Genomic DNA, 144,179 nt, shown 5'->3' with positions numbered 1-144,179 from the left:
GGTTGCAAAATATAATGCACACAGTAAAAAGAGTAGAATAAAATAATACTGTAAGAGAATTGTATGGTCCCTAGACCATAGATAAATACATACATAAATAACATAGGCTAAAAGTACTCAACTGGTGCTTCTAAAATATGCCTGCCGAAGTACCTACCTAAGCTTTGTGCGGGGGAAGAAGTAAGTGAGGTGTAGCATAAATGTAGTATTCTTTGCCAAGAAACTGTCCAAGATTTCTCTTAGGGGGTTATCAGCTCCGTACTTTGATTTGGAATGAAGAAGGTCAGGCTCAGGACTCGATTTCCTAACAACCCACAATTGTAGCTTGGAAACACTGGAGCTGGATTTTTCGGCAGGAGAAAAGACAGCGTCTCTCTCAGTGCGTCTGCTGGAGGGTCGGCTTCCTTCGGCACTTGCAGTAGCAGGGCGCGTCGGGCAAGTAGATAGTCGAACTGCTCCAAACCACCGTCTGTTTGCTATGGCAAGTGTCGGCATATTTATACCTTGAAGGTGCTGAGTTTCTCGTAAAGGTGGACATAATAACGTCATCAAAGAGTCTCAGTTCTTTGAAAACTCCATGAGTTCTTGGACAAGTCAGTATTCGAGCAAGGGGAAGTACCTAGCTGCTGAAGCCGAGTTTTCCAAGAAATCGTTGTAGATTTTCGGAACTAGTGGAAGTAGCCCTGCCGTATTTGGACTGCATGAGCTATGTCTAAATAAGGTTATGATTCTTATGCCTAAATAAGGATATGGTGATTTATACCTATATAAGGCATGAATCGGGAAAATTACAATAGGGTCCTAAAATGTTATACAACAGCACGTGTCCGCTTCGGGCCCAGTATGTTATGCTGAATATATAGTCCCCAAAGACTGGAGCGCTAAGCCCCTGGCTCCGCCCTGAGGAACTCTAGGAAGTAAACAGAAAGTACGCCGGCGCCCGACACAAAAAACAGGAAAACCCGCGGTGGACCGGGGCGCTGGGGGCAGCACAGAGAGCATGCTGAGAAGAGTTAAGAACAAGCAAGTAGCAGCAGAGAATGAGACTGATACAGGGAGTCCTAAAAAGTTCAAAAATTAAAAACTTCACAATATGTTAAAAGTTGCAGTGATTACAAACAGAGTATGGCACAGGAGCACACAAAATTCAGCATGGGCCTGCTGCCGGTGTGCGTCCGCTTCTCAAATAATGGTGTTACTAACCATGACCTTCAACATTACAGCAGAGCACCCCATATTTAAAATAAATCTGAGCTTGTTTCAGAATTAAAGAAAATTGAAAGATAAAACAATTATGTTGCATAATAATGACTCAGTGAAATAAATAAATCACTGCAACAATTGTCATCAATCCTTTTAGAAGTTCAAGACTTTGGGAGTCGCCCATTGGTTCCTAAAAGGAGTGGAGAGTGGGCTAGAAATTGTCCCCATTTCAAAGGTGGCCCCAGATATAAATATTTGGCATCCTGAGCTACTCATCAGTACACTCCTGAACCTGTGGACATTACAGAATAAAGACTGCACTATACCCCCCAAAAGACTGCCCTGTTTCTTGAGGCCTGCTTTGTTCCCCAGAGGACTGCCTGGCTGCTTGAAGCCTGCCTTGTTCTTCAGAGGACTACCCAGCAGCTTGAGACCTCCCTTTAACTGCCTAGATGACCTGTTCAACCAACCCTTCCTTCAACTGGACCTGCCTTAGCCCTGCTGGCCTCTGCTGGAATGAGTTCCTGCTCCCCAAAGAGGTACCTTTCCACAAAATCCTGAAGGTTTCAACCCTGCACACCAGGACTAACCTGGTCCCTATTTACTGCTCCCACTATATTGCTTTTGGCCTGAACTTGTAACTTTGCCCTGGTCTGTTGTGACCAGATGAACACTGTTAGAACCTGCTACTCGCTGCTATTTTGACTTAAAAAATGATAGCATTTTATTTGATACATTTTATTCAATTTCTCAAACTTCGTATGGGATATCTCTTGTGTTGTGTTTTTACATAATTTCTGTTTGTGTGCTGCATAGATACTTAACACATTACCTCTCATTTAAGCCAGACTGTTTTTCTGGCAATATACCAGAAGGTAAAGCACAGTAAATTCGGTCACTTTCATTGTTCACCCTACAAGACTGTCTTGAAACACCAAGACAACTGAAAACTAAACCACCTACAAGGAAGCCATGACGGACTACCACAACCAGATCAGAGCCATTAAGAGGAACTTCATCCACAACAAAATCCTGGCCAACTCCACCAACTCCAAGGAACTTTTCAGTGTCATTCAAGAATTCACCAACCCACGCAGAGAAGCCACACATATTACCCCATCCCAAGATCTCTGCAACAAGCTTGGAACCTATTTCCACCTCAAGGTCTAAAACCTCTACAAAAACTTCATCCACCAGGTGCTCCAGATGGCCCCCCAGAAACACCAGTTAGCCCACCATCTCCAACTGGACACCGATCACGGCCGAAGACACTGCCTTGAACATGAAAAGCATCCACTCGAGGGCCTCCACCCACCCCTGTCCGCCTGACATCTACCACAGAGCCACAGCCGCCATCTCACCCGGGCTACAAGGCACCATCAAAACCACCTTCAAAGATGGCACCTTCCCAGATGATTGGAAGCGTGCAGAATTCAAACCTCAGCCATTACAAACCCACATCTGACCCCACCGACCTCAAGAACTATCGGCCCATCCCGCTCCTCCTCTTCATAGCCAAAGTTGCAGAGAAAACAGTCAACAGGAAACTGACATGATACATTGAAGAGGACGCTGTTTAGACCCATCCCAATCCAGATTCTGAAGCAACCACAGCACAGAGACCTCCCTGCTCGCCGCCACAGAAGACATTAGCATCCTCCTGGACCAAGGCTACTCCACAGCCTCATCCTACTCGACCTATCAGCGGCCTTTGACACTGTCTCCCACCGAACTCAAGTCGCCAGACTACACGACGCAGGCATACAAGGAACAGCCCTGGACTGGATCTGATCATTCCTCACCGGAAGGATCAAACTCCCACCCTTTCTCTCCGACCACATGAAAATCACCTGTGGATTCCCACAGGATTCATTCCTGATCCCCACCCTCTTCAACATCTACATGGCCCCCCTCACATCCATCGTCCGACAACACAGCCTCAACATCATATCCTACACTGATGACACCCAGCTCATCCTCTCCCTCACCAAAGACCCCACCACTGCCAAACTCCAGAAAGGAATGCAAGACGTCTCAGTCTGGATGACAAACAGCTGCCTGAAGCTCAACGCCGAGAAGACAGAAGTCCTCGTCCTCGGTACCACCCCTTCTTCATGGGACAGCATTTGGTGGCCGACCACCCCCAGAAGCCCACCTACCCCCTCAGACCACACCAGGAACCTCAGCATCGTACTCGACTCATTACTCACCATGAACCTACAGGTCAATGCCCTCCTCTCCAGCTGCTTAAACATCCTCTGCATCCTCCAGAAGACCTTCAAGTGGATCCCCCCTGAGTCAAGGAAGACAGTCACCCACACACTCATCACCAGCAGACTGGACTATGGAAATGCACTTCATGCCGGCATCAACACGTCTGTACTCCACTCCAACTCCAACTCCAGACAATACGTAACACTGCCACCAGACTCATCCTCTGCATCCCTAGACACAAACACATCAGTCAACACCTACGAAGTCTCCACTGGCTCCCTGTGGAGAAAAGAGTCACTTTCAAAATCCTTACTCATGCCTACAAATGCGTTGACAACATTGGACGTAAATACCTCAATGACAAATTTAAGTATGGGCGAATTTTGTGGATCTGCGATCCGCAAATTCATGCAAAATCGGCAAAAAAGTCCGCGAGTTCGAGCGAAAATCCGCGAACATGCGGATTTGTGACCACGTGTGTCTGTAACTTTGCCACCGCACCCATAGGTGCCGAGGTCCCTCGAGTGAGCTGTCCATCATAGTGAGGAAAGGGCAGGAAGAACGTTGCATACCCTAGTGTGTTTGGGGCGGGCCAAACGGACAGGGCTTCTATGCGAGTTCACATGCCTCTTGTTTTTAAAGGGTCAGACCGATCAGAGCAGCAGATGAGAAGAAAGCAGCCTCCTGGTCACAGGAAGTACCCACGAGGATTGCGCTCAAGAAACTCGTGGATGCAAAGACCTCCATCAAGGATTACATCTAATTGTAGGCGGTAGATATGGGGAGGAAGCGCAACTGCCGGTCTCGACCATGCTCACTAGTTGTTTGGGTTTATTATAATGCGTTACTGAATTTGAGCTTCAACTCGGGCACAGGAGCATCATGCCAGAATGAGTCCTGCCTGCATATTTGTCCACAAAGATGCCACCAAAAAAAAAAAATAATAAATATCCTCAAATCCGCTCGTGGGTGGATTTTTCAGCAATTTTGTGCAATTCGCGGACCGCGAAATTGCCGAAAATCTGCAAAATCCCTGAGCGGAATGAAGTTTGCGCCCACATTCAGACAAAATCAACTTCCTCATATCCAGAAGAATCCTCTGACCTCGCTCTGGCCATAACCCTGTGCATCCAAAGAGCCAGAGCAAGTAAAATATCCTTCTCTCACATTGCAGCCAAGACCTGGAACGAGCTACCGGCAGACATCAGACGTGCCCCCTCCCTGAACACCTTCAGGAAGACCCTCAAAACCTTCGGCTAAACAGATCTGCACCCCCTCAGCGCCTTGAGACCATCATGGGTGTGTAGCATGCTTACAATTCCCTGATTGATTAACTGATTGATTGTATGTTGCTTGAGGAGGGTTTTCACCCACCTCAATAAAAAAAACCAATGTCTTACACCATCTATCTTAATCTTGATTTCACCTGATTTCTCTTTTATTCATTGCCATGCACTACCTACCACTTTATCTCACTCTTGAAGGCTGTTTTACAATTTTGGCTTTGGCCTTTGTCACTGTTGTTAAGTCCCTATCTTACTCTTTCTTTCCCTTTTTGTGTTTGATCCACGCTTGCTCTGAGTAAAAATCTGATGAGGAAATATCTGTGCTGGTCTACAAAAATGAGTGGTGGTGGGCCCCACTTGCAACCATTGGCTCAAATTAGGCAGAGCTAAATAATTATATTTCAGGCAAGGATTTATTGCCCAGAACAAACTGCCTTTGAAATCTTCTGTCATGAGTATCATCCAGGTACAAGGTACACTGGCCGCTATAACTTACAAGTTGTTATGTCAGCTTGAGCTTTGACGTCGTACCAGTTGTGTGTGTCACATTTCTTCAGAGATCAATGTTTTGCTATTGTGAACAGATAAACTTAAACAAAAATGTAATTTGTACCGCACACTACTAGGTGTTTTCCAGACACCCGAACTCTGATTTGGAGGGAGGAGAAAGAGGAGAAAAAGGAGGTTGAATGTCTTATTATTGAGCGGCCAAGTTTTATCAATTTATGGAAGGCAATAAGATCAAATCTTTTCTTAGGAGCAAGTAGCAGTGAATTCCAGAGCCTGGCTGTACCAGCTCGAAAACATATCCTCCCCAAGAAGCTGTTTTGGCTTTAGGAATTACAGGATTAAAGGCCAATGAGGATGGTGGATGTTTGGTGGGGACATACCAAAGAAATGTATGTTTAAAATATTCAGGACCAAGACCATGCAATGTCTTAAAGGCAATACAGAGGGACTTGGATTTGATCCGTCTTTTTACTGGAAGCCAATGCAGCAATGTCAAGCCATGAGATACCGACTGATGTTTTGGCATGGCGAGCTCCAAATGAATGGCTACATTTTGAAGAACCTGTAATTAATATGAAAATCTTGCCCGGATATTAAAAGAATGTGCAAAGCAGTAAGCAATTTTTGGCAGTATTAGTGCAGAAATTACTGCTTTCCGCAGGTCATGATGAGTAAAAGTCAGGACTTTCCTGGGAGTTTTTAGCGTAAAAAAAACAGGATGATGTTGTGAAGTTTACTTGGCCCTCAAAGGAAATATTATCATTGAAATAAACTCCTGAGTTTTTTACCATGGTGACTGGGGGGTGGAGCTCTCCCATCTCCTGTGGCCACTACTTAGGCAACCAAAAATAGGTATCCCTCCCAAACAACAGGACCTCTGTCTTTCCTGAGCTTAAGACCATTGTTAGACATCTATTTCCTGCATACAGTCATGGAATCTGGAGCCTGTGTCCTCTTGATTGCTAACCAGTGAGGCCACGATTTGTGTATTGGCAGCATATGGCACCACTGTAAAGCCAAACGCCTTTATAATGTTGGCCAAAAGGGTTCACTTAAAGATTTTAAAAGTGTCAGGCTCTAAAATGATCCATGTGGAATCCTGCAATTAAGAGAAAAGGACTTAGACCTAAAGCCATTGAGCTCCACAAACTGCTTTCTATTTGATGGAAAGGATATAAAAAGTTTAAGGGCCTTGCCCCTAATGCCCATGCCAACAAGGCAGTCAATAGGAAGTCTGTGGTTGACCGTGTCGAACGCTGTGGAGAAGTCTAGTAGGATCAACGCAGCCTGACCACCCTTGTCCACAGTAGGGGTGGGTGGAATTTGCGTAGTTGCCCTATGCAAATTATTGGAAAATTGCTCTAAATCTCCGCCAGCACACAGAACTTTCACGAAGACGCAGAGATTGCTTTTCCCGCCCGTTCGTGATGTGGTTTTGTGTGCTCGCTGGGAAATATATCTCTAACTTGCCCACGCAGTAGCTAATGTGTGCAGCCATCTTGCTTGTGATGTTTATTTCCTGTTCCAGGTCGAATTACGTGTTTGCGATCGCAAACTTTCGTGGGATAGCGCGACCGCCTACCAGCAATCCAACATCTCATGGCGCACGCGAACGGATATGAAAATTTGTCGACGAACACAGGGATCTGGTAAGTCTCTACCGTGCGCGCGAGAACGCATTTTTGAAGAGTGAACAAGAAAAAACTTTCGCTACGCAGCAGATTGCGGAGGTTTTGACATCTCCGCTTTCTCCGTGAAACGTGAAAATGCCCAAACTTCGCAACAACCGTGAGCAGAACTGAATTTTCCACCCTGGCCTAGTCCACAGTTTGCCTGATTTCCTTAGAGTCACTTTCAAAATCCTTACTCATGCCTACAAATGCCTAGACAACATTGGACCTAAATACCTCAATGACAAAATTAAGTATGGGCGAATTTTGTGGATCTGCAATCCGCAAATTCGTACAAAATCGGCAAAAGAATCAGCAAGTTCGAGCGAAAATCCGCGTATAGTATTTTAAAATCTACTAGACCATCAGATTAGATTTAAAATTTCTGTCAATTTGAGCCTTTGAACCATGGTTCTAGCAATTCCAAAACTGCAGTTCTGCATTATGTGGTGTTAGAATGTAACCCAGTGCTTTGTTATGGGAATGCCAGACTAGATGCAATGAAAAATGACTTTGGATATTTTGCACTGCTTGGACATGTATAAAGTATGCACTCATATCTTCTTTTAAATACCTTGCCTTAGGAACATTTAGGTCCTACCTTAGCAGTGACTTATAAGAAGTGTTCCTGGTTTCATGGTATTTCTTTTGTGACATTTCCATCTGTAATTATCCAAATTATTCAGCTGTATTTATACATATTCATTTTGTGCTTTGTGTAAAAAATGAAGCTGCAATGGGTATATTTCCATGTTTATTTAACCAACAACTGTTTACTATAGACAAGCAGAATAACAGAATGCCACCATGTACTGGCCTCACACCATCTAAGGGCATCCTCATACATCTTGCATAGAATGGGTCTGTAAAACCAATAAGCACCTGCTAACACAGAAACAAAGTTGCATACTATTACAAATTGCAGCAGAAGACCACCAAACACCGCACTGTCAGTACAAAATAAGAATGTTCAACCATTTTCAGATTGCAAGAAAGACAAGTGGGGTATTAGCTGCGAAGGAAGTGATTCTTTCACAAGTAGTAAATCTGCAACCTTCTGTCTACTGGAAACCAAGCACCCTGTTGTAGCACTTTGCTCTCTGAAGGTAGCAAAGCAGAGCAGCCCATGCCCACTCAGGGGAAGTCGTGTGGGCTATTACCCTGGTTCTGTGCTATGTAACAAACACCCAATAAATCATTGTCCAGTCAGGGCATTTTCTTATAAAAAGTACTTTATTTAGCACAAACATCTGAATATTATGAGCCTGATTTAGATCTTGGTGGACGGGTTTCTCTGTCACAATGGTGACAGATATTCCGTCTGCAGAATATAAATCTCAACATATCCTATGGGATTTATATTTAGGCAGACAGGATATCCGTCACTGTTGTAATGGAGTAAGCCATTCTCCAAGATCTAAATCAGGTCCTGTGTATAAATAAATAATTATTTACAAGTAGTCAGACAGAAATACTCATGGTGACACCTTTCTAATTGTTCACACCCCTAGCTAATTCATGCAATCCAATAAAAATCACTTTGGATTCTACCATTTCACCATGACATTCATTAAAGACTTTCACAACTCACTATTAACCGTGTGCTTATCACTAGAAATCTTTTCATGAACCTAATTACACCATACAGCATTTCATTGTCAGTTTTGTCATTTTCAATACAGCATTACTAATCCAATTTTGAGTAAACATGAGTCTTTCTTTTACTTTTAACATGCTGCCACTGCAGCTATCGATCCGAATAACAGTAGACCCTGCACTACAGAGCCTCGTAACAAATGCTCCAGTTCCAAGAGTGCTTGGAAATGACCCAAGCATTTCTCTACCTACTTAAAGCCCTGGGAAACCTATCTTTGAAACACTTTGGGTCACTCTTTTGGGTTTTGTTGCTCCTGTGACTGCCCCCAACCCCTAGGCACTTAGTCACACATTTGTGATGACCCTGCCTTTCTGGGACACCAGAAATACAATTATGCAATTTGTTGGGTTCCCCCAATTGCCCTATGGGCTAAGCACTTTTGCTAGCTGATTGGCCCATGGTACACTCTTTGATGCTGCCTTGGACTTTCCTTTTCTAGTTTTTTTTATGGTCTATAATTTGTAGATTGTCTTCACTTTGCTCATGTTGGAAGCCCATTCATGTGTCGCCCTGTCAACTCAGAAGAGTGCTGGTACGGGATCCAACTTCTTTGTTCAACCACCCACTTCAGTATATAAGGGGTACGGGCTGTGTTCTGTGCATTCTACTCCCCTAAGAGACAGGCATTGGTAGTAGATTTGTAAACCCAGACATATTTGAGAATATACATCCCTTTTGGTTTCTGTGAGCAAAGGACTTCAGAGACTCATAGAAATAAAAAATGAGAACACCAGTGCTCAATCACTTTACAACCCCCTCCCCCACCCCCCCAGGCAGACAGGGGCATTTAAGTGGTTGAAGAACAGGCAATATATTGAATTCCCTGATGTGTTGGTCCCGTGGCCTTAGCCTTCTCTGGAGTTAAACTAATCATTGCATTGGAGTGGTATGAGCTCTATTTCTGCGACATTTGGCCAATTTTATTGATCCTGGTGTCAGTTTATTTCTGGTGGTAAGCCACTATGAGTATTTTCTGTTGGCCTCCTGCCCTCTAAAACCTTATTTTTCTTTATGGAAATTGATTTCACTGCTAACTATGGCATGTCCTTCTACTCTTAATTTCCGTATGGGCTCCTGGCACCTGCCTAAACCTGGGAGGTGGGGGATACCTCAGCAGCCCCTCCACATCTCTCCAGCTGAATACCTTCCCTGTCACAGTTCTTAGGACCCATGGCTTTGAGTGTCTTGCAGGGTACTTGTGCGGAATCAGCAAAGTCAGTGACCCCAAAGGAGGTCACACATCTGCAGGACCATTAAAAAGAAGATCCACGGGAATCCTTCGGTAAACAATGTGGATGTACACTATGAATATCTACTCATGTTATGAGGCTTAAACCCATTGAGCCCGAAGCCCTGAAGTTTTCCTTCAACCACAGGCTACCTATGTGCAGGTACCGGGCCGAGCTAGATGTTTATCCAACAGGCTTATCCTGTATATGTGTGTTAAATAGGCCTGTTTACGGGCCGTGGACGTGACCGCAATAGGTTTAACGACTCTGGGTGTGAAGATTTCCCCCGCCATGAGCCACGAGCCTACGCTGTATTCATTACAAATTTAATCAATTTAATCAATTGGATCCCCCTACATATGTGAGGGCTCCTACACAGAAATCCTGTGAGTCAACTTATCTAGTTTTTTCTTCCCCACTCGTTGGATTTTTTGCGCCTTAGCGTGCGCAAAGCACCTGGTGGGGTATGTATGGTCCTGATGAATGCTGAGCTGTCATGGCTCATGAGAGCAGAAACATGTTGACCATTTCCACATAATCTTTAGGACACGTTTGGTTCAAACTGACTCAACCAACTTCTGTCCGCACTCACATTATTTTTAACGGAGATGGACTGTCCCTCTATTAAAAGGAATTCTTTGTGTTAGGGAACAGCCACACCTCCTTTTAGATCACTCACTTCACTATAAGGTACTAATGCACATACCGGTAATAAGGACCCAATGACGACAATTGGCTACTACTTTGTTGGTGCCTGAGGGTCCCTTTTTTCAGTGTGCACTGACCTTTTTTTCACTTAGGCTCTATTATTTTGGTTGTGGTATTTAACTTACTTTATTTACCCTCCTTCTTTTTTTGGGTTTCTTTAGTTGCTCTTTCGTTGTTTGATATTCATAATTTCAACTATGCATGAGTAATTGATATAATTTTGTGTAACAAAATTATACAGAATTACTGAGATTATGCAATCACTCCCCATTGTGTAGTTTTGGGGAGAAATTTTTAAGCTAGATGTAACATTCAGGTAACTTTTTTATTTAAGTGGCATGTCAGGTAGATTTTTTAAACCCAACTGTACATTTAGGTAATTCTTTTAGTGCGAAAATAAGAATCTGCACTCGAGCAGCAGTGCTTTGAATGCAAGCAACCAGAAATCAACTTGAAATTACATTTCAAGCTGCATTTTTGCCTGAACGTACCGTTCAAGAAATTATTTTAGTGCGAGATGCATCTTGCATAATTATATGTAATTTTGCATAATTTTTCGGTAATTTTGCATAGTTAAACTACCTGAAAAAATCTGAGCTACTCCCACCCCCAGTGCTGATGTCACCTGGACAGCAGTGGACCTTACCTTAAAAAGTGAACACTGATGGGGATGTTGCCAAGATGGCGATCGCATCAAATGCATATTGTGTTAGCTCCGAGCGATGCCCACCATTTATCCTGTTATCTTGTGAGAGGGTCATAATACAAATGTTATCCGGGTTGCCCTTCAACTGAGGTACTTATGGTCTCTCCTGGGTGGCGTCGGCGACCAGATCCTGTAGGTGGGGGAGAGCCTAGAGGTCACTCCGCAGTGGCTCCTGTGCCATGGAAGAGCATTTCGTTGCTCGGGCATGGTGAACGTCCAGGCGGAGGTTGTAGGCGGCAAGATCATTGGGCCCAGACAGCCATGATGGCGCATTTTTCATAATGCCTAGGGAGGCACTCCTGTGGAGGCGGTGGAAGAGAAGGCATCGGCCCAGAAGTGTGGTATGTTTGGCCAACGGGAAAGGCGAGGCAGCTGTTCCAGTGGTGCCTCCTTTTATTAGTGCTGCTGAAGAGACAGGGGCCTGGATGGCAGAAGGCAAGACGGGAGTCCATCACAGAGCTCGGAGAATGCCCTGTGCTGCTTGCCTGCCACAGCAAGGCCTGTTTCATAAGGGAGAGGATGCTATTGGAGAATGGAACTGAAAACCAGAAGAGGCAATTGAAAAAGGCCGATACAACTAGCGCAAAAGCAAACAAGGGACGTTTCCTGCACCTGAGACTCAGACTGTGTAGAAGGGTAGCGACTATCTTTTTAGCCGGCCTAAGGCAAATTACATGAAAGAGAGAACCCCTGGAGCAGATGTGAGTTTGTGAGGCAGAACAGTGAATGAGCTGACCCTCACTGAGGTCCAGGGATAGAAAGAAGGGACGCAAGACCCACTCCCGGGGGTTATTGTGGCTGTCCTCTCCCCGGCATTCACTGATGACGTCCCACCTACGAAGTTGAGATCTAAAGTGTGGGTCACAAAAAATGGAAAACACCAAGATTTGAAAGGGTTTAATAACTGCCACCATATGCAAGATAGACTTTTGTGTTCAGTAATCAGTGGGCAGGGAACCCATATGTGACTCTTACCAAGAGTTGTTGTATATCAGAGACTTTACTGGCTGTGCAGACCTGTATAGTGCTAGAGGCTCCTTATGATTTGACACCACATAATGACCTTTGACTACCATCGTTTTAATTGACTTTTGGTATTTTATTTTATCCTAGCATAAATGAACGCCTGCATATGCCTTGTTTTCCTTGAGGATTTCTCTCATGTATTTTCATAGTTTTAGCAAAGTGGGAGCTTTCATAAAGTAGAACAGCTTGCCAAGGACAGAACATGTGGGATGTGCATTTGAAAGAATGAGAGAGAGAAAGACGTGGAATGTACTTTTTGGTCTTGAAGTGCAGTGTTATGAGTAGTGGTGCTCAAATGTGCATTATGTTGTACATTGGTAGATGAAGTGTGTGATGCTATAGGCAGTGGTGCACAAAGTGCATTGTATTGTACATTGGGAAGTATTATGAAGGTCTTATTATTGACTTTTACATGCCCTCATCCTCAATTCTGACTCTGTTTTGCTTAAGCTTTTTACTTGCACAGGCAGGCCCCACAGTGCTCAAGTTGTTTGAGTTATTCACTTTCAAGGTTTCTTTGTTTTTGGAAGGAGATTGTTGAATGTTCTCACAGAGGCTATTGTGAGCTTTGCTGGGATAATGTGTGGGAAGTGCGCTTGGTGCCTTTCAGAGCAGAGACTGTTGTTGCCAGAGAAATGCCTGGAATGTTCAGCTCTGTCTCAGAGTCAAAACACAGGAGCCTGGACAGCTAATGTTTTTAACTTGACACCGAACAGTACGGTCAGCTCAGTTTTTCATAACAGAAGAAAGGGAGCAAGGTTTCTAGAACCTTTGCCTTAGGTTGAGGATAAGGTATTAAAGGTGGTGGATCTTAGCAGCCAGTGGGAGCTCATTTGTGGGGCAGAAGTGTCATCACAAAAAAATAATCTGGGATTTGAGTCCTGATTGCGGGTCCCTGCCTGGCTGTCAACGGGATCCTCCGGCTTGAGTTGACAAGGATGTTGAGTGAACAATTGGGTGATGGGATTTGTTTCTTGTGATGTGTGGCCGGTGGCTTGATCATCCAAGTTGTTTTCTTTCTGATGTGTGGCTGAGTCAGAGTGCACATCGGAAGTAATCTTTAGATGTATTTAGTTTATTCTTGTGTTTTATTTCATAGTATTATTCAATTCAAACATTTAACAGTTGTATTTGTCAAATATGTTAATATTGCTTGTATATATATATATATATAAATTGTATGTGTGTAAAATAAGACTTACACATATTGCAAATTTATCATGGTCATTGCTGCATGAAAACAGATGGAGAGTCTGTTTTCAGTTGTTGTGTTGCACTGTCACTTTAAGGGTTAGAGGAAACACGAGCACGTCATGTGATCAAGACCTCTAGGGGCTGAAATGCCTCATGGCGGTATACCACTTAATGTATATATATATATACTAACAAAAATATAGGTTTCAGGGATGTTATAGTTAGTTGGACATTTGACTCATATAAAACCAGAGAAATTCACCTGTTTAGTTAGTTGAGCTAACTCTAACTTTTGCGCCCACAATGCACTGCTGATGATGTCACATATTACATCACTCATGACATGGTCAGTGATATCACCGATGACATCACTGATGACATCTCAAATGACATCACTGATGACATCATCCATGTTATAATCTAATGCACATACTGATGCCCTTACATAAAATTAATAAACTTATATTATGATAAATTAATTTTCTCAAAATCACGCCAGGTGCGTCCTCCTTGCGCGCTCGACACGCGATTGCCACGTGACCTTAAAAAAAGCATTTGATTAGTTCATAACATTTCCCATTGTAACAGTTGAAGGACCCCATCCATTTTAGTCATTCTCTCTACAGACTTTGATGAGACACACCCCTTCTGCTTAGTGAGATTTTGAAAACTACACACAACATGCATCGATCATCTTGATCAGTATTCATGATCTGTACATTAGCCTTCCAAGTGTGATGGCAATGCATCTGAAACATTACATCAAAAAACAAATGTGTGTTACACAATGCCACTGGTGTGTGTATGAGGATTATTGTGCTACCTTGCAGCCTGGGTATTGGTTGCTTGAAGGGGCATCATTACCCACGGGCTGAGTGCACATCCTAGATCACATGTGACAAACATTAAAGAGTAATGTGTAGATTTGTGTTACAGTATGCTCTGTTGTCAGGCTTCACCAGTATAGTAGTGTGTCATATGTGAGACTTTCAGATTCACGTTTGACATGCATTGCTTGACTGTAATGAGCGTTATCACTGTGTATGAACTATGTATGACGTAGCTCCACTGCTCATCCTCCCCCCATCTGAGTACATTCACATATGTTCGCTTCGCAATAGCAACACTTTCAATAATACTGCACGCCCATTGACATGCGTGTCAATGGGCATCACATTAGCGATCGTTGCCGCCCTCACGGTACTTGCTATATTAATGTAAATTGCACATTCTGCGACGTTAAATCTGCAACAGAAACACACATAAGTACAGGCAGGAACTAAACAACACCCAGGTCCCTAATTACTCTTCATAACCCTACCCTGGCCTGGCGTTCGCAAGCCCAGCCCACTTTGCGTACCTATAAATAGTATAACAACAACGCCACATGTCCCCGTTCTTTGACACTGCCTCAGGTGATATTGCCTCATCCACCTCGCATATCACAATGTGCAATAAAAAAGGAATCCATGAGGTGTACATCATCCTGGCAAACAACACTGGATATGAATTGTGAACTCTAATGGCTGTCATGTTTGGAAAGGGATCCATTAGGTGTACACCATCCTGGCAATCAAGACTGCATATGAATTCTGAACACTGCTGCCCGATGTGTTTGGACACACAACAATGACAGCAGGTGAGCAGTGGGGCCTGGGTGCACAGAGGCTGCAATTGAGCGCGGTGCTGCTGGAGGGGTGGGGGGCATCAGCCTGGGTGCGCAGGTGCGAACAAGCGATGTTGCCGTGCGGACTGATGTGATCTCAAACCTCATTCACTCACATCTCTGTCTCATTTTAAGGACCTGTTGGACCATACAGTACGCCTGAGCCAGCAGGCATTGCTGCCCTACAGACACTTGCCATTTGATTTTGGAACACTGTAGTGAGCTAATTACTAAGTGTACATGCACACAGGCTTGCATCACTGCATTACACACGCACATTATGCTTCTAGCATTCCGTCTGTTCCCTTATATGTAAACGTTGGCATAACATTTTATTATTTAACCTTGTGTATTTTCATGCACTCCAACTCCTCTTAGAACCACGATTACCACTAGCAGTTGGTATATCGTACTTCAAGAAAGAAGGATGCACTCAACTGGTGTTCTCTATTAAGCTTCAAATAAACCTTCATTTACCTCAAGACATTTCCTGCATTGTATTATTTCTCCCCTTTCAGACACTGAATCGAGTTTTTGAAAAAAGGGCGTGGCATCTGAAGAGGAATTAATACCCCAACTTAAAATGCGCCACAGGGCGTGTTTGCACACATGTCACCTCAGGCACCGCCCCCTTCCTTTACCATTGTGCAAACGTGCCCTGTGGGGCGTTTTAAGTTGAGGAATCAATTCCTTTTCAATCTTGAGGGTCCCTGTCGGTAAACTGGCCCACCAGGTACCTCCAGTATGCACCAGGGAGCTGCTTTGCAGAGAGGTGTCCAGAGGCCACACCCCTTTTTACACCTCTCTGCAATGCAGCTTTGTGGTGCTTACTGGAGGTACCTGGTTGGCTAGTTGGACCCTAGGGACCCTTAGGATTCAAGGGGACTTAATCTCCCAAATGAAAACAGACACAGGGCACGTTTACACAGGGGCGAGGGGAGGGGACCGGCCTGAGGTGACGTGTGCAAACAGGCCCTGTGGAGTGTTTTAAGTTGGGGAAATAATTCCCCTTCAATCCTGAGGGCCCCTGGGGACTAACTAGCCGACCAGGTGCTTTCAGTAAGCATTGCAGAGAGGTGGCCCAGGCCCTGCGCCTTTTTACACCTCTCTGCAATGCAGCTCTGTGGTGCTTAATGGACGTACCTAGTGGGCTACTTGGACCCCAGGGACACTCAGGATTCAAGGGGACGTAATCTCTCAAATAAAATGGACACAGGGCGCGTTTAGACAATGGTGAAGGGAGGGGATGGTGTAGGAAAGTGGCTCTATATATAGTGGACCAAAGTAAAATCAGCCAAACTACGAATTCTGATTTACTCACCTGTTATCAGGAGAGACATCAGTGCTGCATCTTTGAGCCCAGTACTGATCCTGAAAAGTTATTCTAAACACACTTACAAGTAACTTGTATTTCCTTCCATAGGCTAACATTGACTGGTTTCACTTGGAAATTCTTCTAAGTGTGGAGTTTTGGAACTTCAAAATATTCACCTAAAATCATCCGAAAAACAAATTCTGATTACCTCACCTGTTATCAGGAGAGAACCCAGTGCTGCATCTTTTAGGCTAGCACTGACCCTGAAAAGTAATTCTAACCATACTTACCAGTCACTTGTATTTCCTCCATAGAAATCCATTGTCCAGTTTACACTAGAAGTGTCTATTTTCACAAACTACAAATATTCCTTAAACATCGACTGTATGACTTAAACGCATTATTTCAACTGTTTACAGGAGATGCACCAGTGCTGGATCCAGGATCCACCACTGAGTAAAAAAAAGTAAAGATAACACTACTTACCTGCTAAGTGAATTTCCAGGGATAGGATAACATTGGTGATTCTATGTGGAAAAGTTTCTGTCAACTTTTAAAATACAATAATATTCCGTAAAAATCACTACTGTAACCAAAACGCTTTTACTATACTGTTTACAGGAGATGTCCCATGACTGAATCTAGGATCCAGTCTTTTAGTTAGAAAAGTAATCCATAATGTAAATAATTGCAATTAACTAGAAATTCCCATGCAGCTAATGTTGCACTGTGTTTGAAATTGCAACAACTATAACTACTGTACTTAAAAGTCTATTGCCTATTTGCAAAGTATTTAAACTAAAGTAATTCATTCTGAGAAAGTATATTTTGTAATGTAATGTATAATGTAATTATGATGAAATTTAAAAATAAAATGTCTAAAAATAAATAGTGTAAAAAATGTAGTAAATAGTATCAGAAAAATAAATATAACAATTAATACATTTAAAAATTGTCATTTACAAAACCTTTGAAATGCACTGAAAAAAACATAGGTTTCAGACATGTTATAGTTAGGAATTAGCATTAAAAAAACTTTAAAAATTCACTGAAAAAAACATAGGTTTCAGGCGTGGTATAGTTAAGAATTAGCATTTAAAAAAACCTTAGAAATCCACGGAAAGAACCATAGGTTTTAGGGGTGTTATAGGTAGCTGGACATTTCACTCGTACAAAACCATTGAAATTCCTCTGTTATAGTTAGTTGCACTAAGTATAACTTGCGCACCCGCAATCCACTGCTGATGATGTCACATATTACATCATTCATGACATGGTCAGTGACATCAGTGATGACATCACTGATGACATCTCAAATGACATCACTGATGACATCATCCATGTGTCAATCTGATACATCTTATCATACACTAGTATAACCATTCAACACTCATTATAAAATATGGAGTACCATTGACACACCAATACCAGTTTCTAAAAAACCCACTCAGTGATTCCTACATCTACACACACATCTAAACACTTACCTATAGATTCACTCATATATGCTAACAAAGATCAATTGGACTGTTGGACTTGGCCCTTTTTGCAGGGTCACCCCTGAACTTTTTGCCTTCCTCCTATATTTTTTCTGACCTGTTGTTGGCTATTTTATGACTCTAGGCACTTTACCACTGCTGATCAGTGCTAAAGTGCATATGCTCTCCCTATTACAACTTGATGTATTAACTGGTGATTTCATGATTGAGTATTTGGTTTACTTGTCAGGCCCTAGTACAGTGCACTGAGTGTGCCCAGGGCTTGTAAATCCAAATGCTGCTAGTGGGCTTGCAGCACTGGTTGTGCCACCCTCAGAAGCAGCCTTGTAAAAATGTGTCTAAAGTCTGCCATTGCAGAGCCTGCGTGCAGTCTAGTACTGTCATGCTGACTGGGCAAGTGCACCCACTTGTCAGTCCCTAAACCTTCCCTTGACTTCATATTAGTTACCCATATGGTAGGCCCACGGGCAGAGTGCATTGTAAGTATAAGGTATTACAAGCCCTGATGTGTGTGACATGTCCTAATAGTGATTTACAGCCATTTTCGTTTTTCACTATTGCAAGGCTACCTGTTCTCTATAGGTCAGAATGGGCTGTAGATTATTACATGTTTATAAACCTAACAGACTCAGAGAACATGGTAGAATTTCGAGTTTAGTATGCCTGGAATCAGAATGGTAAAATACATCTTTTAGTGAAGTTTATTTTAATATTCTATGTTTGCAAATACCACTTTTAGAAAGTAGGTATTTGCTTGTCTAACCTTTCAAGCCTGCCTCTGCGAGGTTGTGTATTCCTTTGTCTGAAGTTTCAGTGACAGGGCTGGGGGATTCCAGGAGACAGAATGAGTCAGTCCAGTGGTGAATAGAGAGATCTGCATCTAGATGCGAAGGAGGAGTTGCACCTGGGACCTGAATAGGACTGTGCGCACACCCCACAGTGCTGGCTCCACCCCCTGTGGTGTGTCTGATGTCTCTGCCCTGCACACTGAAAGAAGAGAAGGAAGAATGTCAACAAAGTGCTCCAGGGATGTACTTGCCTTCCACAATGCTGGCTCCACCCCCTGTAGGGCATCTGATGTTCCTGCCATGCACTGTGAAAGGAAAGGAGAAGTCTGATAAACAGAATGCTTCAGAACTGGTTTGTGATGTGATGAGACATTCCACTCCAAGGAGCATCTTGGCGCTGCGACTCCTTATTGCCAGCAGATAACCACAGCTGGACTGCCCATGTTGGAAGGGGGGATCATAGCAGGGCTTTGCAGCCTGTGTCTGACAGTGTGTAAATCCATGTTTTCAGCATTTTCCTGAACCTTTTCTCCGTGGTGGCTTTCCAGAGGATGTGGGGTATTTTATTCCATGCTTTAGCGCCGATAACTGCTAGGGATTTGCCTCCCTTGGTCGTCAGCCTAATCTGGGAATGAGGAGCAAATTCATTGTAGTGGTGGAGAGTGTGGCTCACTGGTTAGAGGAGGCTTACCCTGATGCTGAGGTCAGACCCGGGACCAGGGTTCGATTCCCAACGCGGCAGGGTCCTGAACCCAATTGTCCATGGACTCGATAATTCTCGCTTCGGTGCCCACCCTAGGCACGAGTTCACACTATGCAGCTCTGGGCAACAAGCTTGCTTAATCTCCACAACGCCCCCCCCCGCGGCGGGATGCCTGGCTTTCACCTTGGGGATGCCCAGCACGGGTGATCTCACAGGGAAAAACCAGGACGGGTTCCCAAGGCAAGCGCCGAGATGCCCAAGTCAAAGTCAAAGTCAAAGAATTTATATAGCGCACTACATACCCAGAGGGTCTCAAGGCGCTAAGGAAGGGGAGGAGGATTACTTGTCAAATATCCACGTTTTAAGTTGCTTTCTGAATGCTAGGTGGTTCTGGGTAAGGCGAAGGTAAGTGGGGAGTGAGTTCCATGTTTTAGCAGCCAGGTATGAGAAGGATCTGCCTCCCATGGTGGTCTTGTTGATGCGAGGTACAGTGGCGAGGGCTTGGCTGGAAGAACGTAGTTGGCGGGAGGGGGTGTAGAAGGACAGTCGTGAGTTGAGGCATTCTGGTCCGATGTCGTAGAGTGATTTGTGTGCGTGGGTTAGCAGTCGGAAAGTGATTCTCTTGTTGACGGGTAGCCAGTGGAGGTCTTTCAGGTGGCCAGAGATGTGTTCGTTGCGTGGGATGTCTAATATGATTCTGGCTGAGGCGTTTTGGATTCGTTGGAGTTTCTTCTGGAGTTTAGCGGTAGTACCTGCGTAGAGGGTGTTTCCGTAGTCCAGTCGGCTCGTGACCAGAGCATGGGTGACTGTTTTCCTGGTTTCGGTAGGGATCCAGCGAAATGTTTTTTTGAGCATGCGAAGAATGTTGAAGCAGGATGAGGATACGGCGCTGACTTGTCTGTTCATTGAAAGTGAAGAATCCAGGATAACGCCTAGGTTCCGTGCGTGGTCTGTCGGGATGGGTGCTTTTCCAAGGGCTTCCGGCCACCAGGAGTCGTCCCATGCAGAGGCGGATGTACCTAGGATGAGGACTTCTGTTTTATCTGAGTTCAGTTTCAGACGGCTGTGTTTCATCCATTCAGCAACTTCTTTCATTCCTTCGTGTAGGTTAGTTTTGGCGGTGCTGGGGTCCTTGGTGAGAGAAAGGATTAGTTGAGTGTCATCCGCGTAAGAGATGATGTTGAGGTTGTGTTGGCGGGCGATGGCCGCGAGGGGGCTCATGTATACGTTGAAGAGGGTGGGGCTGAGTGAAGATCCTTGTGGTACGCCACAGATGACTTCGGTGGCCTCGGACTTGAATGGTGGAAGGCGGACTCTCTGGGTTCTTCCGGTGAGGAACGAGGTGATCCATTCAAGTGCTTTTCCTTGTATTCCGATGTTGCTGAGGCGGTGTAAAAGGGTGCTGTGGCATACTGTGTCGAATGCTGCAGAGAGGTCGAGGAGGATGAGGGCGACTGTGTCTCCATTGTCCAGTAGAGTTCGAATGTCGTCTGTTGCTGCGATGAGGGCGATCTCAGTGCTGTGTTTTGCTCGGAAGCCAGATTGTGAGGAGTCGAGGGATTTGTTGGCTTCGAGGAAAGCGGCGAGCTGGTTGTTGACAGCTTTCTCGATTACTTTGGCCGGGAATGGAAGGAGCGAAATGGGGCGGTAATTTTTGAGTTCGGTGGGGTCCGCTGTGGGTTTTTTCAGAAGGGCGGTGAGTTCAGCGTGTTTCCAGCTTTCCGGGAAGGTGGCGGAGTTGAAGGAGCAGTTGATGACGTCTCGGAGGTGCGGTGCTATGATGGAGTCTGCTTTGTTGAAGATGTGGTGAGGGCATGGGTCTGTGGGGGATCCTGAGTGGATGGAGTTCATCAGGCGGATGGTGTCCTCGGTGGAGATTGGGTTCCAGTCGTTAAGGGTGTTCGCGGGGGGAGAGTGTTCAGCATGTGGTTGGGTGGGTTGGACTCTGGGTTGGTTGTCGAAGCTGTTATGGATGTCTGCAATCTTGTTGTGGAAGAATGAGGCTAGGGAGTCGCAGAGGGCTTGAGAGGGGGTGATGTCGTTGGAGTTGGCCGAGGGATTGGAAAACTCCTTGACGATGTTGAAAAGTTCCTTACTGTTGTGGGCGTTGTTGTCAAGTCGATCCTTGAATGCTGTTTTCTTGGCCTTTCGGATTAGTTGGTGGTGAGTGCGGGTGGCGTTTTTGAAGGCGTCCTTGGTGCTGGTGGTTGGATCTTTTTTCCAAGCTTTTTCAAGGGTGCGGCAGAGTTTCTTGGACTTCTTAAGATCATCGTTGAACCATGAGGCCTTCTTGTTGCCAGGTTTGCTTTGACGTTTTTTCAGTGGTGCTAAGGTGTCGGCGGTGTCGGATAACCATATGGTGAAGTTGGCGGCGGCTAGGTTTGGGTCCGAGGAGTGGGCTGGGGTGTTTAGAAGGAGCGATGAGGAGATCTGGTCGGTGGTGATTTTGTTCCAGTTTCTTTGCAGAGTTGGTTGGGGGTGGTTGGTGGGTTTTGGCTTGTTGTAGGTGAAGTGAACGCAGCTGTGGTCAGTCCAGAGGAGATCCGTAGTGTGGTTGAAGGAGACATGATTGCTGGAGGTGAAGATGGGGTCGAGTGTGTGACCTGCGATGTGGGTGGGGGAAGTGACCAGTTGTTTAAGTCCGAGGTTGGCGAGGTTGTCCAGAAGGGTGGTGGTGTTGCGGACGTTGATCTTTTCAAGGTGAAAGTTGAGGTCTCCCAGAAGGATGTATTCTTTGGAGGGGAGCGCGTGTGGAGTGATGAAGTCCGTGATGTCTTCACTGAATTTTGCGCGGGGTCCTGGTGGTCTGTAGAGGAGGGTGCCTCTGAGTGTGGTTTTGGGGTCGATGTGGATCTGGAAGTGAAGGTGTTCGGAGTTGGCGAGGTTGGCATCAGAGCTGGTTGAGATGCGGATTGTTTTCTTATGGACGATAGCGATTCGTCCTCCTGTGTGGCTGGTACGGTCTTTGCGAGTGATCTTATAGTCTTCAGGGATGGCAATGGTGATGTCAGGTGCGGAGGAAGCGTTCCTCCATGTTTCCGTTAGGAAGGCGATGTCTGGAGAAATGGTGTCGAGTAGATTCCATAGGTCAATGGCGTGTCTGTGGACCGAGCGGGTGTTGAGAAGGATGCATTGTAGGTGGTTGGGGTCGGGAGTCTGTGGTGTGGTCGTAGCGGAGATGTTGTCGGTGCCGCTGAATTTGCAGGAGTAGCAGGAGAAAGGTCCATGGGTTTGTCCAGGAGCGGCTTGGACGCAGTTGGGGGCGCGACCGGGGTTGAGGGCTAGGAGGGTGGCGGCATCGTAGGTAATGCGGGAGGGCTGGGCAGCGCGAGGACCAGGGGGTCTGGCGCTGGGCGCGGTCCAGGCGCGGACGGGCATAGACGGGCTTACCTTTGGCGCACCTTCGGCGCGGGTTGGGCGCGATTGCTGCGCGTGAACGCTGCGCGCTGAAGTATCAGTCATATATGGCTAGTGGCGGGGGAGGGGCGAGGGAGGGTCAGCAGGGAGGCGGGCCGGGCTGTGGGGGACGGTCTCTGAGGCACCACAACAACAAGTAAGATGGCGGCAGTGAAATGAAACGAAACTGGAGGTAGGCTGGGGCACCGGCAATCAGCAATGACTATAGTTTACTTTACAGAGCAGTCTATGTAATGCACACTCAGCCTAGCTGTAAATTCGCACTGCAGTTGTGGAAAGCGTGACTCAAGCGCTCTATTCAATGACCCCAAAAGCGCTAGCAGATTAGAATGCAAATATTAGGCTTTTTAAATCTACTCGCACTATAGCGCTATACAGCGCTATGCTCGCACTACAGCGCTATGCTGTGAAGGAGGCAGCAGAGGCGATACAGGCTTGAGCAAATAACGATACCCCAAAAGCGCTAGCTCTATTAAACGATACCCCAAAAGCGCTAGCAGATTGAAATGCAAATATTAGGCTTTTTAAGCAGCGCTATGCTCGCACTACAGCGCTATGCTGTGAAGGAGGCAGCAGAGGCGATACAGGCTTGAGCAAATAACGATACCAATCCGGAGCAGGGGGCGAGGGGAGCGGCCGCCTTCACCAAGGGTAAAATCGAGCGCTATATAAGAACACACATACATACATACATATATACATTGTAGAAGATCTAAGTTCCCGCAACGGGTGATATTGTGTAAAGTGTCTGCGCAGGTACATTGGGCCCAGTGGGCCCTGATGATGGAAAGCTCTGTAGGTGATTGTAAGGACCTTGAACAAGATGCGCTTTTGTACCGGGAGCCAGTGTAGGGCATCCAATGCAGCAGAGGCCGAAGATTTTCTAGGCCGTCTCAGGACCAGTCTGGCGGCTGCATGTTGGACCATCTGGAGTCTGTGCAGGGTAGATTTATTTAACCCTGCATATAGACTATTGCAGTAATCTAGTCTAGATGTTATCAGCGCCACTGCGACCGTCCGTCTGGCACTCAGGGGAAGCAGGTCAAAGAATTTTCTAAGACCTCTAATGATGTTAAAACAGACACCTGCGACTTCTTTGGCTTGTTGTTTAAAGGACAAGGTGTTGTCAAATGTAACACCCAGATTTGTACTGCATTGATAGTCTTTGGTGGAGCCTCTGTCTCCTTGGGCCACCAGTCGTAAGGTGAGCAACAGTTATTGGGCCCAAAAGGCACAATTTCTGTTTTCGCAGAGTTACACTTTAAGTGGTTGTTCGTCATCCACGTAAAGGTTGCCGATAGGCATTCCCCCAGGGTCATTTCCGCATTAGTTTGTTTTTTGTCAAGAACTAATACCAGCTGGGTATCATCGGCATATGCAATCGTACTGATACCGAAGGAAGAGATCAGTTTGATCAAGGGAACCATATACAGGTTAAACAGTGTGGGGCTCAAACTTGAGCCCTGCGGGACCCCTGTTTTCAGCACTTTCTCCTCAGAGCAAAAATTTCCCAACATAATGATCTGGCGCCTGTGTGCCAGATAATTTTTGAACCATGGTTCCTGCTATGCCCGCATTTGCTAGGCGGTGTAAAAAGATAGCATGGGACACCGTGTCAAACGCTGCAGAAAGATCTAACAGGATCAGGACTGCCATCTTGCCCTGATCCAATGCAGCTCGAATGGTCTCGGTTGAGGACAACAATGCAGATTCAGTTGAATGGTGTGCACTAAAGCCTGTTTGACATGGATGAAGAATTTCATTCTCTTCCAGAAAAGCCATAAGTTGCTTATTGACATACGATTCCGTTAATTTGCAGAGTGCTGGGAGGAGTGAAATGAGGCGCAGATTGGTAAGCGTCGCAGGGTCCTGCAAAACCTTCTTTTGCAGTGGTCTAACTGCTGCCACTTTCCATTGCGGGGGGATTTCGCCTGATTGGAGGGATGAGTTTATGATAGAATTAATTCCGGGGTTGACCTCTTCTATTATTGCTTTAAGCAGCGTAGGGGGACAGGGATCGAAGGGAGATCCTGACTTAATAGCAGATATCCCCTCGTATGTATCTTCCAGACTAATTTGATTGAAGGTTTCCTAACGGGGTTTATATATGTCTAAGTTGTTTTTTCCTCTGACTCCTCTTTCTTAAACTGAGGGAAGTATTTCGTGAGGATATCTATTTTCTGTATGAAATAGTTAGCTATCTCGTCACAGAGGGTCAGGGAGGGTGGGATCTCTTGAGTTAATACTTTGGGCTTTCTAAAGCTGTTGACAATTTTAAATATTTCTTTCTGTTTATTGCTAGAGGCTTCAATTTGGGACGTGAAGTACTTGGCTTTCGCACCTTTTATTGAGGCATGATAGAGCCTCCTAGCCCTCTTGTATACCTCCTTATCTTCATTCCCATAATTTCGTCGCCACCTTCGCTCTAGAACTCTAACTTTAACCAACATTTCTTTTAGTTTACATGAGAACCATGGTGCAGATAGCCTCCCTTTCCTTGGTGTGAAACTTCTTCCTGGGTTTTTAATCTGGCTTCCAATCGCAGTCATCCATCCCTCAAATCTCTGATTATCTGTCGTGGTGTTCCCTGAGAGAGCGGGTCAATCAAGGTCAGGGTGCTCTATAATTTTTCCCCAACAAGGTGAGGATTTGCCCTTTTTTGATGTCTCCTTTATCTTTATCTCGTTTTCCTATATCTTAAGGCTAAATTCAATGAAATAATGATCTGTCCAAGATTGCAGTACAGGGGATTCTACCGTATTGGAGCTAATGCAGTCGAGGGTGTGTCCTGCCTCGTGTGTCCCTTCTGATATCCTCATCGTCAACCCCAAGACATGCAGAGTTTCTTTAAGACTGGAGGCATGGTGATCGTTTAGGTCATCCAAATGTAGAATAAAATCTCCTAGTAGTGTGAAATTAGCGAACCTAAGGGTCAAATCACCAAGGTCTTCCCCTACGCTATCCAGGAACTGCGTGGATTGGCCTGGAGGGCGGTACAGCAGTGCACCTGCAAAGGTGAATATGGCCGGGATACCCATCACCCCCTCCCAACACAATCCCCAAGAATGGGAAGACGGAAACGGTTCTTGAACTTTTGGAAGGCGGGAGGGAGTTACCCACCCGGCCGTATTTATTAAAATATGAAACAAAATTAAAACATTAAAATAACAGTTTCATATCATGTACAATTTCATTTACACATTACGATGTTTATTGGCTAACCTTAACATATCTCTAATACAAAGGTTCTCCTAGCCGATTCTAAAACATCCTGTAAATGCATTTCTCAAAATTCAAATTGTACATCCTAACATTACGGGCCAACGGCAAGGTCGTAACCGGTGTCAGATCCCTAATACCAGAACTCCCCCCCTTACTTGTGAGGGGCGGGCGCACAGAGGACTGTACCTCTGTGCCAACTTCCAATTTCCCTTGTCTTAGCGGGGGCCCCATATTTACTCGACGCCATCTTGGTGGTCGTCCGAGGACTCGTGTGAGGTGTCTAGAAGGTAGCGTAGACCCCCCTCCCACCCCACACTGCTTACCACATCCGCCGTCGTGGATGTCCTGGCCCCAGGAAATTCCCAGGAGGGGCCCGTAGCCCCTCCTTTCCAGGGAGGGGCCTATGACCGCCTTCCCTTTCGGCGGCCCCATCCTTAGAGGGTACCGCCTCCCCGTGTGAGGGGCCAATGACCGCCTCCCCCCGGGCGCTCCCATCCATAATGGGTGGCGCCCCACCTCTAGGGATCTTCCAATTACTGCTCACCGATCATGACCTTACCGCCCGACCAAAAATAAATACGACATTTTAACCTAATGAGGACGGAATAAACAGTTATACTGGGCATTTCAAAATATAAACTTCTAACTATGCAATAACACCTCTTTCAACTCAGCTGCGATACTTCGCCTAAAAAGAGCAACCATTTTATTGTCACATCAAACAATCCCAACTTTATTAGAAACAACCTGAAAAAGAGATAATATCCTCGTTAATTGACTTTATTGCAATACAAATCGCTGCCATCAGGGGCTGGTGGGTGGGTCAAAATTGGCTCCTTGTTCCGTCTCGGGCTCACGTGCAACGAGGAGGTGCAGCTTCCAAGCACAGGAACAAGAGGATGCTTCCTTGGATTGTTGCTCCTTTTATTCTTCCTCGGGAGGGCGTGGACCCTCCTCCGACCGCCTACGGGGCGTGTCCAACGGTGTAGGTGTCTAGGACAACCCCTCTTGGGCGGGAAAAGGCGCGCCCCGGCTACGCCACTTCGGGCATACCAGCCGAGACACGCCTCCCGCCCAAAATGGTTTCCCGGGGGGATCGGGGCACCCAACCATACGTTCGGGGGGACCGAGTAGTCGCCCCTTTCCATATGGCCGGGATACCCATCACCCCCTCCCAACACAATCCCCAAGAATGGGAAGACGGAAACGGTTCTTGAACTTTTGGAAGGCGGGAGGGAGTTACCCTCCCGGCCGTATTTATTAAAATATGAAACAAAATTAAAACATTAAAATAACAGTTTCATATCATGTACAATTTCATTTACACATTACGATGTTTATTGGCTAACCTTAACATATCTCTAATACAAAGGTTCTCCTAGCCGATTCTAAAACATCCTGTAAATGCATTTCTCAAAATTCAAATTGTACATCCTAACATTACGGGCCAACGGCAAGGTCGTAACCGGTGTCAGATCCCTAATACCAGAACTCCCCCCCTTACTTGTGAGGGGCGGGCGCACAGAGGACTGTACCTCTGTGCCAACTTCCAATTTCCCTTGTCTTAGCGGGGGCCCCATATTTACTCGACGCCATCTTGGTGGTCGTCCGAGGACTCGTGTGAGGTGTCTAGAAGGTAGCGTAGACCCCCCTCCCACCCCACACTGCTTACCACATCCGCCGTTGCGGATGTCCTGGCCCCGGGAAAATCCCAGGAGGGGCCCGTAGCCCCTCCTCCCCAGGGAGGGGCCTATGACCGCCTTCCCTTTCGGCGGCCCCATCCTTAGAGGGTACCGCCTCCCCGTGTGAGGGGCCAATGGCCGCCTCCCCCCGGGCGCTCCCATCCATAATGGGTGGCGCCCCACCTCTAGGGATCTTCCAATTACTGCTCACCGATCATGACCTTCCCGCCACAGGCCGGATAGTTGACCGGCTATCCGGACCCCCCACAAACTCCTACTAAAGGTCATGGCTACACAAACTCTTTAACCAAGCTATGAAGTCTCCTATGAGTAAGACATTTCCCTCCCGGGACAAATGGACCCCATCTTCCAGATACATATGGTCCCCCCGGATACATCCATGTGGAATACAATGCAATTTTCCTGTACGAAACAACCTACCCAGTTTGTTATCAACCTTCTTTACCGATTGATTCAAGGCTGACACAGAGAGGGCCCCCCGCCACACCTTCCGAGAAATCATGTGTGACCATGCAATCGTGCACCCCGGAACCCTTCTCGCCAACCAACTTACTGAAGATAAGATTAACTCGAGAAGTACTCGTCGACCAATGGTCACCAAATCATTGCCCCCAAGATGCACTATGATTACAGATGGCGGTGACCTCGTCCGCCCTAACAGTCCCTCCATAAAACCTTGAAACTGGTCAATACAGAGCCCGCCCCTTCCGTGGAAGGTCACCCTGTACCCGTATTCCCCAGCCACGTGAATCATGTCACCTGCTTTGAATACGTCTGCGGCGCGCCTCACGTATGAGTGGCCAGCGACCCACACCACTCTTCCCTCAGCCGGTGATCTTTGACCGCTGGTCCCCAGGTGTCGGGTCAACTGCACAGTCCGCCCCGCAAAGCCTGCTCGCGAAACTGTAAACCAAACAGAAAACAAGAAGCGTGAGTGCATGACATTAGCTTCACAACATGTGCAACCACACGTACCTTTTATAACAATTCGAGGACCAACGCCCCAACTGTTTCACCTTTTCAACACTCAGACCCCTGGCTGTAGCCTCTGTAGCAGCCCCTATCCGGAAGGAATGGGTCCCAAAATCGCTCGGGTTCAAGCCCGCTGCCGCGATTGCCATTGTTAACACCCGCTGAAACTGAGTGGGGTGGCGTCGGTGTGCCTCAGCAAGCTTCCCCCCCATGATGCCGCCCTCTGCGCTAAATACTCCTCCACGCATTTTACCGGGCACATGGGAGATCCCGGAATCCGCTGGACTACCACGCTGTCCCCGATCGCTCCCTGATCGGTCTTGGACCTGGCTATTGAGATTACCATCATCTCACCCTTCATCTGAATGTGTTCTCGACACAGACCTCCCCCCGTATCCTGCTTATTCCTCGCTACCAGCTCGCTTACCCGCATAGCCCCATGGAATGCTAATGCAAAAGCGGCCCGGAACAGCACCGTCTCTGATTGAGATGAACAAGTCGCAGGGAGTACGGACATTAACAGGGACAACCTTGCTAGACCTATCGGGTGCCTCTCATCCACTCTACGACCCTCAAGGCGTTGCCACCCACGCAGTGCCTTCCTTACGAGAAAGGACGATGTGGGGTCCTGGATGCCATGAGCCTGCGCCATGAAGGCAATGGCGGCCCTGTGCCTATTGGCTGTTGCCAGTGATCGGCCTGCCTGATGTAGTGATACCAGAAATTTCAGGACATACTCCTCCTGCCCCCAATGCTCCCCCCTAGCTGAACCCAAAAATGACCAATAGGAACGGAACGCTCCTTCATATGCCTTCCTTGTCCTGGGTGCTAGGCTCTCTCCCACGAGGTTTTGTAATCCGGGGCACCGAGAGACCAGAGAGCTTCGGGAAATGGTGCCGCCACCAAGTCCGCTGAGGGCAGAAAACCCCGGAAGGCCTGTATATGAGAATGAGAGAGTGCATCAGCTGCCTGGTTCAGTACCCCCGGCACGTGTCTTGCCCTAAAGTGGATGTTTAGTCTCATACATAGCAGGACAATTTCTTTCAGCAATCTCAAAATCCACTTGCAGCGTGCTGCCTGATTATTGATACATTCAACAACGGTCATATTATCAGACCAGAACACCACAGAGCGATCACGAAACCCCTCTGGCCATGTTCTCAAGGCCACCAGAATGGGGAACAGCTCAAGAAACCCAATGTTATCTGTGAGCCCACTATCGTGCCACCACGCCGGCAATGTTCGTGCCGACCATCGGTTACCAAAGATGGCGCCAAAACCCACACTTCCTGCCGAGTCCGTCCACAACCCTAGCTCCTCGGAGGAAGCTGACGGTTTGTTCCACACGACGCGACCGTTGAAGTCCGCCAGAAATGCCAGCCAAATGCGCATATCCTGGCGAACCTCTGCTGACAGTCTTGTGCGGTGGTGCCCTTCCTTGAGGCCAACCATGGCTTGTGCGATAGAGCGGGAAAAGGGGCGAGCCATCGGTATCACTCTAAGGGCAAAGTTAAGCTGACCCACAGCTTTTTGCAACTGATGGAGAGTTACTTTCCTCTCGCCAAGGCATATTTCAAGCGAGGCCTTAAATTTCATTACCTTCTCCTTGGGCAAACGGAAGCACCCCTCTACTGAATCGAGCTCAATTCCCAGAAACTAGAGTGAAGTAGATGGCCCCACTGTCTTGCCTGGTGCCAGTGGCACGCCAAATCTTTTCATGAGATTACAGAATTCCATCAAAGCCTGTTCACATTCCGTGCCCCCGGCTGCCCCCAGAAACAGAAAATCATCAAGGTAATGCATAACCTGCGTGAAGCCCGTGGCTCTGGTGAACGCCCATTGCAAAAAAGTACTGAACTTCTCAAAATACGCACAAGAGATGGAGCAGCCCATCGGCATACATTTATCCATGTAGTAGCGTCCTTGAAACACAAAACCTAAGAGACGCTGATCCTGTGGGTGTACCGGGAGCAACCGGAACGCTGACTCGATATCTGATTTAGCCATCAGTGCTCCGGGCCCCAGGCGATTCAACATGGCGACGGACTCATCAAAGGATGCGTACCGCACCGAACAAACTCCCGGGTCAATCGCATCGTTCACCGAAAGACCCCTAGGAGCGGACAAATTATGGATTAACCGAAACTCACCTGGATCCTTCTTGGGGACTACTCCCAACGGTGAACAAACAAAGTTAACAACTGGCGGGTTCACATATGGTCCCGCAACCCGACCTCGGGTCACCTCCTTTGCAATCTTTGCCTGTACCACCGCCGTATTTTGTTGATCAGATAGTTGGTTTTTACACTGTGCTTCCCCCCGAAAATCCCCCGCCGGGATGTGGAAACCATATGAGAAACCGTCTCGCAACACCCCAGCGGAGACATGATCAGGGTATTCGTTCAGCCAAGGGATCAATGCCATGATGTCAACGGGAGTAGGTAACGGTGCCCCTCGGTCGATATTATACCTGTTTGGCCCCTCCTCTACCTCCTGTATCACCATACTTGGTTCTGCACGAACTCTCGGGGTGGGAAGACTGCCCGCACCCTGCACACTCATGCCTGAACTTGCATGTCCCTTGTGGCCTAGTGCACTTGCCTCTGTTAAAGCTCCAACAGACCCCTTTTCTACCCGAGTTCCCATTATTCTTTGTGTGTTGATCACCGTTGGCGCCTGCCCGAAAGGGCGCCGCCAAATAATGGCGGGAAGGCTCTGCCCCATTCCCGCCAAGAGAAGACGACTTCGTCGTGTTCGGCATAACCTGCTTCTGCCAGGAAATGGAGTCGAAACAATCCCACGTCAGGGATGAGTCGTGCTCCTCGGCCTTACGAAATTTGTTATCATAACCCATCCATTGATTGCCTTCATATGATTCATAAAATTCCATAATACGTGTCTGGTAACAGGCTAATTCCGACAACATTTCAGGCCTACGTTCCCCCATGATTGCTGTGAACATTCCAAACGCCCTGGCCCAATTAGCGATCGTTTCATCTACTCTGAAACCCGCCATTTTGGCACGCCATACACTCGGATGCAACAACTCCTTTTGATTTTTAACGTGCTCTATCTCATAGTGATCGGTCAATAGTGAAAACATGTTCACATATTTATCCGCCCAAATCCTTTCTTTCACATCTATCGGGATATGTTGGACCACCTTTTCCCTCCTTGAGGGTAACGATCCCTCCCCCGCCATTGGCAACGGCTGCTTACCCGAACCAGTAGCTGGATCTGTTGTTGCTGCTGTTCCAACGCTCGACGCCGGTTTTTCCGAGGGAACCTGCGGGGATACAAGAGGACAAGGTGCCTTCGCAGCATCTCTCGATTGCCGCAACTGCTTCATTATTAACCTGGCCTCCTCGGCCGTGTCTCCCGGTGCCACAGCACTCTCGTTGTTCTTGCCTAACCACGCCGCCAACTGGGCGGCCAGTTCGGGAGGCATATCCCCCTCATTAACAGGTGTAACTACCACAGGGATCGTCTGTCCCGCGTTCGGCATCGGAACTGGGGCCTCCACCGGACTGACCGGGCTCGCCGGAGGTGACTCGGGAACCGGGGCCTCCCCTCCTGCCGCCCTATTCCTGGCCCTTTTACCTCTTCCGGCAGGGACTTCTCCCGGCAATGCTGGTCCAATGACTTTCTTCGGTCTACCCGTGCCATTCATTGCCGCCATCTGCTTCTTCATGTTCGCCATGTCCTTCACCAGCATGCGAAGCATTTGTTCGGTCCCAACCTTCTTTCCGACCTTCTTGCCAGGCATCGTTCACGGATATTCGATTCGAGGTCCTGGATCCAAAGCTTCGGAATCACTGAAAGGAGAAACACAAAAATTACAAGTTCTCAAAATTGGCTCCTTGTTCCGTCTCGGGCTCACGTGCAACGAGGAGGTGCAGCTTCCAAGCACAGGAACAAGAGGATGCTTCCTTGGATTGTTGCTTTTATTCTTCCTCGGGAGGGCGTGGACCCTCCTCCGACCGCCTACGGGGCGTGTCCAACGGTGTAGGTGTCCAGGACAACCCCTCTTGGGCGGGAAAAGGCGCGCCCCGGCTACGCCACTTCGGGCATACCAGCCGAGACACGCCTCCCGCCCAAAATGGTTTCCCGGGGGGATCGGGGCACCCAACCATACGTTCGGGGGGACCGAGTGGTCGCCCCTTTCCATGTGTCACACACTTGGATGCAGAAACTAAGGCTTTCAGGTCCTCGATGTCTGTAAGCTCCATTGTTGAGCATTTTAGAGTGTCTCTATAGATAATAGCCAGCCCGCCACCTCGCTGTTCTAACCGATCCTGTCTTCGGATAGAGAAACCAGGATGTAAGGTATGTACTATATCTGGGTTAGACTACTCTGTTAGCCAAGTTTCAGTGATGAATGAGCAGTCTAGCTCTTTTTCAGTAATAAGGTCGTATATTTGGAGAGAATTTTGCACATTGACAGTGCATTTATCAATCCCCCATTTATATGCTTGGGTTTCACTTCCCCTTTAGGAGTGTGGTAGGGTTCTAATATTTGCCTACAACCATAGCAATAGATAGGGCCCACCCAGGTATCCACGTTTGGACTGGGCACAGGCCCCTCTCCCCTCAGAGAACAAAGGGCCATATTATCAAGCTCCAGCGATAATTATCGCTAAGCACACTTAGCGCTAGGATAATTATCGCCGGGTAGCATGGGTTTTCATCACTGAGATAGCATGCTATTAGCAACGCTTATCTCAGAAGTTATAAAAATCATCGTGCTAACTGCCAAATGAGAGATTATCGCTGGAAAACCAACAATAATCTCTCGAAGTTTGGCGTTAGCTTGATGATAGGGGCTCACAAACTTAGCCAGGTACTGGAAAGGGGTAGGTAAATTCGTGAAGTAAGCTCTAGGATGCCCCCTCTCCTGTACATTGCAGCTGTGTATTTTGGGGTTGCTCCCCTAAACCGACTTCTCGCAAAGTTTGTACAAGTTTTGTAGATCTTGCACTGACTTTACTGAAGAGGCGGATAGCTATGGCTTGGAATTCAGTCAAGGGCGAATACAGATTTGGAGAGGAGATGTTATAAGATAGGTGAAAGCTGAAGAAAGCTCATTGGCCAGAGAGGATGCTAGAGCTGTCCATATCAGGCCCATTGCAGACCCATGGACGGGGTTGCTAATAACATGGATCCACCTGGAAATAGGTGGGGGGGAGGATTCCGCAGACAGTGACTGTAGGGCAGTCAATGAACAAGCCACTATAGTTAGAGGACAGATGGGAAAAGTATGGGCCCCTGAACATGGTCCTGCCTCACAGACAACAGACCAGAAATAGGGATGTCAAGAGGTACCTAGATAACACAAACCACCTAATAGCTGACATCTGAAAGATGCTGTACACACCCAGACAGAACCAAAGGAGAGGTCACACAACTATCAAAATGTATTTATTTATTTATTTTACAAACATTTATGAGGTTCAAATATGGCATATTGATGAATGTAAATGTACGGACTGTATGAGGAATACTCCTTTCTGTAGTATGTTTTGTGAACCAGCAAATGGATATGTAACATTATAAAATGCTAACAAAAATATCAACAACAAAAAAGTTGAACACTGGCGGATAGCACTCTAAGTTAATTTTCACAGAATTAGCGGGGAGTGGGGCATAGTTGGTGAGACTCACTCACAGTAAAAGTCCCAAATTAGGTAGTCCAAAAGCAAAACATCCAGGCGACAACATGGTAGTAACACACTTATATCCTACTGTGTCAGGGTGCCCATAAAACATCAAACAACTGTGCCACCGTCACACATATTTGCACATACTCACAAGCCAGAAAATAAAGAGAGCATCATTGCATAATGAACCCAGTACCCTAGACAAGTTGACATTTTACAAATACCCTGGCAATTCTTTAAATGAACGAAACTGGGAAAGAAGGCTACCAAACTCGATCTCCAGGAAGCCCTCAGAGCCTTTAAGGAGGTGTAAAGTTGGCAGGCGACCTCAGAAGAGTTTGTGGTGGATGACAACGAGAAGGAGGGAGAACACACAGAGGACGAAGAGAGAGAGAGGACCCAGCTCAGGGTCAGGAAATGCCAGGAGAGCCACACCCAACCCCTAGCAGATAACGTGAATGACCCAGTTGACCAGGATGGTGTCTGCCAGGGGCCTAATCACCCAGAAGCTAGAGGACAAGACGAGGAAATTCAAACTGGAGCTAGACAAACTAAGGATTTAGTTGAATAGGCTGGTTCATGACCTCAGTCTCAGGGAGCTGGTCTTAAAAGCCAAGCAGTTGGAGTCCAGCAGTATTGGTGACAGCATACCAGCAGTGTCCAGTGGAGAGGTGGGGAGGTGGGGAGTCCTCATACACAAGAATCTGGGCCCAGATATGTGGTTGGAGATGATATAGATTAGTGATTCTCAGCGTGTGAGGTATCTCTGAGTACACACAAGGTCCCAGAGGAGTACTGGGGAGTAGCTTGTGGAGGTACATGCCCACTGTGGGGAAATACATACTTTTGACACTTGAGGCAGATGACTAGGCCAATATTTGCCCATGAAGGCCATTCTTCTTACCAAATGGGGGCTGACTCCTCAGAAGTACCATCAGAAGTTTCGGGTCAGCCACACATTCCCGAACCACTTCCGGGTAAATCTTTAGACTATTACAGCAAACCACTGAAAGCTGGGAGAAGGGCAGCAAAGTGAATGATTTAACTTTTCTGTACAACCTAATTTTGAGGGAGTACATGCTCTATTTTTTTAGAGCTGCACCAACACCTGGTAGATAGTAGGCTTCCTGACCCCAGGAAGCTTGCTGAGGAGGTGGACATATTGGTCAGCACCAGAGTGTCCAAAAAGGTACCTGGGAGTGACCCCAAGAAGCGAGGTTTAGATTCCCCCAAATAGAATAAGGGGGAGGTCGAAGGAGATCCAGACAAGTCGCAGTTTATGGAGAAGAAAAGGGTTCCCATATCCCTTCTGAGGAGAAGTAGGTAGGTTCTTCTGGGAGGTGGCCCAGAGCTCCCCATTTCCAACCCCACTGCTTTGATTGTTTCCAGCTAGGACACAAGCAGGGGGACTCTACCTGTCGAAAGAAACCGCCCACTGTTGGGACACATATAGGAGTGTCCCCTGGGAAAGGAGATAGATCATGCCCTAGTCTCCCTTAGTTGAACACAGAGGGAACAATGGTTATCCCTGATGATGGGACTCGTAACTTCCACCAGGTCAAGGTAAACGGGGTCCTTGTCACTGCTCTGAGAGACAGCGGGCCATGGTAGTAAAAAAGTCTGGTTTCCCCAGAGCAGTACACCTGTAAGGTGTGTAGGGTAACCTATGCCCAGGGGAGTTCTTTGTCCATGCTATGTCCCTGGTATTCCTGAAGTGGGGTGGGGAGGTGACCCAGAGAATGGTCATAGTTTGTCCCTAGATGCCCATTGACTGTATTCTGGGGAATGAATTGTCACCAGTGATACAGGAGCTCGGAGGGGCAGCATCTCAGGGTACCCTGAAAGCTCAGACATCTGGGCATACCACTCCAAACAGAGGGTATAGAGGCCCAGATGAAGGGCCTGGGTAAGGAAGAACTTACCCTTGACTCCTGTTCAGCCTCAGGGTGCAGATCCTGGGCTCAGTGAACAGTCCTAGGCTACCACATGTGGGCCAGTGAAAAGGTGAATAGAAAAGGGTTGCCTAACACCTGGGACAGTTGCCTCCCACTCTGAGAAACCATAGACGGTGGAGGCCCTTAGATGCCCTGGATATTGACACTGACAGCTGTCAGTGGGCTCTGTTGGTTGCTGTCTTCAAGGGCAGAATTATCTTTGGGTTAGGGGCAGAAGTATGATCTAAGGGGTGGAATAGCCCATAATACTTTGTTGGCCATGGTGGTACTGTCTGCTTATTGGGATGCATACGTGAACGAATTAAGGTTAGGTGCTGCACCTTTTTAACATATATGTCACCCCTAGGGTAGGACCTGATCAACTCGGAGGGCAGTGGTAAATGTATTTAAAATGTTGGACATATCCTGGTAGTGAGCCTTTCTCTAGATAAAATAACATTGGAGTTGCCTTATTACTATAAGACAGTGTAATTTACCAATGGGAAGAGATGGCCAGTTTATGTATGATATATTTGGAACTGGGATGAAAAGCCCTATTTGGTGGTGAAAACAGGTTTTGTATCACAATTTCTAATTCTCTTTGTGCCAATAGGCTGGCCTTGATCACATAACTGGGTATAACTGACAGTTGGACTTTGTGAATTCTTCTGACACAGTCACACCATAGAGGGATTGGGTGTACCTGAGTTGGTCATTTACTGGCAGGATGTGGGTGAAAATAGGTATAGCCCCATTTATACCTGAAAAGCATGAGCTCTGCCTTCACACAAAGGGCCTAATGACCGTGCATTGTCACTTCAATCAGCTTGGAGTCAGGGCAGGGGAGACAGGACATTTCATGCACTGCCAAGCCACTGTATAAAAGCTTCTCCCATCTTCCAGAGCCAAGCAACAGTGTATAAAAGAAGGACCTCAGGCAACAACTCTCCAGTACTCTTCTGGACATGTCAATACTCTGCCAGGAAGATTTATAAAATCACAAATCTAGTCAAAGAACCCCTTTTCCTCATGTCTAAATTTACGGTTAACTATGAATAGACAGATTTTATGTTGGTCCCTTTCAAGTTAAAGAAGTTGCTAAATCCTTTGCAGCAGTTGTTCCTAGTAAAGGATGAGAAACATACAACCTGCAAATGTCGTCAATCAATTAATTAATCAATCAATCAATCAATAAATCAATCCTTTGCTTTATTTTGATAACTAGTATCAATCATAAAAGCATCTAGCAGCATTTAAAAAAGAAAAAAGTTAAGAAAATATAAGTTATCGTGTGATACATAGATAATCAGAGGAATGTGCTTGGCCGAAAGATATGAACACATTATTGCACCGGAGAAGATAAATCTTATCAATAAGACTGTACAGTAAACATTTCTAAAAGTTCATTGATAAGATTGTGAATAATTTGCATAAAAACTGTTAAAAAATACCACCATAACGGGCCAACCCAATGGGGCTTGTGTAAAGTGACAGTGCAAAAAATATGTTTTTTACAATGGATGAGCATTCATCATGGGTTGGGGTGTTTTCTCCATGAGACCTAAAACATGAAGTTAGACCACCCGACACAAGGCTTCTTGCCTAAGTATCCAAGCTTAGCATGGAACTTAGCCACCCCACAAGCAAAGGGCTCTTTTGTCAGACTTCAGAATGCACAGGGCAACCCAGTGGTCGAGGGTGCCCATTTGTCTGCAGATTAGTTTTATCCATTTGGATCTTGCTGTTCTGTACGCTGGGCAAACAAAAATGACATGGGCAATGCACACCAGCGGGGCTGTGCAGCAACAACAGTCTTCTGTTGCCTGTTTGGGAGGACGCCATTCTGTTGTTAATGAGCGAACGGGTTGCATATCAAACGTAAAATGGATATACAGCGTCCTATCACCAGATATGGCTCAAGGCTTCTGCTCTGCTTGTGGTGGTAAAATTCTTCAGTTAGTCTTCCCACATTTGTCTTGCTGAGTTCCTGGCTCTCTATCCAATCCCAATATACGTGTTTGAGCTCTGACTTGGTACAGAGGTTTTGGCTGTCCCAGGATTACTTGCAGCCCAGAACTGTCAGTGTTTTCCTGACACTTGATATCCAGCTGACTCTAGGGTCAACATCCAGGCTCAGTACCTCATTTAGTGCAGTGGCATATTTAGTGAGCTCAGGAGTCCACATTAAACGGGCCTAGAAGAGCAATGGGCGCAGCTTAGCAATATCTCTGAACGACCACCTGCCCATGTCATACATTAAGGGTGTTAATGGAACGTTCTGAGGAATCATCACCAGATCCCTCAAAAACATATGCTCAGATCTTCAGATGTCATCTACATTATCAAACCCTCATTCTAAGAGGCCTAATCCTTTGTGTCTGTTCTGTTAGCAGCTTTCCTACAGTATCACGTGGAAGCACTGACAGGGAGTCGGTTGCAGGCAGGCTAATGCAAATTAGCCTACTAGAGCTTCAGGCAGGCAAAGTCTAACTCTTTTTCCAAAAGGTACTGTTCTGGCATATATAGTGTTGTGTTTTATCTAGGACCAATCAATATTGTGACCTTGTGCCCCTATATGGCTATAATCAATAGTTATCCCTATATTGGCTTAAACGATCAGAGCCATATTTCAGTAACTCGTCTCTGCAGCTCATTAAAGTATATGACACAGCAGAAGCCACTTCCTTAAGATTCCTAGATAACACTCCGAGTTGTTTCAACAGATAAAACCCCCAGCAATCTGGGAAAGCCCCGCTTGCTTTGTTTTGATTAGTAATAGAACTCTAACGAGCACTGTAAGAACGACCAGTTCTTAGTGACATCTTTATTGACGTCTTATGTCCAAAAACTTACGTCAAACAAGGCACCTTTCAGGTATAAATAATACCAACGTTGCCTTAAGCAAACGCAATGGTGGTGGTGAATACAGGAGCAGAACAGCTGTCCCTTGCAGAGCCCAGCAGATGCGAGAAGCCCACGGACGCTGCCCCTCCTCCTCCTTGACGCGCTGAGAGAGACGCTGTCTTTTATCCTGCCAAGAAAATCCAGCTCCGGCGTTTCCAGCCTACCCTTTCGAGTGACTGGAATATCGAGTCCTGAGAGGAGATATCAGACCTCCAACATTCTATTCCAGAGGTACGGTGCTGACTAAACCCTTAGAGAGAATTCTTGAAGCAAACCCTTGGCAAAACCAACTTAACTTAAATTGCTACTTACTTACTCCCTCCCAAGTATTAGGCTTAGGTCAGGTACACTGGGGTAGGTGTAGTTAGAAGCACCAGTTTAGGACGTTAGTCAAATGTATATATATTAATGTATATATTTTATTCCTTTTAAACATCGTATGGTTAAGAAACCATATCAATGCTTTTACAGTATTATTTCGCAATCCTCCTTTTACTGTAGGCACTTTTTATAATAAAAAGTCTTGCAATTGTGGCAATTCATTTCTCTTGCATGAGAAGAAAGACTGTTTAATAAATAATACCTTTTATTGAAAACGCCCGTCTCTCTATTCTCTGCATCCTGGTGAAAGTAATTTTTGCACAACTGACTGAGTGAAATAGCTGTCTATTGTTTCACACGACTCCAGAGATTGACTCTTATTCTGAGGAGCAAAGTTGTCATGTTTATGCGGTTGTTGGAAAACTGAATCCCTTCTTGTCTGAGCCAGGGAAGCTGATCACTTCCTATTCAGTCAAGAAAGTTTCCAGTGACCTCTGAGCTAGTTGGTACAAACCCAATTAAGTCTAACATAGTAAGTAGAGACCGAGAAGACCGCACTTCTACGTCTACACTGCTGTTTATGTTATTCCAATGTGCAGGGCCTATAGGGAAAATAGGAACTACACTACATGGCGCCCAACGTTTGGTAAGGCGATAAAACTAACGCAAGACGTTAGAGTAACTCAGTCGTGCTTTTTCACACAGACCCTTTCTCTCGTAAATACTCCAATAGACGTCTGGAGTGGGTGAAAGGTTAAAATCCACCCCAACTTAGTAGGAAGAGATTCCTATGTAAAGCTTCTGGTTTATTCAACGTTGAAGGATACAGTGTTCCAAAATATTGTGCACCTAATCTTTGTCTCCTTGGAGACCTGCTCTGCAAAACTTTCATTTATACAATGTCAGTAGAAGACAAAGGAACCGCTGATGCCGCAGTAAATGCGACTAAGCAGGGTCCCGATGTTACAGGGATTAATGAACCGGGTGCAATAATCATCCCGGTCAACAGAAGAAAAACTATAACGTTAAAACTTATAGAAAATTGACTGACCACACAAGGTGGCACAGTCGTCTTCGTAATAGAGGCACACAAATATCGGCAGACAGAGGTATTCTATTCTTGGATAAAATGTCCAGCGGCAAACGCTACAACACACGAGTTTCACTATTACAAAATAGAGGATCCACCGGATGAGTACGCTCCTTTCGAGGAGATTGAAATCCCATTAAAATACCAAGAGCACCTGCTCTGGTTTAAAGGCGCCCTAAAACACAATGATCATATCACCAGGCTCGGTCCACTAGGTAGACCAGGAGCAATGTGGCCGGTTCTAGCCAGCTACACACCACACCCGGACATTGCAAAAATGTCAAAAGAAGAACTTTTAGCACAGCTAAAAACATTAATTAAAATACATAGACAATTAGTCCAATATGTAATGCGGACTGCAACAGTCCAAATAACTGTTAATGTTCACCAGCTGACCCCTCATCAGGGGTACACAAATAAAATTACACCACAGAACATATAATCATCTCTTGGTAAAACACCCATAAAACGGGAAAAAATTCCTTTCTGGTTAGCGCAGAAAATTACTCAAATAGAGGAAGTATTTCCGAATACTACCCCTATTGAGAAACACAGACTTCTGACCATCTGCCTTCCAATGGGGGTCGCACCACACGTGGAGGACTGCGACACTTGGGGTACAGTCTTTGCTTCCATTTACACAAAAACACATGGTGTTCCGTCCATGGCAGTAATACCAGATGTGCTAAAACAGATTCAGAATGAATACGGTCCAGAACCTGCTTTAACTCTTGGTATGAAATTACTGAAAGACTTCAAGCAGGTCTCGGCTATATTACTAGCCAATATAAAAGGAGAAACAGCATCTGTGGCGATCCGCCAGAAGTTGAAGGAAACAGATATAACAGATCAACCAATTGAGCTTGCCAGAGTTATAGAAAAATGTTATGAAGAATTAGGTAGAGACAGCTTGGGTGGGAAACCAGTAAAACCCCAACTACTCGAAAATCCTGAAAAATTATTTATTAAAAATAATTTAAACACTCCTAAAAAGAGCTGGGATGGAAATAAACAATCCACTCCCAAGGAAAAAGTTTTCCAGTCCAGAGGAAGGTCTCCTCGACGGAGGGAAAGAACTCCGACTCCAGTCTCCCCAGAGGGAGCCCTCTGAGAAAAGATATAACCTTAGAAATAGGGATAATTTGAAAAAGCCTGATAGATATCAAAGTATTGATACACGTCCCTCTCGAACTTTTTCGCAGAAATCGGAAAGAAGAGGACGGTCAGCCCCAGGAGAGCACACCAAGTCCAAAGACAAGAAACCTGCTCAAAGTAAAAAATTACAATTTCCAAGAAAGAAGGTAGCCATTATTAGAGTAATCGAACATGCCGAGAATACTGAGGACACAGTTGAAAAACGGGGAGTGGGCACAGACAATGCTAGACAGTGCAGCAGAAATCACAATAGCTCGCAAGATGCTGATGAGTCATCTGGAGAAGGGGACACGAATGAATACATTCAAGTAGAAACTACCGACACCAGAGTTAGCGAACCTCATAAGATATACAAAATAACACTGCGTATAGAGGGTGATAAGACTAGAAAAATGAGGGGTCTATTTTTGGATAACCTCTCAAAAGGCTATGACATCCTGTTAGCTGAGAAAGATTGGCCCCCAGAGTTTGTCAGGGAGTGCCCTCATGGCGAAGAAATGATTCACACTAAATATATATTTGCAAGGAAATGGGCAGTAGCCCAAACACCAGCATTATATAAAAATCATGTAGGATGGGATGAGGACTCTTCTCCTCACAAAATCGAGTTAAAATGTCAACCGACTGCACAAAGGCAGTATCCAGTTAAGCAAGAAGCTAAAAAACAGGTCAGGGAGATTTTAGATCAACTTGAATACCAGGGGGTGATTGAAACATGCACATCCCAAATGAACAATCCTTTGTTTCCTGTCTCCAAACCTGATGATTCATATCGTCTAGTCTTGGACTACAGACACCTTAACTCATGTCGCAAAACATTTGCAGTACAAAATTCGCATAGTGCTGCACTAATGAATAACATAGTTCGCAAAAAATACAAAACAACATTAGACATATCTAATGGTTTCTTTTGTCAAAATATTGCACCAGAAAGCAGATACTTGACCGCTTTCTCAATAATGGGGTCACAGAAAAATGTCTGTAGGCTCCCACAGGGATTCAAGAACAGCCCAGGACTATTTTCAGCCAGAGTAACAGAGTTACTACAAATGTATGATGATGAGGCATTATCTTACGTCGATGACATCTATCTAACAGACGACGACTTGGATACTCAATTGAAAAGGGAGAACACCATAATACTTGGGTTCGCAGCAGAGGGTTACAAATTCAACTTTAAAAAGTCAAGAATTGCCCATCTGACAGTATTATTTTTAGGATACAAATTATCAAGTGAAGGAAAAAGCCTAGCGGACAACTTCTTAGAGAAGTGAGCTGTACTCCAAGCACCAAAAACAGTGAAAAACTTACAATCGATTCTAGGCTTCCTGAATTTCGGAAGAACTTACATTCTAAATTATGCGGAGAGGGTTAAACCTCTATACAAACTAATTAAACCTGATTTTAAACCAATCAACTGGACTCAAAAACACACAGAAATTTTGAGATCATTGCAAACTGACATGTTAGCAAAAGCAAAATTAGAAACACGTGACAATACACGCAACCTTGTAATCCGAGTCATCCAGGAAGATGCAGATTCACGTACCTGACCTCTAATGAGGGAGAAACGGTACCATTAGCTTACAAATCACATTTGTACACACAAGCAGAAAAAACATTCAGTCTCACAGAAAATACAGTGAAAGCAGTGCAAACTGCTATAGCTAAAGAATGAGAACTAGCACAAGGTAAAATGATCACTGTTCTCACAGCAGAATCCGCCTTCGAGGCACTATTCAGCCCAGTAAACCTGCCTACAGTGTCACTGGATCCGAAATGGATACAGTGGGAAAATTCTCTTTCTGCGGAAGATGTGAAATACTATTTCGCTGCACATGAAAAAACTGAATGATTTAACTTATGAAAAAGAATATCCTCTGCCAATCGAAATTCTTCCTCTACAACAGTACTCCTGTAAAATCTACACAGACAGATTTGTACAGCATTACAACGTAGAAAATAAATCCTATGATGCAGCCTGAGCGATTGTTAAAGGTCGCTGGCTCCGCGGTAAATTCAGACCGAAAATAACAAAAACTGAATCACTGAGAAAATGTTCGGCTCAGCGAGCTGAAATCAGATCTTTAAAGATGGCCCTTGAAAATGCAGAACATGAATTCCCGACACTAATCGTGTGTGATTCGCATTTTTGCGTCCATTCTTACAATAATGAGTTGCAGAGCTGGGTTCAAAATGATTACAAAGATGACACAGGTGCCACAATCAAGCATAAACTGCTTTGGAAGCAAGTAGTTCTTTTACAGAAAGAACTACGAAAGACTCACGTGATACACACTCTGAGTCATCAACGTGATGGCGTTCACGTTGCAGGGAATTCATTGGCTAATACAGCCATAGCGGAAGCAACTAAACCGGCTTCCGTAGCCATAAAAAAGCGTTCAGAAAAATATATAGACGGGGAAACCATGCTGGCAGTAAAAACTTCCTTAAAAGGCGACTGTGCAGCACTACCAGTGAACTATCCACTCAATTATGCATACATAATTGATGCAAACTCCGTTCCTTTTGCTCGAATCCCTGGAGTGGGGGATAGGGTAATTCTAAACACGAACCGGAGAAAGTTATTAATAGCAGACGCACACATGGGTGAAGGTCCAAGGCACAAACAGATGAAGGAATCTCTGACTGAATTACAATCAGTATACTGGTGGCCGGAGATGAGCCTGCACCACTATAAATATGTAAAGAACTGTCCCTACTGCGATAGAGATCGCAGCAGCGAGTCAAGCGGAGTAATGCCATGGCCTGGTATGTAGACAGGGTAATGCTGTCTATATGCAATCCAGCGTCCTATTAATTGTTTAAGACTACATTCACTTTAAAAATGTGGCCCCAGCGCTCGTCTGACGCCAAAACTGTTATAAAAGATCTGCGAGTCTTTATCGGCACATACAAAATTGCCATGTTTCATTCTGACCAGGGTCCTGCTTTTAGCTCTCGAGCTTATAAGGAGGCCATGGCCAGTATGGGAATTGGGTTGCGATCCTCTTGTCCATTTCACCCTGAGGGAAACAGTGTAGTGGAAAGAAAAAACCGAGACAGAAAGCAATCTATAACAGCAAGGGTATTAGGTTCGGGTGATGGATGGGTCAAACATTTAATAGGTGTCCAACGTAGTCTTAACAACCTGCCAAGAAATTCTCTAAAAGGTTTCAGCCCGTACGAACTATTGTTCGGAACTAGAATGCATGTTCAGGATCTTGATAGTCAGGCTTCAGTGGTAAAAGATAAGAATAAAGACTTTGACATCAAAGATAATTTGGCTATTTTACAGGACCTGAATGAAACAAGAAAATCCTTAAGCAACATAGAAATAAAGCAACAACCAACTACCACTGAAGACACACCACCAGTCCCAGCAAGACCTGTCTGGATTCCAAAGATTGGGGATCTGGTCAGCGAGAAAATAGCGGTGTAGAAGGAATTTGGGCCTTCTTACAGAAAAGCAGTACCTGTCTTAGCAATCAATGGAACAAGATCACTAGTACTACCGCCCCTTGCTGGTAAAAAGGAGAACCGAGTTGTATCAATCGACCTGGTAAAACCACAAGCATGTGGCCTATAATCAACAGTAGGCCAAGTGGACTCCCAAGAAATAACAGAATACCCACATTTGCAACAATCCAAGAGGTTCAAACTGAAAGACTAATCACATTTGATAAACCTGCAGTTCACGGAGAAGGACTATGCAATAATGCCATGGAACTCGTGCCTCTTGAAACACTGATTGAAACAGTTCGTCATAAAACACCAGTCTACAATGATGTGGCATCAGAATGTGCTAATGAAAGACAAATGGAGAAAACAATTCCAACAATTGACAGAACTGCCTCTGGTTACTTCATCAATTTCGATAACTTTTCTGAAGATCAAAGCGACACCAGAAACAAAGACTTTCAAAGAAAAATCAATAGAACTCTTTCATCAAATCAAAGAAGTATACCTAACTGCACTCTTGATTGAGCATTGGATTATATCAGGGGTACTTATACTCCTACTATGCCTAATTCTAGTTTTAATTTAGGAAAATTTATCACAGTTCAATGGACACAGCAAGTCAGAACATCAACTTAGTTCTAAAACCGCACAAATCATCCCACGTCAAGAAAAGAGGACTATCATCAGTAAATGTCACAGCCATTCCAATACCCGGCGGGGTAGTGTGGGACAAGACTGACTATGAAGTATATGGCCCGGTGGAAATCCTGAAATATCCTCACCAGTTCAAGGTTTCATTAAGTGACTTTGTAAAACCAAATACATTCTCTGATGATTGAGATTTTGAAAGTATAAATAATATGATGTCAGATTTAGTGCTGTCAGCAAAATTTACAGAACATGATTATTTACAAGGTTCATCTAGTTATGAACAAATGTACTGTTTCTCACATTACGGAGACCATTACTTACATAAATCTGCTCAACCTAGAAACGTTTTTAAATATAACCAATGGGAACATTGTGCTACTCCACCTAAAAGCAGTTCAAAAACATTCTATGAAAAATTCCAATACTTCTCAGGGTTTAACACAAGTAATGCAGAAACATTTTATTATAAACAGTTGGATAAAACAGGGACAAAAACCATGCTGACAAATACTAAATTGATATTTTCAGAAGCATTTTATGAAAAAATGATGACATTTGGTTTTGATTTCTGGAAAAACAACATTGAAACAAAAACCATCTCGGGTACAAAAGAATGGCAAGTACAAGGCCTAGAAGCATTATTTCGAGCCTGCATGATCCCAGAACAATTAATGTTCTTAAATTACACAATTCACCAAACAACCTGTCTTGGCCTAGCTAAGATTAAAGACCTTAACAATCCGTCTATTATTATTATTATTATTATAGAGGCTTTTGTAGCGCGCTCTGTTACTAAAAAGTATAGTATCCTGGCGCGAGCCAATACCTGATAATGCAACCACAGATATTGAAATAGACGTATAAAAAATTATACATCTAAACAGAACACATCCTGATTGGAAAAAGTGGTTAATCTGGCCTACTGACACAAATAACTGTCAAGATAGATTCCTGAACAAAACACAGGGGTTAACAATGACCAGACCAGACCCTAGATACTCCCAGAAACAACATCCAGGGATAGTAACAACATACAGTGTAGGGAAGCTGTGCCTTGAATGGCTAGAATCATCCACACTGGCAGGAATTAAGCGACACTTATCTTTACTCAAAGATGGTGCTGATTTGCGCGATTTCATTATGGTTCCACGCAAACAGCGTCAGAAACGTTTCATAGCGGCAAGTATATATGCGGCATACAACGAGGCATGGAAAGTAACACAAATTGAAACAGCAGAAAAAATACGAGAAATTGATCGTATTCATTTGGAAAAATCACTTTCTGTTGTGGACAATGGGTTAATGACTCTGTCCTCCAGAATATATTCACTGGACAGTATTGTATCATCTGCCATAGATATAATAGATAAAGACTTGCTAATGTTACAACATGGCCAGTCGGAATTACGTTCTATTGTACAGCTAGGCTGGACGCTGCAAAATCTTCGTTTAGGCTATGTGCCATGGCGTTTAATCAACACAACGTCATTGTTTTCCATCTTTAACCTTACTGATAAACAAATCAGCTTGGCACAGAAAGGATTAGACTATACAATCCTGAGCATCGAAAAACTTGGGAGATTACCATTGACAATGTCAGAAAGACCTGTCATTGAATGGATAACACACAGGATTATCACAATTCTGATAACAACTTTCCGCTTTAAAAATTGCCTTGAGTATATACCGACTGGCCAGTATGAACGATTGGGAAAAAAAGGTACATTAAGTCATCATGGAAATTACCATATACACAAACATGCTACAGTGACAACAACAAAAATTTATTTCTTAGTGGTGAAAATTGCAAACATTCACAAAGCGGTATACTTTTGTGCCAGGGCATTAATTTACATGGGGCCTGTGAAGGGACTTCAAACAACCTTTCATGCCACCAGCACGTCACACCTGCAACGCAGATAGAGCCTTTCTTTAAGCAACTTTCTAACGGGAGTTACATTCTAATTACGGATCACAGCTGTTGTGGCTTGATGCCAGGGAAAGCATATCTCGTAAGCGTAACTTCCATGGTCACTTGCTGTATGCAAGCATTGTTTCCAAACGGCCCTGAAGATTCCGAGATGCCGATTTGGCCTCCTTTGAATGTCTCTTCTATACGAATTGATACTTTAAGCAGAATGAAGTCTGTGCTTCTAAAGACAACAGTGCCCATCACGTCATCAAAAGAGACGTATGTTCTCCATGTTGCAAGGACAACATCAGAGATACATGACCTTTTATCAACAAATTGCCCCGTGCATTTCACAGTAATGCTTAGCCAAATTCTAAATATGTCGGATACCTCAAACGTATTTAAGACAGTTTTTTTCGGGACTGTTAACACCATTCAAAGCAATTCTGGGAATTATTCCCAATTTTGTCCCTTCAGTCTTTGGCGGCATACCCCTAATTTTGGGACTTGTAGCAGGCATTTTATTTTTGACCCTCCTGCTCCGATATGGCAAGCCAAAACACAGACATGACTCCGGCAAGGATGGAAGAAACAATCCTAGCAGAACGCTACCGGGACCGCTGTAAAAGCACAAAATTTGTGAATAGGGACAAGAAGGGCACATACAAAGTTTCAGAAGGAAATGGCTTTATTGCCAATAAGCTGCAGCTGAGACAATTTGCAGGACTGCAAAGTGATCTGGTTTTACAGTGAGGAAATCAGTCTTTATATATGTTTTCACAGACCCCTGACACATTATTCATTAACTACTACATTGTGGTGTGACCATCTCAGCCACGTGTACATTACAACATCATGGTGCACTTCATAAATATGTCTACGTTCACACTTTACATTATTCCTGACGGATCTGACCATGCAGATACTGGTTAATCTTTACACCACTACCTCCTGACCCACAGCCTTGGTCGGTTATCTTTGAAATGTCAATGTGCACTGTTTGATCTTATCAACAGAGGCCCATGTTTTCTGCTTTCCCCATACAAATGACGCACTTGCTATCTGTGCTGAGCAAACACTTTACCCTTTCCCTTAACCAGGCAAGTGCAGAGCAAACTTGGCACGTCCTAGGTCAGCGAACGCTTTCTAGGAATTGGCTCGCTGAACTGGCTCTATACACAGGTGAAAGCTAGTGAATCATTAAACAAGTTGGAGTTACAGCTGAATGGACACGTACACGTTCACTTGCCATTCTTTCTGGTTTCAGCTGAATTTCAGACAACTTAATTTTAACCATTTGTGCAGCATGGAGCTACCTTCCATTATGAGTGGCTCATATCATTTACAGGCAGATGTCAGACATAAATTAATATAAACTACGGTTCACTTTAATGTATTCATTAAAGAGGGCCAACTAATTTTTCATCTTTTACAAAACGACCCTTTGAACCTTAGTTTAAAATAATTTCATCACAAAGCATATCACAATTTAATAATTATATTGTCCATTCTTATCATTGTCAGAAATGTCTATGTTCATCAACTCAGTAGTGACTGTTTGCATCAGCATTCTTTCTTTTTCCTTTAATCTCCTCCCTTGGCATTTTGTCACCTGTCCCAATAGTTGACAGCACATTGGCAGGCAATTAATTAATAGACAACAGCCTATTATTAGTAGGAAAATTGTTATGAACACCATTCCTATCTTCCAACCTCATGCGCTCAACCAACTCCAAAGTGAACCTCCTATATCCCATGTACCAGAATCCTGATTTGCTTCTACACCTATATGATGCAATCTTTTTATTGCCTCCCTGACAGTAACAGAGGAGTCAGGGACATAGGTGCAACAGGACGCCCCTATAATTGCACAGACTCCACCCCTCTCTGCTAGCATCATGTCACGAATCCTTCTGTTTTGTAACGAAACTAATCTCACAGCTTGAAGCTCTACTGTCATGTTTTCCAGTATACTTGTTGTTTTATTTATTGTTGCTTCTAGTAGTCTGGATAATCTACGTATATCCCTGGAGTTGATAGCTGGACCAATCCATGGTATCACTCCTTTAAATATGTCACCCGCTATCTGTGATGCTGTATCTCTTTGATCCACACTTCTCCTGCCTCGCCGTGGTGCATGTCTTTGCATGTCCCTTCGTACTTCCTTTGTGTCTTTTATTGCTATAGCAGGTAATACAAAACCTAGGTGACAACAACCACTCCAACTTGTTGGAAGCCATGTATAAGCCTTCTCTCCACAAATGAAATAAATTGAGTCACCTACGTAAAGTGGAATGCTAATATTTACGGCCGTCATTTCAAATGTCATGTTACAATTTGTACTATTGCCCACCTGATAGGTCCCATTACTCTTAATACAAATACTCCCTATTGCGTTGTGTTTTCTTAATTTTAACTTCAAAAATGGTATACTCTTATTTGCCTCTTTTGATGGGCCTGCTATCCCAGTGCTTGTATTCTGAGTTGGAAAGAGCGGAGTAAAGATGTCAGACAGGGGGAATGTTGCATTCTGTTCTATTACTTCCGTGCAGTTCCCCAGAGTCAGAATATCTGCCATATATTTGTTATATAATATTCCTGCAGGTGGAGCCCTAGTTGTCCCTGCACCAGCAGTACTTTTCTTTAAATTCTGCAAAGCAGCTATTAGCTCTATTTTTACTATTGTTATGTAAATGGCATAACAGGATGCTGCAAAAGGCAGTGGGACTTGAACCAGGGGCAAACTTTGGTCTACAGAAGCTGGGAATTGCAAACATATCCAGCAATCTCCCCTTGTTAATATTTTATTGGTATGATGCAACAAAGTCACAAAGGAATTGTGGTGCATATCTTCTCTGTGGGCTATTTCTTCAGGTGACAAAGTGTATGCAGGTATGATAGCAGGTGTTGTTGGTGTTGGGATCAACTGTTCCATGGGATAGAACACATCCAATAGATATACCGTAATTAATGCTAGCAGTAACAGACAGAATATCACCCCAGGTATGCACATTTTAGACTTATACCATTTTTTCTTCATTTTTAGAGCTGTATTTTCCCTATCCATACCTATCTAACCTTATACTTTCTTTAATTGGATGTAGTGCTATTGATGACACTATGTTGTGAATTATCACTGTGAATCTTTACTATAATATAAGCTAAACACACAAAAAGCATGAACACATATAAGGTGAGGCTGTAGTATAGAATATATTGCGAACAGCTATTCGTTAATATTTCAGATGGTCTCTGAGTATTCCTTGGTACTTCTCGCCTCCCAAAGATATGCATGTAATTCTTGTAATCCACGACCCTTTGGTCACATATATCAACCGTTAGTGCAGCCTTACTTAATTTTTTACAATATTGTCCACTGTACCTCACCCTAAAGGAGCTTTTTAAAGCATGCTGTCTTGCCAACCTGTGAAAAAGTTATTTGCTGGTTGCTGCAGCAGCACGGGTGCTCGCAGTGACAGGAGGACTCGCAAATACCTCCCGGATCATTTCATCTACTAATTGCTGCAGTGGCACGGGCACTATGCAGTTACAGGAGGACTCGCAAATACCTCCTGGATCAGTTCATCTACTAATTGCTGCAGTGGCACGGGCACTATGCAGTTACAGGAGAACTCGCAAATACCTCCTGGATCAGTTCATCTACTCAACGTTGTACTGGCCCACTTTTTACTAAGAACTCCCTGATGAAGTGTGCTAAACTTTTCTTGTTATGCAACTGAGCTATTACTCCTGGTGGTAGTGTGCAATATACCCTAGTTGAATTTTCTTAGTCAGAAAGTACTCTACTCAAGGCTTCTTGTAATGCTATACTATTTAAATCTCGCATTAGTTGGTATTCTAGCTGATCAAATACTTCCTCAAGGTAAATGAGTGCGTCTGCGTTGTCTTCTTCACTGCTATTCTCAAAGTCAAAAATTGTTGTCAAAATATCTGTTAGGATAATATCTAATAGTAGTACTTCATCTATTTCCTGCAGAAGATCAGTTACCAGAATTACTGACATTTCATCTCCTTCTTCTTTGTAGACCTCAAATTGTACCTTTTTTCCTCTTTGATCAATTCTGGTGTTGGCATGTGCTGCTGACCTGGGTCTTGGCTGGATGCAGTCTCAGGAGGTGCCCTCTTTATATGGCTCACTGATAGGGGGGTGCGGGTGCACACCTGTGTGTAAACGGTTAATTGGTTTCTAATTTATGATGAGATATTTAGTGGGTTTGTAAGGGATGTGCGTGCAATTCCCAGTGGGGAAATGACCCTTATTCCCCGTGTTAGGACATCAAAGCGGACTGTGGGGGAGCCCACAGTTGAGGGAATGCACTGCTCAAAGACAAAAGTGTCTAAGTCAAGGTTATCAATCACAATTTGAAATTCATAGAAAGTGCTCTAAGGCAAACAATTATTTGTTTCATCACATGTTTTTTACTGTTATAGCATTATGCAAATCACATTTCAAAAAAACATTATTAACATATAAATGTGTGTAAACTGTTAGTGTCAGTTGTCAAAGTAATATCAAATCAACTATGAGTTTAAGCCATCACAAAGCGGCTAAGAAATACATAGCATCCTTTTGTCATCAGTCCCAATGCATTTCGGGTTACGTGGAACCCTTCGTCAGGGGAAAGCATTATCAAGTGGAATCTTCACATTCAATGTCGCCACTGAAAATTAAAACACAACAACATGCAGTAAAAATACTGCTCGGCTAATAGGATTTGCACCCCGAGTTGTGCACAGAAATAAAGAGTGTTGGGGATAGGCCAATGTAGATGCTAAAAGAAATGTGCTTTAGAGTAAGCAGAGTGAAATAAACGCAAAGAACAAATCACCGTGAAAAAGAAGAAATGGTAGCGCTTAGTTAGTACCTTGCACTGGGTGCTGGTCGGGACAGGTGGTTCTCTGCTGCTACAGGACAGTCTCCTATGCAGTACATCATTATATCACTTTATCTTATTTACAGATCTAAGCGCGCAGCACTGTAATTCACAGTATCAGGCCACCTGTCCCGACCAGCACCCAGTGCAAGGTACATAAGAACATAGAACCCCAAGAGCATAGAACCCCAAGAGCACTCCCGTCAGACTCATGAACATAGAGTTGGAAAGACTTGGAATAGTCTGGTAGGCCTAAAGCAGGAGCAGAGCAGAGAGCTCGCCGAATGGCAAGGAAGCTTTGTTCATGTTCTGGCAACCACTGAAGGGGTTCGGGCGTGTCCTTGTGGGTCAGGGCCAATAAGGGTTTTGAAATCAAGGAGAAGTTAGCAATCCAATGTCGACAATAACTGGCCATACCTAAAAAGGCTCGCACCTGTTTTTGGGTGCGTGGCACTGGTGTCTGTAGAATCAATTTAATGCGCTTATCATCCAATCTTCTCTGCCCTTTCGACAGGATGTGTCCTAGGTAGGATACTTCCTGTTGAACAAATTGTATCTTTTCTGGTGAAACTTTGTGACCACGTTCAGCTAAGAAATTTAGCAAATTAATGGTGTCAGTTGTACATTGTGTCTCAGAGATGCTACCAAGCAGCAGGTCATCTATATATTGTATTAGCACAGAATTAGGTGATAAATTGAATGTGTCTAGTTCTCTTTTCAGGCCTGGTTGTAAATGCTCGGGCTTTCTGTGAACCCTTGAGGGATTGTACAGAAACAGAATGTTCTCCCGCTTACAGAGAATGAAAAGAGGTACATGCTATCCTCATCTACTGGAATTGAGAAGAAGGCATTTTTTAAATCCACTACAGAAAAATATGTCATTTCTGGTGACAATGTTGACAATATTGATACTACATTTGGGACAACCGGGAACTGTGGCACCACAATTTTATTAATTTCTCGGAGATCGACTATGAATTTGTAACTTTTTTCATCAGTATTTCCATCGCCTTTTTTTAAGACCGGAAGAATAGGGCTGTTACAAGGGCTGCCTGATATTTCTGTAACAATCCCTATCAGCTACTATATCCTGCAATCCCTTTAGACCCTCTGGAGCTATTTTGTACTGTGGAATTCTTGGTAATTTCACATTCTGTTTGACTGTAATTTTTACAGGTGTGATGTTCATTTTCCCAGTGTCATTTTTGTGTTTTGCCCATATCTTTGAATCTATCTGATCCATTATTTGTGCTGTAATATTTTGCATTCCTATTGATAGGAAACAGTTGCCCATTTCCTGTGTCATTGGTCCATCTACTTCCAAGAAAACTCCGTCTGCAGTGCACTTAATTGTGGCATTCATTTTTTTTAGCAAGTCCAATCCCAACAAATTAAATGCACATTTGTCTGATATAAGGAATGAATGTGTGTCCTGAATTGGGCCTATACTGTATTTCAAGGGTGCTGAAATTGGACAAGTATGTTGGTGAATCCCACTGACTTATTTATTTTTCCCGAGAGAGGAACATCTGGAAACTTTTTCTTTGTTAAGGAGGAATTGGTGGCCCCTGTATCTATTAGTAATTCCACAGGTGTGCCTTCAATCTTACCCCTCACATATGGTCCAGTGGGATCTATAGGGATCAGGCGCGCTGAGCGGGAATGGCGCAAAACTTACAACACCGACAAAAAAGTTTTGTATTTGGCCACTGTAAAACTTTACCATTGTGCAGTTTGCAGAGCCCGTGCGGCCTTTTACGCCCTGCAATTTCGTACCAGCACTAATCCCTCCAAAACTATTTTTAAGGCCCTCAAAGACCTCATTGCTAAAAAGGTGAATGTCACTCATCAGAGTTCCACCGCGCACTGTGAAACCTTGGCGGCTTTCTTTTTGGAAAAGGTTCAGGCAATTTACAGAGCCTTTCCTTCGACTGCATCTCCTGTAGGTAGACCTCTTAAGCCCCTCACCCTGGAGGTATTACAATCCTTCCCGAGCCTTACTTCGCAAACTTTTAGTAAAACGGCCTTGCAGGTCAAGTCAGGGTCTCCGGCCGATCCTTTACGGCCAGCCCTGTTCAAAGATCTAGCATCCCATGGCCTCTCGCCGGTTTGCTCTTTAATCAACACCTCATTAGCATCCGGCGAGGTCCCGTTGAAGTGGAAACAGGCAGTGGTCATGCCTATTCTTAAGAAACCATCTCTGGACGCCGGCAAGCCCGAGAATTATTGTCCAATTTCACTTCTCCCGTGGCCTGCTAAAGTTGCTGAGATGCATGTCAACTCTGTCCTCTTGGACCATCTTCTCCAGGCGAATATTCTGGACAGCACGCAGAATGGCTTTCGGGCTGGGCACAGCACGGAGACTGCTCTACTTTATATGGTGGAGCATTTACGCTCCGTGCTGGATGCGGGTCAAACGGCGGCGCTTGTGCTATTAGATCTGAGCACCGCCTTTGACACCGTGTCCCACCCTATCCTTCTGCTTCGCCTGGAGGAAGCTGGTGTCACGGGGACTGCTCTCCAGTGGTTCCGTTCCTTTCTTGCCAACCGCTCCTTCTGCGTGGCCGTCCTGCCCCATCAGTCCAAACTCCATCCTCTGGATCTGGGGGTCCCCCAGGGCTCCTCGCTGAGTCCCACGCTTTTCAATCTGTACGTGAGACCGCTAGCTGAGGTGATCAGGCACTGGGGCTTGACCATGGTGTCTTATGCCGATGACACCCAGCTAGCGGTCACGATCAGCGGGGATGCGGAGGTGGATGCCCCCAGATTTCAGAATGAACTGCGGGCGGTTGCCAGCTGGATGACTTCCAACCGCCTCCAGCTGAACGCCAGCAAGATGGAGGTTATGATCTTTGGCAAACAAACGGAACTCTGGGGAGACAGGTGGTGGCCGTCGGATTTAGAACCTACACCAACCCCGGTCGCTGAGCTAAAAAACCTTGGGGTTTGGCTTGATCCTACGCTCTCTTTTGTCTGCCATACCAAACGTACGGCGGCCTGCTGTTTTGGTATCTTACGTGGATTTCTGCCTGTTCTTAAATTCTTCGATGCCACCACCAGGCAACTTGTGGTCCAAGCGACCGTGATCTCCCGGCTCGACTTCGCCAGTTCCCTGCTAGTGGGATTAAATCAATCGGAAATCATCCCCCTGCAGCGTGTCCAGAATGCCGCAGCGAGAGCGGTTGTGGGACTACCCAGATTCTGTCCAATCGCTAACACCTTGCGCACGCTGCATTGGCTGCCGATTGCACAAAGGATCCAGTTTAAGGTCCTGTGTGTTGCTTATAAAATCCTCAAGGGATCCTATGATCATCTCCAATCTTCTGTCCCGCTATGTTCCGACCCGTGCTTTAAGATCTTCGGACTTAGAACTTGCGGTTGTTCCCTGTTTTCAGCGTTGCAGGGCAGGCGGCCGCTCTTTTCAAGTTCGTGCCGCGACGCTGTGGAACTCTCTTCCCCTTGCTATTCGCGCCCTTCGGGATTTGCTTTCCTTCCGTCGTGCCCTAAAAACCTATCTGTTTCCTTGAACTTTCCTGCTTTGCTCTGACCAGTTATGTTGTGTTACTACCTGTCTGGCGCCAGGATGCTCCTTCGCTGGAGCAGCTGTGCGCCTAATAAATGAACCTAACATAACATAACATAACATAACATTACCATCCTCTGTATTAACTCTCTCGGGCCTCCCTATGGTGCATAATAGTCCCATTCCCCTTGGAGCCCTTCCTGATATATTCCATCATAAGGGTGATGCACCTGCATTTTTGGTATTTGTTCATTATCAAAGAAATTTGTTTTGGGGGATACCCTGTTGGGCCATGTTGTGAGTCACGTCCTTGCTGTTGATATCCAGCTCTTCCCATGCTCCTTCCCCGGCCTCTTGATCTCCCCATCCCACCCCTCTTTGTGACTGTTTGACAGGGTGTGGGCATTGAGCTCTCCAGTGATCATGTTCCCCACAATTAAAGCATCCCTGTGTGTGTGTTTGTTCATGTGTGGTGGTATGCTGTGTAGGGGGAGCCGAAAATGACCTTTGTGGGCCTCCACGGCCTCTTCCTCTCCCCCTGCTTCTTTGTCCTCTGCCGCTATACTGGTTTGCTTGCTGAATCAAAACTTTTGTTTTTAACTCCATTATTTTGATATTTTTACTTTCCAAATCCTTTTTCCCTAGCATTTCGTAATACTGTGCTAATTGTAAACTTCTGTCAGAGGTTAGCATGACCAAGTAGGGTTGTACTCTAGAATCCCTCTTTTAATTGAATTTTTTAAATTATTTACAAAACAGGAGACAAGTGAGCTTTGTGTTGCTTCCTTTTCAGTATCTAAACCACTTGAAGCTGTATTCTAGCGAAAAACCCAGATACTGTTTCTTCAGTATCTTGAATGCATGCATTTAATTTTGACCAGTCTATTTGTTTTCTGGGTACCAGTGTATTTACTTTAGCCATTATTTTTGCTGGTAAGTCTCTAATATCATCCGATATATCCTCGCCTTGTTCCCTTTTTGCTTTAGTAATATTTTCCCATTGTATTTTTAAGCCTTCATCATCCTCTTTCCTTATTTTTCCCCACATGTCTGGTGGCAATATAATAGAAAACATTTGTTCTATGTCATCCAGTGTGAGAGTGCCAACTCTTAGTATTATTTCTGTCTGTCTATACCATTCTTCTCTGTCTTGTCTAATATCTGGAAACTGAAGTGCAAAGGCATGATGTGATCAGGTGAAAGAACACAAGACTTAGATGGTTGTTGTAGTTCCCCCTCCTCTTTAGTTTTCTTAAACCCTTCACATTTTCTTTCTATCATTATCTGTGCGTCCACCCATTCAGTTAATATCTGTAGTGCTTCTAATCTCTCTTTTTCTATTGCTGCTGTGTCTTCTAGTACAGTTAGTAATTTGTTATATTAGGCAAATTTTCAACACGTGGGTATCCAGCAGAAGAGGGCCAAAACCTCTCCCAACTCTTAAATCTGTGAAACGCCTTGGTGTCCAAATCTATCAAAGCAAAATGTTGAAATGCTGGTGTGTAATGCGCTGGGAATGCGCACCTTTCATTCAACCACAATGAGGACCCTTTCTTCATAACTTTATCTACCCATGCCTGTACCTCACTTTGTTATTTCTGTGAAAGTGCTAATTGTGATCGCAGACCCCTTTTTCCTATAGGGGTACCAGATACTTCTTTCTGTTGTATAGTAGTTGTGTATTTTTGTTCCTGTGATGCGTTTTGTGATGTTTGTGGGCTATATGGAGGAGGAGTCGTTAATAATGCTTCTATTACAGGATCCTCTGTATCTTCCTGTTCTAAGGGAGCATTAGGTAGAGTGGGGTACACATCTGGTATTGGTTTATGAACTGTGAAGCATTTGTCTATTTCCATTGCTTTGTCCCTACAATTAGTTACACGTCGTTCTTGTGCCTTCTCTCTATCATGTTCTATGGCTTTTGCCCACCTTGTTGTAGGTTCCCCTGACCATCTATTGGTGGCATATGTTCGCCATGCATGAAATGCATCCCATTGTAATAAACATACTTTTTTTCCTTTCTTTTCACGTTCCCTTAAACAATCTTCTAAATAAAGCATTTTAGCTCTATCAAACGTGCCATATTCTGGCCATTGTAAATCAGGATTTTTCCTGGTATAATGAGTCCATTGATCTAGATGAACAGCTGTATGGTACCCTTTTTTCCGTGACACGTACCATGCTGGTGTGCCACGAGGAGGTGTTGGTTGAGTGACATCTAAGGCTGCCCTGCGGCCTTTAGCTGTGCTCAGAAATAATTTGCTAAGCATTTTTAATTTTATTTAGTTACTAATTTAATTATTTTTCTTCCTTTATCACTTTTTATTTCTTTTCTAGAAATACACTGTTGTACACTCTACTTCAACAATATGCATATGTTTTAGACGTCTTTCAGAAGCATGCTCTGTCTTGAGGCAACCTCCCACGGTCCCTCTGAGGCAACCTCCCACGGTCCCTCTCCTGTCCTTGGGATCCTTATGATCTTTCACAGGTTGGACAGTCCTCCTCTGGCACCTATCTTAAAGGCGCCCTCAGACCTCCCCTAGAGACCCCTAATGAATCTCAGTGTGTACCCTCTGATGTATTTAGAAAAACAACATTCAATTGATAAAATTGAGTTCAGTGCAGTTAAGCACTGCCTACCTGATCATCAGACCAGTAATGCCGTTGTATGCATCCTTCTTTGCTGTGGCAAAATTACCTGATGGCTCAAAGGAAGCTGGTGGTGTCTATTGTCAAAGGCTTATCAACGGGAGCCTTCTTGTCTGGGCCTTGCAGGAAACTATGTCCAATCAGCAGCTGCGCAGCATACACCGAGACTGGAAGGCCCCTGAAGAGTCCTGAGACCGCAGTTCTTTACCCCCTGCAGAGACCATCAGTTCCCAGCGAGTCGCGGCTCCATCTGTAAAAGCACAACATTTGTGAATAGGGACAAGAAGGGCACATACAAGGTTTCAGAAGGAAATGGCTTTATTGCCAATAAGCTGCAGCTGAGACAATTTGCAGGACTGCAAAGTGATCTGGTTTTACAGTGAGGAAATCAGTCTTTATATATGTTTTCACAGACCCCTGACACATTATTCATTAACTACTACATTGTGGTGTGACCATCTCAGCCACCTGTACATTACAACATCATGGTGCATTTCAGAAATATGTCTACGTTCACACTTTACATTATTCCTGACCGATCTGACCATGCAGATACTGGTTAATCTTTACACCACTACCTCCTGACCCACAGCCTTGGTCGGTTATCTTTGAAATGTCAATGTGCACTGTTTGATCTTATCAACAGAGGCCCGTGTTTTCTGCTTTCCCCATACAAATGACGCACTTGCTATCTGTGCTGAGCAAACACTTTACCCTTTCCCTTAACCAGGCAAGGGCAGAGTAAACTTGGCACGTCCTAGGTCAGCGAACCCTTTCTAGGAATTGGCTCGCTGAACTGGCTCTATACACAGGTGAAAGCTAGTGAATCATTAAGCAAGTTGGAGTTACAGCAGAATGGACACGTACACGTTCACTTGCCATTCTTTCTGGTTTTAGCTGAATTTCAGACAACTTAATTTTAACCCTTTGTGCAGCATGGAGCTACCTTCCATTATGAGTGGCTCATATCATTTACAGGCAGATGTCAGACATAAATTAATATAAACTACGGTTCACTTTAATGTATTCATTCAAGAGGGCCAAGTAATTTTTCATCTTTTACACCGCATAACTAGAGTCCTTGGATTGGCCCGGCTGAGAGATCTGAACATGACCTGGTTTCTTTCATTCAGACCTACATGGCAGACCTGCATCTTACTTGTGCTTCGATGTATGCTATGCGGAGAAGAATGAGTTTTAGACACCTGTCTTGCACTACCATCAGCAGTACCAATGGATATCGATACTTTGCTAAGTCCTGTAACGGTTCATGCATCGTGTTGTCCCCAGCGGCTACCAATCCTGATGACGGCATTTGTTGAGACTCCTGCGCTACGACTAGGTGGCGGCAGTGAAGCGGTACATGAAAGCAACATCACCCAGGTATGCCCTTCTGTGAGCATTTCTGAACCAAACATCGATGATAGCAATCATTCTCACACCTGCCAGGTTACTGCACTATCGAACCTGGTCGAACTGTCACCTGAATATGTAGACCTATTCTATTCTACTTACTTACTCCCTCCCAAGTATTAGGCTTAGGTCAGGTACACTGGGGTAGGCGTAGTTAGAAGCACCAGTTGAGGACGTTAGTCAAATTATATATGAATGTATATATTTTATTCCTTTTAACCATCGTATGGCTAAGAAACCATATCAATGCTTTAACAGTATTATTTCGCAATCCTCCTTTTACTGTACGCACTTTTTATAATAACAAGTCTTACAATTGTGGCAATTCATTTTTCTTGCATGAGAAGAAAGACTGTTCAATAAATAGTACCTTTTATTGAAAACGCCCGTCTCTCTATTCTCTGCATCCTGGTGAAAGTCTTTTTTGCACAACTGACTGAGTGAAATAGCTGTCTATTATTTCACATGACTCTAGAGATTGACTCTTATTCTGAGGAGCAAAGTGTCATGTTTATGCGGTTGTTGGAAAACTGAATCCCTTCTTGTCTGAGCCAGGGAAGCTGATCACTTCCTATTCAGTCAAGAAAGTTTCTAGCGACCTCTGAGCTAGTTGGTACAAACCCAATTAAGTCTAACATAGTCAGTAGAGACTGAGAAGACCGCACTTCTACGTCTACACTGCTGTTTATGTTATTCCAATGCGCAGGGCCTATAGGGAAAATAGAAACTACACTACAATAGCAAGAGTCAACCTTCACCATTGATTTGTACTTAATAGTTGCTAAATACAGAGTATCAAGGGACTGTGCAACTTATTTCCAAACAAAAGTTTCTAGAAATATTATATTCAATGTATATTACTTTTTGGCATAAAACCAACTATAAACCTACAGCAATGGGTGCGAGTCACTGAAGCAAAATACTAAAGCTAATTTCTTACATGTTCCACTTTCAAATACTAGGTATTGGCTACAGACCTACTTAGGAGTAACTTACCTAATACTTAAAAGTAGGATTCTTATCTATCAAAAAAAGTTATTTCGACAGGGCTGCCTGCAGGGTTAACAGCTACACATATATGCCTGGAAATAGCGTTCTTTGTCAGCCTAGTGGATGCAAAAGATGTACTTCAGTTCACAAATTAGACTTGACCTAAATACCATTGATGTGCACCATTTACTATGGCCATATTGGAGAGTTATTTAGATTATCCAATCTTACCATGTTTTGGTGGTCAGCTCACATACACTTGGGAGTGATCTGCAGTACTCCAGTGTGCAGAGTCCAAAAACCAGCAATACCATTAACCCCTTCCATGCTGGTGACGAACCCCAGCCGTCATGCACTACGGTGCTCGTGTGCTGATGACGGCTGGGGTTCGTCATGGCCCGCCCCTGTTTGTTTGTTTACCGCACGGGGGCGGAATCGGGCCAGCAGGGAAGGGGTCAAGAACAAAATGTTGGTCATCACACGAAAAAGGAAGGAATTTCTCACATGATAGAAAAGTTTCAGTAGTTCAAACGTTTGTAAAGAAATATAGCAGAATAAAAAAATATGTATTTTTGAAGAATGGAGGGAGAATGAGAGAAGAAAAGTAATACAAGGAGGAGAAAAGGAAATTGAAGAACATCAGAATAAAAATCGAAATAAAGCATGAAAGCAGAGGTGAAGAGAGATGTGAACAAGGATGGAAAACATAGCTGAATTTAAATGGTACAAAACGTGTGAGTAAAGTAGGAATAAAGTTCGAATCGCCATCTGACAAGATCAAATGAGGATTGGGTATAAGAACTGAGGAGCAAAAGTGAATCGAAATGGGCAACGGGTCACTGTTGCCCTTTTTGATGTATTATGTAAGAATTTCATTCTCAATCTCGCCAAATCTGGGATTCTGATGTGGCAGTTTCACACCCGAAGTTGCCAATATTAGGGGAACTGGAAAGTCTGGATTGCAAAATGTGCTTAGAAAAAATAACTGTGGTAGCTCCGCAAGTCGCATTGCCACATTATTTTTAATACCAGCATTACAACTAAACTTGTAATGAGGACCAAACTTAGAAAGACCTATAGCTTACATTTTTTTCTGTTGTTTTCTGTTCAAAAACATATTACGGAAAGTGTTAGAGAATGAATATATACTCCTTACAAACAATGAATGGTAATTCATAGTAAGAATTCACAGTAATAATAATTTATGGCTGAAAGGACTAAAATAAGAGTACTCTGAATTAGCATTTTGTACCTATTGATTACTAATAAACACTTTTGTAAATCACTTGGCAAGCATTTTTGTGCAATATAATTTTTACAGCTCCACATAGCAATCTCAAACAAATTCATTATGGCTCTCAAGAATAAACGTTTGCTATTTTCTGGCAAGACTTATGAGTTTTGGCCGAATGATGATGTAATAGTCATTTTATCGTTGCCCCACCATCATCAGGCCATCAGTAGTGATCCCACTGCCATTGGCCTCTGCAGAAATGCCTGCACATTAGGATGCGGCGGGCAGATGCATCTGGCGGAAGGACTGTATGCCTCGCATCCAACGGGCTCAAGGAGCCTGTCAGAACATTGGGTTTAAGGAGGCAATCAGACAGTTGGGCTCCAGGAGCCCATTGGACCATCGGAGAGACAGTAATTCCTATAATAGGTGCGGTGCCTGCTCAGACACCACTGTAGGGAATTACAATGTCCCTTTCTGCCTTCCATTTCATCGCAGTCCACCTGCGATTAAAAGGCAGGCAGGAAATTACTTTGGGGCCCCAAGCAAGCCCTCCATGTCACCTGGCCCTCAGCTATGAGTTCTAGGGTGTACCAAGAAAAATTCCTGCACCATGTGGCAGACAGCGCATGGGGCCTGTCACAAGATGCTGGATGTTTACAAACATGCCTCTTAGCGGTGAAGCCTCAATGCTAAGAGGCATGATTTTGACCACCTCCACTGCGGTCGGATTGTAATTTGTCTGGCAGGACTGCCGACTCTCTGTCTAAAGTAAGATCCATAAAGCTTGTTTCATGTTCAGGTAATCCTCTGTCCTTCTATCAGGACTATGCCAAAAGCCCAGCAAACAGGGACAAAGAGTTTCTTGCTATGCGATTGGATCTTTGTTCTCTTGGAGCACGATTCAGCTTTTTCACCCCTGTCTGTTTAAAGTAGCCCACAATAATAAAACAACTACTTACGAGGATCATGTCAAGCTCAAAAATGTTCTTAATGCTTGCAAGATGGACATTATGGATATTCTACCAAGTCTACTTCTTAATTGACTCTAACTTCATAATACTTTAAATGCTTTATTCTGATATTTATGTATCCATTTACATTTATTAATAATATACTGTTGCATTATTAGAGTTTTTATATATTAATAACTCTTTATTTCCTTAGAGGTACTGCCCTCTTGTTTTTTGTCTCTCCTCTTTTTCATGTCTTGTGTGCTGCAGTATCCCCTGCCTTTCCATCATAGTCAGGACGTGTCATCTGTTCCATGGGGTTTCACACCCCCAACCCCTTTGGAATTTTTGTATTTGTATCCTATTTACTACTTTTCATGTAAAAAATTGTTGTCTTTTTTTTCTATAGTCTACAAACTTTATATTTTGTCTGGTTTATTTTGTTGCATCTCCTATATGATTGATATATGTCCCTGAAAATTGTCTCTTGGAATGTTAGAGGCTTAAACTCACATATTAAGAGACAGTTTGTTCTATCATATTTAGCTAAATTGGATGTCAGCATAGCTTTAATTCAAGAATCACATCTCATGGAAACTGAATCAATAAAAATGAAGAAAGGTTGGGTAGGTGATATTTTATTTCAACTGGATATGGCAAAAGAAATGGGGTTATAACTTTATGTCATATATCGCTTCGCACTTAACATATCAAAAGAATCAGATGATGAAGGCAGATTGTTATTTACTAAATTGGAGAGATTCTGATTTCTCTGTTTAATGTATATGCCCCTACTAATGGTGGTGTTCATTTTTGGTCCAATTTACCTCAATTTAACTCAATGCCGTGTAAACCCTCCTGCTGATAATTGTATTCTTGCTGGTGATTGTAATCAGATTACAGATCCCTTTATTGACCGCAACTCAACAGTATTCTCTATCCCCAATAAAGTACACAAGTATTTTGTGCAAACTAATAAAAACATTAGTTTAATTAATGTGTGGAGGCTTTGCAACCCTTCCTTGAGAGAGTACACCCTTTTTTTCCGGGCACTCCAAACCCAATTTAGAATAGACCATTTTTTCATATCACATAATATCTCCCAGTCTTTACAATCTGCTAATATAGACCCCATTCTTCTTTCTGATCATGCCCCTGTTTTTATTCAATTGGATATTATCTCACAACCCACACTACCTAAACTATTGCGCTTTAACAACTTGCTACTTTTAGACCCTGATTTAAGGGCCTCCTTTGTTACTTTCTTTCATGAATATTTCTCCATTAACCAAACTGATATTTAAAGCAGCCGATCGCAATTTAATTATTAGGTACATCTCCAATAAACAAAAACAATCCCATATGTCCATTGAAGAGATTTTAGCTAAGATTAAGAAACTGGGGCACTCTTTTTACAATTCTAAATCGAAAGAATGCCCGTCACAACTTATTAAGACTAAAATCCAGTTTAATAAGGAATCTACGGATAAAGGTCCTTTATACTTATTAAAGTCCAGTGCAAAATTCTACTGTGGTCAGAATAAATCAAGAACATTTCTAGCTAATTACCTTAAAGGTAGACAGATTATTGATACATACCAGCTACCAAAATCCAAAGGTTCCGAAATTTAAGAGGAATTTGTAAATTTTACACTGGCACTCCAAACACAATTTAGAATAGATCATTTTTTCATATCACATAATATCTTCCAGTCTTTACGGTCTGCTGATATAGACCCCATTCTTCTTTCTGATCATGCCCCTGTTTCTATTCAATTGGATATTATCTCTCAACTCACACTACCTAAACTATGGTGCTTTAACAACTTGCTACTTTTAGACCCTACGTTTATGGCCTCCTTTATTTCTTTCTTTCATGAATATTTCTTTATTAACTAAACTGATATTTAAAGCTGCAGCTCACAATTTCATTATTAGGTACATCTGCAATAAACAAAAACAATCCTGTATGTCCATTGGAGAGCTTTTAGCAAAGATTAAGAAACTGGGGCAATCTTTATACACTTCTAAATTGAAAGAATGCCTGTCACAACTTATTAAGACTAAAATCCAGTTTAATAAGGAATCTACGGATAACACCTCTTTATACTTATGAAAGTCCAGTGCAAGTTTCTAGGGTAGTCAAAATAAATCAGGAACATTTCTAGGTAATTACCTTAAAGGTAGACAAATTATTGATACATACCAGCTACCTTATGAAATTTTAGAGGAATTTGTACATTTTATAGGTCATTATACACACCGGAGAACATACCATCAGACTCTGACATTTACCATTACCTCTGATTCACCAGTTGACTTTGACTTGTTGGAATCTGATATATCATAAACGGAACTGCACAATGCTTTGAATGCGCTTAAGAAAGATAAGGACATGGTCACAGATGGAGTCACAGTTGAGTTTTAAAAGCATTTTGCTCAGATGCTCCTCCCACAATTGCATGCTCTTATAACTTCTTTCTCACACTCACACAGATCGTCTGGCTCTGTTTTAGATGCCCTAATATGTGCCATTCTGAAGGAGGAGCAGGATCTCAATTTTTGCAAAAATTACAAACCTATATCATGAGTCAACTTTCATAAAAAAAGAAATGTAAAACTCTAGCCATCAACAAGATTCTTGCCTTCCTAAATTATTTGGTAAAGAACAGTCCGGTTTTGTCAAAGGGCGCTGTATCTCTGATAACACTTGTTCATTTTTTTGATATCTTGTCCAAAGTGTCACATTACTCTGATGCTCTTGCAGCAATTGCTTAAGATGTCAAAAAGGCATTTGATCTAGTATATTGGCCTTTCAAGTTCCATACTCTTAAATGGTTTGGGTATGGCCCTAAAATCATATCCCTTAACTATCTTCTCTGTATTGACCCAAAGCCTGCTATCTTCACAAATTGCCTTACTTCCTCATATCTGCATAGAGGTGTTTGACAAAGTTGTCTTCTATCCCTTGTCCTTTTTAATCTAGCGCTAGAACCTTCTTCATCTAAAATGCGACAGTACGATAAACATATCATTGGTTTCTTGTTTAATAAACATCAGATTAAATTAGCAGCATATGCTGATGATTTTTCAATGTTCCTTTCCAAACTCCTAGCTTTTTTGCAAAAAGTTGATTCCTACAGACTAATGTCTGGATATAAATTGAACAATGGCCAATGTGAAATACTGCCCTTAACTAAATTTACCTTCAGAGAAGATTATTATATATCACATTTTCTGTGGAGTCCTAAGCAACTTAAATAATTTGGTATATGGTTCACTCCATCAATTAAAACTTACATTTCTTTAAATGTAGACAAATGTCTTTACACATTGACTACTCTAGTTATGTAATGGCATCCATTATATTTGTCATGGTGGGGCTGGCTGGACACAATTAAAATTATGATAAGTCTTATTATACTCCATAATATTTGTAACATTTCATTACCTGTACCCTTTAAATCTTTTCAAAATATCAACTCTTCACTCACCTCATTCCTGTGGAAGAAAAATAAATCTTTCATAACATTGTCAAAACTATCGTGCCCAAAAATGGACGGAGGTGAATATTTCCCTGCCTTTTTTTAACTATCAAAAGGTGACTTTACTATGTCAAGTATCTTCATGTTTTTCAGACTCCATATTGAACTCTACATTTTGGATTGATCTTGATAAATTGTTTCTTTCCTCTTTCTCATTTCAAGAATACTTACTTCTCACTCGCAAACCACAAACAATATATAAACCAGTTCTCAAACATTCCTGTAAATTGCTTGATTTACTGCTGTATTTTATTCCTAAAGACCTTGATACTTTTCTTGCTTTCACTATTTGGCACAAAACATTTATATTAATAAATAACAATTGGAAGTCGTAGAGAAATAAAGGGTTAATTTGGAGACATCAACTCTTTAATAAGGATACACCTCTCTCATTCTCACAAGCTCCTTCCCTCTTTCACCGTCCCTCTTCGTTTCACAGCAAGTTTCAGGATTTACAAAAAGAATTAGATGATACTCATACTCTCTTTCAATTCTTCCCGCCCCCCCTCTTTTTTCCTTCAGATTTCCGATGGCGCAATCTTCTACACACAAATCTCAAGACGTCCACTATTTACTCCCAATTATTCTCTTCCTCTATTAACAGGGTGAAAACAAAAGTAGTTTTGTTTTGGGAATGTGTGGAATGGTACATCCTCCTCTGAAATAATATTTCGTCCAAACATAGGAAATCCTTTAACGTGGCTAACGCCAGACAAACTTTTCTTTCTATATAATAGACTCCTATTATCTCATATGACCATACATGAAATGCATCCTGAACTTCCTGATTCTTGTTGGTCATGTTCTATAATACATGCTGATTTAAAGCATTTATATTTCACCTGTCCCTTTATGTTTAATTTTTGGACACAGGTTTCGAATCAAAGTAATTACATTTTTCAATCCACAATCCCTTTTTCATTTGTTAACATTTTTTTAGGTAGTCTATCTGCTGATTGGGGAATGACTTCATCTAAGATCCGAATTCTGGACTTGATATTAGTAGTTGCATTCCAGCAGATCACAAGAAATTGGAAAGATTTTTTCAAATTAACTTTTCAATTATGGTGGTATGGGGTTTGTCATAACCATAGAATAGATACCACAAATGTATACCCTATTACTCTTGCTGCAAAACGTCTACATTTCTGGTTTCCTATTACACAGTTCCTAGATGATAATGCAAGCCATTCCTTCACTCCTACATCTATCCAACAAGAAGTTTCCCAGCCACCTTCACTTCAGATTTATTGATGTTAATATTGTTGTACATAGTTTATTTTTAGTATTGTTATCATTTATATCCATATTGTATTATTTTTCTTGATTTTCAGACCAGCCTCTCCTAAATCAACACTATGTATGACTCTCCTTTTTATAATGTTGTGTATATAGCTCTTAATATTTTATTGCATTATGTACTCATGTTTTAATATTTCTTCAATGACTGTACTTATAAACTTTAGAATAGTGTTCTTGAGTGTGAATCTACCTTACATACTATGTACGTGTCTATGAAGATCCAGAATTATTTTTAACGTTCCCCGTCATCCTGGGAGGTTGGATGCTGCCTGAGTGACAGCTGCAAACTAGGTCACAGATAGTAAGCAAAGCCCTTATATTTTTTCCATTAGAATTTGGAGGTGTGAGCCTCTTCCCATTCTAATAAATCACTCATTGTGTAGGGTATTGTTCCTACTTAAATCTATTTTTTTTAGTTTGACCGTCTTTAGTTTTCATTTTCATTATAAGCTCTGCCAACATTTTGCTGCATTGTTCCAGTGCACAGACTCTTGCGCAGTCATGCTTACTGCAATATATTCTATGTTAATGCTTGATTGTGGGTGAGTTTATGATAGACCATTACTGCATTTATTGGACTACTGATGTAAGTTAATAGCTCATGCTGTTTTACTACCTCGCTCCACTCATTTGTTGGCAAGTGTGCCAGAATGGAGGACATCATTGTTGTTTGAGATGCCTCAGATGTCACTTTCTGAGGCCAGACATGCATTTATAAGTTACTGAGGTTCATTTGGCTGTAAACGAAAAACTGTTCTCACTCCACAACATAATTTAGCAATATGTACAATATTGGTGTGCATCCTTGGAGATCGCTATAGGGGTATCATAAGAACACTTTGGAGTACTCAAGAGTCAGTTTCCAGTTCATGCAGATGACAGTCAATGAAAAACGATTTGTTATGTTTTACAAGCCCGCCCCACCCTACAAAATGAATAACGTTCTATATTTGCCCATAATTAACAAACAATAGGAAACTCCTGACGTCATTAATATATCACACTTTCAGAGAGATCACCCACGTAGGCCCCAATGCAACTTAATGAAAAATAAGCTAATCTTCACAGCGCTATATAATAAAAAAAATGTAGAAGTCCCAGTCTATCCCACATTAAAGCTGCGATTTATTGCACTTGTCTTCAGTATTCTATCTCATAATGCTCTGTGTGCAATTTTAAATAATTAAGATTTTGTTTTGAATCTGCAGAAAACACTTCACCATCATCCATAGCGTTGGAACACAGTTATATTTTGTTATAGAAATGTAAATCAATAGCCAACATTTCATAATGTGTCTTCCTTAAAATGTTTGAAGATTCTCCTTCTTTCAACTTAAACTCATGGTATACACTTGTAAACTGCTTATTGTCATTCTGACAAATAAACTATTTTGAGTGGCCCTGCAAGTCAACCCAAAGCTTTGCTTTTTATTCAAATAGCAAAATATTCCAATTCCAATTCCAAAAATTCTTTATTTCGGCCATATAGACCATAAAAGATGCAATGCAAACATTACAGACATTAAAATACATTATTTTAAAATACATTTAAATAAGGTCCGCTCTCCCAGCGAGGAGTAATTTAAAATTACATAAAAGAGTTCAGGGGGCTTCATTGGATCTTTTCTTTCTGATCAACCATATGGCCATGAGAAATTTTGAAACAGCGAACACAATATGACCCAGGGTGCTGGTTTTCAAAATCCTGTATGCCTGTGCATACTCTCTGAACCCCAAGTTCTTACATAGCGGCGCTATCCAGTATTTTCTGGGCCTTTGGTATGCAGGGCACACAAACAAGATGTGGGGGTCATCTTCCACATGGTTGTTACAACAGGGACAAATTTTATCGCCCCCATTTGTCCACCTACAGGTGTATGAGTTAATGGGGAGTGTGCCAAGCCTCCATTGAACGTACAGTTTCCTCGCCAGGATGGGAAAGATAAAATCCATAAAAGGTTCAAAGACATATGAATTTTTGGATTCTAAAAATCGCAAGGTTAAGGTGCCGCTATTTTGAGCGTCCATCAGGTGAGCAAGGGACCTGGCTTTGTAGATTTGTGCCAGGGCTTTGCGCGAGATTGATTGGCAGCCTCGCGCGGGGTCCTCCCACAGGTCACGGAGATTGATGGCTGACAGTTCATTTTCCACAAAGGTGAGCCAGGGGATTTTGCCACTGCGGTTTAAACTCATGACATGGATAAGATCCTCCCTATAATGATGAAGTTCGTCCGTAGACCAGAGCCTGTGCCAGAACTTCACTGGTTTTGACACAAGCTCCTCTGCAATAGGGGGGAGACCCATGTCCATTCTCAGAGGCTGAAGTGGCGTGGAACTTGGAAGGGCTAGAAGGTGCCTTAAAAAACTGTTTTCAACTGTTGATAAGTCCTTCACCGCTTTGTACCCCCATAGTTCACTGCCATACATGGCCGCAGCCTTGGCCTGGGTCCTGTAAGTTTTAAGGGCCGGACTTATGGGCTTGAAGGAAGAAGTATTAGCCACTTTCAGGATTGCACCCGACAGTTGGGACAGTTTGGCCCTAGATCGTGCTATCTGGCGGTCCCATGATAGGTTTTCCTGCAATGTTACCCCCAGATATATGAAGGTGGACACCCTCTCAAGGCTGGCAGTCCCCAGGGTGGGATTGGGCCTGGTTTTGGTTGGAGGGTTGAAGATCATGAACTTGGTCTTTTCTGTGTTCACCTCCAACCCATGCTGATGACAGAAAAGACCAAATCCATCCAGGATCCTCTGGATCCCCATGGGGGATTTTGAAAAGAGGAGGGTATCATCGGCAAACATGATTGCCGGTACCCTCCTACCTGCCAGACAGGGGGCGTCGTTGTCCTTAACGTTTTCCAGGTGTGAGATGACGTTATTGATGAATAAACAAAACAGGGTCGGTGCCAGGACACAACCCTGCCTCACGCCTCGACGGACAGGAAACCTGGATGAAAGTTTGCCATCTCTCCCACACCTGACTTGTGCAAAGTTGTTTTCATGCAGCCTGGCTAAGATGTTAAGTAACTGGGGGGGAATTCCTAGCTTTTCCAGCACCTCCCACAGTTTCCTGCGCGGGACTAGGTCAAAGGCTGACCTCAGATCCACGAAGACCATGTACAATCTCCCCCCCTCGATCCTCACCGTCTTCCAGTAGAGGAGAACGAGGCGGAAGATCTGGTCCATGGTCGACGTGTTTTTCCTGAAGCCAGCCTGCAGGGGACTCATGATGTCATTATCCTCCACCCAGTCTAATAGATGGTTCAAAATGAGGCGCGCAAAAAGCTTTTGGGGAACATCTATCAGGCTAATAGGCCTATAGTTTGCCGGGCTCAAGGGGGACCCTTTCTTGTAAATCGGAACTATTTCAGTCCCTAGCCAAGAGGAAGGGACCGCCATACCTCCCAGTATAGCATTAAAAAGAACAAGAAAGTACGGGCCCCAGATGTCAGGATGGTATCTGAACAAATCACCGGGCAGCTTATCCAACCCTGGTGCCTTCCCCAGCGCCAAGCGCTCCAGAGCTAACTTCACCTCCCCCAAGGAAAATTCCAGGGACACATCCGGGGGACAGGGGGACTCCAGCACCATCCCTTCAGGCCAGAGAGTGGTTTCTTGATATAATGTCCCAAAGTGGGCCTCCCAGATAGAAGGGGCAATGTTGGGTTCTACTGCGGGTGACAAATCCCCTGTCCCATTATTTACCAGAGCCCAACATTTTCTAGAGTCTTTGGATTCGAGGGCTTCAGTCAGTTCATGCCAGTGGTTCCAATCCCACTCTGCCCTTGCGTTGGCCAATGCTAACTTGTATCCCCTCCTGAATATATCACACTTTCAGAGAGATCACCCACGTAGGCCCCAATGCAACTTAATGAAAAATAAGCAAATCTTCACAGCGCTATATAATAAAAAAAATGTAGAAGTCCCAGTCTATCCCACATTAAAGCTGCGATTTATTGCACTCGTCTTCAGTATTCTATCTCATAATGCTCTGTGTGCAATTTTAAATAATTAAGATTTTGTTTTGAATCTGCAGAAAACACTTCACCATCATCCATAGCGTTGGAACACAGTTATATTTTGTTATAGAAATGTAAATCAATAGCCAACATTTCATAATGTGTCTTCCTTAAAATGTTTGAAGATTCTCCTTCTTTCAACTTAAACTCATGGTAAACACTTGTAAACTGCTTATTGTCATTCTGACAAATAAACTATTTTGAGTGGCCCTGCAAGTCAACCCAAAGCTTTGCTTTTTATTCAAATAGCAAAATATTCCTTGGTGCTCGAAAAGTCTTGGCAGTATGTGCAAGCGAGGGCCCGATACTAAACATAGTGCAAGGCTTGTGAGTATTCTTTCAGCGATGCACTTGCCCAATGGGCCCTCAATCCGAGTTTCATGGTATAACATGTTGCAAACTATTGAGTCGAAATTAATATTATAGTGCAGTAACTCCTTGCCAGTACTGTGCAATTATAAATTAATCCCAGCTCCACTGGAATGGGTAACAATTGCACAGACCCATTTTTTTCTGGACAGAATTTGTAAGGTTTCCCTGTTCCAGGCAAATACACCTTCACATTTACCACCTTCTCTAAGCAGGCAGTACATTTGAGCTGTGGAGTATATGCTGAGCAGGAGTGGAGGGAAAGATGGGAGGAGGACAAGGGGGTAGAGGAAGTAAGGTGGAAAAAATTACCTGGTAGGAGGGAGCCTTATATGCAACCCTTGCAGAATCAAATTGTTCAGTCAGGGATATGGACAGAGGCTTGGTTGCTTTCTCAGCCAAAGCTTCATGCAATTGTACCTTACATATTTATGAGCTGCTATCATGGTGTACAGTGTTCCTTCACCTGGGAAAACCATGTGGAGTAACACCAGGCCAGTCATAAACCAGTGGAAAAATCCCACCAGGAACTCCTACTCTGTCTAAGTCGGAATGAAGACCAATGTGCTGTGGCAGACGTCTTCCTTGTGGGGGTTTCTGATTTTCTGTGTGTAGAACTACCCCTAGCTGGCTTGCATGTGTTGTTGCTTCTCTTGTCAATGCACTGAGCTCATTTTAATGGGCTTAATTTAGGTGTCAGATGTGTTGACTGCAGTGGCAGCTGGTGTTGTCAGAAAGTGTTTTGGCGTAAAACCAAGCTATCCGTATTTCATTTGTGGGCAAGAATGGGTAGGAAATGTCTAAATATGCATGGGTGCAATGTAGACTTTTTGAAAAGAGAGGCCGGGCCTTGAAGAGAGACATGATATTTGTTGCCCTATCAGGCCATTGGTAAAAATGGTGCAGACTTAAATTATTAGTTTTATTGAACAAAAGAGACAAAACAGAAGTAGCTTGGTGCTAAATATGCATTGTCTGTCAGCATATCCCTCTTAGAATAGGATAAACAAACATTTGAAAAACCAATAGATGTCACCTACGCAAGAGCTATTGGCCTTAGCAATTTGGTTTAGCCACTTTGTGCACCATTGGAGTTGCTGTTCAGCAAGGCTAAAAGTTAACGGCATGGAGTGGGATGGGGTGGAGAAGAATGAAGTTTAGTACATTGGGATAGAGTGGATTCGATTACAGTCATGTTGGATAGATTGGCGTAGAGAGAAGTGATGGTAGATGGTGGCTGATTGGAGTGGGGGAGTTGGGTAAATTAGAGTGGTAGTTTGGAGTTGGGTGAATAGAATTTGGGTAGATTGGGTTATTGTGGGTAGGTTGGGTGAAGTGGAGTGGAGTAGATTGGAGTGGTGTAGGTTGATGTAGGTTGATGTGGGGTAGAGTTGTGAAAATAGAGTGGGTTATATAGAAGTAGGGTAGATTGGGGTAGGCTGGAGTTGAGTAGGGTAGACTTGAATAGAGTCAGATGGATTGCAGTGAAATGGGGTAGATTGGAGTGAGGTAGATTGGGTGAAATACAGTAGGTTAGAACTGAATAAAGGGGGGTAGTTTGGAGTGGGGTGGGTTGGGGCAGAGTAGAGTGGAGTGGAATGTGGTAGATTTGGGGAGTAGGGTGGATTGGAGTGGTGGGACACAGACTGCGATAGGGTGGGTTAGATTGGATTGGGGTGGAGTGGGGTAGATTGTTGTGAAATTGAATAGATTGGTGTGGAGTAGATTGGCGTGGGGCTTTTGAAATAGGGTACAGTGGTTGGGATATATTGGGGTAAAGTGCAATGGAATAGATCGGGATAGAGGGGGGTGCAGTGGATTGAGGTAGATTCAGTGTAGTGGGCTAGTCTGAAGTGGGGTAGATTAGAGTGAAGCCGGATAGATAAGAGTGGGGAGGGTTAGATTGGAGTGGAGTGGGGTAGATTAGCGTGGAGTGGGGTAGAGTGCAGAGGGGTTGATTGGAATGGGATAGAGTGGGTAGATTATGGTACAACATATTGGAGTGAAGTGGGCTAGATTGGAATGGAGTTAGGTAGATTGGAGTGAAGTAGAAAAGAGTGGGGTAGATTGGGATAGAATTGAGTGGAGTGTGGTAGATTTGAGTGAAGTAGATAGGAGTGGAGTTTGTTAGAGTAATATGGGTGGGGTAGATTAGACTAGGATAGATTGGATGGGATAGATTTGAGTAGGGTACTTGGAATAGAGTGGGGTAGATTGGAGTGGTATGAACTGGGGTGGAGTGGATTAGATTCAACTAAAGTGGGGTACATTCGGTGGCATGTGGTAGATTAGAGTTTAGTGGAGTGTGCCATACTGGGTAGAGTGGAATGGATTGTGGTAGATCGGGGTAGAGTTGAGTTGGGTATATTGGGTGGATTGGAGTGTGGCATATTGGTATAGAGTGCATTGGAGTAGAGTGGGTGGAGTGAGTTGAATAGATTGGAGTGGAGTCAAAATTGGTGTGGAGTGAGATATATTGGAGAAGAGTGGAGTGGGGCAGTTTGGATTGGAGCAGGCTAGATTGGAATTGAGTGTAGTAGATTGCATTGGGGTAGATTGAAAAGTGATGATTGGTGTGTATTGGCTTTAAGTGGGGTAGAGTGAGGTGGTGTAGATTGCAGTGGGGTGGAGTAGCTTGGAGTGAAGTAGACAGGATTAAAAAGGAGAGGTGTCAATTAAAAAATATTAGATTGGGGTGGGGTAGATTAGAGTAGGGTAGGTTTGAGTGGGGCAAGTAGGTTAAACTGGAGTTGAATGAGGCAGATTTGAGTAGAGTGTGGTAGTCAGGAGTGGAGTAGATTGTAGTGGGGTTGATCGGATGAAGTGGAGTGGGCTAGATTTGATTAGAGTGGAGTGTGGTAGATTGTGGTAGTTTGGAGAGGGGTAGATTGTGATAGATTGGAGTGGGATTGTTTGCGGTAGATTGGAGTTCGATAGATTGGGGTGGAGTGGGGTAGATTAGAGTGGAGAGGGGTTAGATAGGAAGCAGGAGAATTTGGAGTGGAGTAGGGTAAATTGTAATGGAGTGGAGTACATTTAAGTGGGGTAGAATAAAGTGAAGTGGAGTGAGGTAAAGTGGAGTTGGGTACATTGGAGTGGATTGTGTTGTAGTATATTGGAGTGGGGTGTATTGGGGAAGATTGGAGTGGGATATACTGGAGTCAATTGAAGTGGAGTGGGGTAGACTAGGGTAGATGAAAGCAGACTTGAGTAGATTTCACTGGAGTGCTGTAGATTGGAATGCAGTGGATGAGACTGGAGTGGTGTGGGGTAGATTGGGTGGGTTAGAGTAAGGTAGAATGGCCTCTGTTAGTGTTGTGAGTATCTCACTCAAGGAGGTAGAACTTGCGATTACCAGGCAACTCCCTAACAAAGCACCAGGCCTTGACAGGATACCAGGTGATCTTTTTTGCTCTCAGACAAAAATTTGGGCACCGTACCTGGCCGTATTGTTTAATGCGGTCCTTTTGGGAGCCAAGTTACTGGATACCTGAGCGGGGGCTGAGATCGTCCCCATTTTTAAGAAGGGCTGCCCTCTAGTCCCTCAAATTATAGGCCGATTAGCCTCCTGGATACTACTCAGGGGCCGGATCCTTCTGGATAGAATACTGGGATGGGCGGAGGAGCATAAAGTAATGACCACCCTCCAGGCCGGCTTTAGATCCGGGATCTCAACCCTGGACCAACGTTTTAGGCTGCAGGTCCTTTTTTGGAAGACAGTAAGTGTTGAGGGTGGCAGCCTCTACCTTGTCTTCGTAGACCTGCGGGCCGCTTTCGACCTTATGCCCAGGGAGAGTTTATGGAGGGTTTTGAAAGAACTAGACCTTCCGCCCTATCTGTTAGATGTCCTGAAGCGTTTTCATGCAGGGAACTATGCCCAGGTCAGGTGCGGGATGAACGGGGAATTATCAGCCCGCTTCCCAGTAACTAGAGGCGTACGCCAGGGCTGTGCCCTGGCACCCACACTTTTTAGCCTCTATATAAATGGCTTGGTGGATGAACTAGACAATGTCAGGGATAGTGATGCCCCTTGGCTGGCGTCAGGTCGGATGCCTGCTCTGATGTTCACAGACGACACCTTATTGTTGTCTCGAACATCAACAGGCATCCAGCGGGTCCTGGATGGTTTTGTATCATTCTGCGTCTCGCGGGGACTCGAGATTAATCTAGAGAAGACAAAATTTATGATCTTTGGTCCTCCGAAATGCACCCACCCTAGCCCTGTACTAAATGGCACCCTGCTTGAAAGGGTGAGAGCCTTTGTATACCTGGGTGTCACCCTGACTGAAGATTTCTGCTGGGGCCCACAGGTAGCCAAGTCCGCCCTGAGGCTTTCGCAGATTGTAGGGGGTATTCGCAAGTTCCAGAGTACAACCCATTTCAAGCCAGTCTCCCCAGCGCTTGAAATCTATGGTGCTCAAGCCAGACCAGCTGTAATGTATGGTGCAGAGCTCTGGGCTCATACGCGTATATCAAGCCTCCTGAGGGTTGAGCAGGCCTTTATTGGGAACTTGATTGGCCTCCCCCAGAGCCCTCTGCTCATACCCTTGAGACTAGACCTGGGTTAAGAGCCCATTTCAGAACTGTTATCGGTTCGACCTCTCCTGTATTGGAGAAGGCTCTGGACTGTACCCGAGCTTGATGATTATAGAGCTGAGTTCTCCGCAGTTTGGGGGCGGCTGAAGAGCAAAAATATACCTTGTTTATCCCATATAAAAGCTGTTGCATACCAAATAGGTTTGCCCCAATTATGGGAGACCCCAGATGAGAGTTGCCCAGCGGTGCGTAGAACTGAGCTGCTGGCCTCCCTGAGACAGTATAATCTAGGTTTGCTGCATTGTTCGTCAACTATGGGCAGGTTGTCTACAAAATTTCTGCAGATTGAACTTTTGCCCAGGAGGGAGTAGTTCATTGACTTAATACAGCCTCCCACTGAAAGAAAACTATATATACAATTAAGACACAGCTGTTTGCCGATTGGGGCATTGATTTGCAAATGGGCGGGACGAGAAGTGGGAATCTGCCCAGCTTGCAACAACAACCAGCTGGTATGGTCCATGTCTTGTTCTTCTGCCCTGCCTATAGTGCAATACGGAGATCTTGTCTGGCACCGCTGTGCAGAAATTTGGGCTTAAAACAATGTGCTCAAGCTTGTAGAATTTTAAGATTCGATACTTCACCCCCTATTGTGTTCTCGGTCTCCTGCTTTTTATTTGGTATGTTGCGTCGAAGGTCTACTCTGATTAATTGTGTTAAAATGTGATTAATTGAACCGACTGTCATCCTTCATTTGATAACTTATTGTTTAATAATTTGTTAACCCAGGTTTTTAACTATTTATGTATTCTATGTATTTTATTTTGTATGTACATATTTTATCTGTGCTTTTATGGCCTTGGCCGAAATAAAGTTATCAAATTGAATTGATTGGAATAGAGTGGGGTAGATTAAAGTGGGGTAGACTGAAGGGGCTGATTGGACTGTGATGGGTTGGAGTGGGATATATTGGAGTAGATTGGGGTGGAGTTGGATGCACTGAGGTGGAGTGGGTAGGATTGGACTGAAGTGGAGGGTAGTTGGGTAGAGAGGGATGGGGTTAATTGCAGTGGGGTGGAGAGGGGACATTGGGGTGGAGTGATAGGTTTAGATTGGGAAGGAGTAGATTGGAGAAGGACAAGTTTGAGCAGGGTAGATTGGGTCTAGTGGGGTTCAGTAGATTGGAGTGAAGTGGAGTGGGTTAGGTTTGAGTGGAGTAGAGTAGATTTTAGTGCAGTTTAGTAGATTGAAGTTGGGTAGACTGGATGAAGTTGAGTGGGGTACATTTGGGTAGAGTGGAGTGGGGTAGATTAGAGTAGACTGGAGTGGGGTGAGGTGGATTGGGTGGACTAGAGTATCATAGATTGAAAGGGGAATGGGATAGATAGTGATAGATTGGAGTGGGGTCAATAGTGGTGGAGTGGGATAGATTGGAGTGGAGTGGGGTAGATTAAGTTGAGAGGAGTTGGATGGACTGCAGTGGAGTTAGGAGTAAAGTGGTGTAAATTGGAATGGAGTGGAATATATTGGAATGGGGTAGATTACAGTTGAGTAGAGTGGAATGGCGTAGAGTATTTTAGATTGGAGTCGGGTATAAAAGATTGTATTAATTTGGAATAGAATGGAGTGGGGTGGATTGGGATAGATTGGAGTGGATTGGAGTGGGGTAGACTGCACTGAAGTGGAGTAAATTGGAGTGGGGTGCAGTAGATTGGGTAGGAGTGGGTATATTCTAGTGGATGGCAGTTGATTGTGTTAGATTGATTGGAATGTGGTAGATTGGAGCAGAATGGAGTAGATTGTCGTGGAGTGTAGGGCAGTAGAGTGTATTGTACTGGGGTACATTGTAGTGGAGTGTGGTAGATTGGATCATAGTGGAGTGGATTGAGGTAGATTGAAGTGGTTTGACATAGATTGGGTTAGAGCGGGCTAGACAGACATGGGATAGGTTTGATTGGAGCGGGGAGTGGTAGATTGGGGTGGATTTCGGTGGGTAAAATCGGATGGGATCGATTGGAATGGGTTAGATTGGAGTGGAGTGGGGTAGACTGGGTGGAACTGGGTGGGGGATATTGGAGTGGAGTAGATTGTAGCTAAGAGAAGTGGGGTAGATTTGGATACATCGGAGTGGAGTGGGATTGATTGGAGTAGAATAGATTGGAATGGGGTATAGTGGAGTGGGGTACGTAGTGTGGAGTGGAGGGTCATAAAGTGGACTGGCATGTTTTGTCATGGACTAAGTGACATAGGTTGGAGAGGCATGGAGTTGTATTGTGACATGGGGGAGAGTGTCTTAGAGTGGAGGGGCATAGAGCGAAAAGGAGTATCGTAGAATTGAGCAGTGTGGCATAGAGAGGAAGGCATAGAGTGGAGTGGCTTAGTGCGGAGTATGCGTGGCGTGGTAGTGCACTGCTATTACACATTCTCATTTGTGTAATTACCATTTCATTTGCATCAAAATGCAGCTTTACTGCACACACATGATAATGTGTGCAAAGGTCATCACATAGTGTATTGATGTGTTTCGATTGTATTAAATTATTTTACTCCACACTTCAGAATTACAAAAACGTGCTTCATTTGTGCTAAGTCTGATATATTCTGAAACATCAGCACAGCTCATGTTTTTGTTATGTGGTAGTAATAAAAAAACATCCTACTACCTCTCCTCTTACATGGATTCTCAGCATGATTTTCACATTAACTCTCTCACTTTGAAGTCAGAAATAGAAAATATAAATACCAAGCACGCTTGGAAGAGAGAGCTTGACATTTGACCTCTACTTTGAATGCACAGAAATTGTGACACGATAAGAACAAGATTTAAAGTCCTATTAACAGAAAGCAAGTTTGTGGAAGAATACAGTAAAAATGATTTGGGCAAAGGGAGGGACAAACTCTAGCTGGACAGCCTAAAGCAAAAAAGCCATCAAATAGAAAGGCAGAAAAAGTGAGTTAAAAACCACAAAGCCAATGGTAAGCAAAGGACGTAATACATTCCTAGGTAAGCTTTCTAAATGTTGCCAATATGTTTTAGCACACCAGGCAGCGGCACTGTTTTGTAGGCTTTCACCTAAAAACATTTATAACAGGCACCTCAATTTAAAAAACAAACTAATTGGTCACATTGTTGTGCACTTCATATAACATGTTTTATCAAACCTCTTCAGGTAGATTTGATGAAAGACCAATAAAGCATGTCAATAGCATAAACACACCCATTAAACATTTCAGTAAAGTTAAATTACAAAAGAAAAGCTCACTCATTTTGTCTGATTTGCCAGCCTTCTTCCCCTAGTAAAATAAATATCTGGAGAGCTCCCTCATTTTTCACTTGCTCTGGGCTTCCTCAGTTTTGAAGTATTTTATTTTTTTGAGAGAGGAGGCATACACTCAGGTGGAAGAGCCTTATAGGTAAACAATCAATAAATATGGAATACAATGACATATTAATGCATATAATCTGTCACTTGATATACGTGAATAACAAAAACAATACAGACATAAGATGACAACAATATGGTCATACCTGCAATATAGCTAATAAGGTATACAATCAAACAATTCATGGAGGAACTATAGCCTAAATGAAGTGAGTTTATCAGCTAGAAACAGTATCCATGAAGACAAAAGTAGCCTTGTATTGCCTGTACAACACAAGTTGCCAAACAAAACGAAATAGGGGGGGCAGTGAAGAAAGGAGGGAAGAGGCAGGGTAACAAGGGAAATATATGCTTCATAAGTATAGTAGAAGGTTTAAGAGATAGGACTGATAATGGAGAGACCTTGAAATCCTTGAAGAGATTAATGCAGTTTTCCAGGGATCACCAGACTATGCTTGAAATTAGTGGTGTGGAAAGCCTATCTGTATGCATCATATGAGCACTAAGGCCGACCATGTGTGAAGCGATAGGTGTTGGAAAGATTTCTGTTCTGTAAGTATAAATTTAATGGCAATGGTTAAGAGTAAGTCTAGAAGCACCAAGGACCCACCATTATCATAGAGAAGGAGAGGGACATGGAACAATACAAATAGCTGACCAGTGTCTTTAAATTGAAGTCCAATATGAGGCTAACAACTTACACCCAAAGAACATGTGTTGATATTTTCCTAGCTCTAGATCAAAGCTCCAGCATCTCTCATTATCTCGTAACTTTAATTTACACAATCAAGCAGGTATCCAGTGCAATAAATGCATAGTAAAGAACTTTGAATGGAAAGAGACTGAACAATTTTGTTACACAGGGAGAGTTTACCAATCAGATGCTAGGTATCAGGTGAAATATGTTCATACGCCTCCTTATCAAAGTGTTTGGCTCAATTCGTACAAATAATTTATGGTTGTGGAGAGAGAGGATAGGATAGGAATTTATAAACATTGGTATCCATATATCCTAACCGATGCCATAAGGTTAAAAGTGTGATTAGAGACAAATGTTTAAAAAAATGAAGTTTAGATAATTTAACCTTAATCTTAGGAAACTATAGAAACTCAGGTTAGTGAGACCATGATTCCTGGCAAGGACTGAAAAAGTGAGCCGATCACTGTTAGCGTCATAAAGGTCATGAATAATCTGAATACCCTTGGAGGTACATTCTTGCAAGACTAAGATCAAGATCAGTGTTGAGCTATGGATTCAACCATAGTGATGCCTCCTAGAAATATTAAAGTGATCTGCGAGTCGTTTTTCCGAGATTTTCAGAGCACCTGCAATATTAGAAAGAATTCATTGGAAATGCAATGTAACAAATTTTGACATCAAGACCAAAAAGAGTAAGCTGAAAGGAAGGCAAAGATCCCATTCAATATGTATCTATGTGGGCGTATTAACGCCTTAACTGCTGGGCCTTTCCATCCCATTGCTGAACCCTTTTTTGGCTATTTGGGGTAGCTCTCAATTAGGCCTCTGTAACTTTTTGACCACATAAGGTATCCATGCCAAATTTGCGTCCTTTTCTTCCAACATCATGGGGATTTTAAAGGTATCCAAAGTGTGTGTATTACCCTGCAGGGGTCCCAGAAATTATCTAAAATACAGCAACCTTTTGATTGTTTTGGGAAAAATTGGAATAAAGTGCGGCAAATGAAAGCATCTGAGGTTTTTTTCCTGCAAATGGTATGAAAAAGGGGTTTGTGGGGCTGAAATCACAATTTTTTCAGCTTTTAGGGTATGATAGAGTTTTGGCATTTTTCTGGGACATAGCCTATTTTTGCTATTTTTTGTGCTTTCAACCTCCTTTCAGTTAATGGTAGAAATGGGTATGAAAGCAATAATGGATCCTGAAGAGCTATACATTTTAGAAAAGTAGATGCAATGCTCAAATTATCAAGGGGTCATTTATGTAAATCCATCAAGGTTTTAATTAAAGAAAGTAACAGTTAAATATCGAAAAAATTGATAATTTGTGGAAAAAAACAGACTTTTGTGACAACATTTTCACCTGTAACTTCTTCTAATTCTGATAGCTCCTTGAAAGCAATATACCTTTCCATCCACTGGACCTTACTGGTTGCGGGGATATATAGGACTTGTAGGTTCACCAAGAACCCAACAAACCCAGAGCCAAAAAGGGAGTAGCGCCTTGCAATTGTTTTTATTATGTAACGGGTATATAGCAATTCTTCTGGGAAAATGTATACATGGAGAATTTGGTATGAAAGACTCCTATGTATTTCTAAAATGGGAACAAAATATAGAGTTTAGAAACAGTAGATATTTGCACATTTTCAAAATTGGGAATACTCATACTGGCAAGAGAATTATTGGTCATTTTTCAAAATGACTTATTTTTTACACATTGTTTTTTATTTAGAAGGCAGAATTGCATCGAAAGTCAATTGGTTATAACAGTTGCTTTAAAAAGCCTCCCAATAAAAATGGTACCTCACTTGTGTGGGGTGGCATAGTGCCCACAACAAGAAACAGCTTAAAACGCAATGTGAACACACCACATTTTCACAATAAAAAAATGACCCTTTTTTTTTCAAAGTACCAACTGCTACAGCTTGTGCACCCCCCCCCCCCCACCACCCAGAAAAGAAGGTCCACCGCCACAGTTTCTTGTTGGACAAGAGGAGGAGGAGGAAGAAGAGGAGGAGGATCAACATCAAAGGACCTTCCTACCAGAAGAACCAAGACAAAGGCACGTTAAAGTGCACTTGTTTTGGCAATTTTTTTTCTTTTCCAGATAACCAAAAAAAGGTGAACGCCCCCAAAGTCACCTGTCTTATTTGTAACAAAGTTATCTCCAGGGGCAATCCCTCAAAGAAATATTCTTTTGGTAACTATATCATGATCCGCCACATGGAGAGGTGGCATTCAAATAATTTAGCCCGGGCTGAAGTCTAGGAACTTCGGAACAACCCACCCCCTGTGGCCAGCACTTCCTCTTCAGTTCCCTCACTTTCTGGACCAGAAGAACGCCAAATGGTGCCAAATATTCAGCCAAAATTTGGCAAGGTCAAATTTCTTTGCATTTAGTGTGGCAAAACCTTATGCTATGGTGAACTTAGCGTCACCTTAATAAATAATGCTATAGACAACCACAAATGCAGCAATGAAAGAAAACAGTAATTCTTTTGTTTTTTTTTGCTCCTGTTGAGCCATTTCCAATTCCCTGTTTTTTGTTTGTTCCCTTAAAAAACCCCCAAAAAATATAAAATTGTTCAAAAACACAAAAAAATAAAAAAATGTTCAGAAAAATAATAAAAAAATATAAAACAACAAAAAGAATTAAAAAAAAGTTATTTTCAGAACTACCTCCCATTTATAAAATATTGCCAAAAATTTTTAAACTCTGGCATTCTTTTTTCTCTGTTGTGCGCGTACCGGGCGCTCCCTCCGAGACAATCGAATTTTTTTTTTTGCCCCGCAAGGCCTTTTTATAGCCCCCACACCGAACCTAGGGGGTCAGGGGGGTCTACCCTGCCCCCTTATGGTCATTTTCCCCTTTGTTTTTACCACCTCTTGTGTCTGGATCCTACTGAGACACAAGATGGCAGCCGCTCCGGACTGTTTCGAATGTTTACAGACACCCAAGAACCAATCAGATTTCTGCGCGCAAGTCGCGTGGCGCACCCGGAGCGCTCCACGGAGCGCATACCGGGGCGCTGTCATAGATATATATATTTTTTAGAACCTAAATTAATCAAAATCCACTGAAGCACATATCTTGAGACATAGCAAAGGCACATCGGGCTACCAGTCCCTACAATTTTGCCAAGTTTGGTGGAAATCCATTCAGCCGTTCGGTCTAAAAGTGAGGTTGACCGCCCTATGGAAATTACAATGGAGAAAACACGTTTTGGGACCCCCCTTTTATCTCGGCCCCCGCTTGACGAATCCCCCCCACATTTTCAGGGAAGGACCAGGGCGCCGTGAGGCCATTTTGAGGACATTTTCAGGCAGATTCGTTAACCGGCGCCAAAGTTATTCCAAATAGAATTTTGAGATTTAACATAGAAAAAAATCCTAACTATAACTACCTACTGGCGACCGCCAGTAGGTAATATATATATATTTTTTTTTTAAGCAAAAAATCCTCAATGAAGAAGACGCCGCGCACCACTTGCAAGATAGTTTTAGTGCTTTATTTTCTGTAGGTTTTCTCCCACCCTACGCGTTTCAGACTTTCCCAGTCCTTGGTCACGGTATACAAACAATAGTCCCTTGTTTGTTTTGCAATTTTATACACATACACCCTATTGGCCTGTTAAAATGCATTATGGGTGTTGTAGGCAGTTGCAGTTTTTTCATTTATCAACAATTTACCAAATACTATGACTCTGTTGGGATTTTTTAACAATGTTTAGCGGGCTAGTACCGGTTAGATTATCACCAATACAATAGTAATTCATACATTTATGAAATTAAATACATAGATGATAATAAGCTGTTGTTTTATATATTATCACATGTTCAGGTTAATTAAAGGCTGAGTGCCATATTTATAACAAATGCCCAGACATGAGATTATCCTACACCTCTTCGTATTCAGAAAAATAAAATGTCTCAGGATTCTGCTTATCTACCACATTCAATTTAAACCATACATGAAGTATACATTTTTATGAAGCTCATAGTTCAATCCTTAATATTCAGAATACTCTTATAAGTGTCTTGTATTAGTCAATATTAAGATTTTAGAGATGCACATACATCTCATCATCCCCATTTAATCCCATAGGGGTCTTTGTTTTGAATCTTATTATTAGTTTTGATTCAAGACGTCGCAGTCTTGTGGTTCGATCTCCACCCCTCTCGTCCTCATTGATCAAGGCTATGCCAGAGTAAGTGACATTCTTCCATGTTGTGCCAGGATGTGTTTTCAGATGTTTGGCTATTGCATAGCTATAGTCATTGTTCGTTATTGCGCGAATGTGTTCCAAAATTCGCTTTTTCAATGCACAAGTTGTTGATCCAATATATTTTTTACCTCAAAAGCACTGTAGTTGGTACACTACGAATTGCGAGTCACATGTGATTTTGTTTCTTATTTCAAACTTTCGGCCTTTTGGGTCTGTTAGATTCTTAAGGTTTCTTCCGATTTTACATGCCTTACAGGTTAGGCATTTTGAAAATCCCAATTGTTTTCTTTCTAACCATGACAGAGGCTTAGTTATCCGAAAATGGCTCTCCACTACTGTGTTTTTTATAGATGGAGCTTTTCTGAAAGTTATTTGAGGTCTTTCTCCTATTAACGATCCAATATCAGAGTCCTTTTTAAGCACATTCCAATACTTGGTTAGGATCTGTCTTATTTTGTACCTTTCTTTTGAATATGTCAAAATCATTCGTGGTTTTTCCTCATTTGTTTTATTTTCTCTAGGTTGTGGTATCAAAGTCTCTGTTCTTGTTTTATTTCTTGCTCTTGTTTCACCTTGTCTGATATCAGTGTGTTTATATACACGGTCACTGAAGCGTTTTCTAGTTTCATCAAATTTGACTCCATTTCGATCTCCTCAGAGCAGTTTCGCCTCATATGGAATTCTCCATAAGGAATGCTTCGTTTTAGCGACACAGGGTGAAAACTTGTACCAAGAAGTACACTGTTGGTGGAGGTCTTTTTTCTAAAGACTGCACAATCACTGATTTTTTACACTCTTTGCAACGCTGCCCCCAGGCACAAACTGGAGGTTCCTGGTGGCTAGTTGGCCCCCAGGGACCCCCAGTATGCAAGGGGAATTAGTTTCCCCTCTGGAAACGCACCAGGGGGCTGCGTTGCAGAGAGGTGTAAAAAGGGGCATGGCCTCATTACACCTCTCCGCAACGCAGCCCCCTGGCACATACTGGAGGTTCCTGGTGGGCTAGTTGGCCCCAGGGACCCCCAGTATGCAAGGGGAATTAGTTCCCCCTCTGCAATCGGGCCAGGGGGCTTCGTCGCAGAGAGGTGTAATGAGGCCACGCCCCTTTTTACACCTCTCTGCAACTCAGCCCCCTGGCGCATACTGGAGATTTCTGGTGGGCTAGTTGGCCCCCTGGGACCCCAGCATGCAAGGGGACTTAATCCCTAAACTCAGAATGCGCTATGGACGCGTTCGCACAGTGGTGAAGGTAGGGGGCAGGGCTTGAGGTGATATATGTGCAAACATGCCCTGTGGCGCGTTTTAAGTTGGGGAATTAATTCCTCTTCAATCCAGAGGTCCCCTAGGGGCCAACTAGTCCAACAGGTACCTCCAGTAAGCTCCACGGAGCTGCGTTGCAGCGTGTTGTAAAAAGGGGCGTGCCTTCTGAACACCTCTCTGCAACGCACCTCCCGGGCGCATACTGGAGGTACCTGGTGGGTTAGTTGGCTCACAGGGGACCTCAGGATTGAAGAGGAATTAATTCCCCAACCTAAAACGTGCCACAGGGCATGCTTGCACACATGTCACCTCAGGCCCCGCCCCCTTCCTTCACTAATGAGCATAATATTCCTATAAAATCAGTGGAAATACGAATTCCGATTTACTCAACTGTTATCACGAGAGACGTCAGTGCTGCATCTTTGAGCCCAGTACAGACCCTGAAAAGTAAATCTAAGCGTACTTACAAGTAACTTGTATTTCATTCCATAGGAATCTATTGTGTGGTTTTCACCAGAAAAAAGTGTCTATTTTTGAAACGTACAAATATTCCTCTAAAATCAGCCAAACTACGAATTCCGATTTACTCACCTGTTATCAGGAGAGGCCTCAGTGCTACATCTTTCAGCCCACTACTGATCCTGAACAGTAATTCTAACCATACTTACAGTAACTTTTCTAAGTGTGGAGTTTTGGAACTGTAAAAAATTCCTATAAAATCAGCCGGACTACGAATTCTGATGTATGTGGTAAATAAAATTTACCGGACTATTTTTCCATGCATTACATATCAATTAGGATAGCTCAATCAAATGAGAGGCAGAGTCTGTGGTATCTGAGTCATACGGGCTTTAACATCGGGTTCCATCACCACTAAGGTTCATGAAGGGACATTCAACTTTTTATTAACATTGCACATTATATATAGTAAAACAGTATAATTGGAATGAATACAGTAGGCGTAACAGGTGAAAAGTAAGAGATAAGAACACATGTGCGTAGCAGGAGGCGTGTAAGAAGGGCGTACATGTGGGCGTGTACTTGACATGTCAGAGAAACGTCACAAGTGGGTGGATGTATAGGAGGATTCTGCAGGGTCAGCAGAAACTTTTATTCTATATGCGCACGCAGCTGGCATGACGTGTAACTGGGGAGAGCTGGGGGCTTTGACTTTAGTTCTAGTAGAAGAGCCTCGATGTCTGGGATGTCAGAACGACCTATACCTATAACCTATCTGATATCTCATGTTTGGAGGATGTAGTGTCTGAAGTAAAAGGTCTCTCGGGCAGGGGCCATACATCACTGAATGCTAGGGAGTGCATACGTGTCTTGGTACAATGCGCGGGGGCCATGGGCCTACCATGGTAACGGGTGCTGTAAATCGCTTGCATGGAGACAGGAAGGCAGGGCCCTTTACTCTGCAGCCGGGAATATGTTTACCTATTTCACTAGACTGGAATGTGTTTTCGAGGAGGCTGAGCTGATAACTGTAGGCAAAATACGGTCTTGGCAGGCAGGCAGGCCAGGCCGAGCCGGGCACCGCTTCGCTGGGCAGGAAGTAAGGCAGAGGTCAGGGATGCATACCTAAACGGCAGCTTTCAGAGACAGAAGAGACTTCAGAGCCTCAATTCAGGGCCTAGCTCGGCAGAGCCAGGAAAACATGGCTTCGCGTTAAAAGTGCACCATGTAAAGATGTTGGCAACATAGGTCTAGAAACCAAATTAATGTTGCTTTCTTGGAGAACTTGGTAGATAACATGTTAACGTTGGACGTAAATGCATTTGCGTCTTCATTTTCGGCCATGGAGGGTAAATGCACGGAGGTCATGCATATACATGGGACGTTGGGGTACACGATAGGGGACATACCTGGTCATATAAAATTCGACTTACCTCATGTACTCACCTGTTATCAAGAGAGACCTCACTGCTGCATTGTTCAGCAAGCTGCTGATCTTGAAAAGTAATTCTAACCATACTTACAGTAACTTGAGATTCCTTCCAAGGTCTAACATTGACTGGTTTCACTTGTAAATTCTTCTAAGTGTGGAATTTTGGAACTTTAAAAAATTCCTCTAATATGAGCCGAACTACAAATTCCAATTTACTCACCTGTTATCAGGAGATACCTCAGTGCTGCATCGTTCAGCTCACTACTGATCCTGAAAAGTAATTCTAACCATACTTACAGTAACTTGAGATTCCTTCCAAGGTCTAACATTGACTGGTTTCACTTGTAAATTCTTCTAAGTGTGGAGTTTTGGAACTTTTAAAAAATTCCTTTAAAATCCTTTGAACTACGAATTCCGATTTACTCACCTGTTATCAGGCGAGACCTCAGTGCTGCATCTTTCAGCTCACTACTGTCCCTGAAATGTAATTTTAACCGTACTTACCAGTAACTTGAATTTCCTTCCATCGGATATCATTGCCTGCTATATAAAATATATATAAATAAAAAAAAATCAAATAAAATAAAAATATTAAGATTTCAATATTTTTTAAAACATTATTTTTTCAATTTATATAAAAAATATGTAATGTAATTTAAAAAATAAAATATCTCAAAATAAATACCTTAAAACAATGTAGTAAATCAGTATAAAAAATATAACAATTAATACATTTAAAAATTATCATTTACAAAACCTTTGAATTTCAATCAAAAAACCATAGTTTTCAGCCACGTTATAGTTAGGAATTAGCATTTAAAAAACCTTGAAAATTCACTGTAAAAAAACATAGAATCAAAATCAAAAAATATATTTATTTAGATATAAACATATATTTACAAAGTTCACATTTTGTAGAAGCTGTTAAAAAGCGAAGAGAAAACAAGTAACAGTCAATTACCCAGCCGTAATAAAAGTAGAAGTTATCCACTCGTGGGCCTCCTTGATCCATAGCAATTTAAAAGGAAAATAAAAGCACAGGGTGGTAGTGATAAGAGGAAGAGTAGCTTTAAAACATATTGTGCGAGAAACTTTTCTCATCAGCCCTTTTATGATATACCCATTGTCAATGGTACCATACGTGTAAAAGACAACCAGCATTCCTAAACCTCTATATTAAAATGTAATTTCCTCCCTCTTTAAAATTAAAATCTGTTATAAAGTGCATTAAAGATTAAAAGTAGTAGGGGGGGTGCATTAGCAGGACCCATTTTCATTAAAACTACGGTATGCTAGCTGAATGAATTTTGTGAGTTTTATATTTAAAACAGTATTTTCGGGGTTCAAACCCACCATAAGTGCTTGCCTACAGGACCGGACCCCCAGCCTGTTCCATTCAGCTTTGAGTTTGGACCTGCATTCAGAGTTAAGGGCTGGGCCGAGACAGACCACATGCAACAGATTTCGGCTGTTTTGCCACATCCTCTGCAAGTTAGATCCTCCGCCATGCATCGCCTTGTGGGTAGATCTTGCAGAAATCGCCAGTCACCCATTCTGATATCAGTAAGACTATGTTTTAAGTACAATGAATATGTACAGGCCAAGTAGGTGGCAGGGCTAGCCGACTGTACGAATTTAAAAGAGCCCAAGCATGACTGCATTTTGAAAATGTGCTTTATCCATAATGAGAGATTTCATTCTCACACATTTTTTTATCCCCATTTTAAAAGCTGTCTGACTGGGGTTGAGGGCCCATAGGTCACTCGCTGACATTTGCTGGATTGCATGCTTGAAAAGGCGACCGAACGTTCCGTCTGAATTTTTCTTGGAGATTTCTAACAACACTAGGGATTCTAATGTGCCAGGGTCCGCCTGCCTCAGTTTGTGACAAAGGTTCAGGTATGCCCCGGTGTCGGAGGCATCATAGTTTAATAGCCCCATCTCTAGTCTTATCTGTGCAGCGGATGCGGACTTTGGTAGCTGGAAAACGTTTTTATAAATTTTAGTTGTGTGCCTATTCAAAGCAGTGTTCATTTTTCCCCTGAATGTCTCTATGCCATATGATAATGTGGGGCCAATTTTCACTCTCATTACTTCTAGAAGAAGCGATAGGGTTGGGCCTGAGAGTTTTTTTGAGAGCTTGCCTTTTGACACCGCAAGGGTCGCAGCTTTGACTGTGATCTCACTATGCTGCTTTGTGAGATTACGTCTAGAATCCAGATGGACACCTAGGTATTTATACGACTGACCTGTGATGAGGTTTACATTGTTAAATGTCCACCAGCCACCAGCGTAACGTTTCTTACCAAAGGGGACAACTTGCGTTTTCTTTAGCTTGACCTCTAGCTGGTTCATGGTCGTATAGCTAAGCAATTTATCCAAGAGCCTTTGTAGCCCGACCCTCGTAAGACTAAAAAGAACCAGGCCTTCGGCATACAAAAGGTTGCTCAGTGCCAAGCCTCCCACCTTTGGAGGATGACTGTTTGTGTCATCGAAGATCGTTGGCAGGTCTGCTATAAACAGGTTGAAGAAAAGGGGGGCCAGCACACATCCCTGCTTCATGCCTCTAGTTGTTATAATTTTCCGCGAGAGATGTGTGCCGGATCCCAACTTCACCCGGACCCAGGTGCGGGAGTGTAATGGGATGATTGCCTCTAACAAATTCTCTGGAATCCCCCACTTCCTTAGTTTTACCCATAAAGCCGCCCTGGGGACTCTATCAAATGCTGCTTTGAAGCCGACAAAGCAGCAAAACACTGACCTAGATGTTAAAAATGCTATGTCGACAATGGTTGATACTGCTAACAGATTAGTCCTAGAATTAGCAACGAACCCTGTTTGACCCATAGCCTCAGGTCCTCCAGAAGGAGGCCTGCGTAGTATTTGGCCTCAATGTCAAAAAGAGCAATGAGTCTCTAATTATTCGGCGAGGCGCGAGATCCTGAGTTATGAATTGGATGGATGATGGCGCCCCGCCATGAGTAGAGAATTGTTGCTGTTCTCAAAGTGTAGTTGAAGAGGTTTGTTAGCGATTCAGACCAGAAGGCAATGTCCGATTTAAACAGACTCTGTGGCAGTCCATTGGGGCCTGGCGTGCCGTCAGCTCTTGCTTTTGTTATAGCTTTGACAACCCTTTCTTGTATCACCTGGAGGTCCTCATAGATGGGGTGTGGGCACTCGGTGGGTGTACTCCGCTTGGTACCAAGGCCTGTATCAGTCTCTTTAGGGGTACTGCTTCCTGTGAGGCCTACATGTTCTGAAGACTTAAAGTGATCCATTAGAAATGATGCCCAGTCTGATCACTGGATATTTGCAGATCCAAACGTCGATATGGTACAATTGGAACGAATGATTAGGGCCCAGAATTTTCTAGAATTTTTGCTCTTGCACTCCCACACCAGTGTGCATCAAAATTGGTTATCGTATGATCGTTTATCTTTTCTAATCGCCAACTTAAACGATTTTTGGGCAGTTTGGTAAAGCATTAAACAATCACTATTCCCTGTGGATTTTGCCGGTGCCCGCAGGGCGTTGTTTCTAACTTCCTTGAGTGATTTGGTCAGGGGTGAAATTGTAAATTGACGAGCCTGGGTTGCCCTTTGGAACTGCTGTTTTGCAGGGAAAAGGTTGGTCAGATGGGAACAGAGCATTGACTATGTTGTGATCGGAGAGACCTCTTGCTCGGTTCCGTCTCTTATGATGTCCGTGCTTACACGCAGAATATTCGGGCTAATATCTTCACTCCACTTGAGGCGCATCAGGTTTTCCGTGTATGTTCCCCGGCAGGTTGGGGGGGCAGGTTTGTGATTAGCTGGACATGAATTGAAAGATATGACCTGGGGCCTATAGTTGCTTTCGGTTCGTGGGCAGATGCGGAAGTTAGCTAGACACTGAAGCGTTGCAGATGGTATAATCCAGATAGGATTGCATGCTGCCATTAGTCCAGGACCAGTTTGGGGGGTATCGCCCGCTGACCTACCATTAATAACAAGGTATCCTGCGCTATAGAATCTCATCGCACATAGTTCGCCCAACCCGCATTGAGCTTGGTGTGGCGGTCTGTTTTGAATTTTGAACTCGGTGATAGGAAATAAAAAAGGCCCATCAGGATCTGCTAGTTCCCCTTGGAATAGGTTGGTGTTAAAATCCCCCGTAACAATACAGTCTGAGTTGGGGTGTTCCGAGGCTAACTCATTCATGATTACTGTTAGGCGTGCCAGATGATCTTTTTTTGTGCGTGTACTGGGGTTGATGTACACGTTTAAGACAAAGAGTGGACGCTGTTTCCGCCATGAGTTAATTTTTACTCCAAGTAGCCAGTCTTCCTCAAGGGGTAATCGTGAAATTGGGCCTTTTATGGTGTCTGATATGTGTATTGACAGCCCACCTTTGGAATGGCCGAAATGGCTATCCCTGAGTGCTGGTTTCCAGTGACTGCACCTCCTTTAGTGGAACAAGTTTCCTGCAGAGCTATTACTGAGTGCTCACACAAGAAGGCGAAAGTGTCGGGGTTCATAATTTTTTGATGAAGGCCGCTTACGTTCCAGGAACACATGTGAAAAGTAGGGTCCGCTTGTGAGTTAGATACGGTTGTTAGTACAACTGCTAGGAGATTTGACTTTACCAGGCGTTTTGTGGTTGTGGCCCACAGACTCTGATTCGAGAGGTCATTCTTGGCTTTTCGTTGACAAGATGGTTGGGAGCCATCCCCATACTTGGCATATGGCTTTGTTGGTGACCGCTTTTGGCGAGGTTTTATAATCTTCTTCCAGGCCTGACGCGTTTTTTAATAGCGAGTATGGTTTCGGGTGGTCTTTCCATCTTATAGGTTTTTGGGGTATTGTTGGCTGGTTTAGTAATGCAGTTGGATAGCCTGGCGTGGAGTATGGGTACACTTGGATGCCCCATTCCCTCAGTGTGGCCTTGTGGTCCAAAAACACACCTGCCCAGATGGCTGACTTGAGGGTCACCAGGGTTACCTCTGACGGTTGGACACCTCTTGGTGGGAGGAATTCGATTCTATGTCGTCCGATACCAGACCTGCGAACCCCGGAATGCCATCTACTAGTTTTAAAATATTCGATCTATTGAGGATATCCTGGCGGCCCTTCGATGTGTATTCAGGTGCCAGTAAGATGTGAGAGGGTGGTGATTCCTTATTGGTCTCCTTGTGTTTTGGACTGGGTGCCGCCTTATTCGGTTTATTATTTGGCGGACCATCCTCCGATTCCTGCTCCAAATGTGTCTGGCGTTGGCGGGCTTCCCCCGAGCACTGGCAGTTTATGGCAAGAGTTGTTTTTTTTTGTAGATTGTTTTTGTTGGGATCCTTCCTGTTATTGTAGGGACCGCCCGAGACACGGTTAAAGCTGGCACTGCTTGGAGCTGGTTGAGCCTCAATGCCCTTAATTCCTCGATGTTCATACTTGGCTTTACTGAAGCAGTGCTGAACTCGTCTGTTGCTGTTCGAACTGCTGGCTCGCTTACCTCTTGTGAACTCTCCACAATTGGTTGAGTATAATTTGCAGGTAAGTCCCCTTTTAGATTGATCACACTAGGGGTTCCTAAAGGTGGGAGTGCGACTGCCTTACTTAGAGCCTGTTTGTTAGCTGCCGTTGCAAAGAGGGGGTAATATTCCGGGTGAACGGCTGTTGTTTATGCCCTTACTTTGTTTCTCTGCTTGCTCTGGCGTTTGCGCTCTCTCTTGCTGAGGTGGATTTCAGGAGCCGGCAGCACTTCCTGTTTAGGAGAGGCCAGGATCGCTGGGCTGGCCATTGACCCAATCTCTGAATGATCCGTGCGGATGATATGCCCACTTGGGCTCCCGGCATTTTCAGTTGCTGCCTTAGCCGGGTCTGGTTGTAACTGACCGGGTTTTAGCTGCTCTCTCTGCTGATTTGGGCAGAGAACTGGTCCCCCGCTTGGCTTGATGCTGTGATTTGCGATGGATCTCTAGTTGGCTGGGTCTTGGGTCATGTCTGGCGGATTTTGCAATTGCAGGCAGGGGATTGTATGTGAGTTACCTCCTTTCAGCATCTTAACTTCATTTATAACACTAGTCAAGAAGTCTGGTAGCGAAGAGAGCGAGTCAATAATTGGGGAACAGCAACAGACCGACTGTACGTGCTTTGTCGAAGCTTGCGCTCCGAGTATTAGATTATTCAGTTTATCGAGTTTATTATCGATTCCTGCCGTGAACAACGCTAGAGTATTTAAAAGGTCGACCTGCGCGTCCAGTTTGTCTGAGTGATAATTTAGTGCATTGACTGTTCATGGAATGTTTGAAGAAGTTGAGGCCAAACGCTATTTACTATAGGCTCTTCTTGATTGGACTTGATACTTGACGTGTCTTTGGTAGAATTTAGAGTATTTTTGAAAAAAAATGACAGGTCCGCTAGGAGTTTGTCATTTGTGTCGACTTTTTTAGGCAACTTTTGAGGCAATGTCATTATTATTACTGGTGATGAGAATGCGGTATCCTTAGGACTTGACACAGTCAGTGGCACCTTGGGTGTGCTCACAGCTTGAAATGGGTGGGAAGATTGAGAGGTGTTGTTGCTCGAGTGGAAGCTTTGCACATGGATTTGAGCAAGAGTTGACTGACAGTGTGGATCATTGTGGCTACCTTTACCGCGACAGAGTCTTGTCAGAAAGGTATAGATGATGTATCCGGTTTCTGGGTTTGGCCTGTGATGTAACTAGGGCTTTCCCATGAGCTTGGTGGAGCAGTCTGCAGCTGGCTTGTTCCTTGCTTGTCCACTGCCGTTGGTAAAACTCGCTGTCCTAATTGCTAGTCCTGTTGTGTGGCAGGTTGATGGTTAAGAGGGTATGGTTTGGAGCTTGCATCCTCCTGCCATGTCAGTATGGGATCGTAAAGTGCTGAGCCGAAGATGTATACTCCCGCCGGTTGGGTTATCTTTTTGGATTCCAAAGGCCACTGTTGTGGGGATAGAGGATGGGGAAGAAGTGTGTTTGTGTCCGGCTGCCGGGTCGAAGCTCCACACTTGGGTGCCTCCTGGGGCTGGGACAGGGACTGGGACTGGGACTGGAACTGCGGAGAAATGTTAGCCATTGTTGGGATTTTTTTAAAATAGTCCAACAAGTTCGCTGGTTTTAAGGCGATTGACATGTCTGAGCCCGTACTCTTGCCTTTTTGATTTTTTTGGCTAGAATTGCAGTGGCCGTTAGGTGAGAATATGCCCACAGTTGATGTTTCCTGGGTGGTCCGGGTGGGCTTATGGGTACCCGGGTGAGACTCCCCGTCGGGTGCCGGCTATTTCAATTTCCTCCGTTTTGTTGCCACCGCTGTTTTTCCTACTTTCCCAGATCTCATAGCGTTGAGTAGCGGTGGCCAATTGGCTGCGTCTAGTGCTGCTGGACTGACTGGACTGATTGCCGGACTGACTGAATGCCTGGGATAACGTTGATATAACACAGCGTTAACTAATTAGCTGAGGCTGGTGCTGCCGGATCAACTGGATTAACTGGGGTAGCGCTGGTATGACACAACCAGAACTGTTGAAAGTCTGAAAAAAGATTGCGATGTCTTAAGCTGTCTTGAGGCTCTGAGGCTCTGTTGACTAAGGTAGGACTTGCTGTTCTGCCACTCCTGAGTCCTGAGTCCCGCTGGCTGGCCGACTGGTTGGGTGATGCTGTGCTGCTGGTTTGTGACTCTTTGGTTGTGGGCCTGGATGGTTGGAAACTGACAGAGATTAAATTAAGTTATTGCACTGCTGTAGCAGTGGTTTTGCCAGTTGTTTTGCAGTGGTTTGTTGCTTCGTCGCTTCTGTGCTGCCCAATGCTGCCCAAACAGTGGCACCCCCCCCTCTGCCGCTGCCACACCCCCCGCTTTCGCCACCAGCGGGCGCCTGACCCCTCGTACGGCTGGGGGGAGGGGGAGGGGGGCCTTAAGAAACCAAATTAGCCATCTCGGGCGAATGTTGTCTGGCGGGTGATGGCGGGTGATGGCGGTGACCACTGTCCCCCTCTCAGCTGCCGCTGCTGTACCGTGACTCTTGGCGGCGCACTACGAGCAACGAGCAGCGACCAACGCCACTCAGTGAAACAATGCGCTCCCCCCCGGCACCCCTGCTCCCACCGGTTCTCTGCGGCTCAGCACTTGGCAGCTGTTGCCCGCGGCTCACGGCGGCTGTGGTTGCAGCTGCAGCTTCAGATTTGCTTCGCTGTAGACCGCTGTGGGTGTTTCTTTGAGTGTTTCTTTGGCCAGCTCTCGGCTCGGCTCTCTCTCAGCGTCTGCAGCAGGCGGGGGCAGCCGCGGCTTGCGGTGATTTAACTGTGGCTCTCAAACCGCTCAGACCGCTCTCACTTGCACCACTCTGACTCCGCTCAACTGCTGGCCTCTCTGCTCTGCTCACTGCACTCTAACGCCACCTTGATCTTCCTCGCGGGTTTCCAAACAGAAAAGTAGTTGTATTTTCAAACAGATCAACAGATGCATACCAAAAACATAGGTTTCACACATGTCATAGTTAGCTGGACATTTCACTCATACAAAACAATTGAAATTTCCCTGTTATAATTAGTTCAGCTAACTATAACTTGTGCGCCCGCAATGCACTTCTGATGACGTCATATATTACATCATGGTCAGTGACATCACGCATGACATCACTGATGACATCTCAAATGACATCACTGATGACATCATCCTTGAGAAAGAGTGGCAGACCTCCACTCAGCGTAATATAACCTTTGATACACACATTCGAAGATAGAAACTAGAATAAAAAAATGGAGATACCAATACCAGTTACAACACCTATTCAGTAATTCCACCATCTACATACACATCCACTCATTCACCAACAGTTCTATATAGTCACTCATACATGTACTCACTCATCATATGTACTCATACACCTATACATCCTGTTACACACCTGCACTCATCCATAGAGTTACTCACACACATACTCACACTTGCAAATAAACTATCAAACATCTTTTTATTTGCATATACAGCTATACACACACCACTACACTCATTTTTACAGAAACGTACACATACTTACTCTCTTAAACAATCACTTATAGAAACACATACTTATTTATACAGGAACTCTTCCAATCTCTCACTCTCACATATAATCACTTATATACATCAATACTTACATATACTAGATTCAAACATATGTTACTCATAAAGATACTAATGAGACAGTCATTCACTCACTACCACACCCATACACACACTTATCCACCCATACAGTCCTGCACACATGCTGTCTTCAAAACACATACAGTGAGTCACTCATTCATGCATCGATGCGCTAAGTAATACCCCCCACCGAACCATACCGACACTCATACTGATACTCAAAAAGTAAAGTGAGAAACTGATACAGATATTTTCATATTTAAACATTACTCACTAATTCATGTATTCACTACGATACACTTAATAAGTCAGTTATGCAATCATTTTTACAAAAAAACATCTATTCAGACACTTATTTACCCATTTAATCTTCCTTGGACCTTTAGATATACATATATAAAAAATATTTATTTTTTGGAAAGACACACATTCACTGGATGATGTCATCAGTGATGTCATCAGTGATGCCATTTGAGATGGCGTCAGTGATGTCATGAGTAATATCACTGACCATGTCATGAGTGCTGTAATATCTGACGTCATCAGCAGTGCTTTGCGTGAGTGCGAGTTATAGTTAGCTGAACTAACTATAACTGGGGAATTTCAATGGTTTTGAAATGTCCAGCTAACTATAACATGTGTGAAACCTATGGTTTTTTACAGTGAATTTCTAAGGTTTTTTAAATGCTAATTCCTAACTATAACGTGGCTGAAACCTATGTTTTTTTCAGTGCCAGTAGGTAGTTATAGTTTAAACCTAGTTTCCATAGGAAATCCGCAAAATTCTATTTGGAATAACTTTGGCGTCGGTGGACGAATCCTCGCGAATTACTCCAAGAAAATGGCCTGCTCCGCTCCGCTCCTTCCCTGAAAGTTTGAGGGTGATTTGTGAAGCGAGGGCCGAGAAAAAAGGGGAGTCCCAAAATGTGTTTTATCCATGCAATTTTTCATAGCACCATTAGCCGGGGCTACAGCCCAAACGGCTAAACGGAATTACACCAAACTTGGCAAAAAGGTTGAGTTCCGTTCGCAGATGGGCCTTTTTGTTAAATGGTGTAAATCCATTCAGTAGTTCCTTAAAAAATCAAACGTAAAATCATAAGTATATTTAGAGGTGCATACGGTAAGCTTACTTTAAGCTTACTGTACTCTGTACCTTCCCGAGCATGAGCTGAATGCTAATTGGCTGTCAACTGTCTGTCAACACTCCAAACCAGAAAGTGTTGGGTGCCATCTTGTGCCTTGGTAGACTGAGGCAAAAGAAAGCAGAAAAACAGAATGCAAAAAGGGGGCAGGGTAATGACACCCTGATCCCCTAGGCCTGCTCAGGGGGTCCCACAAGGACCCCCATGTCCCCCCCACAATTTTTTTGTTTGACAAAAATTGCGGGGTACGATTACTGTACAAGTACCGTACGAGTACTGCGTGAGTACCTTTCTGAATACGAGCTGCATGCAAGTTTTGGCAGCCATCTTCTGCATCTGCAGAACTGAGTCATAAGAAAACAGTGAAACAAAGTTGAGAAATATGTGCAGGGTAGAATCATTCTGACCCTATAGGCTTGCACTGGGGGGCGTACATGGATGTTAGGCTATATATATTTTTTTAATCGAGTCGTACACAAACGGAAATCTGTACAATTACGAGCACGAGCTGCATGCTGATTGGCTGTCCACTGTCTGTCAGAACTACAAACCAGGAAGTGTTGGCAGCCATTCTTTATTTTGAAGTATGCATGGGGGCTCACGGCTCTCCTACATTCTTCGGGGACCGCCACCTTCTTTGGGCAGTAATATTTAAAATAGGGGGGTCCGTGATGGCACGGATTTCCCAGCTCCGGGGATTACCACTACTCTGGACTTTTTAATGTTGGGAGGGGGTCACGCAGCTTTCCTACTGGAACCCTTGATGGCCCTGGGGACCATTGTTTCTCATTGCCAGCTCTTGCAGTGTCTCGGGTGCTTATCCCTGGGACACTGCTGTTTGCTATGGTAGAGCGGGAGCCCTGCGGCTCCCACTTTAGCATAGGAAACCGGTTTACTATTTGAAAGAGAGAGCAAGTTAATCTGCTGTCTCTTTCAAGTAGGAAAGCAGATTGCTTTTCATTGGAGAGAGGAGCATGTAAGCTGCTCTCTCTGAGAAAATAATGACATCTCTCGAAGGATGCAGGGAGCCGGCTGGGATTGTGGGGGCATTGGTGTTCTCCCCATGGTGCCCAATGTTATTTTTGCAGTCCCGGAGGATGGGGTCCTTTTGCAGCTCCTTAAATATTTGTATATATAACTTCTGCTATATCTTTTTTGTGTTGGGGAACAGAGTAGTACTCCAGTGACTTTGTCATCAGCATGGAAGGGGTTAAAAGAAATTCATAGTATTTAAAAATTTAGGAGGAATACACAGTTCAATCATCAGTGGGAATATTTTTTTCCTAAGGCGAACAGCAGCAATAAAAAAACGAGCAATGTTAAAAATGTTCCAGGTATTGCCTAACAATTGAAGGTACATTAGTGCTGGTTGAACCTGAAGAAAGCCCTTGCCCCTCAAAAGCGGAATTAAAGTCTTCTTCCTAATTTCAGTTTAAAAATCAGAGAACATTATAAAGTGGATAGTGTTTTGATTTGAGAAACTATCACAACAAGTAGGTGTGTATATTTGTGGATGATGTGTTGATTGAGTGGAAGATGAAAAAGGTGAAAATTAAGAAAGGCACCAGAAGTTGAAAATATGCACTGCCTTGTAAAAGAAGTGGGTGCTTAGTTTTTCAGGCCATTATAGACTGTGAGTCGGATTCCGTAGTGGGACAACTGTCAGTACATCTAAGGAGGGAAGCAACTGTTCTTATTACATACACTTTGCGGTAGAAAGGGCGCAATAAAGGACGTAAGTGTGAAAATTATGCACTGTAATTCATTGGTAGTAGTTACCAAGAAGGCTCAATAAAGGGTCTGCACTTTGAATTTGTATTACAAGAAGAATTGATAACCGCAGCGAAGAAAGGCAGCCATTGTGCACACTTTGTACTACTTTCAGCCGGGGTGGGGCTACAACAAAAAGGCTTGATAAAGGGCCATGACTTTGACTCAGAATATGAAATTAAAGAAGAATTGATAACCCCAGCTAAGAAAGCTGTTGGCCGGGGTAGTTGTTACAACAAAAAGGCTCGATAAAGGGCTTGCACTTTGAAAACAGATATGATTTAGAACAATAGTTAATAACCACAGCCAAGAAATGCAGCAAGTAGGTGTGTGTATGTTTAGATGATGTGTTGATTGGTTGGAAGATGAATAACGTAAAAAGTAAGAAAGGCTGCAAGTGTGGAAATTATCTACTGCCTTTAGGCGAGGTAGTAGGTACAACAAAAAGGCTTGGTAAGGAGCGTTGACTTTCAATCAGAATATAAAATTAAAGAACAATTGATACCCCCTGGGAAGAAAGGCAGCAAGTGAAACATTTTCAACTGTCTTCTGCTGGGGTAGTACGTACATGAAAAGGCTTGTTAAAGGGTCTTGACATTGAATCAGAATATGAAATTGAAGAGTAATTGATAACTTCAGCCAAGAAAGGCAGCAAGTAAGTGTGTGTATGTGTGGATGATGTGTTTATTGAATGGAATATGAATAAGGTATAAAGTAAGAAAGGGTGCAGACTTGCAAAGTAACCACTGTCTTATCAGGGAAGTAGATCATTGGAATCCCAGCTCATTACACAGAAGAAAGGATGCAAGTGTGGAAATTACCCATTGCTATTCATGGGAAGTAGTTATCAAGAAGGCTGAATAAAGGGCCTGTACTTTGAATTTGTATTACAAGAAGAATAATTGATAACAGCAGTCAAGAAAGGCAACAAGCGTGCATCTAAAGCAACAAAGTTCTGTGGAGTGTGTGATGATGTGTGGTTCAAGCGGGTCGCGTTGGTAGCAAAATCTTTAAAACCAAGTTTTCTTATATATATATATTGGTTGTCCATTCACAGAAGTAAGTTGAAGTATATCTTCAAAAAGTATGATGTATTTTTTTCTAAATAAGTCATCTCATTCAATACGGTAATATGGTGATGATTTGCGGTGCACTGAGTTAGTAATACCTTTGGCGCTGAGCTTAAACGTATCCTGTGATGATGTGTGGTCAGGGGGGAGCTACAGTAATTGAAGTAATATCTTTTGTTGATTGAATTCTGCATCAATTCTATTTAAAAGGGACAGTATGTCTCACTGTGAAATAAAAGTGTTCACTCTTGTTTGTGATAATTTATGGTGCGCTGAGTAAGTAGTATCTTTGGCGGTGAGCTTGTATGTTCCCTGTGCAGTGTAGATTAAAGGTAGTTGTTAACAGACATAGACGAATGGTTTTTGTCACTTATTTAAATAAAATATAAAACACATATAGTAGAATTTTGTTTGCATTAAATAAATGAAGGCTGAATTTCCTAGTGTTCAAATTTTAGAAAATGTGAGGATATTATGCAATTGCCTGTGTTTTAAGTAAATCAAGATTGTATTGAATGTTTTCTGTAGTGCTGGCGCTCTTGTTATCTAGTTGTGAAGTCTACTGAGCGCAGAATTGATTGAAGGCACTTCTCAGCACACACAGTGAAGAGAAATTTACATGGAAAACTGAATTGAAGTTGTGAACCCTGCTGTCTGTAATGTAGTTCGAAGGTACTAATTGATAGAAAGATTGATGAATGGCTGAATACAATGCTGTCCTTAATGTAGAAGGAAATCTGAATTCAAGTTGTGAACCCAGCTGTCTGCAGTGTAGATTGTAGGCAGTTGTTGACAGAAAGATCGATGAATGCTATTTTGTGAAAGTTAACAGTATCCGAGGACGCAGTATAATTGTGTCTTTCTTAAGGAAAGTAAAGCTCAATACAATGGTGTCCTCAATGTTGAAGGAAATCTGAATTGAAGTTGCGAACTGAGCTGTCCGTAGTGTAGATTGAAGGCATTTGTTGACACAAAGATCGATGAATGCCATTTAGTCACAGATAATAGAATCTCAGGATACAGTGTACTTGTGTGTGCCTTAGGGAAAGCAAGGCTAAATTTGTGAACTCGGCTGTCCACAGTGTAGATCGAAGATAGTTGTTGACAGAAAGATTGGTCAATGCAAGTTATGAACCCAGCTGTCCGCAGTGTAGATTGAAGGTAGTTGTTGACAGAAAGATCGATGAATGCTATTTTGTACAGTTAACGGAATGTGATGACAGTAACATTGTCTCTGCCTTAAGTAAAGCAAGGCTGGATTCAATGCTGTCATTAATGTAGAAGGAAAGCTGAATTGAAGTTGTGAACCCTGATGTCTTCAATGTATATTGAAGGTGCTACTCGACACAAACATTTAGGAATAATATTTTGTACAGTTAACAGAATCTGAGGACATAGCACAATTGTCTGTGCCTTAAATAAATTGAGACCAATATGTGGTACTCTGTTTTAGGAGTTTGCAGCATTCTTAAATGCACAAAGGCAAGCATTAAGTTTAAGACCATGCTTATGTCATCAATAATGAGAAGTTTCATTTTCTTCAAGAGTCTTCACAACAAGCTTCTTCAGATATCTTGTGGTATTGTAATTTGTTGTTATGTTCCGTAGGTAGTATAAGTAAATGATGTATTGTAGCATTGGTAATGTTAACATTTGGTTATATTTCTAATATAAGGAAGTTATTACAAATATGCAATAGGGAAATGATGCTGAATATGGAACTATTCTACTAGAAATAAGAATTGGAGAAATGACTGAACATGTCAAAGAAGTTTTACAGAGATGATTAGTTTGAAATGTGTTTCCAAAAGAAAATATTGTTGCTGAGCTTGTAGGTACTTTTAAAATAATTGACAATCCCAGTGAAGAAAAGCAGCAAGTGTGTAAATATCCTACTCCGTTGGACCAGTGCATTAGGTACAATAAAAAAGTTCGATAAAGGTCCTTGATTTTGAATCAGAAAATGAAATTGAACAATAATTGATAACCTCTAGCCAAGAAAGGCAGTTAGTGTGCAAATGTTCACTGCCTTCGGCCGGAGTCATAGGTACAACAAAAAGACTCAATAAAGGGCCACAAGTTTGTATCAGAATATGAAATTCACGAACAATTGATAACCCCAGCCAAGAAAGGTAGCAAGTGTACAAATTTCTCACTGCCTTCTGCCAGTGCAGCATCTATATAAAAAAGGCTTGATAAAGGGCCTTGACTTTGAATCAGAATATGAAATTGAACAATAATTGATAATCCCAGTCAAGAAAGGCAGTTAAGTGTCAAATTTGCCAGTGCCTTCGACTGGGGTAGTAGTTACAACAAAAACGTTCAATAAAGGGCCACAAGTTTGAATCAGAATATAAAATTGATAAATAATTGATAACTGGAGCCAAAAAAGGTAGCAATTTGGTGTGTGTTACGTGTAGATGATGTGTTGATTGAGTGGAAGATAAAAAGGTGAAAAATTAGAAAGGCTGCAAACGCTCAAACTATCCACTGCGTTGTCAGGGAAGTGGATCTTTGGATTTCCAACTCATTATATGGATAGGGCATCAAATTTTGCAGTGGGAGCATAAGAAATGGGTGCGACATTGAAGGAAGCAATGTAAGTGCATTAAGTTAGGGCAGAAAAATTACAACACCGGGCCCATTTCGGAGACTCTACTTTGAATTAGAATAATACCTGGCAAAGGCTGCAAGAAAGTTAGGAGGTAGGTGTGTTTCAGTTAGTGGATGCAGAATAAGGTGAAAAGGAAGAAAGGTAGCAGATGTGGAAACAACCCACTGCCTCATAAAGGAAATGGGTGTTTGGTTTTCCACTCCATTACAGACAGTGAGTCGGATTCCGCAGTGGGAGCCTGAGAAACGGGTATCTCATCTAAGGAGTTAAGCAAGTACACAAAGTACACACACTGTGCGGTAGGAAGGACGCAAGAAAGGACGCAAGTGTGCAAATTACCCACTGCCGTTCTCGAGTAATAGTTACCAAAAAGGCTGAATAAAGGGCCTGCACTTTGAATTTGTATTAGAAGAAGGATAATTGATAACGGCAGCCAAGAAAGGCAGCAAGTAGGTGTTTGTACGTGTAGATGATGTATTGATTGAGTGTTAGATGAATAATGTAAAAAATAGGAAAGGCTGCAAGTGTGCAAATTACCTACTGCCATTCACGGGTAGTCGTTACCAAGAAGGCTCAATAAAGGGCCTGTACTTTGAATTACAACAGAAGATTTGATAACCAAAGACTATACTGGCTCTTTTTTAATATTGGTAGACTTTTGTTAAGCTTTTTTTTTAGACATGAGTGGCAGGAAGTGCGCAAATTACCCACTGCCATTCACGAGTAATAGTTACCAAGAAGGCTCAATAAAGGGCCAGCACTTTGAATTTGTATTACAAGAAGGACAATTGACAACCCCAGCCAAGAAAGGCAGCAAGTGTGCACATTTCCCACTGCTTTCGGCCGGGGTAGTAGGTACAACAAAAAGGCTTGATGAAGGGCCAGAAGTTTGAATCTGAATATCAAATTCAAGAATAATTGATAACACCAGCCAAGAAAGACAGTAAGTGTCCAAATTTACCACTGCCTTCGGCCGGGTAGTAGGTACAACAAAAAGGCTCAATAAAGGGCCCGAGTTTGAATTAGAATATGAAATTCAAGAATAATTGATAACCCCAGCCAAGAAAGGCAGCAAGTGTGCACATTTTCAGCTGCCTTCAGACGGGGTAGTTTTTACAACAATAAAGCTTGATAAATGTCTAATAACTAATGTTGAGGACAGCTCTGCTCCTGTTTCTTGTTTTTGATGAGGTTGATATACTGTTTGCATAACACAAAAGTTCATCACAATAAATGCATAGAAATTTAAGTTTACGAAACTCAAGATCAATATGCGATTATGGATTGTTTGCTAAAGATGGTGTTGCAGCTGTTGATGTGCTTGGTGCAGCAGCAAGTGGTTGTCCTGCAATCTCTGTGTTGCAGCTCAAGCAAAGTTGTTGGGGTGCAAGTGGTTTATGTGTTTTGTACTATATTTGATGTGCCAAAGGAGTATTTTTTGGATTGATCACACCTTGAAAGAGTTGTTTGGCAAATTTTACAGGTTACTAATGGTTGGTGTGTTTCAGTTAGTATGTGTTTGGGCTTTGCTTGAATCTTTAAGGGACGCCTTAAGGCTTCCATAATACAGAAATACTTTGTACTTAGTGACATCCAATTCTATTTTATGAAGAACGGTTGAATTCTACATCCACCTCTATGACTAGTGGGAGGGTACTATTTCAAAGTTTTTGACAGGTTACACTACATGTTTCATGTAGCTAAAGAAAAGTTAGCTTGGTTATGTATGGGCATCCTCTCACAGAAAACTCAGCACTCAGCATTCAGGATTGTAAAGGCTTATCATAGGAGTGATTTACATATGTCAGTGACAAAAGAGAAAACAAATATGATTGTTTTACATTAGAGATATACAGACCTGAAAGACTATGCATGTAAATCCATGAAATCTTTTTTGAAGGTATGGAAGAAAGCAGTGAAAGGGTGTTTAGAAGCAATACTGTCCAGCATAAAAAGTGCATAAGTATGTTTTTAAGTAACATATGATCTCATGCAAGATATCTAATTAGATATTTGGACACTCCTGCATTCCAAATTATATTAAAAAGTAATGTCGAGACACACTTGTTTCACCTGTTACGATTTGCACAATCCTTTTAGAGTTGGAGCAGACTTCGTTTAACATTCCTACTATTTTTTTTTTTTTTTAATTGAGTAATTGTTTTGTTTACCTGTTGAAATATAATGTTAAATCTTCCTCTTTGAAGGTGAAGAAGCAACAATGCTCCTCTACACATTATTGTTGAATGGTTGTCTAAAAAGTAGTGGTAATTCCACTATCACCAAGGTAGATATGTGACAATAGAATGAATTATATTTTTATACGACTATTCCATAGTCCTAATCCAAAAGGTGTGTTTAGACTCAACAAAATTAACACATTTTTTACATATACAGGCAGTAAAAGGCAAGTATGATTTACATTTGCTTTTATGAATTGAAGGTGGAGTCATCTGCTGTATTCGAAACATTGGGCCTGTTGAGAAGAAAGTGAAAAGTATGTTGTAATTAATATTGCATTGTTGAAAGGTGAATAGCTTTTTGAAATAAAAACGTTATATGTATTTACATGGTAAATATAGTTCCAGGGTCAGAATGGCCTTTTGAGTCTGTGCAAACCCACTAACTTCCATGTTTGAACTCTTCTCTAATCTTTTGTCATAGTGAAGAATGTTGGAAATTTGTTCTTGACAATGGCAGACATCAACCTACTTCCTGAGTTGGGAAAAAGGGGTTGGAGGAAAAGTGAATTTGTAAACATTCAGATTTTCGCATGAGCAAATCTACACATGCAAATTTGCTCATGTTAAAATGTAGTTCACAAATATTTTCTAGAAGTACTATTTCTTGTCCTACTTGTGTACATTTTTGTGAATTCACAAAAGCTGTATAGCTGCAATTAATGCTCGGACATATACCATGGGTGCACCTTTGAGACTTTCTTAAATTATTGGGCCCCTAATTTGGCCTGGCATTAACCGTGACCTTTTACGTTTATCACATCTCTCTCTCTCTCTCTCTCTCTCTCTCTCTCTCTCTCCCCTCCACTCTCATCCACTCTGCTCTCTCTCCTGTCTCTCTCTCTCTCTCTCTCTGTCCTTGTATCGGATGGCTTCACTGTGAGTCACAGCATTATGCTGCTTCACAAGGAGCATATCGGCACACAAAATCGTTTTGTTCAGTGCCAGTAACTACTGTGGAAGTTTGTGATTTTTAAAACTAAAAATATTTTTTGCTTTTTCCAAAGTTTGTTATAATAGTGAGGGGCCAGCAGCTTTATGCCAATAACGTTTTACAAACATGATGCCAAAACGAGTCACACAATGACAAAAGTAAAAAGGTGACCATCAATTTTAGACCTACTGCGTTTGCCAATGCTTGTTGAATTTTGTTTCTCATAATCTTCTTGAAACTATCTACAGAGATTTACCATAATTAACATTTTTGGGAAATACTAGCATGGATTAATACGTTATTAAATGATGCTGCAAAAAAATGGTAACTGAAATTTTATAGTAGTTTAGCAAAATGTTTTTTTTCCTGCTTTCTCTTTTTTATAAACATTTTATTTTGAAAGCAAAGTATTATCAAACTTCCTTTTAAGCTTCTCCAATTATTTGCATCAAAACACAGAGCATTCTAGGAGCAGTATTCATAGCCTCATAGTGCTAAACTTTGGAAATGTGTGTACACTTTTTTTACTACAAAAACTGTCAGTAGTGCATTCTGAGCTTACAATATTTATTTGCAACAGTCACTCTAACTAAAAATAATGACTTTGCATCAATGTTGTACAAGTTTGAAGGTCAATAACATATGGGCACAAATATTACCTCAGCAGCAGACACTTCCCATTCCTGCTTCATAACGTTTTACTGTAAATTGGCAGCTGAAGGATTTCTGTTGCAGGGCCTGGGACTACTTGTTCCAAGGACAAAATAAATGTGCAATCTTGATGGCACTGGCCCCAATAAATATATGATGCTGAACATTGAGAGGTGCAAGAGTTTCTGATACGCATATGGGGGTCAGGGTTGTTTCAGAGCTGCACGCTTTTGTATACTGGAGCCACTGACAGTTGTGCACTCAGAGGTTACCACATTTACTTAGAATGCGCACCTGAGTAATAAATGCATTCAATTAATGAACCATAAATACAGGTTTGAACAGCATTAACATATGGGCAAACATATTACGTTAACTGCAGACAGTGCCCTTCTCTGACCCATTATGTGGTACTCCTAACTGGCAGCGAAAGGGTTTGTGCTGCTGGGAGTTGGGCCTACTTGTTCCATGGACACAATATACACATGAAAACTTGTTGCCTTTGACCTCAAACAATATGTGCTGTGCGTCGGGCTATAGGAATTCCACATCCCTGACGGTGCATAGTCAGTTTTCCAACATAGTGGACGCAACTGAGAAAAGATCCTTACCATAAGGTTTTCTGTAAAAGTTGCTGAATCTTTTTGGTTGCAGACACCACAATACTTTTCAACAGACTGTAAATGTAAAAAAGATGTATATTAGCGCATCATAATAGCAATGCTACCAATTGAAACGTCAGTTTGCTAATTATTGTACATGTTGCAAGTGTTTTAAAATGAAAGCAATGGGGCTGTCACAACTATTCAAAAGAATAGTAATTGTTCATATTAGGATTGGGGTTGAAAACAATCATAGGTTTCAGAGCAACCGTGTTAGAACCATAGTAGTGGTGAGACAAAATGATATGCAAATAGGAATATCGTTCCAACGGGCACTATAGATTAGTTTGGTAGATATTCATAAATGTTATCCTTGAAAACCCTCTTTGGTATTTACGAGTATTTTAAAGAAGTTGCATCAAGCAAAAAGACGGTCGCAAACGGGCAGATTCTCAGAATATGTCCCTTTGTGACCCGTATTTTTGCATTTGGGATGCATCATCCCAAATGCAAAAATCGCAATTAAGGAATCTCTAAATTATGATTCCTTAAATTGCGATTGCATTTAAGGAATCCCAACGCATCAAACTAAAAAAAATAGCGATTTCGCTAATTGGAGTAGCAAATTACCATGAAGTTGAACTTCATGGTAATTTGAAAAAACATTGAAAAATGCACTAAAGTGCATTTTTCAAAGTTCCATTTTACACACACACATGCCCTTAGGGCATGAGTGTGTGCAAGATGTACCCATATGCAGATTTCAGGGGTGGAACAGGGTGTCCATTGGACACACCTGCAACCTTGAAATTGCATTCTCAATTTGCGATTCGCTAATAGCTATCCACAAATTGAGAATGTCTTCCTATTCATTTCTAAGTGCCTCTAGGCCCATAGGAATGGATGGATTTGTGTCGCAAGGGCTGTGACTACTTGTTCCAAGGACAAAATAAATGTGAAATCTTGATGGCACTGGCCTCAATAAATATATGATGCTGAACATTGAGAGGTGCAAGAGTTTCTGATAAGCATACGTGGGTCAGGCGTGTTTCAGAGCTACACACTTTTGTATACTGAAGCCACTGACAGTTGTGCACTCAGAGGTTACAACATTTACTTAGAGTGCGCGCCTAACATATGGGCAAACATATTACGTTAACTGCAGACAGTGCCCTTCTCTGACCCACTATGTGGTACTGCTAACTGGCAGCCATAGGGTTTGTGCTGCTGGGAGTTGGGCCTAATTGTGCCAAAGACACAATACACATGAAAACTTGTTGCCCTTGACCCAAACAATATGTCCTGTGCGTCGGGCTATAGGAATTCCACATCCCTGACGGTGCATAGTCAGCTTTCCAACATATTGGACGCAACTCAGAAAAGATCCTTACCATAAAGTTTGCTGTATAGGTTGCTGAAGATTTTTGGTTGCAGACACCACAATACTTTTCAAAAGACTATAAATGTAAAAAAGACGTATATTAGTCCATCATAATAGCAATGCTAACCATTGAAAAGTTAGAGGCCCATTATGATGTTGGGAGGATTGCCCCCGCCAGCCTGGCAGGGGCAATCAGCCCGACATCCGCATTTGTTATGCTCCCTACCATATTAGACCGTCCACCGCTTTTACTCCCCGGTCCCTTTGCAGCCAGGGCGAAAAAAGAATAATATTATGATGGGCAATTGTGGATGCCTTTCTGTGGCGGCAATGCCACCACGGAAAGGCATGTGGAGAATCCGTGCCTGGGCCGTTGCGGGCCCCCAGGGACTCCGGGGAGTGGGGTGCACATGGGGGTACCTATGGTACCCCCCAGCAGTTCCATGCACAGCATGCGTTCCTGCCATTGTGGCGGGCGGTGCTAAGTGCACGCCCGCCACAATGGTAGGAATCATGCCGATGGGACCCCCGCCTTATGGCTGGCGGTCCCTACTACCGCAAGGATGGCGGGCGGGCAAAGTTCGCCCTCCATCCTAATGAGGCCCTTAGTTTGCAAATTATTGTACATGTTGCAATTGTTTTAAAATGTAAGCAATGGGGCTGTCACAACTATTCAAGAGAATAGCAATTGTTTGTGTTAGGATTGGGGTTGAAAATCAATCATAGGTTTCAGAGCAACCGTGTTAGAACCAAAGTAGTGGTGAGACAAAATGATATGCAAATAGCAATATCCTTCCGGCGGGAACTATAGATTTGTTTGGTAGACGTTCATAAATGTTATCCTTGAAAACCTTCTTTGGTGTTTACGAGTATTTTAAAGAAGTTGCATCAAGCAAAAAAACGGTCCCAAACGGACTGGTATTTTTGCATTTGGGATGCATCGTCCCAAATGCAAAAATCGCAATTAAGGAATCTCTAAATTGAGATTCCTTAAATTACAATTGCATTTAAGCAGCCACAGCTCATGCAGGGCTTTACGCCGAGCAGTGACGTCAGGCAGAGGAGGGGCAGGGTGGGGGGTTGTAAAATGCAGGATATGAACGATGTCAGGTAAGTACCGAAAAAAAAAACAATTTTGTTACCCGCGCTGCATCAGCAAATGTTAGGTTATGCTTTACATTACGTTTGAGACTAGCACATAAGGTTTCCGTTTCTCTCCTTTTGTAGACCCCTGAAGAAGGGTTGTATTTTTTTTATAGCAATGACTGCCCTGGGGGACGATTGTGCCCCCCCCCGGAAAGCACATGGCTAGAAAAAGAATATTGTCCCCACCAGGGGGTCTGCCACTGAGCAGGAGGACCAACCACTGCCAATTTCGGCACTATTTAAAAAAAAACATTTTAATAAAATGTATTACAATTTGTGGGGCGATTGTGCCCCCCAATAAAAGCCAACATTAAAAAATAAATCAATATGCCCCTGGGGGTGGGGGCCGACCCCCTACCATGAGGGCTGACCCCCCTAAAAGACATCCTTAGTGTCTAGTGGGGTTTCCTGCCACGGCCAGGAAACCATTTCAGGAAGGCCTTGTTTAAAAGGGGAGATTCTCTCCTTTCAAACAGGCCTCCCTGAAAGCTGGAGAGGCAAGCAACGGCCTGATTTCCCCATCAGAGCACGACCTTACCTGTTGCTGTCCTCGGCTTCAGTGGGGAAATCAATGACGTCAGAGCACCTTGCGGCGCGCTGACGACACAGATGGGCGGGAGGGAGGGCGGGGGAGATTCGGAAAGCCTTATGTGTCTCCCCCAGGGGAGATTTAAGTGGTGGCCTTCCTGGTGACAGCCAATGGATGTTCGCTACACTAGTGAGGTAGTGCTTGCATCGGCCATTGGCCGACGCAAGCACCAAAGGGGTTAAGTAAGTCTTAAAGAAACCGAACATTACTGGTTAGAAGGAACATGGAGGGAAATTTTAGGTGCCTCCTCTCAAGCATTGCGAGTCACTAAAATTGCAAAGCTGGAAGCTGGACCCTGAAGACTGCACCGCTCATCAAAACTTATTGTGATAAGCTATACAGAGAACAATGACCAGCATGAAGCCTGTAGACTCAAAGTTCAAATTTGTAGGTTTTGCATGCACAATGCTTGTGCAGTGCTTGTGAAATCTATTGTATTCAAATCTTGAACATAGCTTATATCCCGCCCCCTTGTTTTTCATTGATTTCTGTGCTTGGCGTTTACTTTTCCTCAATTTCTATTGGCTGTGCTGTAGCAAGCTATTTCATGCTGTTACTCATCTATCTGCTCTTATACAGTTTCCATCCACTCTTGGGGAACATTTCTTGAACCATTAGCCAGCACAGCTTTTGCAGTGTTCTTGGTGAACAAAGATTGTTTTCTGGCCATGATACTCAGCCTCCTACTGCAGTCACTGTGTGTATGTGCACATGTGAATCACCACTTCTGTGATTCTGAGCCGAGTTTTGGCTCTTCCCAATTACGTGTCTTTCAAATCCCACACATTCCTCTTCTAAAATGTTGAAATGTTGGATATTCTAAAATACATACATACAAACTAGTAAACGTTCTTAGTCATTTTGAAAGATTAGTGGGGCTCTGGGAAGAGATCAGCTGCCCAAAGTGCCCAGGATATTTCGTTATCTGATAAAAAAGACCAATGTTCCTAATTGCTGCTTCTCAACGCATATCCAAGAGCAGTGGAAGGCAAGTAGTCTCAACCAATTAAGCAAGGGAATTCATATTGTATTTCTATTTACTTGTGGAAAAAAGTATTGTGAACTGTGATTAGCTAACATTGCTGTAATTGGTTGTGAAAACTGTACTCAGTTTTCATTGGCTATGAGGCTCCGAAACCTGCACTGTGGAATGGGATTGACTGGTTATTAGTATGAGGCAGACTATCATTTGAAGTTAGGTATGCACTGTCTGAATATTGGTTCAATAATGGTGACTACACCTTGTTTATTTGCCTTTCAGACACACTCCTCTCCCTGAAGCCTACATAACCTGATTATATCGCACAAAGGACGCTGTGTGGCAACAAAACAGCAAACTGACTGTTAGCTAGATGCACTTCGAAGTGCCCCATATGTCACATTGTGGAACATGGGAAATGTACATGTTACATTCCAAAGAATGGGATGATGGATGTTATTACAAAAACTACTACTGTAGGTATCACTCTGACCCAAAGATGTATGACATTGAGTCTATGACTTCTCAGCAGGATTACCTAACCAAAATTCAACTGGCCATATTCAGATATGGGCCAATGAAATCCATTGATTGTCAATAGGATGCAAACAACATATGACAGGCTTCTAGAACATATGAGAATCTCCGTCTGCCTGATATATGTGAAAACAGATGCCAGGCAAGTAAGCAAATTTAATTTTGTGTTGTCCATCCCAACAATGGTAAAAAATCACTTACAATGTGGATGAGTTCCTGCTACACAAAAATCACTCTTATATAGACATACCTAAAAATATCTGTCCATGGTTGGACCTATTGCAAGTCAACTCATTCATGACAAGGGATTTGTGTAAGCATATGTACCTCATTCTGCCAAAAGTGTTGGGAAATGCGCGAAATTACAATTACACACTCTGCAGTGTGTACAATGTCCATCATTTATCATCCAAGATATTGTGCAGTACACAACATACGGCATACACCACAGTGGAAACTTACATATGAACTACATTACCTGTTACTATGCATAATCATGTTACGTTAGCATTGGTCAACAACTAATAGCGAACATCACCATGCCAAGCGTATACTGAATCAGCAATGTTGTACTTGAGCTGGTGAGCAGAGAGAAATTTCAGCATGCAAATGTGTGACCTATGTATGTCCTGGAGCCATTAAGCTGTTAACCTTTAAATCTTTAAATTCAAAATCATGACAAAACAACAAGTTTGGCTCAATGTTGGCTCAATGATTAGAGCGGCAGACCCTGATGCAGAGGTCTAGCCCGGGACCAGGGTTCAATTCCCCGCCTCAGCGGGTCTTGGGCTCAAAATTCCACGGACCTGATAATTCTCACCTCGGTGCCTATTCCAATCATGGAGTCCCACTCTGCAACTCTGGGCAATAGCTTGCTTAATCTCCACAACGGCCCCCACAACGCTAAGGATGCCTGGCCTCCACCTTGGGGGTGCCCAAGAGTGGACGCCTCACAGGGAAAGCCAGGATGGGTTCCACAGCGGTCTTCGTACAAGCGCCTTGAGACCCTTGCGGGTGAGTAGTGCGCTATACAAGTATCAATTTACATTTACAACAAGACAATAATCTGGACACATATGACCATAGTGGTAAACTATATAACTTGTCCCACATGGATCCTGTGCCAAAACCTTTTACAGTACCTCAACAAGGACTTTCAGAAAGTCAACACACTCAATGGACAGTAATTGGACAAGTAAACAAACTGATAATCACACCTGTTGACAATATGAAAGTGTTCAGTCTCTGAATTTGTCACCCCATGACAAGCCCCAGGAAATAAATATGTCCTATAGTGTACCTCACTGATGATCAACACATTGGAAATCGCTACCCTGATAGCAGGTTCTAAGTTAACACTTTTAAGGCACTACAAAAAAACTTCTCCTGGGAAAAATGAAACAGATCAGGACATTTGTTTGCTGTCCAATAAATGAGAGACCAGATGATCCAAAATAAATCACATGTCAAAAAATAAGTACTGACCTTAAAAAATGTTGCATGTCTGTAATAACCATTGAGTCAAGTTGCACATGAGTCAAAATCATTAAGTGGATCCTATTATTTCAGGAAGTAACCTGACTTTTTATAGTGAAAATAGAGTTTTGCTTAACTCACTAAAGTCAATGTAAGGAAGACTGACACTATGTCGTGTAAGTCCCACAAATCTTTGTGAAATCAGCTGTCAGTAAGCTCTTGTAACTTCACACATCAAAGCTAGAGCTAGTATATGTCCGCACTAAGATACCAATTACATTTAGACATAACAGTTGTTATCTTACACAGATGAGCCGACCCTTGCTGTGTGTCAGAGTCAGGCCAGGGAGCAGAGTCAAACCACAGAACCTGAAGATTCCCAGGAAGCCTCCAGTAAGGAGCCTGACTTTGTAGACATGGACATGACAACACTCCTGGCACTTCAGGGCAGCTCAGTCAGACAGACTCAGTTGTTGTTATTGAGCACACACCTCTAACTACCACAGCTGGAAACACAAAAATCCATAACTAGTACACAGGTGGACCCATACTTAGCTTCCCAATCCTGCCTCCTCAGGTGGGTAACATCAACACAGACACTGAGAAGACAGGACCGGTTAGCATGTGGTGTGCAAGGGCAATGGCCAGGGAAGGCAGTAGTGCTGGAAGAAGAATTGTGCCCAACCCATTTGAGCCACGGAGGAGACTGACAGCCAGCCTGTGTAGCAGACAGACTTTGTTGGTGTCACTGTACCAACACCTCCAATCATCACAGCTGTTGCATCACAAACCACAACCAGTGCCCCAAGTACAGGTTTACCAATACTTTGCTAACCTTTTCCCCATCCTCAGGTGGTGAACACCATCACAGACACAGAAGAGGCTGGACTAAGTGGTATCTCCTTGTTTTTTGTGTTCTACCTGGACTGCCATGGTGCACTGGCCAGGTAGTGTCTGTCCTAGGAGATATGACAGGCCATTCAGCAAGACATCTCTGGGTTGCGCACAGAGATGGCTTCTCAGGTCAGTGTCCTGCAGGACATCAATGCCAGCCTTTCACATCCTCATCAACCACACCCTCTTGTCCAAGCACATCACGGCCATCAATATCAGCAGCAGCCAGAGGATGTGATGGCCTGTCTGAGGAAGGAAGTCAGGAAGGAAGGATTCAGCAGCTCCAGGACCCACCAAGTCGGGAAGCGGGACGCCCACCCAAAAACCGAGATGGGAAGATTTCCAAACCTCAAGGCCCGCCATTGGTGCTCCTTGACCATCATGTTTGTCTTAGTGCTTACAACACCTGCACTTTGTTGACTGTTCTCTGACACTACTTTCCTCTTTCAGGCACTGTTGCAGAAACATAGCTTGATGTCGCTAGAAAGCACATGTTAGAAATCAACACATCTCCTACATCCCTATTTCCACAGGTTCAAATCACCCCAAATTGTCCAGCATTAGGTGTAGGGTGCCAAAGCCAGTTCAGTGGAATCACACATTCACCCCAAACTCCATATCTCAGCACAGCACTCACTACATACAAGCACAAAACTCTGCCATGGCACACATCAGAGTAGCAGAATACCTTGCTTTGGTCACAATCCCCACAATGGTGATGTCACGTATCATACACATTAGATTATGCAACCAACACATCATAAACAAATGTACATAAGAATTCATGAACAAAGAATCCATTGGTTGTGCATAGTGCCTTCCTTGTGGGTTAGTACAGGCCACCCCAATTCGAAGTTCCTGCAGGAATCTCCAAAGTACATTTCGTACATAAGAACTGCAGCATATACACACAGAAGTCATGACTCAGAAATTACTCAGGGAAGAACACATTGTGTGGACATCTGTAACACAACAACACAGATGCTATTAACCTACATAAAGATTTATTACAAAACACCAATTAACACTTCAAGGTTGTATATTGGTCACTACAGGAGTGTCACTCATGTGTCACAATCAATCATCCTATTCAGTCCATATCATCTGTCCAGGCCATACATTGTCGCAACCATTGGACACTTTACATTAACATTCTTATCTACACATCAATGCTACAATGTCTGCGTCCACACTCATTAACATATGCCTGCTATAGTGAGAAAGAGATTTGTGTAAGGTTCTGTCTAACATCTTGTTCTTCACTATCATCATCTTCATTAGGCATTTTGCATGTCTCACCCGGTGGGTTTCTGTGGCCTGCATCATCATTATCAAAGAGAGGTCCTTTGCTTCTTAGGGCATTGTGGAGTAGGATACAGCAGGTCACAGTGATCTAACATATTTTAACGGGTGAGTAGAGGAGGGCACCACCATTCTTATCCGGGCATCTGAACCTGTCTTTCTGGAGGCTAAAAGCCTGCACCACTGGCCAACATGACTTGCCATGGGCCTCTTGGTAGCCCCAGGTGTTTTGGGATTCCTCAGTGGCGTCAAGAGCCATGGCATGTTTGGCAATGGTGAATGACCTACAGGTAACAATGATACCAGTGCACAATGTGATGACAGGATTATTGAACATAGTACAAGAGATGTCACAAAGAAGAGGAAATACAAATTACACCTAACCACAAGCCAGGCCCTACCTGGTCTGAATTGTGACATCATCTGTTGAAAACTACTGTTTTGTAGTATAAATGCATCTTGTGCAGATAATGACACTTGGCACAGATGTGGGTGATGTACAAATCCACAAGGCAAAACACTTGCACATTGATGGAATGATAGTGTTTCCTGTTCCTATACACCTGCTCATGGTCGTACGGTGGAACCAAGCAGATATGTGTGCCATCTATGGCTCTGATTACATTGGGCATGTGATCAATTGCGAAGAATTCCCCCTTCACATGTGCCAAATCGTCATGTTGTGGAAACCCTGTGTATGTGCCAACGTGCTTCAATAGAGCTTGAAGGACTTCGGTGAGCACCATACTGAACTTTGGATGTGACATCCCACCTGATGTGGCAATCGTGAATTGGAATGTTCTGGTGGCAAAGAAATGTAACGCAGCCAACACATTGAATAGAGGCTTCATATTGTGAGGATTATCCAGATCTGGTGAAATGTCTAGCTTCATGTACTCTGTAAGATCCAACATTGTTTGTCGATCTGACCAGTACTTCTGGATCACCTATCCAACTTGCATGATGAGAAGATCAGGCAAAGGCCTATAAACCGGAGGCACCATCTACTCCTTGGATACCTAGGTGAGAGACAGAAGCAACATGTGCAACTGAGGAAGAAAAATGATGTACAAATGTGTCACATAGATGCTGAATATACAGCTAACACAAATAAAACCAACAATAAAAAAACAAAAATATGCTTTATACCATTAACCCAATTTTTCTTATACATCACTTAGCTACTTCACAATTTACCACAGAAGCAAATCACTACCTGCAACCATATCAATCAAAATGTCTACAGGACGAAAGATTTATTTAAATGGCTCAAGTGTTTGCATCTGACAGAGGTGGGCATCAATACTGGACACTGCATCCAGCTAGCAATGAACAACATTTGTGTTCAATGAGTACACAACAAGTAGGTGCATGGTCACAAGGTATAGCAGTGGTTCAGGTGGTTCAGGTGGTCAATGTTCCTAAAGAAGTCTGAGATTTAAATATGACAATGAAAGGTTTGAGATTGACACAACCGAAAGGATGGCGCATGCCCTTCATAGCAATATTGTCTCAGGTAGGCCCCTAATGTCGGCGATGGAAGACTGCATGTGTGACTAATGTTGTGGAACGTGATTGACCATGGCAAGCCAATCAATGTGCGTGTATACGACCATGATCGCGATTGCTGCATACATTTATGCTTAGATGTGAAATACACAGATTGCCAGCCACACACTTACTTAAATCCTCTATTTTTGAGGGAAAAAACCATAAGTAACTTCCTGGTTCGTACGGGTATATCACTCTAACCCTTTTATTATTTATTTATTTTTTGTCTTTTTTAGTTTAGATGTATGAAAAGGAGGTGGAACTATTCCCTTGGGGTTACAGGTGAAGAATGTCCCTGTGATCTTTACCGAGGACACTGAATACAGAAAGGGATTCAGTTGTATTAATACGAAATGCAGTAGGGACCTGATGGTCCATACTATAGAAACTGCACAAAGAATCAGCATAAAAGAACTTGAGGAAATAGAAACACTAGCCCAGGCGATAAAAGACAGTCCCACAATATCTGACGCTAAAGCGCTATTAGAAAAAATAGAAATTTTGACATTTAAAGACAACACACTGAATAATAAAATCGCACAATACGAGAGAGACTCTAAGGCATTCACGCTCGAGAAAGCATATCCATTTCTGAAGGACGAGTACTATACTCGGCCTGAGTCAAGGGGAGCATTGCGTAACTATCAGGGGAGGTCCCGATATAGGTTTAAAACCTTTTCCGAAACCTCATCATCATCAGACTCATCGGGTTCTGATACGCGAGGAAACCAAAACAAAAAGCAGGTGTCTTTTTTAGAGAAGGACCAGCAAGGAAAGACCAGATTCAAGGTGCCATGGGAGATGCGGACAAGGAGGAATTTTTACAAATCATAAAGGCACCATCCACAATAGTCAATCTATCAGACAAAACACTCACAAAAGATGAGGAATCCGTACTAAATCTTGGATTAAAATTTGTCCCCGTCAACAAACAGACTTTACCCAAATGAAGTTAGAGACCATAGAATTTTGACGCAAAATCCGACTCAGGGCCTTTTTTGCCAATCAGCCACCTATGATAGAAAAAGAAACTACAGGGTTACGTAATAAATCGACCTTCATACCTAGTCAGAAAATTCCTAAACAGGTGTATGCCTTCGAACAAATCATGCTTTCCTCAATTGACAAACTAGAGAGAAATAAAAAATATTTCCAACAGAATATAAGTAAAGGACAAAGAAGTGCACTACATGACTTGCGGAATGATACGTCGATAGTTGTAAAACAGGCCGACAAAGGCGGAGCTGTAGTCCTTTGGCCAAGAGAACAATATCTTGCTGAAGCCAATACACAGGTGAGCAACACTGTTTGGTACAGAACCCTACAGGAAGATCCGGTTAAAAACATTCAGGGACTGATAGCTGATACTGTTAAAATAGGGTTAGATGAAGGCTATGTTGGTGTGAGAGAAGGTGAATTTTTAATCAAAAAATATCCCAGGACTCCAATCCTGTACTTTCTCCCTAAGATCCATAAAAGTCTAAATGAGCCGCCAGGACGACCCATTGTTTCTGGGTGCGATTCCTGCCTTGAACCACTTGCAAAATATGTTGATTTTTTCTTAAAGCCCCTTGTTAGCTCTGTTAAATCATATCTCAGAGACACAATGGATTTCCTCGTCAAAGTAGAAGGTACTGATTTTAATCCTGCATCACAATTGCTTGTGACAATGGACGTCACGTCCCTTTATACTCAAATACCCCAGGGAGAGACATTGGAAGTAATTGAGCTTTATTTAGAAGCTCGTGCAAGACCACATCAAGTCCCTACCAGCTTTATTCTTAAATTGACAGAAATAGTGTTGCGCAAAAATTACTTCCGATTCAATGAGCAGTTCTTTATGCAGACCAAAGGGACTGCTATGGGATGCCCCTATGCTCCTGAGATGGCCATACTGTACATGGCGGAATATGAGAAGAAATTTATTGAAAAGGATAACCCATATTGCAGTCACATCAAGCAATGGCTACGATATATCGACGACGTGTGGCTCCTGTGGCAGGGGAGCCACACGGAGTTGATGAAATTTCATGGATGGCTAAATTCTAAACATCCAGACATTAAATTTTCAATAGAGTTCAGTGACACAAGAATGACGTTCCTGGATGTGGAAATCAAATGTTCAAACGGGAAGTTGGTCTCCTCTTTGTACAAGAAGCAGACTGACAAAAATACAATATTGCACCACCAAAGTGACCACCCCAGGAACTTGAAGGCTAATTTGCCCTATGGCCAACTGCTCCGTATCAGGAGAAACTGTACGGATTTGTCAGAGTATGAAAGACACGCTGACACATTCTGTCACGAAATGGAAAGCCGTGGTTATCCTAAAAAATTGTTAAAAAACTCATTCAAGCGGGCACGATGTACACCACGCGAATGTTTGCTACAGACAAAATCAAAGGTTGAATTAGACCGGTTGGTCTGTGTCACCACATTTGGGCCTGACACCAATAAATTCAGACAAACTATGTTAAAAAATTGGAACTTACTTGAAAACTTGGATTGTACATTTCCCCGTCCCCTTTTCGTGTATCGTAAGAACAGGAGCATCGGACAACATCTTGTTCAAGCCGAGATAGCATTACCCAAACCAAAGAGCGACCTATTCTCGCAATGGGGAATGAAACCCATTGAGGGACATCATAAGTGTGGGACATGCGTGGCCTGTGGGACTACTGTGGAAGGGAAGGAATTTCAATACGGGAACATTAAGTGGAAACACTTGAGTTTCTAAAATTGTAAAACACAAAATGTTGTGTATGTAGTCATCTGCCCATGTAATAAAATTTACATAGGCAAGACAACACAACAAGTGAATATGCGCATAACGCAACATAAATCTAGAATCAAGAATAAGGTGCTTACAGCACCTATGGTGGAGCATTTCATCGAAAATAAACACACCGAGAATGACTTGAAGTGGTCAATTCTATATGTTCTGCAACATTCTAGACCCATTGACCAGGATAAACTTCTACTGAAAAAAGAGGCTTACCTTATACTTAAGTTTAATAGCGCACTAAGCGGGCTCAACTCGCTTTCTGAAATATCTAGAGTGTGAGCTATATCTAGTAGAGTGCCTTCATAATAAAGGGTCGATGGTAATTGCGCATACGTTATCATATGTGATTTAAATTCACCCTTTTTCACATCTAAACAGACAGCCTTCTCTACCCACCCCACTCCAAGATGGCCGCCAAGCAAGTGGCTTTAAGTAGGTCCAAAACCACGTTACAACATGGCTGCCAAACTAAGTGAATGAGAGCCAGACGCCGAGTTACAGCATGTTCAAGTAAGTCCAGAGCCAATATAGGTTTAATTTGCCACCAAGTAAGCAGTAGCCCTAGAAACCTAATAAAACGCTGTTATTTCCTTTAAGGGAAAACAAGCGCAATTCATAAGGACTTTGGAAAGTGGTGCCTGCACGGTCTGAAAGCGTTTACCGCTGCACCCGACCAGAACACGAACAGCCCAAGTGAGGAATCCCTCAGAGCAGGTATGCCGAGTAGAGCAGTGGGTGCCATACTCTCTCCGCTTGTGCAATAAAAGCGCCTAAAACGCTATTCCCATTATTTTCAGGCTGTAAGTGAAATACAAGACTGAAAATTAACTCCCATTTGGTGAAAACGAAGGATCACGAGAATGATCCAGTAAGGTATGTTAACAACACATGTGCCCCATTCTGCCCTTAGAAAGTGAGCAAGAACAGGTCATGATACCTACATTTGTTTCTAGATCTCGAAAAGAAAAGACACTCAGTCAGAACTAATACTCTACCCTTGACCGGCGGCTGCTGGTTCAACAGGTAATAAGAGGAATACGAGTTAAATGTAGTTGGAAGCTAAACAACTGTCAGAAATGTAGCTAAAACAAGTTTTATTTTATACACTTGCAGATATCCCGTATTAAGACAGAGCCCTGATGAGAATCCGTAGAGTTGACATACCGGATTCGAAACGCGTTGGCGTAAAAAGATTAGCCATTTATTGGTTGAATAGACTGAATGAATTAAGTTAAAGTCCTACATTTAACTGTAGTTCATTGATTTATGATTGTCATCAAGTTTATAATTTTGACTCTGGTCTTTATGCAATTATGGATGATTTTGTCTTCGTAGTATGAATATTTGAGTGTATATTTATCAAAGCAATCAACTTTGTATAATACAACTAGTTATGTGTATGTGTTTGTGTTGTAAATAATTGTGAATTGTAAATAATTGTATATAAGGTGTACAAAACGATAAGGTGTCCTTTTCATACATCTAAACTAAAAAAAGACAAAAAATAAATAAATAATAAAAGGGTTAGAGTGATATACCCGTACAAACCAGGAAGTTACTTATGGTTTGTTCCCTCAAAAATAGAGGATTTAAGTAAGTGTGTGGCTGGCAATCTGTGTACTTTGTTCTATTTATGGTCCAGCTAGCCCCACGTCCCAGGACCTGACTCCCCCATTCTTCAAAAAATAGATGTGAAATACAGCACTACTGCAGAGACTGTGGCCATACACAACTCATCACCATCAGCTGCTGTGTTTCCCCACTGTGAGCAAAAATGCTAGGCTACAAAGGTGTGAGGGCCCCTTCCTTCACTACAGAGGAACTAGAAATCATGGAGGAAGGGGTGCTTCCCCTGCATGCCAAACTTTATGGCTCTTCAGAGGAACAGGTGAGATTTGATAGATGTGTAGTGATCAATAATGTCATGTAGTGTTTTCTGATCAACTCATATCCACATGTCATATCTTGCCATCTCTGTTAAGGTAATGAATGTGATTGATGAGATTTGAATGTTCCGCTTGAATCACTTCAGACTGCAATGTGTATAACTTCCAACAACTTCCTACTCAGGACCACACATGATTTTCAGGATGCATTTGTCAAAGTGTACAAAGTTGTCACGCACAAGGCAAACTATTGGCCAATTATCAGTTCATTCAAATTTTGTTGTATCAATTTCTAAAGAGTAGTTTAATGTTTGAGTGTATGGACTAACCAATATCAATTGATAGCATTATTTACAACAGTTTCTCAGGGACAGATCAGAACACTGCCTACACCTGTATGAGACATTGTCAAACGAAGTCGGGGCAGACCACTCATTGTCTCCTTTTGTGCATCAATGCAGCTCAATTCCCATTCCAAGCAACATCACTTGAAAGTCATTGCCGGTAAAGTGCGGTACTTGGGAGTACATCCTTGTCGCAGCATCAATTGTAGAATAAGGTGGGAGGACCTATGACAGAGTTGTTACTTGTTACAACATCACCAAGTTCCAGCTTGGATGGTCTTCCTCATGTTATAGGGGCATGTGCAGGACTATGAATCTAAGTGTCCTGGCGGTTGTCCATCTTGAACTACATGGGGAGTTGAGAGCTCAAAGGAGAGGGTGAGTAATGTACTTCAAGGACAAAATACAACATGACACATTTGGCACATCACAAGTGATGTCATTCACTAGCAGCATAAGTGTGGATGCGTAACAAGGGTTTGCCTGCTTGGGTACTGAGACAACTAAACATGTGTCTGTAAGCTTGACCACTAGTGTCTTAGAGCATTTTCATGTGTGTATCTTCAGCTCATTTTCTGAATTAGATTCATTGACCAGGAAGGAATGGTGTAAAACACAAGGGTGTATAATGTGGAGTAACATGGTAGGCCACATTCAATGTCAGGGTTCATTCTGCAGTAAAGTCTTACAAATACAAAGGAGGACACTGTATCAAATGATTTTCAAATGATTATGATGTTGAGCAGGACGTACACATGGTCCGAGGTATGACAATATATTCTCAAATGTGACATAGCATGCTAGTAATGTGCCATACCACATGTTTGTGACATGAAAAGGACAATACATGTGAACAGTGTTGATACACCACCTTAAATCCTCAGAAGAACATTGTGTCTATGTTACATCAATTATGTGTACATATGTCAAGGCCTACACAAGCGTTGTTCTGTTGTGTCAGTTGAACTGTGTCATAAGGTGTCCCTTAGCACAAAATTGTGTACGACTATAGAATTATCAGTATTGGCAGAAATTCCAGATAATTAATACATTTTCAACACTATGATGTACTATGTACATGTACCTCATGTGTAGCATCATTTGTAGGTCTTGTGAGTAAACAGGTGTGTTACACATTGAATTACAAAGTGTGTTCTCAAGTTTGTTCGTAAATGAAAAACAGTATTAAAATCTTCCTTGGTTACGTTGGCATGTAATGATGAATATCATGGAGCATATGTTTAACTCACACTCTTGGGATTTGAAAATACTATGAACATGTAAGGCTTCATGACATTTTAACATGCTTGCAGTCATGTGCAGTGTCAACAATTTTGAACCACATGTGTGTCGTTATTGTATAAAAATCCTAGTTAACTTGTCATGTCAGCAATCGTCCAAGCAAGTGCAAGGAGACAGGGTCTAGGATCATGGTGATGCAGCTGTCACAAGTTGGTCAAATCTAGATTCTCTCACCGATGGAGCTAGTGGCCAAGAGAGATATAGGTGTTCCATGGCGGACACAGGCACTTCCACATCTGTTGAGTTGGACTCCAGTGACCACTCCCTGGACTTAGCAGATACTATGCATCCTGAGGCAGATCCTCCTTTGTATCTCCACACTTCCTCCTACTCCCCGACCAGTTTCCCATGCCAACTCTTTTAAGAGGGGTGCCGTTTCCACACCTCCATGCCCCTCTACCCTTGTGCACCCAGCTGCCCATAGTGAGGAGGCCATTGCCTTCCTGAAACAGATCTCTGTCGGGCAAACTGCTCTCATAAATGTCGTACAGGGTTTGGGTAGCCAATGTGCACAGATGGTTGCCTACCTGGGTGGCATTCATGGTGGTGTCTGTGCTATGAGGGATCTTTCCAGTCTCAGGCTTTCTCAAGAACTGCAGCATTAACCCTATTCAAGCCTTCCCACTCACATCATTCATCATCCCCATCACCAGTCCTCATCCATGCATGCACCCACACAGACAAATGTAGCACACAACTTCCATCCCCACGCCTAGTCACCCAACCCAACACACCACTACACAGCCAGCCATCCCTACCCACAGTCACCTAAACCATCACACCTCCACACAGCAATCCAACCCCACAGTTACCAACTACAGCTCCACACAGCTAGCCATCCCCACCCACATTCACCCAACCCACCAACTTACCACACCTCCATACAGCCACCATCACCACCCAGAGTCACCTAAACCACTGCTCCTCCACACACAACACACAAAAGCACTACACTTCATTTCACTTCCTCTACCTCCCAACATGATCCAAAAATTGTTTTATCTGGACCCATCTGCCCAAGCCCAGTTACTCATGTGTTTTTGACTTTGCCCTGTAGGAAACCTCCCATCCATTCCACCATCCAAGTACACTTTTAACATCCCCATTCTGTATGCCACAATGCCCAGACCCACCCATTGGAAACTAGCCCCCAAAAAGAGGAGGAGGAGGAGGAAGACCAACCCTCAGAAAAGGAAACATCGTTCACCTCAGCTCCCCTCTTCTGAAGAGTAGTCTGTCCCTTCCATGTGTGGTTTATGAGATGCCTGTGTTGCTCATATGTTGCCCCTCCCAAAGTGTAGTAGTTTATGGCATTCTATGGAAGGCAATGTTGTAGGCTCCAATGCCAAAGATACACATTATTGCAAAAACAACAATTGATGGACAGAATGCAGAACAATGTCATACATTAAACCCAGTACAGAAATCTGGGCCTAAATCCATCGCTTTTTGCTCACCATGCCATTCCAGTTTTCAACCCAGCCATATGCAAATCAGTCTTGACTCTGTGCCCCATGGGAACAGTCCAGCCCGAACTGCCAAGACAGATCCTCCCTGGACTGCAAACAATCATTTTTAGGACTGGTTTTGGGCTTTCAGCCCTCATTAGTCAGGATAGCTTGATTCCACTGGCATGGAGAGCAAGGGACTCACGTCTGAGCATACCCGTCCCACTCGAGGTGACAAATGCAAAAACAACAGTTGATAGACAGAATGCAGAACAATGTCATACATTCACCCCCAGTACAGATATCTGGGCCTAAATTAATTGTTTTTTTGCTCACCATGCCATTACAGTTTGAACGCAGCCATATGCAAATCAGTCTTGAGCCTGTGCCCCATAGGAACAGTCCAGCCCGAACTGCCAAGCCAGGTCTTCCCTAAGTTGATATGACCTCCTGCCTTGTTTATTGTACATTGTTCTTTGTTCATCTTATTAAAGCTAATTTGAAATATGCACTCTTGAGTCCTGCTACCCCTTAATATCTAATTAGTTTAAGTGATGAAATTATTGGCTATTTATCTTTGCACATGTGATGACCTCACATATTGATCCTTGAGGACGAATCATAGAAAAACCTGATGGGTGTGTGATCAACAGATTTAGGAACAACAGGGCATGTAAGGTTTGCTAGGTATAGTACATGAAATATTCTGGGAACTACATACTGTAAAATTAAGATGTATGTCTGTGATGAAATTGTTGGAGATGTGAGATGCCATGAACATACTATACGAAATATTCGCTAGACCTAACATCCATATAGACGTAGTCAGTTCCTGATTTGTTTGCTAAACATGTGAGCAGTTCAACATTTATGTTTGCTCTCATGTCAGAAGAAGCATTATATATGTGTCCCATCTGTGTACTGTATGACGACATTCCATGAGCACTTAGAGCATTTAGTTCATATTATGTGCAAATGGTGGAATATTCATTCACAGCCAATGAGAGTACATATGCTTAAATGACTAACTAGTTTGCTAAACAATAGGTGTCCAGTTATGTTGCAATGCACACATGATGATACAATCAGTTATAATACTGGAGAGGTCTACTACTGTTTAGGCACTAATGTTTGCATTTAGAAGGAAACTATTTCCAACATCCAGTGATGGCTGCAAAACTATGTAGTGACATCATTGCCACACAATCTGTCAATGCTTTTTACAGCAACACACCAGCAGGCTCAAGAAGCTCCAATACAATTAAATTGGTGAAGAATGTCACCATTCCAGTGGGTGTCTTGCCTATTTGAACTTCTCCTGAATACAGCTCAACCTGTTTTTATGTTGTTGAGATGCAGATTTGTAGAAGGGTAGACATTCAACACATAAGTAGCTTAGCAGGAAAAGAATTGCAGTAAACAAGGTGATACGAATTGTTGTGGAATTGATGTGGACATAGTAGGCAATAGAGGGGAGATCAGTTTGTGGCTGAACATTTTTAAGTGGAATATTCGTGATAATCAGTGTTAATTTTTGTACAATCCAATTACACTAGATCCTCACATGGATGTCAATCAAAGGGTTTTCAATACGTTTCTCAATTCCCTTGATTGTGATTCCTTACACTACTCTGATGTGTCAAAGTGTATGGCTAGCTACTTTTACTCTAAAACAACAAATGTAACCATGCAGGCTAAGTCCCACCTTTCACCAATGAAAAAAGTGTGTGAAAAGAGAGACAGTCCCTCACGGTAGAACGACCAAAGGGGTTGCTGACTGTTACTTGCCAGTAAGGCAGAGTAACAGTGCTTACTATTACGTGTATGTGCCCATTGAACCTCTGTGAGAATTAGTAAACATCATTCTCACCATTAAAAACTGGTAAGGCTTGCTGGCCAACCAAATTTTTTTCCAAGCTGCAAGTATGATTAGCAAGAAACCAGTCTTGGGATGCTTGTTTCCGGTCCTGGGAAGACATGGCTTGGCAGTTCGGGCTGGACTGTTCAGATGAGGCACAGGGCCAGACTGATTTGCATATGGCCCTGTCTGAACTAGGGTGGCGACGTGAGCTAAAGAATGATCATGGATTAAACCCAGATCAGTTGACTGGGGGTGAGGGCTTGCAATGTTCAACACTCCGTCCATCATACCCTTTGGTTTTGCTTTGTTCGCCCTAAAAAGGCAGGGTATGCCCAGACGTGGGTCCCTTGCTCACTTTGCCACTGGACTCATGCTAGCCTGACTGACGACGGGTGATTAGCTAGAAAACGGTCCCAGGAGGCTTGTTTCCGGTCCAGAGACGACATGGCTTGGCAGTTCAGGCGGACTGTTCCCATGAGGCACAGGGTCAGACTGATTTGCATATGTCCATGTCTGACCTGGGGTGGGGGAGTGAGCTAAAGAATGATCATGGATTAATCCCAGATAAGTTGACTGGGGGGGGAGTGCTTGCAATGTTCAACACTCCGTCCATCATCCCCTTTGGCTTTGCTTTGTTAGCCCTAAGTTGGCAGGGTAATCCCAGACGTGGATCCCTTGCTCACTTTGCCACTGGATTCAAGCTAACCTGGCTGATGGCAGCTGATTAGCCAGAAAACGGTCCCAGGATGCTTGTTTCCGGTCCAGGGAAGACATGGCTTGGCAGTTCAGGCTGGACTGTTCCCATGAGGAACGGGGTCAGACTGATTTGCAGATGGCCTTGTCTGAACTGGGGTGGCGGAGTGAGCTAAAGAATGATGATGGATTAAACCCAGATCATTTGACTGGGGGTGAGTGCTTGCAATTTTAAACACTCCATCCATCTTCCACTTTGATTTTGCTTTGTTCACCCTAAGTTGGCAGGGTATGCCCAGATGTGGATCCCTTGCTCACTTTGCCACTGGATTCAAGCCAGCCTGGCTGATGAAGGCTGATTAGCCAGAAACTGGTCCCGGGATACTTGTTTCTGGTCCAGGGAAGACATGGCTCGGCAGTTCGGGCTGGACTGTTCCCATGAGGCACAGGGTCAGACTGATTTGCATATGGGCATGTCTGAACTGGGGTGGTGTGGGGTGCAAAAACACCGATGGATTTAAGCCCAGATCTCTGTACTGGTGTGAATGTATGACATTGTTCTGTATTCTGTCCATCAACTGTGGGTTTTGCATTTGTCACCCCGAGTGGGATGGGTATGCTCAGTCATGATTCCCATGCTCTCCACACCACTGGATTCAAGCAAGTCGGGCTGAAGATGGCACGAATGCCAGAAACCGGTCCTCAGAAGCTTGTTTCCGGTCCAGTGAAGGCATGGCTTGGCAGTTCGGTCTGGACTGTTCCCATGAGGCACAGGGTCAGACTGATTTGCATATGGCCATGTCTGAACTGGGGTGGTGTGGAGTGCAAAAAAACAATGGATTCAAGCCCAGATCTCTGTACTCGGGTGAATGTATGTCATTGTTCTGCATTCTGTCCATCAACTGTGGTTTTTGAAACTCATAAGGGCGTACAGGCCAGCAGTAAGTTCGAGGAAATTTATGTGGTGAGATGACTCCTCCCGAGACCATACGCCACACGTATTCCTGTCTAGGAAGCATGAACCCCAACCATGAAGGGAAGCATCCGATTCCAACAGAAAATCCGGCTCTGAACCAAAAATTGCTTTCCCATTCCAAACCTCCAGGTTTTCCAACCACCAGTTCAGTTCTGCTTTGGCCTCTAAATCTAGGGTGATTCGATCCTCGTACCAGAGACCAGACCTCAAGGCCCTTCCTTTTATCCTTTGCAAGGCCGGGTAATTCAGGAGCCTGGAAATATTGCCTGGTTGGAGGAAGATAAGAGACCTAGTAGTCTTGCCAGCTCCCTTAAAGGGATATCCTCTTGTCTCAAGACATGTCGAATCTCTTTCCTGATCTTCGAGATCTTTGAAGGAGGTAAGAGAAGAAGACACCTGGAAGTGTCCAGAGTGAAACCCAGAAACTCCAGGGATTTTGAGGGGGTTAGAATTAACTTTTCTTTGTTGATAATGAATCCTAGTCTTTCTAGCAGATTCATAACTGTTTCCAGGTCTAGGAGAATTTGATTGAGGTCCTGAGACATTATCCAGATGTCTTTGAGGTAAATATTAAGACGGACGCCTCGTTCCCTCAGGAAGGAGGCTACTGCTCTCATTACCTTGGTAAAACACCAAGGCACGGAAGAAAGCCCAAAGGGAAGAGCCAGAAACTGATAAAGATGATTTTTCCATAGAAATTGTAGGAATGGCTGGTGCATGACCGCCATGGGAATCGTGAACTAGGCGTCCTTCAAATCTAGTTTGACTAACCAGTCTTCCTTTTGGAGAAGATCTCTCAGGAGGTGTATTCCTTCCATTTTGAAATGCCTGTAGACAGGATTTATGATCGGTCTCCAACCTTTTCCCATTTTCTCCACGAGGAACAAAGTGCTTACGAAGGTTAGAGAATCCAAAGGAACTTTTATAATCGCCCCTTTCTGGGGCATAAAGGAGATCTCTTCCTCTACTATTTTCTCTTTTTCTATTGAAACAGGAATATCCCTTGGTAAAGAAGCTTGAACCGGAGTTTGAACAAAATCTATCATAAAGCCTTTCACTGTGGACAGAACCCAAGGATCGTGTGGTATTTCCTCCCATATTTTCGAAAAAAGCTTGAGTCTGCCTCCCACCTTTAGGGGGATAGAAGGCGAAAGTAAATGAGCAGGACTTACTTGGAGGATTTGGCGAGAATGAAGCTTGTGATCTTGCTCCTCTGGCTCGGTTTCCTCTTCCACGATTGAAGGTGTTGTTGTAATTATATTGTTGAAAGCCTCTTCCGGAGGGGCGTGATCTCTGGTAGGGCCTCTGGTTAAACCGGCCGGAAGAAAGGCCCCTTCTTCCGGCCCTCCCAAAAAAATTATTGTTAAACACTCTCTTGATGTTCTGCTGGGCCTTATCAAGCGCTGTGAATGTGGAAACGTACTTTCCAAGCGACTTTATAAGCTCTTCACCAAAAAGGAGGCCTTTTGGGTTTGAGGATGGCTCCTTCTCCGCCATGTCGGAGAGTTTAAGATCGAGCTTGTAAAGAATCAGCCTACGCCTTTCGGCGTTAATGCTGGCATATGCGTTGCCTAGAAGAATGAGGGATCTTTGACTCCATCCCCTAATTAAATCTGTATTGAGGTGGGTACCTTTAAGATGGCACTCTTCTGCGGAGTCAAGAATTCTAGTAAGTGGTCCAAGGACATCCAATAGGCGATCTTGGCACCCTTTAAAAGATTTTTCTAGGCCTTTTCTAATATCCCGTCCAAGTCTGAATAGGTACTTGATCAATTCCGGATCCAGATTAGGAGCATAACATGCATAACATGCATTTTTCATCAATTAAGGGTCTTGAACACTCCGCCCTTAAAATATTCCTCGTCTCCCTTTCAAAAGGGAATCGTATCCATTTTTTAATACATTTTGAGACATTGTGAAAAACGGGGGTGTTTTAGATTTGGGAGGACAACATCTGCTCTCCCAGGGGATTTAGAATACTGTCCTTCGAGGAAGATGGGGGTTCATTCTCCGCATCAAATATTCCTATATCCCCATCATCCAGATCCAGAACATACTTGTCTGGATCATCAGAAACATCATCATCATCTGAGTCCTCTGGGTAGCGTTGAGCACTTTGAGGTAGTGAGCTGCTAAGGGCATCCAAGATATTTAGGCCGCGAAGGGCACCCAATTGTTGCGTGTCGCCAGGGATAACTCTTTTACTTGAGGTGAAAAGACCTTCCAAATATTTTGTGGTGCTAAGACCACCAATATTATCAGAGGTGCTAGGACCTCCTGTGCTCGCTTGGGTCTCTGTAGTGTTATGGTTAGTCTTCTTTATGCGTTTTGCTCCCACAGGCAAGTTATCGCGAATCATCACATTAGACACATCTTCTTGAGAGGGAAGGGGTCCTTTATAGGGCGCGAATTGTGCAAAGGTCTCCCGCATACAAGATTTAATCGCTTTTTGGATTAGAACGCGAAAGTCTTCTGTATCAAAATTAGGAAGCGTAGCATTGTTTAAATCCTACTCAGAGTCAGATAAATTCTCCATCTTTGCCCTCTTTTTTCTTTTGGTAGAAGGAATCCAAATTATTCACCCTATTTATACACAGGGTATTAAATATACTGGGTTTATAAGGGTAAAAAAGGTAAGGTTCTCTATTTTGGGACTGTTTGTACTCGAGGGGTTAATAGCGTCTGATCGACAGAACTATCGCTAAAAAAGCCCGAATAGCTGATCTTCAACTGTCGGGGTTAATAGAGGAAAGTCCCTTAGCTAGACATGCACGAAGCGTGTCATCTGCCAAGGATCTTTCCTCTAATGAGGGGGGAGAAGCGCATCTCCGTGAAATTGTTAAAAGTGTGGCTGGTAAAGACATGCGGGTGGAATTAGTGCAGAAGAATGGGCGTTAGGACGAACACTGACATACGGGCTGAGCGTCATGATCGGTAAGACGCTCCTTCACGGTGAGAACGAAGAGACATTTGTAACGCGCTGGGCTTTTCATATAGCTCGGTGCATTACTAAACTACAATGCATTCCGACTGTGCTTAAAAAGCGGTGTGATTATCCTTAAGCATCCACCTCCTGGGCAAGCGAGGAGTTACATCAAAGCGCTCCTCTCCACCCCGCTCCCGCCTCCCAGCTGCTCCTCCCTCCCACAGACTGCTTAGGCTTGCCCCGTCCCCAGAAGCGCTGTGACCATCCTGACGCTCTCAGTAGCTGTCGCTCCCCACGCTCCCTGCTGCCCTGTGATATCGCTGAGCTGTGCTCCTTGCCTCATGCCTTGAACAACTGCTGCCTGCTGCCTGTGCCTGTGGTATCGTTGAGCTGCGCTCTTTGCTCGGCGCCTGAATAACTGCTGTCTGCCTTACGATTTAGCGCTGTGCCTCTTGTAAACATTGATCAATTATTTTTTGCTGTCCTAGTCTGTATCGCTCGATTGTTTAGCTTAGACCTTCATTATTATATCTTTTGCTCGATTCCCACAGCGTATCCCCACTTTGTGCCCCATCCTGTTGCGGTTTCACTTTTGCTGCCATTTGGTTGTTGTTGTGCCTCGGAGCCCGTCCTCTCCACCCCACTCCCCCCTCCCCCCAGCTGCTCCTCCCTCGCCCCTCCCCCCTCCACTTTCCACTTATGACAGATGCCTTTGCGCGCAGCGTTCACGCGCAGCAACCGCACCCCTTGCGCGCCGAAGGTGCGCCAAAGGTAAGCCCGTCTACGCCCGTCCGCGCCTGGACCGCGCCAGACCCCCTGGTCCTTGCAAATCCCACTCAACCCGCATAACATATGATGCCGCATCCATTTCAGCCCTCAACCCCGGGGGCCCACCCAACTGCTACCAAGCTGCCCCAGGACACACCCATGGACCCTTCACCTGCCACTCCTGCAAGTTCGATTGCATCAGGACCCACACCAAATCCAGAAACTCCACACAGGGCTCCGTCACTAACCAACTAAAGTGCATCCTGCTCAACACCCGCTCGGTCCACAGACACGCCATTGACTCTGGAACCTACTCGACACTACATCGCCGGATGTTGCCTTCCTTACAGAAACCTCATCAGCACCCGACATCGCCATAGCCATCCCGGACGGCTACAAGATCATCCGAAAGGACCGCACCAACGAGACAGGAGGAGGAATTGCCATTGTCCACAGGAACACCATCCGCATCACGACCACTTCCGACGACTACCTCACAAACGTCGAACACCTTCACTTCCAGATCCACACCGACCCTAAGACCACACTCAGAGGCACCCTTATCTACAGACCACCAGGACCCCGCACACAATTCAGCGATGACATCACTGACTTCATCAGCCCACACGCCCTCCCCTCTGAGGACTACATTCTACTGGGAGACCTCAACTACCACCTTGAAAAGAAAAACGACTCCAACACCACCACCCTTCTGGACAACCTGGCCAACCTCGGACTCGAACAACTTGTCAATACCCCCACCCACTATGCCGGACACACGCTCGACCCAATCTTCACCTCCAGCAAGCACATCTCCTTCAATCACACCACAGCTCTCCACTGGACGGACCACAGCTGCGTTTACTTCAACTTCAAAAAGACCATGACCCACAACCTATTCCCCGAAGAAACTGGGACAAAATTACTGCCGACCAGCTCTTCACATCGCTACACCAAAACCCTCCTGCCAAATCATCGGACCCAAACCAAGCAGCCACCAACCTCACACAATTGATCACCCACAGCGCAGACGAACTAGCACCCTTGAAGAATCATCAAATCAAGCATGGTAACAGAAAAGCCCCCTGGTTCAACGATGACCTTAAGAAATCCAAGAAGTTATGTCGTACCCTCGAGAAAGCCTGGAGAAAAAACCCTACCACTGACAACCTGACCACCTTCAAGAACGCTACCCGCAAACACCACCAACTGTTCCGATCCACCAAGAAATCAGAATTCAAGGATCGACTTGACAACAACGCCCACAACATCAAGGAACTATTCAACATCGTCAAAGATTTCACCAACCCCACCGCCGGCAACGACATCACTCCCTCCCAAGACCTCTGCGATTCCCTAGCCTCTTTCTTCTACAACAAAATCGCCGACATACATAACAGCTTTGAAAACCAGACCAGAGACCAGTCCACTGCACCCACCCCCGAACCAACACCCCCCCCTAACAACCTCTGCGCCTGGAACCCAATCACCACTGCGACACATCCGTCTGATGAACTCCATCCACTCAGGATCGCCAACCGACCCATGTCCCCACCACATTTTCAACAAAGCAGTTTCCATCATCGCACCCCATCTCCGAGATGTCATCAACTGCTCCCTCAACTCCGCTACCTTCCCGGAAAGCTGGAAACATGCCAAACTCAGCGCCCTCCTAAAGAAACCCACAGCAGACCCCACTGAACTTAAGAACTACCGCCCCATATCGCTACTCCTATTACCTGCCAAGGTTATAGAGAAAGCCGTCAACAATCAGCTTGCCGCCTTCCTCGAAGCCAACAAATCCCTCGACCCCTCACAGTCCGGCTTCCGAGCCAAACGCAGCACCGAAACCGCCCTCATTGCAGCGACAGACGACATCCGAACTCTACTGGACAACGGAGAAACAGCCGCCCTCATCCTACTTGACCTATCCGCAGCCTTCGACACAGTCTGTCATAGCACCCTCATACAACGCCTGAGCAACGTCGGAATACAAGGAAAAGCATTGGACTGGATCATCTCGTTCCTCGCCGGAAGAACCCAGAGAGTCCGCCTCCCCCTTTTAGATCTGAGGCCACCGAAGTCATCTGCGGCGTTCCACAAGGATCATCACTCAGTCCCACCCTCTTCAACATATACATGAGTCCCCTCACATCCATCGCATGCCAACACAACCTCAACATCATCTCCTACGCAGACGACACCCAGCTGATCCTCTCCCTCACCAAAGACCCAAACACCGCCAAAACCAACTTACACGAAGGAATGAAAGAAGTCGCCGAGTGGATGAAGAACAGACGGCTAAAACTGAACTCGGACAAAACGGAAGTCCTCATCTTAGGATCATCCCCCTCCACCTGGTACGACTCATGGTGGCCACTGGCACTGGGAACCGCACCTATACCTACGGACCATGCACGCAACCTGGGCTTCAACCTGGACTCCTCCCTCTCAATGACCAGACAAGTCAACGCTGTCTCATCCTCATGCTTCAACATCCTACGCATGCTCAAAAAAATCTTCCGATGGATCCCCACCGTAACAAGAAAGACGGTCACCCACGCACTGGTCACTAGCCGACTGGATTACTTAAACACCCTTTACACCAGAACCACAGCCAAACTACAGAAAAAACTCCAACGCATCCAAAACACCTCAGCTAGACTCATACTGGACATTTCCAGTCAAGCTCACATTTCCGGTCACCTGAAAGACCTCCACTGGCTCCCCGTCAACAAGAGAATAACGTTCCGTCTCCTCACCCACGCACACAAAGCCCTCTACGACTGAACTTATTAGTCTAACCTCTGAGGCGGAAGCCGGAGGTGCCATTTCACGCTCGTTTTTTTAAAAAAAATTGTTGAATTGTGATAACTTTGTTTTTAAAATCCTGCACCTACCCCTAGCTACTGCAATCACTCTACCGCCAAACAGGCACCCATAATCAGCGGAACCAGCGCTGTGGGAAGGGGAAAAATTACTCGGACGCCATCGCCCGGAACGCGAGGCCACGCCCACCGGATAGGCCACGCCCACCCCCAATCATATGTAAGCGCTGACCTAGAGCGCGTTACATTGGATTAGTCTAACCTCTGAGGCGGAAGCCGGAGGTGCCATTTCACGCTTGTTTTTAAAAAAAAATTTTGAATTGTGATAACTTTGTTTTTAAAATCCTGCACCTACCCCTAGCTACTGCAATCACTCTACCGCCAAGCAGGCACCCATAATCAGCGGAACCAGCGCTGTAGGAAGGGGAAACATTACTCGGACGCCATCCCCAGGAACGCGAGGCCACGCCCACCCGATAGGCCACGCCCCCACCTCCTCTCACCATAAATGTGTGTCCCACGCAAGCGCAGCGGACGAGCGCAGCGGACGAGCGCAGCGGACGAGCGCAGCGGGAGCGCCGTTTGCGCGCCGAAGGCTCGCCTAAGGCAAGCCCGTCTGCGCCCGTCCGCGGCCGGACGGGGCCAGGGGCACGTCTCCATGCCAAATTTACATCGTATTCTGCTGAGGAGCTTACTACTTTCCAGGGCCACTGGCCGCTTTCAGAGTCAGTCCGTAGCCACATTACCACACTAGGGCTCGCCCCTCCACCTGTGTCAACATCGGCTTCCCTGCCGGCATTGCCGCCGCTGCCCTCTCCATTGCCTGATTCCCCTCCTCCAACTCCTTTATTATCTATCCTTTTGCTCAACACCAGGTCAGCGGTCAAACACCATCATGAGCTGTTTGTCCTGCTTGATTCTGAGAAGCCCGACTTACTGCTCCTGACCGAAACCTGGTTTTGTGACCCGCACTTTTGGCTGCTCTCCCCCCTTCCTACGTCGCCCTACGCGCCGACCGCCCAGCAGGTAGGATAGGTGGTGGTGTGGCTCTAATCGCTCGGTCTGAATATAATTTTCAACTTCTTCCCTCCCCCCCAGTCCCACAACTGAATTCCTTGTAGTTCGTTCTCTTTCCTTTTCCCCTCCAATTACTTGTCTTTTGATGTATCGTCCACCCCAGCCTTCGTCTTTGTTCTTGCCAGTATTTCAAGACCTATTGGCCACCCTGGCAGTCAACTATGCCTCTGTCTTGGTGCTAGGCGATTTTAATTACTGGCCCTCGGACCCTTTAGAGTGCACTTCATCCAAACAGTTCACTGAATCTCTCCTTTCCCTGAATTTTGTCCCTCACATATCCGTCCCCACACACTCTCATGGTCATATACTCGACCAGGTTTGGTCTCTTAACCTTTCTGTTTCCCCGGTGTCTGTATCTCCCTGTCCCTGGTCTGACCATGCCCTTATCTCCTTTTCCATCCTTCTCAACTCTGTCACTAAGGCTCCGCATGCCAAAACCACCTGGGCGCGGAATTGGAATCGAGTTGACCTTTCTTCACTGACCCCCCTGCTTCTGAACTCCTCTCTGACTCTCACTGGTCTATCATCCAATTCACAAGCCATCGCTATCAATACCTGGCTGGCTGGAGGTTGCGACTCGGTCGCTCCATTACGTCGTATCTCTACCCGACGACCCAAGGACTCCAACAGGTGGTTCAATGACGACCTAAAGGAACAAAAACTGACCGTACGGCAAGCTGGGAGGCAGTGGAGAAGAAATTACTGCCCCTTATTAAAAAATCATTATTCCTCATTATTAACTGAGTATAAAAAAGCCATTCTAGCTGCCAAAACCATTTATTTCTCCACAAAAATTCTGACAGCAGAAAATAAATCTAGGGAGATTTGTGGTAGTCAACGACCTAGCCGATTCTGATAGAGCCTCACCCCAAATCCCTCCTACCCAGCCCCTGTGTGACAAATTAAACTCGTACTTTTTGGACAAGATCGCAACCATCAAGGCTAACATCCCCCCCTCTTCTATTTTTGTTGACCCTTCCCCCCCTACTGTCCAGTGCCATCTTACCTCAATTCCCCCCCTCACTGAGGAAGTATTCTTGTAGATACTTCCTAAGGTCAAATCGGGTTCTCCGGCAGACATCTGTCCGGCACGAATCCTACAACAGATCTACTCTGCTTGCCCCCAGCCCCCAATTACTTTCCTTAATAGTTCCCTTACCCAGGGAGTTGTGATCCCCGCACTTAAATCAGCCACAATAGTGCCCATCTTAAAGAAGTCCGGCGGTGACCCGTCCATCCCAGCCAACTATCGCCCCATTTCCCTACTGCCCTACTTGGGCAAGGTGCTTGAGCGCCATGTCACCTCGGTACTCAGCGCCCAAGTAGAAGCAAATGGTGGCTTGGCATCTCGTCAGGCCGGCTTCCGCCCCAGGCACTCTACCGAATCCGTCGTGGTGTCGGTCCTGGACAACCTCAGGGAGGGCATGGACCACAACAAACATCAGGCTCTGGTGCTCCTTGACCTCTCCGCCGCCTTTGACACGGTGGACCATACCATCTTGCTTTCACGTGTCAAGGCGGCGGGAATCAAGGGCTCAGCCCTGGTCTGGCTATCGTCCTTCCTGAGGGACCGCACCCAGGCGGTCCGGCTGGGGGATTTCACGACCACTCCACTTCAAGTCACCTGCGGTGTTCCCCAGGGTTCCTCCCTTTCTCCTTTACTGTTCAATCTTTACATCTTTCCTTTAATCTTTGCACTTCAGCAGCTGGAGGTCACCGTATATAATTATGCGGACGACCTCCAGCTCATCTTCAACCTTTCCTCTTCTCCCCTCTCTGTCTCCAACTTCCAGTCTACTAGGATTTTCATCAGGGACTGGATGAACCACAACCATCTCAAGCTGAACCCGGACAAAACCGAGTTGGTTCTCACAGGTGGTTCTTCCAGTCCCTGGAACTCTCTTTTCTGGCCCTCTTCTTTTGGTCCTTCCCCCACTCCTTCCTCTACAGTTAAAACCCTGGGCGTCAAAATGAACAACCAACTCACTTTACACTCACAAATCAGTTCTGTTGTTTCTTCCTGCTTCCTCACTCTCCGAACCATTCGCACTGTTTCCTGTTTTTTTTCCCCCCAGGCACTCAAACTGATCATGTCCGCGCTGGTGATTTCGCGGCTGGATTATGCTAATGCCCTGTACAACGGCATCCCAGCATACAGCCTGCGGAAGCTCCAGATGGTTCAGAACCAAGCGGCATGATTGGTGTACGGTCTCCCGCGTTTTCATCACTCAACACCCCTACTCAAGGAGCTTCATTGGCTTCCTATCAAGGAACGCTCCCTTTTTAAAACCGGCTGTATGGTTTTTCAGGTTCGCCAGGGTACTGCCCCCGCTTTCATCTCTTCTCTGATTAACGAATATGTTCCTGCCAGAGAGCTTCGTTCATCTTCTAAATCCCTCCTGCAAATCCCACGTTTCAAACGTAAAAAGTGGGGAGAAGCCAACTTTTCAACTCTGGCTCCTACCTTTTGTAACTCCCTCCCCGGCCACTTACGATTTGCTTCACACTATTCCGCCTTCCGCAAAGACCTTAAAACCTTTTTGTTTAAACAGGCTTTTTCCTTGTAACTTGTCCCTGCTATTTCTCTGCGTCAGGCTTCCACGGTCCTGAGTTGTTGGACCTATCTCTATAGCGCCAAGAAACCGTAGGGTGAACGCTGCGCTTTACAAATGTTTTGAATTTAAATTTACGACTTAGGACCCGAACGCCTCAACACGCGACTGTCCTTCTACACCCCCACCCGCCAACTACGATCATCCAATCAAGCCTTCGCCGCAATTCCCCACATCCATAGATCCACCATGGGAGGAAGATCCTTCTCCTACTTAGCGGCAAAAACCTGGAATTCTCAACTCACCCACCTCCGCCTTGTACAGAACCACCTCTCCTTCAGAAAGCAACTTAAAACTTGGATATTCGATAAGTAAAATACACCCCCTCCCCCAATCGCCTTGAGACCCTTTGGGTGAGTAGTGCGCTATACAAATCGCTGAACTTGAACTTGAACTCATGGGGGGGAGTGGAGGAAGTGTTGCAAAGTGTACAAAATTGTCACGCACAAAGGAGCTGAAAAGGAAAGGGAATGAAGGAGAAGTGGGATCTCCATCAATTGCAGATCAGGGCAGGGGGGGGGAGGAAGTGGGGGTAAGACCACATATAATAAATACCTCAAATTAATAAACAGTAAGATAAAGAGGTGGGGATAAAGCCACCTCGACATATAATCTCCCCAATTTCATACCCATGTTAAAGTAAAATGACAACATAGGAGAGAGAAAGAAGCGAGCTACTTATCTGCTTGTAGCCGCATTTAAAAGAGGCCGATGGTTGCTATGTCTTATGTCTTAGTTTATCTCAGTGTTCTCATTGGAACCTTTGTTTTGTGATGCGACTGGCTTGGATCTGCAATTAAAAGTCATTGCATAATTTAGCCTCCGTTCTTGTAATGAAATTTCAGTTGTGGGTTTTGGGAGCTATTGTTTGCTTCATTAAGAAATGTTATTACTTTCATTTTAGTCACGTTAGTGGGTGTTATGTTCCTTTACACTTATAACAGTTGTTTCTCAAGTTGTTGCCCTCCCATAGCAAGCATTTGAATACAAGTTTATACATTTCCAATTGGTGTGGTTAGCTGTTGTTCTCTCTTGGCTGTATGTGTACCCCATATAGCATAACAAAATGTTGACTCTTTGCGAAGAGATACATTTTGCACCTTCTGTCATTTTCTTAATTTTACTGTCATTAAATATATATGAAGAAAAAGTTAAATATATATTGTATGCATTTTTTACATTTCAATACTTCACATTACTTAGTACACTTACATATCTGTGATGGGTAACATTTTTGTTTCTTGGAAATGTTTCTGGGTTGTTGTCTGCTTTTCACTATGTTGCTTTATCCTGTCTAATAAAAATAATTGTTTAGTTATTTTGTTTACAAATAGTATGTTGTTTAAGGGGGGAAAGGGTGTGGGTGGGATTGGTTTAACATTTTTATTTGTGTGGTACTTTGCATTTAAAGTATACTTTTGTTGGGCAGAGTTCTGTTGTTTCCCAGTTTTTGCAGTTTTAGAGGTAATTTGTAATTTTTACTGGTTATTGTTGTTTGTAGTTTTATTTTATTGGTTGTTGTAGCGTCTTTTTAATTGTGTTTACAGTTATGTCCTTATTTTGAAAATGCTAATTAATTTTGGTTTAAGGTATATGTGATTTTAAATGTGTATTTAATAAAATATAAGTATTTATTTAATGTGTAATATAATTTAATTATTGTAAGATTACTTTTTTTAATATATTTTGTGATGTTTATATGTGTGATTTATATTTGGGGTGGTGATACAATCGTTTAATATGTGTGACATTGTTAATACGTTTATTTTCACTTTAAATGTGAAATGTATTATTCTTTAGAGAAAAATTGTATATGCTCAATATTTAAGCCGTTCCTTGCTCATGACGAGCTCAGCTCGTCATAAGGAATGGTCGCACTGTGCTAATGATGAGCTGAGCTCGTCATGACCGTTGAGCCGCACCCACGCGGGGATAATTCCCCTGCTGTGCTGGGCGTTTCATTGGAACGGGCATGGTCGTGACGAGCTCAGCTCATCATGAGCACAGCGCCAAAGTGCTGCATGATGAGCCAAGCTCATCATGAGCAATTCGGCGCTGCATGCACCCCCTCCCCCAGCACGGCAGGGGAATTAGCCCCGCGGGGAAGGGGTTAAAGTAGTCGATATTCATAGTTTCAATATTTTGTTATTTATTTATTTATGTTTCTTGTAAAGCGCAGGAATTCAATCTCCGGAGAGATATCGCTGCGCTGTGTTGTTCCGAAGATAAGTAAGAACAGGAAGATTGTATGACTTAACTAGGGTTGCTGGGTGGGAAACAGGTACGTTTTCAGATATTTTCTGAAAGTAGCAAGATTGGAATTTTGTCTTATGAAGGGGGGTAGTGAATTCCATAGGGTGGGACCTCTAAATGCCAGGGCTCGGCCTCCCTGTCTTTCTCTTCTGATCCTAGGGATCTGCAGCAGTGCTTGATTTTCAGATCTTAAGGATCTACCTGGCTGATAGAGTTGAAAGATTTCAATTAGGTACCTAGGGCCAGTACCGTACAAGCATTTGTGGATAGTACAACAAATCTTGAATTGCACTCTCTGGCGTATTGGGAGCCAATGTAGCTTGCTCAGTAAAGGATGTGATGGGGATCTCGCAGGGACATTAAGGATCAATCTAGCAGCAGTGTTTTGAACAACTCGCAATCTCTTCAACTGTTCTGCATTAGCGGATATAAGCAATCAGTTGCAGAAATCAGCCCTACTCATAACTAAGGTTTGTACTAGTGTTCTCCGGTGATGGTCAGCTAAGTATGGGAACACCCTTCTGAGTAGGCCAATGACTCTCATGCAGGTTCCCGTAACCTGTGTGGCATGATCTTTTAGTACCAGGGATTGATCTAACTTGACGCCCAGATTTTTTACACTATCCTTAGGACAGGGAGCTGTACCCAATTCTGGAGGCCACCACTCAGGTGTCCAGAGGAGTGGTGCATTCCCAAAAAGCATGACCTCCGTCTTGCCCACATTGCACTGTAGGCAATTGGAGGTCATCCATCCAGCTATGGCTCTCATTCCAGCAGCAAAGGAATTCCTTACTGTTGAGGTCATGTTTTGGAATGGGAACAGCAGCTGGGTGTCGTCTGCGTAGGATATTGGTATGAACCCAAATTTCCTTGCGACCTTCGCCAGGGGGGCCACATACACATTAAATAATGTGGGGCTTAGACATGAGCCCTGTGGAACCCCCTTAGTGAGCTCCCTGGAGGTGGAATAGTGAGAGCCCAGGCGAACATTTTGGGATCGGTTGGAGATGAAGCTTTTCAACCAAGATAGAGCAGTTCCTTGCACTCCTACTCCCTCCAGACGACTGATCAAGGTGTCATGAGACACCGTGTCGAAGGCAGCGGACAAATCTAATAGCACCAGAATCATAGAGCCTCCTTTGTCCTGTGCCATTCGGATGGTATTGGTCATGGAAAGGAGAGCTGATTCTGTGCTATGATTTGGTCTGAACCCAGATTGTGAGGGGTCCAGACCGTCCGCTGCCTCGATGTTATGTGCTATGTCTAGTTAATCTTGACAATATTTTTGTAAATTATATTTATGTGTTCAACATTAGTAATATTTATATTTTTTATGACAATATTTTTTTCTCAATATTTGTGTATTTTTTTAATTAAGTATAGGCTGTTGATATTTTGTTCATCAATATTACTGCGATGAAAATTTTGTAGATCAATGTTAGTAGTGCTGATATTATGTCAACAAACCATTTTTAACAAGTCCTCCACCCATCTCCACCAGAATTTTGTTATCCAAATAACCAATTGCAGCAAAGCTTTTGCTGTGTCACTGAATGTGTTTATTGAGTTTGCCCATTACTTTGCAAACAAATGATCTAAGGGGGTGAGCAGAGGTGATTGTTTGGCAAAGGATTAATATTTTTGGCATGTGCAGCCAAGAAGTGATTTCTAGATTCTGAATCCCACCTAATATCAGCTTGGTCATGGATTCTGTGTGAGTGCTGGATTTTAAATCACATATATGCCACTCCCAGACTATTCC

Source organism: Lissotriton vulgaris, chromosome 7, assembly GCF_964263255.1.
Source record: "Lissotriton vulgaris chromosome 7, aLisVul1.2, whole genome shotgun sequence".
NCBI classification, from domain to species: Eukaryota; Metazoa; Chordata; class Amphibia; order Caudata; family Salamandridae; genus Lissotriton; species Lissotriton vulgaris.
This window is presented reverse-complemented; position numbering follows the sequence as displayed.